The sequence below is a fragment of the Canis lupus genome, chromosome 1 (genome assembly GCF_003254725.2).
Source record: "Canis lupus dingo isolate Sandy chromosome 1, ASM325472v2, whole genome shotgun sequence".
Lineage (NCBI taxonomy): Eukaryota > Metazoa > Chordata > Mammalia > Carnivora > Canidae > Canis > Canis lupus.
This window is the reverse complement of record NC_064243.1, coordinates 27,087,415-27,231,593: the sequence shown is the minus strand read 5'-3', so window position 1 is coordinate 27,231,593 and position 144,179 is coordinate 27,087,415. Positions and strand designations below refer to the sequence as shown.

Sequence of the window (144,179 nt, the reverse complement as noted above, 5' to 3'; positions counted from 1 at the left end):
ACAGACCAAGAAGGTTTAAATCAGATTTTATGTGTTTGTTCTCTTTAACCTTTCTGGGAAGTTTGTGTAGGATACATTAGAAATTCAAAAGATATAATCATCCATAAATTATAGGGTCAAGGGCCTTGCTAGGAACTAAAACAATTGTGCACAGTCATGTTTTGGATCTCAAACTCTGGACCTGGAAAGAGTATCACTATTTACAAAGTTTGTCCTATGGTACAGCTAGGAGTACAGGTTTTTAAAATTTATCAAATGATTTACTTTATCTATTTATTTAAAGATAAGTGTACTCTTAATCCCCTTTATCTATTTCACCAATCCCCCACATACCTCTCTCTGGCAACCACCAGTTTGTTCTCTGTATTAAAGAGTCTGTTTTGCTTTTTATCTTTTCCTTTTTTGGTTTTGTTAAATTTGTCCTTAAATTCCACATATGAGTGAAAGCAAATGGTATTTGTCTTTCTTTGACGGACTTATTTCACTTAACATTATATCCTCTAGGTCCATCTATGTTGTTGCGAATGGCAAAATTGCAAATCTGAGTAATATTCCAGTGTGTGTGTGTGTGTGTGTACATACATCTTTATCCATTCATGATTCCATTTAAATAATTTACTTTAATTGAGTAAATAGACATTTTTTGAATATTTAATAATTGCTAAACTAAAATCTAGGATAGGATTCCTTCATCCAACAAATATTTATTAGACTCTGCCTAGTTCCTGGGGAATTAGAGACAAATATAAAGATGGCCCTTGCCCTCAACAAGCCTGTGAGTGAAAGGAAAATGTATAAACAAAATGAATAAATAATCTGATACGATAAGGTTTGAGAAGGATGCAGAAACAGCATAAAAGAGAGAGCTTTTAAACCTGAAGTTTCGGGTAGCCCAGGTGGCTCAGTGGTTGAGTGTCTGCCTTCAGCCCAGGGCCTGATCCTGGAGACCCAGGAACTAGTCCCACATTGGGCTCCCTGCATGGAGCCTGCTTCTCCCTCTGCCTGTGTCTCTGCCTCTCTCTCTCTCTGTGTCTCTCATGAATAAATAAATAAAATCTTCAAAAAATAAAATAAAAAATAAACCTGGAGTTTCAGAGGTTTTAAAGAAAGGATCCTGCAGAAACTGATATCTGACCTGGTTAAGGGAGAAATAAGAGGTCACCAAGCAGGCATGAAACAGTGTGTCATCTTACAAAACCCAATGAGTATTATTGGTGAGTTAGGTGGTGAGGCAAGCAGGTGTTAGGTACAATGGGAGCAGATACTGCTGGAAGTCACCAGCTGACCAGAGCTACCTGTATCACCCCCACACTCATTCCCAATCTTGATCTACCTGGCAGTGGGATGCCAAGGAGAGATTTTCAGATGAGATGTGGTCAGACTTGCATTTGGATAGAAAACTCTGGATGAAAACAAAACGAGAGAAGCTTTGGTGATGGCATGTAGTTCACACAGTCTGGTTAGAAATGTTTCTTCCCAGTATCATTTCAATCTTCGAAGTCATATTTAAGAACACTGGCCTTTTTTTTTTTTTTTTTTTTTTTGGATCCTTCAAACCACATGCCAATTGCTAATAATGTCAGCCGAGTGATATGCAGTGTGTGGGGCGTGCCAGAGGGGGAGAGGTTAAAACTGCCACCACCACCCCTTTTCTCACCTGTTCTTTCAGGTAGCCCAGGGAGACATTCCATCTAAGTAAAGACATTGTGCTTTGCTCTGAAAGGGCAACCTCAGTCAGGGCTCTGAGCCCCCCTTTCCAACCACTTGAAGCTCTAAGAAGCCTCTCTAATATGCAAGTACTGGAGCATCACTGAATATCAGCAAATGTCTCACAGATGATCCTTTGATTCTTCCAGACCTTAGAGGTCTTGTGATACCTTCTTCTGTGAGGCCCTTTGAGAAATGTCCCTGAGAACCCCACTGGTCTACAATTGGCTGGGAGAGGCTCCTGCAGGTGGGGCCTAGGGAGAGAGTTTCCATTCTTCAACGATTAATACCATTGTTCCAGAAACTGGCAACAGATGGTTTGGCCACTGGCTAAATCTTCAGCTGAATTTCCCAAGAGTATGAGCAGATATGAGCTGCCACATAATCATACTCTATCTGGGAAGCCAGGAGCCTAGAACAGCCCCATAAAACACCGACACTATCAATGATCATCTGTAAAACCAGAGTGAATTTCCTGAAGTACTTTCAAAACATAAAATTAACAGCTACACATAAATACTTTCCTTTTTTTATACATTTAAATAATTTTGATTAAGCACAATATGATTACTTTGATTTACCTTCTTGAGTCTATAAATACCATGAGTTTTTCTTTCCTTTTTTCTTTTTTCACGTTTATTTTCTACTTTACTGTCATGGAATGGTGGATTGTTTCATAAGAATTAAAGCTACTTTCTTGCTTAAAAAATTAACATACACTAGGCAGGATAAACAGATCCTCTTCTTTTTTTTCTCATCTCACTCATAGAGCTGTCAGAAATACAGACAGTTTAATTTGAATTTCAAATAAACTATGAATAATATTTCAGGATAAGAACGTTCTGTGTAATTTTGGGACATATTTACATTAATAAATGTCTTGTTTTATTTACCTGAAATTCAAATTTAACTAGGGATTCTGTATTTTATTTGGCAACCCATTCACAAAGATCTGAGTTTTATTTCACGATATTTTGGTTAGGATATCTAGCCTGAAAAAAAAATCTTCCACTCAGCTTCATAGAATGAAATATGCAGAAATATCATGTTGTTCAATTAAAAATAATTTGATGTCAGTAGGACGTTATATAGCCATTGCAAAGGATGTTTTGTGATAAGTATAATAACATGGGAAAGTACACATTATAAATTTTAAAAGCAGGATGCACAATTACATAACAGCAGTAAAATAATAATAGCTAGCCTTTAGAGAATGCTAATTGGTAAAAGGCATGTTCTAACCATTCTTTATATTAATATTCACAATTTTATGAGTAGTTACTATTATCATCCCCAGAGTGAAGATAAAGAAATGGAAGTCCCGAAAAGGTTTAATTGCCTACTAAATATTAAATCTTCACACATATACATTTTACCATATATACATACATAGATACATAAATGTATGTTACCAAAAAGCTACATGAAGAGAAACAGACTAGAAGAAAATATAGCAAGCTATAATGCTCATTATTTGGAGTAAGAATATAGTGATTTCTAAAATCTTATTCTTGCATTTTCTGTATTTTCTCTAAGAACATACATTGCTTTTCAAATAAAACAATAATAAAATTTAAATGGAAAAATGTATCTAATTAGAAAATTCTATTCCATTTTTAAATGCCCTTGTCCCCTGCCCACACTGTATATTACAAAATCAGTTTTGAGGGATTGTGTATGTCACTATAAGTTTTAACCCACCCAAGTGTTCACCAGGAAGATATGGGCTTCCATCTTTGAAATTAAGGGCCCCTCTGTAATCAATTGATTTATTCAATTCCATGATCCCAAGGGGTCATGGAACTCTGCAGAGGATAAAATAGGAAATGTATCTGCAAATAAATAAAGAGTTGCAATTCCAGTGGACATTCTGGATATGGACCAATCTTGGCTTCATAGCCAGCAAGGAAAAGTACAGGCAATTTCTACATGCCTCCAAGTCATTTCCTAACTTGTTCTGAAGAATCGATCTCTTCAGAGAATTATAGGTTCATCCTAAATGATATAAGTCAAACAGAGAAAGACAAATATCACACGGTCTCTTTGGTATGTAGAATCTAAAAACAAAAACAAAAACAAGGTCAGAGGGATGCCTGGGTGGCTCAGTGGTTTAGCGCCTGCCTTTGGCCCAGGGCATGATCCTGGAGACCTGGGATCGAGTCCCACATCAGGCTCCCTGCATGGAGCCTGCTTCTCTCTCTGCCTATGTCTCTGCCTCTCTCTCTGTGTGTCTCTCATGAATAAATAAACAAAATCTTAAAAAAAAAAAAAAGGTCAGAGATACAGAGAGAAGATTGAAGATTGCAAGAGGCAGAAGTTGGGAGGTGAAATGTTAAATTGTTTATTTTCTTTCTTTTTCTAGCTTTAGTTTAAAAAAATGAATAGAAATTTTAAAAACAAAAACAAAAAAACAAGGTAAGGTACTTATATTGGTGTTAGTGCTCTTAGGGAGAGGCTTTGTGAGCCATACATTGAAGAGAAGACTTGAGAGGAGCATGAGGCAGGCTCCAAGCTAACTATGAGCTGAGATTGTTCCAACGGCTCCTATGTCATCACTAATAAGACATTTGTTTTTACAGGAGACTGTCACTAGCAAAACATAAGCTCTGGCTTTTACTTTAAAGGAGAGATGCCAGCTTCCAAACTCATCCTTTAATTACCTTATACGTAATAAAGGAGGTTGTTAGTATAGTGAACAAGCCAGAACAGGGCTGGGGAAGCCAACTGTTCTCTATTCCTATCATGGAAAGTTCACTGGGAGGTGTGGTTCGAAGCCAGCCAGAGGATGCAGGAGATTGAAGAAAATTTCCCTTCCCTTCAGGCCCACAGCAAAGTACATTGCCTTCTTCCTTTGCAAAGCAAACTGCGTGTTTCTCAGGGAGATGCTACAAAGATACTTCAGCCTAGAACAAGAATGAGTCATGGTTTGTACAACTCGATGGTGCTGCCAACCCGCCTCTGCTATTCCTCACAGTTTTTGTTTTCTTGGTATGATAATTAGTTGTTGGCATTAGGAATGTGTCTTCTGAGGAAAAAAAATTGGGCACCTGTTATTTCTGGAATGAGTGTTCTATGCATCCTATTGAGGTAAGCTATCCACTCACAGTCCAAGTACTGGCAACATGTGGTCACCTAACCCAGAGCTCCATTGCTCTCGTGCTATGTTTTTACCAGTCCAAAATAACAAACATGATTTCCAGCCACTATCTTCTATCTTCTGCTGAGATAAACAAATAGCAGGCTATTCAGGAAAAGCAAGAGTTTCTCAGTTACCAGAAACTTGAAAATTATCATCTAGTGGTTCTTAACCTCAACTACACATTAGAATCACTTTGGGAGCTTTTTAAAAAATATCAGTTTTGGGGTCCTACCCCAGAGCAAGTTAGAGTCTCTGGGAGTGGAGCCAGCCAGGACATTGGTGGTCCTTTAAAGCTTCTACAGAGGCCCACGGTTGAAAAGCACTGATCTCATTCATTCAGGCCCTTCCTAATAAAACAGACCCAGAGGGCTGATGGACTTCCTGTAGGGAAGCCTTTTCTGACGCCCAAGGTCACATAGCTTGTTAGGCAGTATGCCCTTCCCTGTTTGTCTTCTTCTAGACTATGAACTCTTTGAGTATCTGAACCATGATGATGACATTTAAATCCGCAGTGTCTACCACAATGTTTGATGAAGGAAGAAAGCCAGGAAGGAAAGGATGGGCCAGACCTATTCTTCCCTCTGTCCCACAGCTTCTCAGAAGAAAAATTGTTATTAAGATAAACTACTATGAACTTTTTAGCCCCCAAACTAAGTCATTAATTATCAGATTCCCCAAAACTTATGATTCATTCATTTCTGGAAAAATGCTCTGAGTCAGATTGCCCCCCAAATCCCAAACCAAATGACTTTACCCTAATTAATCCAACTTTTTAAAGCTAAGTAAGTGCTTGACCTTGTCCAATAGCCCATGTCTCACTAAATTCTCATTCTGTAAAGTCTTCTTTATTTCCCTAGTTAAACTTGACACTTTCCAATTAATAGGCCACTCACAATGGCATGTTTTCCTTTGATATCAAGATTCCAGAGTCAAGAGAAGAACTATAGAAAGTCTGTGCTATGATTAAGGAGACATAGGCCTTGAGCCTGACAGTTGGTGAGGTTTCAGCACAAAGTTCCAGACTATTCTGTGGCAATACATCTTTCTCCAGGCAGTCAGGTGGAATTCAGGTAAAATCTAGCTAGTGTGATGTGGTCTAAGGGCTCAGAATTGGGACACTGATGTCAGGGCCATAGAACTGTGTGGCAGATACTGTAGTACCCATGTCCTCACCCTTGGACCTACAGTACACACAGACCAGCCTTCCACATGCCTGTATCTCCACGCTGCATTCCTCTGTCAGCGGGAGTTCTCTGGACATACCCCTCTGACAGATTCAAATGTCTGAGAATGAATAGCTCCTCCATCTCCATGGTGGTCTTCAACCCAAAACTGAGTGGAATCAGGGTCTCCAGCTCCCATCTCCCTTGGGTGCAGTAATTTCAGGCATGTGTGGAGTTTCTCCTGGGGTTCTGGCCGAGTTGCCCAGTTGTTACCTGCTTGCCACCACACCTTTTATTAGCCGCCTTCTCTTCTTTCACCCTTCCCTGCCACCTTGCTGGTGTTTCCTCACCTTATTCCCCATATAATGAAATCCTGCATCAATGCCTGATTCTGGCAGAACCCAAGGAAGACACAGTGGTCTTGTCAACTTCTAGTCATTTGATTTAAGAAAAGCTGTTTAACTTTGAGAGTTGCTGTCCTCAAATGTAAAATAAGGAAAAGATTTCAGAGCTTCACTTGGTCAGAGCAGGCAAAGAGCTGCGTCCTGTGGCTGCCAGAGCCCTCCCCAGTCTCCTTCCAGCTCTCAACCTGGCTCTCAACCCTCCAGGTCTAAGTGCTCCCCTCCCCAAGCGCCTCTCTAACCACAGCGAGTTCCTTTGAATTCTTGCAAGTGCTTCATTCCCACTTGCCTTTGGAACTCTCACTCAAGCTGTCCCTCTGCCTGGAACACTCTTCTTCCTTCTGTTTATTTGGCTCACTCCTACACATCCTCCAGCTCTCTGCTGAAATGTCAATTCCTGTAGGGAAGCCTTTTCTGACGCCCAATCGAGGACCGTGCTTTTGTTGTGTGCTACCAAATATAGTGTTCCCATCATCACATTTGGCATGCTTTACAGTAATTTCTATTTACTTCCCCAAGTCCACTTCACTCCCCAGTCACCATCATCACTGGCTGTTATATTCCTTGAAAACAGAAACTCAATGCATCTTGCTCCCCACTCCATCCCTGACACCCTGCAGCAATGTTTGTGCATAGTGCTACCTGTAAACAATTGTTGCAGAAAATGCACACTTGGTGACTAGACATGAGAGGGCTTGGGAATAGAAGTGAAAACAAAGCTTTCCAATCAGATAGTCAGGGCTCTGTCTCAAACGGTTGGCACCCAAGATATGGCTGTTCTCCATCAGCCTCGGGACTGGAAGCCTTGGGAAAAGTGTAAAGGATAGAGTTTCCCTTTAATTTGAGAACAGCTTTATCTTTTTATCCTGGTGTAGGCTATCATTATTTTTAACATGAAAAAAATTAAAGTTGGAAAGCACTGTGTTAAAATAATCTAGCTCAGTACTTATAAAAATGTGGAGTTAAAATCTGGTAAAGAAAGTTTAGTAGCAAACACTGAATGTGAACAATGCTTGGAAACAGGAGTTACCACGTTTATCAGCTGTTAAAGACAATGCAGCCTTCCTAGGTGTGGGCCTTTCTGACATTCCTTAACACTTGGTGACCTGATGGGCTTTATCTCAAAAACCCCTGGATCTTCCAGGGATGGGGCCAAGTGCAGGGAGCAACTCTCAATTTTTCCAACTACCCCTTATCCTAGAATAAATTCCTCAGCATGCATAGAAGCCCCCCTGGAGGCTGGACATTGTGTCCCTTTCTCTCCAGGCTCATCTCCTCCATATCCTGCCACACACCTTCCTTGTGTATTTCTTTGCAGACTATTTCATATCTCTGGGCTGTTGCCCTGCTATTCACCCAAATGCAGACTCCTCCTTCCCTCTCCCACCCTTCCATCAAAATTTTGCCCAGTGACTCCTTTCATCCTCCTCCAAGACTCCACTCAAGCCCCAGGGCAGCCTTCTCTGACCTTCTAGAGTGAAGTTTTCCACTTCTGGTTTCCACCATCACCTGAGTCTTCTTCCAGCACATTTATGTGTTGAAAATATTGGTCTGCTGTGCCCCACTTACTCTACCCTTTATGAGTTTTTTGAAGACAAGAACTATGTCTTGTTCATCTTTGTCTCCTCAGGGCCAAGCACAGGGTCTGCTTTTGAGTAGATATTCAATAAACGTTTGCTCAAATATGCTAAGCAGCATGATCATTTTTGTGTGATCTAGCCCTTGTCTGACTTACAGTAGTAGGCACACTTTAACAAATTGCTGATGACTGATTTACTACTAAATTATAATTTAAAAGTTTTTGCATGTGCAGTTTAAGTGCTGGTCAATAAATTGGCACAGATTGGAAAAAGGAAGCAATGTGCACAATGTAATGTGCACAAGTCTTTTGTTTTGAGTGCTGTGATCACAGAGAGTCGTGATGTGAAGCACCTGGGAGAACAGGTGAAAGGGAAAACATTTCAGGCATTGAACTCCTCAAATGTGTAGCAAATATGACTGCATGTTGATAATTCTTAAGACATCCATTTTCTGTTTTAGTAAAATTGAATAAAAGTAGTCCTTTGTTAAGATAAATGAAATCTGCACTTAGGCTTTGGAATTTATTTTGGAAGGAGAGGTTATCCAGGAAGATTTGCTCCACTCTCGTGCCTGCCCTCAGAAAGACTGAGGCCAGTGTCCACATCCAAGCCAGGAGCCTGTGACAGGATGACAGGATGCAGAGCCCCTGGGGATGGGTGGCTGCCACACCATTACACTTGTCCTAGGATTCCAGCACAGGATGAGATCTCCCAAGTTTGGATTTCTGGGGCTCTGGCCTCTTCAGACCTTTGGCACACTTCTCACAACCGCCCCCCCCCACCACCACCAAAGCATAATAGCTACTGTTTACTGAGCTGTTGTCAGATGATGTCCTGCACATTTGCATAAACCTACATCTTTGTTTTTTAAAGAAAGAGAGAGGGCAGCCTGGGTGGTTCAGCGGTTTAGCACCGCCTTCAGCCCAGGGCCTGATCCTGGAGACCCGGGATCCAGTCCCACGTTGGGCTCCCTGCATGGAGCCTGCTTTTCCCTCTGCCTGTGTCTCTGCCTTTCTCTCTCTGTTTCTCATGAATAAATAAATAAAATCTTTTTTAAAAAAGAAGAAAGAAAGAAAGAAAGAAAGAAAGAAAGAAAGAAAGAAAGAAAGAAAGAAAAGAAAGAAAGAAGAAAGAAAGAAAGAAAGAAAGAAAGAAAGAAAGAAAGAAAGAAAGAAAGAAAGAAGGGGAAAGAGAGAGTGCACAGGTGAGGGCAGAGAGGAAGGGAAAGTAGGAATCTCAAGCAGACTCTATGCTGAGATGGAGCACGTCTCAGGGCTCCATCCCACAACCCTGAGATCATGACCTGAGCTGAAGTCAAGAGTCCATCGCTTAACTGACCCACTAAGGCCAAAACTTTCCCAAAGCCAGGGAGTAGTAGTGCTAGGTTAATACCTGAGGGTTCCATCTGCACTCATGATGATCAATACATCAAAACCATGATAGAACTTATAGCCTGGGTGTTATTTACATGTATCAGCTCATTATATTCCCACAAAAATTTCTTTAGGAAAAAGGTATCTTCTTCTTACTGATGAGGGTATTGAGGTAGAGATGAAGAAAAGTATGGAGAGATGTACTACCACTAACCATGTAGTGCAGGGGGGTGGGGAAAAAATCCATCTCCTATCTTCTGATTCAGAACTCTGTCTATCCCTTCACACACACACACACACACACACACACACACACACACAGATGCTTTACTTCTGATAAAAAAAAAAAATGAGACTGGTGGGAAAAGGACTAGTGAGGAGCCAGATGTGTAATTTACATAACACAGGTTCTTCATAAACATGCCAGACAACATGAGAAATAAATTATAGTATCAGTCACCAGTAATTAAACTACAAGCTAGGAGGTCTAGTAGCCCCCAAAATTGGCTCATAGTAAGGATGACTTGAGTTCTGCCCTAGGTTCGATCCCACTTTGCTCCAAAGTATAAATTACAACTATGAAAAGATAAATGTGTTTGCAATGTTAACTTCACAAATAAAAGCATTCAGACTGAACTCCCTGCGGGCCCCAAGAATGTGGCTTCAAATGAACACTGGTTGTCTCTTGCCATGGAGTATGACATGAGCCCTCCTGACATCTGAATATCTCTAACATCCACTTAGCTGAAGGCCCACTCATCATTGCACTGTGGCAGCAGGAACATGGGCTGAGATGAGTTTGAAGATAGCTTTGTAAAAAATGAGCTACTGGTCTCATGAGACCTGCCGAGGGTGCGAAGTACATTGGGATGAAGAAACCCTGAAATTGAAAGTGTCACCTTCATCCGTGAAACAACAAGGTTGGTTCTTACCACTTGCCCTAGTGTGATAACTGTTTCTCCTGGATTAACATCACATTGATTAATAATGCCACGCAAAAGCCAAAGCATGCTGAGAGCTGACCTCCATGGAAGATTGCAAAGTTATGTAAATCTAATAAGGGGCATTGGAAAGGGGGCATGACACTGAAAAGAGTTTCCTTGCTACTCTGGTTGTTAAGGATTTGCATTAAAATGAGGTCAGGTCATAATAATTTCTGTTTTAATTTGTCAATAGGCAATCATGCTTTGTAGTTACTGGCTGCCATCTCCAGCTTCCTAGGTCCCAAGTGGCATATCCTTTTCCAGTATTACAGAAACTTCCAATCCTGATGGAATGGCTTAGTACCCTATTTCCAAACAAGAACATAATATATATAGAAAAATTAGGTCAATATTTAGCTTAAGTATCTTCTGGCAATAGTTTTAAACATAGAGTGGATATAAATTTACCTTGACCAAAAGGTTCATCATGTGTCATTTGCTATTATAAATATATCAAACATTATGGAAAATTCAGTTTTCTGCTCGTATAGTAGCCTTCATGTACCACAAACTAGGTCAGGGACTTTGTCCTAGATGATTTACCTATTAGAACACTTCCCCCAGTTATCCTCCTGGCTCACTCCATGGGCCCCTTCCGGGCTTCACTCAAAATCACCTTCCCAAAGAGGTCATTCCTGACTATTCTTTTAAAATTTAAGCTGTCTCTTCACTGACCTTGGCACTTTCCATGCTCCTTTCCCATTTTATTTTTCTCCACAATCTGTTTTATTTTATACCTATTTTTTTTCTTCTCTATTTGCTCCTACTAAAATATAAGCATCGTAAGGCTAGGGACTTTTTCTATTTTTTTCCCCTTTACTAAAATCCCTGCTTGTAGATGAATTCCTAGTACATAGTAGTCATTTAATAAATTTGTGTTGAATGGATGGATGGATGAATAGATGCATGGGTGGACAGACAGATGGACGGATGGATGGATGGGTGGCTGATAACTGCATCTTTCAGCTGGCTGGAATCTGACAAAGTACAGGTCCAAAAGTAAATAAAGGACAAGCTGATTTCTCAGCTTTTCTCTCTCTGCATGTTGGCAGTTGTTAAACCATCTGCCATACAAGCCAGCTCTACCATTTCAATCCTGAAACCCTGTGTTAATTATATCACTACATGGTATTTCTTCACTTATCCAGGACAGCTATGTGGTAATAATCTTTTGAGACAATCCTAAAAGAATAGTATTTTATGATTTTATTAAAAGAAGGGATTAAGGTGGTTACTGAAGATGTGCCTATGGGGAAGTCTCAAGTCTTTTTGTGTGGTTAAACATAGCAACTGCCTCATGGGATAAATTCTTTATATAGGTCAAGAGTCCAATTGTCAGAGGCATTTTTCGTGCACTTACAAACTATTTAAATTTCCCTATTCTAAAGGCATTAGATGCTAATTCTTATACCTGTTCTTTTCTGTATGTATCAGGGACTGGCTACAATGTCTTCACTCAAAGGGATATTCCTAATTGGTTCTTGTGGATCCTGCTTTGATCCAAGGGTCCTGTGTGACACTCCATTCCATAAGATGTCCATGCTTTCTCATCTGTGCTAGAGATGAGGTAGAAAATAGACATGTAAGAGTTTAGCACATAAAGTTGGTGCGTAATCCACAGGCAATAAGCAGGAGAGGAAAGAGTAAGCCAAAGGCTCTTGGGGCTCCTCACTTGACAATAACATATGCCAAATCTGCTTCTGTCCCTGGTCCTGGAATGGAAGGTCCTTCTTTTGGTACTCATTGTATTTCTTCTTCTCTTCCCCTCTATTCATTGGCTCTCCCTTCTCCTTTCTCTTGAATCAGTTTTATTTAAAGAATGGGGTACAACTCTTCTCCATGTACCTTAAAAGATTCCCACTTATTATAGAGAATACATACACCAAGTATTCAACAAAAATCTGCTGATGCATTGCTCAAGTTCCAACCTGAAGCATCTGTGAAGTACAATTGACTAAGAAGGGAATTAAACTGGTTGATATGAGGTAGTATCCTGTAGTCTGAGGTGGGGAAACCCTCCTATCCTAAGTATTATCATTAGAAGTTTTGACACAAAATGCAAGGAAGTGATGGCATAACCTAAACAAGATAAGTGACAAAAATCTAGGGGGAAGTTTATATTAATGATGATGATGATAAAGATTTGACTATTAACTATGTTTCAGATAACTGTTCTAGGTCCTTTACACATTTGAACTAACTTAATCCTTACAATAATAGCCCATGTGATCTACATTCATGGACAAAGCATTCATGTATGACCTAAGAGAATGGACTTAATTTGAAAGAACAAATTAGAAATTGTAAAAGATTAAGTTTTCTAGTTAGTATTATTTTCCCATTAAAGTCTTAATACTCACCCCAGGGAAACAGTATATTGCATAATATTAATGGCATTTGCATTTTTTGTAGTGCTCTAAAGCTCTCCATTAGCAAGGGAAAGGATTTCCACTCAATTAGATCACAAAGTAGAGGATTATGCGGTTTGAATCCCAACATATGAGAGACTTGAAGACATTGTATATAGGAAAAATTAATGGAGGACAAGAAGGGTTATGATATGCGTTAGCACTGTGGCAGTGTCCACCAAGAGCAGTCAGGTGTTTCTCTTCCTTTGTGCTTTCATAATGCTTTGTTGAGGGGTACCAGTCATTTCCAGTAGAAATGAGTAATGCATCCTCAAATTGGATGTGGCTAGCTGAGTCTAAAGGGTCTCAGTCTTTGAGTTGCACAGTCTAATGTCAGCACTTTGTTTACTTAGAATGTAAATTAAATCCCTGAACTGGGACAAGCTGTTGGAGAGACAGCAGGATGGATTTGTTGTGGTAGGAAAGAGTAAATCACAGTGTATCCTCATAAAACACATTAAAGATGTAAATTTGTAAAAAAAAAAAAATTAAAAAATAAAGATGTAAATTTGCACAGGAAAATCCTGTTGTTATTGCTTATTAATTGTTAATCTGAATTCTTCCAGGAATTTTGAATTTACAGAATTCGGGTTAGTAGGATGCAGTGGAATGAAGAAAAGCTAAAGTTTTGGTTCTCAACCTGGTTTGGTTGTTGACTTCTCTTTAAACCCAGGATAAATATGATAACCTTTATGTGATTCAGTTTATTCTCTCCATGAAATATAGTAATAAAAGTATGATCAGTTTGGGTGTTTAGTTTTCTGAATGAGACTTTGCTGATAGGATCACCTGATAAAGCCATGGACTCAGTAGAATAAAGAGTTCCTATGAGCCCCTGTGCTCTCACTGCCACTCCCTGTCCCCTGGTATATTCACACCACTGGTCACAAGGAGGACCCTCTGAAAGAGTGTGAAGAAAGCAGCATGTTATTGATACTCAACAAATAGTTGTAGAATGAACGCTGTTTGAAGTTACAGCCTCATATGTCACTTAGCAGCAATTATCAATAAATGTCATCCCTCATTAGCTAAATTTGATTCTTCCATATTATAGAATATAGTTGAGGATGAAACAATAAGTGTCTGAATGTTATAAAACTAGCAATTTACATGTGTTACTATATGAGTTTTTCTCCTTAGGTCAATAAATGTCAACATCTGTGGGACGTTCAATAACTAGCTCCCTGGACACACACACACACACACACACACACACACACACACACACACACACAGAAGGTTCCAGGTCTATAAGACACACCACCTCAAGCTATGCTATGTGGCAAACCTCTCTAGCCTGCACTGCCCAGCAGCCCAGGTGAGAAAACCAACTGGTTTTCTGTTTTAAATTGGTTCACCAGAGCCCAGCAGCATCTCTCTTCCTCCTTCTTTGGGGTAGAGAACATGAAAGAAAAAACTATTACATATGCCCTGAGGCAACAAAGAACCTAGAAGGAGATCCAAAAGACTAGATCCAGTCTACAGAAAATTGTTTTGTCTTATACAGAGTTAAATTAAAAATTTGAAAAATTATACATAAATATATGGTTTGCAGCTTTTATTTAGATGGTGATATACAACATACAATCACAATGGTGATATACATCTAGTAGACTAAAAATATGTAACATAGCATGTAGACCCTTACAAATAAAGGGGAACTTTATTTTAGGTCCTTTCTTATTCCTTAAAAGTTCATGTTTCTGCACAATCTAGAGCACCTTGCAATGAAACATAAATTTGTATCACATTTTGAAAGTCTTTCAATGGTCCATTTCATTATAAAAATAGTAGGCAGTGGATAAAAAATAAGTCTACTTAAATTGTATTGAGCCCTTCCAGAAAAATTGAAATATTGGTGCTCTTTTCAGCTAAAGCTGAGAAGGAATTATAGGCAGAACTCTCGTAAAACCTTATATTAAAAACCAAAAATAGAAATATAAAATGATAGGCTAGATAAGGAGTAAGTATTTTTAAAATATAAATAAATAAACTAGAATTTTAGAACATATTGGCCTTCCCCCACTCTGTTCAACAGCTTCCATTCAAATGTGAAGTCTGTACTTCAACGACAAGATAGTGTGGAAGGAAAAGCCAAATCAGATGAGGAACATAGTCACTAAAATTTGTTTAATCGTTTACACTGTCAGACCTTTCACAATCCAAATGATTTTTGCTTGCATTTAACTTTTCCAAGTAGACAGCTTTTTTTCAGAATGTTATTACAATTTTAACTAAAAATTCATTATTCCCATTCCACCTGGAAAAGTCTCAACGTTTCATTCAACTCCTTACAGATCTCTATCCTTTAGGAACTGATGGGAATGTTCATGAAAGTCTCATGACTCAAATTCAGTCAAATTCTTAACCACTACCTGGTGAATGACTTTATCTCTTGATTAAGAAGGTGACTTATAGAGAGAGGCTGTTAGGCTGATTTTGTAATCAGTAAAAAAAAAAAAAAAAAAAAAACTGAAAAGAATGGTCACCCAAAAGAGTAAATACAGCTCTTCACCCAAATTCTGTTGCATAAGCCATTACAAAAATAAACACTGGTAGCTAATGGCTGAGTCTAAAGAAAATGAGAGCCTAAAGCAATATGATAGATTCTTAGGCCTGAACTCAGTGCATTAGGGATAATTGGATTGTCAACATATATTTGCTGTCCTATTGCTTGATGGTTACATTCTACTATGTTTTCTATTCTAATTTTCTGTAGATTTCATATATACTTATAATTGGCTAAATTCAGAATGGTGATGTCATTAATGATGATTAACTTTGGGCAAATTAGTCTTTCTCTGGGTCTCAATTTCATTATCTATAGAATGAAGGGTTTAGATTAGATTTTTATTTATTTATTTATTTTAAGACGGTGGGTAGGCAGAAGGAGAAAAAAATCTTAAGCAGGCTCCATGCCAACGAAGGAATCCTGCTCAGGTCTCAATGCAAGGCTCCTGGTGGGGCTCCATCTGGAGTTTGATCTCACAACTCTGGGATCATGACCTGGGCAGAAATCAAGAGTCAGACATTTAACCAACTGAGCCATCCAAGCACCCCTGGATTTAAAAATCTTTAAGACATCTTGCAATGCTATGTTACATTTTGTAATTCTTGGTGCTAACTGGTCAAATACTATTCTTTGTAAATGTCCTAGCAGCAAGCACAGCACCTAAAATCTGTGAAGTATATATATGGAGTCAGAGATGAATGAATGGTACTTTCAAAGGAACGGAGTATAGTATCTGGTAAAAATGAGATGATCTGGGTACATTTGGTAAGGCATAGGATTTTAAATGTTTCCCAACTTTGTTGTAATAAGTACAACATTGCAGAAGTTTATAAAGAAAAAAAAGCCATCCATCTCTTGAATTGAAGTAACCCATTTCAACTCTTTGGTGTATAACTACGCATTCTTTTCTCTATGGTTATACAAAAGTAAGTCATTTTTATTCATTAGAAAACATTATACATTTTTTAACTTGACAGTATATCATGTAAGGTTTTTAAATCATACTTTTAGTAGCTACATAATTTTCTTCAGCATGATTGTATAACGCATTTAATTATTTTTTTATTTCCCCAAATTTTTGCTATTACAACCTATCTCTTATTAAGCACCCCTATATAGAGAGTCTTGCATACTGATACACATATTTCCAGAGTTTATTCTTAGAAGCAAGATTTCCAGGTCAGTGGATAGGCACATTTTAATTTTGTATAAATATTGCTAAATTATTTTCCAAAATATTCACATTGTCCTCAGCAATATGAGAGTACCTATTCCCTAGAGTCTTGCCAGCTTTGAATACATGACTTTTTAAAAAATATTTTTTAGTATAAGTGAATAAAGGTATCTTGCCATTTTAAATTACAATTTTCTAACTATCAGAAATTCTGGCATTTTTATACATGTATATTTGCATTTGTCTTTGTTCTATTGCCTTATGCTTTACCTAATTTGCTTTTTATACCCTAGGAATCTTTTCTATTAGGTTATTTGTCTTAGAAATTTGTAGGAGCTTTTTATGTAGAAGTTAAATCAACCTTCTGTCACATGGATTGACAAAAATTTTGAAAAATGTTTCTACCTATTACTTACCAAATAAGCAATATAATAATATTCATTTTGGAAAATTGATATGGAAATTGGTGCATCAGTACCAAAAATAGTTTCACATTACAGAATCAGTGTACATTGAATCCTGTATCCCCAAAATTAATATGTGAAGCTCTACCCTTCAGTGGGATGGTGTTTGGAGATAGTGCCTGTGGGAGATAAGTAAAATTAAATGAGATTGTGAGCATGGGGCCCTCATAATGAGATTATCTCCCTTATAGGAAGAGACATCAGAGAACTTGCTCTTTCTTTCCTCCTGCCTTGTAAGGACACAGTAAAATGACAGCCACTTCCAAGCCAAGAAAGAGATCTCATTAGTAACTGATCATGCTGGCAATTTGATCTTGGACTTCTAACCTCTAGAACTGTGAAGCTACCCAGCCTATGATCAAGCTGACTAAGGTAATAACAGTATACAAAACCCAAAGATAATGTTGCCTAAAAAAGAGCAGCATCCTTCAATGTTCTAAGCGATTATTGATGTCTATTAGAACATTTCCCCTCTAATTGTTAACTGAACATTGCTTTTGACATTCAAGGTCTCCTTGTGCTTATTTATTGGGCATGAACCATGCTCTCAGAGGTAATGGGAGAGGTACAGGACATATATAGCTATGGCTGTAAAACACACTACCTCAAACTTAGCACCATTTTGTTATGCTCACAGACTCTACCTCTGCTGCAGAGTCACAGACCTCAGGCAAACACCTCAAATGGCTAAGTGACCCAAACTCTTTGGGGCTGGAATCACCTGAAAGGCTTTTCTCCTCACATGTCTGATGCCTGGGTTGGGATGACTTGAAGGCTGGCCTCGGCTGAGACTGCTAAACTGTGTCTACTCCTGTCTATCATCCTAACGTAGTTTGGACTTTCTTGTACATGACTGTCTTATATGGTGGCTCAGAGTTCCATGTGGGACCATTTCAGTAAACAAAATGGTAGCGATATGGCCTTTTATGACCTAGCCTCAGAAATCACAAGCATCACTTCTGTGCTGCATTAAGCAGTCACAAGCCCATTTGGATTCAAGGAGAAGAGTCATAAACCCAACTTGTCAATGGGAATAGAACTGAACAATGTACAGCCATGTTTTAAAACTGTCACTTACAGATTAAACTAAACATATAGATGTAGATGTACACATCTACACACATGTGTAAGTATGTAAGTATGTACGTGTATATATTAAATTCCCTGTAATTCTCACAACAAATTACTTGGCTAGGTTGTACTATGTCTATTTTAGCTTGCCTAGGGTCACGTAACCAGTAAGTTGTAGAGACAGGCTTCCAATCCATATACAGTAATGTCATGCTAATTCTATTAAACCATATCAACCTCAGGAGAGACTCCATTTGTTTCAATGTGTAAAATTGCCAGTCTAATAATTTTGAGTTTACACTATATTCAAAGTAGCAGATTTCCCCTGAAAACAAAAGAAGCCAGAGGAAATAAGATTGTGTTCAATTTAAACAAGCATAATTTACAAAACAGATAAACCCCAGGTAAACTCTCAGAGACTTTCAACTTGAAGCCAATCATGTTCAAGAATCAACTTACCCTAAGGCATAGCATTTCCTAGAATTCTAACATGTGATGTTCCTGAGTAGTTTATTTTGTTTTTTTGCTGAGGCTACTCTCGCTGCTGGACATATCTATCCCCCTCACTCTCCCTTCCCACAAGCCTCAGCTGATTTGAATTATCAGAGGAACTGACTCAGCTTTTCATTTCACGGTGCACATAGAGATAGAGCCAAAGATCATGCTTATTCAGTAGAGAAAACAAGACTCTGGTATGGGCTACTAATTTCCCTCTAGCATCTTCTCAATCAATACCAACCATGATAGCCTATTTCATCACCTACATGGCATGGTGAGACATTAACAGGAGCAACCCTCTCATGCCACGGTTCATTTGTGCTGTACATAGAGAAGTAGCTAATGAACAAATATTTTCTGGCCTCTGTTAAAGAATTATGTTGAACGCAACCTCAGAGGTTGAGCGTTGAAAGAAAACAGAGAATAATCACTAAAAATACACACATATACAAAATTACATCTTATAAAAAGGCTATAAAATTCATTATCATCTAGAGTCTCTGCTTCATTTCTTGGTCATTCAGCAAGCAATCCAATTCACAGATTTTAATAACCTTTGCAGAATGCTCTGCTGACCTGTTCTATTCGTTCTCACTGACCGTGAACATGTGTATGTTTTTGTACAAAGTGTGTATCTATATATTTGCCAGGTCTCTATCAATGAGACATATACAATGACAAAGTCTTGCTACAACACTGAAAATACCCTGACTGCTGAGACAGAAGATGACTATAATAAGATTGGTCAGGACCTTAAAAGGGAGCTCAAAGAAATATATATATATTTTTAATAGATTGATTACCTTTGCTGACTCTAAATCCTTTGTATGATTTTAACAAAGGAATAGAAATAAATGCATAAATGTGAAATCCGGGAGAGCTATAAAATTCACTGTTTCTATTCAATGAATTATCACTAATATTCAAATGAGCAATTAGTAACAAATTGATTTGTCCCCTTGGGCTACATGTTGTCACACTGACACAGAAAGAAGATTTCTTTATGCCTTTGTGTCAATGGAGGCTATATCATAAATATGTTTGGTACCATTTTATTATATAGGATCAATGAGAGAAAAAAAACAGAGAGGGTTGTGTGTAGCTGCCTGCATGGAAGAGCAAGCCCAGGTAAAAAGCAAGTAAGAGAGAGAGAGAGACAGAGAGAGAGGCAGCATGAATTTTTAATTAGTTGCTTCTCTTAAACTAAGAAACTAAATTTTGTAATTCTATCTAAAAATATTTTAGGTAGCAGAGCCTTTTATTTAAAGGCCAGTTTATTTGGTGATCTAGCTAAAACCATATAACCCTGGAAAAACATCATATGCTTTAAAGATGAATTAAATACCACTATTAGATGTGATGTGCCAGGACAAATGCAGGTCTTTTTTATTGATCTCTTTCTCATCAGTATAGTGACTAGCACATACTTGACATTCAATAAAGAGTATCCAGTCAGTTAGCACTAAATATTTTTTTAACTTTTTACCAATTAGAAAAACATAGTTGATAAATACTGACTTTATCAGGAAGCAGTTATATTTATAAATTGCCTATTTTTTTAAGCATAATTAGAATGAAAACAAACTGTAAGTATGAAGCACTTTATCCTTACTCCGTCTTTTATCTATAAAAGGAAGGACAACTCCTTTCTACTCACATCTTTCCTACAAAAGGCCATGAATCCACTCTGGTGTTGATTCTTTTTGTTTGTACATAATCTTCACAAAGAAAAAATGCAACGAACTGATATTTCAGGTCTGGTTTTTCTCTTTAACTTTTCCTTTGATCTAATGCATGAATTAAATGAAATCTAGTTTGATTAAACCAAAGTATTCTAATTTTTTTAAAGGTTTTCATATTTTTAAAAACAATACCAGAATCCCCAGTGGCCCAATGGCCTTTCCTAATTCCTAATTACATACATCGCTACCATTTAGGCTGGAGTTTTAAGCTTATGATCAAGTCATCCAGGCCACAGAGGAATGTAAAACATTTCTCATGATATGGTCTATTTATGTTCCTTTCTCCTTAGAGACATTTGTCACTAGACAAATATTTTATTGTTTATTATCTTTTGTGTTTTTCAGGTTGTTGTAGAAAACAAAAACCATATTCCATTTGACAACTAAATGAATCACAAAAAAACACTTTAATCTATGGAAAGATAAGCTTTCCAAAAAAGTATTACAGTAGTATTTGTTTCTTGTTTTAATCAAATAAAAAATGTAAAGTTTATTGTTTTGCAATGCCTTTTCACATATAATTTGGCACTGACAATTTCTCTACGAGGTAAATGGGATGAGTTTGATTGTAGCCTTTTACAGATGAGAATACTGAGGCTCACTGACCTGAAGGGACTTGTTCAAGGTCACATGGAGGTCACCATAGCTTCCATATCAACTAAGTATTCTCTCCACCTCCTGTATAGATGAGTCATCAGTTCTACCCAGCTACTTTATTTTTTGTGTTATAGGTCAAATGATACTGTTGAGAGAAAAACAGTGAATATTTTACACAGAAACAAATAGAGTTTCCAGGGATTCTTTTCAACATTAGAGTTTTCCATAAAAAGATTTGTAAAAAAAAAAAAAAAGAGAGAGAGATAGAGAGATGTGTCATCCCAGGGTTGCAATGCCATTGAGGCTTAAAGAAGAAATGGTGACAACTGCGGATCCTTTGGTCTTACTAGAGCTCAGTACATTGGTTATGATGGGATTCACTGAATTGTTTCAGAATCTCAAAGGTATTTAATGATTCACACAAATGGTCTGTGCCAGAGTCATTGATGTTAGCTTTTCATAGTTTTTTATTTGATTTCTTAGAAAACCATTTATTGAATGCCAAGCATGGTCCAGGCACTCCACAGTAGGCAGGGGCTACAAAAATGAATAAGCATTTTTTTTAAAGATTTTATTTATTCATGAGAGACACAGAGAGGCAGAGACAGTGGTAGAGGGAGAAGCAGGCTCCATACAGGGAGCCTGACGTGGGACTCCATCCCGGGACTCCAGAATCATGCCCTGGGCTGAAGGCAGGCGCCAAACCACTGAGCCACCCAGGGATCCCAGAATAAACATGTTTAATGAGAAAAGCAGGTAAGTAAAGAAATTAATTCAACTAATAAAGCAAGTTTAATGTACAATCAGGATGGTTGAAGAAACCCTACTTTCCTTTTTGCCATAAGCAGCAGTCTATGCTCCTTCATAAGTACCAAGAACCCTGGCAAAGGAGACAGTGAGTACCTGGTAGTCACTCTGGGCCTACCTGCAGGTAATTTTATAAAAATAGAGGTAAGAGTGATATGAGAGATGCCTTGTTTTCTCTGAGTAGCCAACACAGTGTTGGCTTACCAGATCCAGCACATTTCTCTATTATTGCAGTGACCGAAATAGAGTCCAAAGTAATACCCTGACCTGGCCAGAATCCCTGCCCTATACTTCTCCTTCATCTGGCCAACTTCTACTCTTTCTTTAATGCTTTGCACTAACATTATCCCTTGCAAAAAAACTTCCCAGGCCTCCTCTGCCTACTCTAAACCACCTTGCCAGGCCTCCAACTGCAGTGGGGATAATGCCAGTACAGATATCATTCTTGCCACAGTGTATATTTTTCCACTAAGCTGTAACTTCCTTAGAGACAGAATCTATTGATACTTGTATTCACAGAATCTTCCCTAGGATTACCATAGACTCAGAGACAGTGGCAACATCTCCAAGGGATCACATATACTGGGGCAGAGGGAGAGGATTTTTTACCTCTACCTCTACCTCTTCCCCTATAATTTCTATTAGCCAACCCTCTTTACCCCAAATAAACATACAGTATACTTAAAACCAGTATGCCTGCTAGGTCAGTGTAGAACTAAGGCAAGGCCCCTAGCATCCCTTGCCTACAGGATGCTCAGAGAGCAACTTCGACATATCCCTCAAACTCAATAAATATCTGTTCACATGCCTTCCGGAGAGAAGAAAGTTGAAGAACAGGAAAGAATTTGAATGGTCATGATTTTTAAAAATCAAGTTTACAGCACTATAACTCACATACAGCAAAATGTTCTTCCTCTTTTCATATAAAAGTTTGATGACTTTTGACAAACGCATAGTCATAAAACCACCATCATGATCATGGTGGGAACATTTCTACAATCCTCAAAGATTCTCTCCAAGCTACCAGAGTTTTAAATGAACTCTTCAGAAGAACCACAAAACCGAATACTGTCATGGATTAAATAATGTATCCTTGCATCTTGGACAATTTAATGTATATCTCCAAAATGAATGGTCGATTTTTTTCCATCACTCATAATGCCATCATTTAGTTGTGTTTAGAAATCTCAAAGCATTTAGCAAATAAGATTGAACTGTCATTTCCCAAAGAAACTTGGTCCAGCTCTAGAGGTTTATACTCCAATTCAATGAAATGAACACATCTCTTCCCATTTGGCCTGTATGTTTCTCTTCTAGGTATATTGTTTTTAATGAGTTGGCCATTTTTTTTTTATCAAGTTGGCATGTGCCTTCCCCTTACTTATCAATTACACTCCTTTGTGACTATGAAAAGGCTCTGCATCCTGGGGACACTTGGTACATTTGGATTTGATTTGATGGATAAATGGAATGACACAGCAAACAAGTGAATGAGTAAATACACAAGTAAATGAAGGAAGGAAGGAATGAGCAGTTGCCTCCATTTCATGGATGAGGCACTGTCTGAGAGACACCATGAGGTCAGGTGACTGGCAAAAAGCCATACATTAATAGGCTAGCAGTGCCAGATTAGATGCCAAGCTTATTTTCTTTGCTGTCTCCATTTACCCATCAACTCTCATTTTTGAAAGTCTCCATAAAATATCAACATTAAAGACTAAACACGGAAAAACAGGCCAGACACAAATTAAGTGGTGTCTTAAAAATGAATTTAATGTGCAAAGAATGACATGAGTAAGGGTTTCAGGGGTAGCTTTCCACTTGATAGGAAACGGCTTTCTTCTCATTCATCAGGACTTCCTTTCCATCACATGGATTCAGTAATACTTTTTGGTGATGCTCTTTGTGTTTTTTGTTTGTTTGTTTGTTATGTTTTTTTTGTTTTTGTTTTAACCATAAGGCACTTTGTATATGTCCATTGTGTTCTTTTTAAACGGCCTTCTTTAGTGAAAAAGACAATTACTTTCACTATTGCCCACTAGATGATGACAAGTGGGGAGAGGACACTAGAAGGGGTTCTATATATATGGTTAGTGTGAGATCCTCCATTGTTCTACCTACGCTTGCACCACATTTCATTTTCCTCCACATCTGAACAGATCAGGATTGAATCTGATCACATTTCCATTGAGAGACTCCCTGTATTCAGGAACACGTACCAAAAGAACGTCAGTGAGCATAAGACAAAAACGGTCTGCGTTTCCTATGCCACTCTGATCTAAATGGTCCCAACAACAAAAAAGTAAAGAAATACACTATTAAAGTAGCCCTCCCGAGGGGTGTCAACTGCTCTCCGGTGCGTCCCAGCCCAAGCCTCCTCTCCCGGGCGGCTCAGATATTCGGGATCCTCGGCGCCTCCGCAGCGCGTCCCCCCGCCACCCCCCACCCCGGCCTCTCCGGCTCCCCCCTCCCCCGCTCCCCCGCTCCCTCCCTCCCTCCCTGAGGCTTCTGCTCCTTCTTACTCCTTCTCTCGGCTGCTTCACCGCAGCTCCCACCGAACTTGCGCGGCCGCAGCAGCCCTCCTCGGAGCCGCCCGCCAGCCGCGCGTCCCCCGGGCCGCCAGGTAGCGGGGGCGCGCACGGGGAGCCCCTCTCCGGGCCCGCCCGCCGCAGAGCATCTCCCGGGGCCGCCGGCCGCCGACGCCCGCCGTTCGCCGCCGCGATGGGAAGAGCGAAGCCACCGGCCGTGGCCACCGAGAGCGGGGAGAGGTTGCCGCAGTAGCGGCGCGGCGGAGCGAGCGAGCGAGCGAGCAAGACCCCGGGCTCCGCGTCCCGCTGCGCCCTCGCTGACTGTCTCCGGGGGGCGGGCGGCCGGGCCCCGCGGCACCCACCGGGCGCTGCCACCCTGGCTCTGTCGCAGCGAGCTCCCCGCTGTGGAAAATGGTAAACAAAGACATGAATGGATTCCCAGTCAAGAAATGCTCAGCCTTCCAATTTTTTAAGAAGCGGGTAAGGACAGGTTTTGTTCCTTTTGTTTTCTGCTCTTCTCGGAGACGCTCGAGTCGCTGGCCCGGGGTGAGCCCCAGGTTCTCTTGCAGCGGCCGGAGAGAAGGGCGGGCCGCGGGAAGCGTGGTCCAGCTGGGAAATATCCCTGCCTCGATGCCCCTCTGCGGGTGCGGGTGCGGGTGCGGGTGCGGGCGCGGGCGCGGGCGCGGGCGCCTGGGAGGACCGGGTGCGCTGGGCTGCCCTGGCGAGGGTGCGAGCGCCGAGGGGGCATTTCTCAAAGCCACGAGATGACGGGCGGTTTCTAAGAGAATTGGCCCCGGGTGCAGCCCCGGCTAGTACTTCTTCGGTCAGGGACCAATTCAGTAGCTCTCCTCTCTCGTCGTGGAAGGGTTCAACTTTTTCCACACCTTTCATTGACTCCGTTTCGGCTGATATTTTGCCGTCTTCATTGCAAGCGGCAGCGTCCAGCTTTCCAAAAACGTTCAGCCGGGAACTTGCCGGGTCTCTGTCTATGGTAAAAATAGCAAAGGACGACAATGACCTTTTGCAGAAATGATGGAATCCAGCATTTTAAATCCTCTATTTCAAGTTGCCTCGATGTTGCTCGGTTATGACTGCCTTTCTTTTAGCGAGAACAGTGGATGGTCTGAATCCAAGTGACAAGATGGGGTTATGCTGCTGTATACATTTATTCCTCCAATTCCTCCTGCTTCCATTCATAGCGTGAACATCACTTTGCTTACAAATGAGCAAAAGAAAAGGGGTGGGGGAGGTCTTTTTTTTGTGTGTGTTTCATGATAAACCCCATACATTGTGATGGTCACGCTCTGGTCTATATAAACCGACAGATTTATACACAAGTGGGAGGTAAGAAATGAATGATTGTTAAGGGACCGATGACTGACACTCTTGTGGAGAGTTTCGTAAGCAACAGAACCTTCCTTCCACCCCTAAATGCCCTGTCCTATTTAATCCTCTAGGGCAATTCCATCAAAATGGCTCTCTCCATTCATTCTTCCCATCCTTCATTCAGATCCTCTCTGTGCTGTGCCTGACACAGGGTCCTTCATTTAACCCATCAGCAGAACACAGTGAATTCCATACTGGGCCAGGCTACCTTCCTGCACCAAATGGGCAAGCTGGGAAAGCCGTGCTGGCAGCAGTAAGTCAGGCCCAGCTCGAGGTCCAGCACTGGCTCCCCTTGACTGTCTCATTGATACGGCACAGCCTTCCCCCAACTCCATGGGCCAAAACATATGCATTAAAACCAAAGCAAGACCACCCTGTCCTTCCTGCTGCTCCTGGAGATCCCTCACTACTGAAGATTGCAGGCTGAAGCAAATCAAGTCCGTGCAACTTCTGAGAGCTCTGCAGTATTTCTTGGTTTTCCCTGTAGTCAAAATGCTTCTTTCCAAGGAATGGGCCCCACTCTGAAAACTAATCTCCAACAGCAAACAAATGTTTTGCTGCTAATAATAATTTCTTAAAATGTCATAGCCCATAATTCAGTGCTTAAACCCTTAACTCTGTTTTAATTAATTAATTAATTAATTAATTTAGTGGTATTGGTGGGAGTGGGATGAGGATGGTATTTTAAAACTCGGTCAGGGCAGCCTGGGTGGCTCAGCGGTTTGACGCCGCCTTCCACCCAGGGCCTGATCCTGGAGACCCGGGATCGAGTCCCACGTCAGGCTCCCTGCATGGAGCCTGCTTCTCCCTCTGCCTGTGTCTCTGCCTATCTCTCTCTCTCTCATAAATAAATAAAATCTTTAAAAAAATAAATAAATACAACTCGTCAGTTAGGTTATTTATTTATTTATTTTTAATCAACCAATTAGCTGTCAGGTAGAATCTTTTTAAGTGTTACTTATTTTCTTTGCTATCAAAATGCACTAATAGATACATAACTTACCGTCTGGTTTCTTTTTGCTTAAAAGCATAATTTACCCATCGTCTTCAGCTGGCACCTCTGTTGACCTTTAGTTTTGCAAAGAACTAGCTGCGGTTTTATCTGAGTATTTGGCAGGGAGTAGGAGGTCTATACCAAGATTTTCTGGCCAGCAGCTTCATCTACCTTCTAGAGCCTGGGTTTATCAGTTGCTGGAGATAGAATCAGAAATCCCCCTACTGGTCTCCTTGCTCCTCAAGGACGGCAAAATCAGCAGAATGTGACTTTGTAAGAAGTCATGGATAGCCCCAAAGATAAATTCCTTGATTCTTGTCTACTGGTATACAAATTCTGTTTTAAAAGCTCATTTCATTTTGTACCAGGACTTTTGCTTTAGGCTTTGCTCTTTTGTTTGTTTGGTTTTGGGGAGGTTTTTTGGTGTTTCATTATACCACCAATATTAAATAAATGTGTAAAACATCAAGACGATGCCAAAGTAAGTCCCACCTCTTCCCCAATCTCTCCCAGACATAACTGCTGCAACCATGTCGGTGTTCATAACTTCTAGCTTTTTTCTATGCATCTACATACACATTCATATCCTAGAATGTCTTCGTTTTCAGCTAAGAATAATCTATTTTCCCTTTCTTCTATTGTTGAAGTTCCACACATTGCTGCATATTTATTTTTAACCTAGATGGACAGTCTTACAAAGTGAGGCTTTGTTCAGTGCCCACATAAAACCATGAATAGATCTTGGGAAAAAAAAAAAAAAACCCACAGGTATTTTAGGGCTCACGAGAAAGACTGAGGCTTGGACCCAAACTATGATTGCAGAAGGCTTGAGGGGTGCTCCTGCCACCTGTGAAACATTCCAAAGGGAGCACCAAGAAACTCACCAGAGGGAAATACCAATGACTTGCCCCATCATTCATTTAGAAGAATAAGTGTAGCTGCCATTTATCCACTGCTTCCTACATTCTGGAAGTTGAGGGCCAAGTACTTTACATATACAATCTCATTGAATCCTCACAGAAACCCTATGAAGTAAGAGAAATTATTAAATGTGCAGAGTGTGGCTTAGGGAGATTAAACATCCAACCCAAGGTCACGTAGCTAAAAAAGTAGCAGAGCTAAAATTTAAACTTTGTTTAACCCAAAACCTGTGTTCTTAGTCCAGACTTCTGATTGCAAATCATCCTCCTTACCTTTTTTTAAATTTTCCACCATAAAATCTTTTTTTTTTCCAAGTGAAATTTTATATTTCTATGCGAGGTATCAAACCAATAGAGGCAGCCGATCCTCAGCAGACAAGCTTCTGGAAGTTCCTTTTCAGCGCACAGTCTGAAGACAAGCAGTCTTGGAGCTATTCCCCCAAATCCTTCAGACTTATGCTTTCCACTCTCATGTCTTAAAAGCTCAACTAAATCAGCTTAATTTCATTTAGTTGAGACTTGCTAAGCTAAACTCCATAAGAGTTCTACTTTCAATGTCTCCATGTTAATGATAAGTTCGCATTAGATGCCTCTGGATTATCTTTTATTCTCAGAGTCTGTAAAAATTCACTTAAAATGAATGGGGAAATGTCCTTATCAGTTTTATTTGCACAATCCAAGAGCTTTAAAAGTTATCAGTTGTGCCAACGATAATCCATTTTCATGGATTTAAAGACCCGTTCATAATTTAGATTCTTGCATTATGACTCAGAAAACACAAACAAATGGCATGGTCTTCAACTTGATAATCTTCTCTGGAAATACATTAGGTGTGTATAAAAGACTTCTATAGCCATAATTATATTGTCTTCTGTAAAATTTCAAAGAATATCTAGCCATATAAAATTTTGGAGAAATTGACCTCCCTGTTTTAATGATGAGGAGACAGTATCAGGAAGGTGAAGACACCTGCTCAGATTAGAATGGGGCTAAGCACTGCTCACTTGTAGGGTTTTCACTCTTAGATCTAGTGTACTTTCCTCCTCATCATGACCTCTAACTGGTTCAGTGCTTCATGCCTTTTCCATTTGTTTTCTTTTTTTTCTTTTTTTTCTAAGATTTATTTATTTATTTATTTATTTATTTATTCATTCATTCATTCATTCATTCATGATAGACATAGAGAGAGAGAGGCAGAGACACAGGCAGAGGGAGGAGCAGGCTCCATGCAGGGAGCCCGATGTGGGACTCGATCCTGGGACTCGATCCTGGGACTCCAGGATCACACCATGGGTAAAAGGCAGCGCCAAACTGCCAAACCGCTGAGCCACCCAGGGATCCCCATGTCCATTTGTTTTCTAAACAATAGAGTAGGAACAAAATCTAGCTCTTGTTTTCATAGAATTAACTGCCTAGTGACCAACTTTGACAAGATACTATTGTTTTGATGCAGTATTTCATGATTTTGTGCATTTGAACAATTCCATATGTTGTATTGTTCTTTAATCATAACAGATTTTAGAATCACCACCACTTATACAACACTAGCTTTGCTGGGCGCTGTTCTAAGAGGCTTAAGTACATTACATATGTAAATTCTCACAAAAATCCCAAGGTAGTTGCTATTGTTACCCCGATTTCACAGATGAAGAAACTAAGGGGCATGGGGATGGAGGAAGTAGTCCTAAGGCACACTGCCAGTTAGTGGCAGAATCAGAGTTTGGATCAAAGCACTTGGCTCCAGAGCCCATAGCCTTAACCACTGCCCACCTTGTCTGTTGGTGTTAGCCAATCCAGAGTGGTCAGAAGAGAAGTGAAGAGGTATGACTGCCCTAGCTTCCTCCTCCCTGTAAAAATGTCAGGGAACAAAGCAAAGGTTTTCAGCCTGGTTATGATGTTTACCCTGGCAGAGCTGAGGGGTAAAATTTAGCTCCTCTGAAGTGGTTATTCTCCACCACAGTTCCATTAACAGCATTCCTTTACGTGTATTTCTCTTTACTGTTCTATTATGTCTGCCTAAAGCGTTGAATTGGAATGATAACAAATATCCTCTTCCTATGTGAAATGCTTCATGTCTTCCCAGAGGGCTAACATTTACTGAGCTTTTACTAAGGGTCAGGCACTGTTCAAAGCACTTTATTAGTGTAATCCTCAGAATCACTTGATTATGCCCATTTTACAGCCAATGCCTGTCTTACAGCCAAGGACACTGAGCTTCAGAGAGGTTGAGTAACTGGTTCAAGGTCATAGTGCTATTAAGAGGGGTAGCAAAATTCAAACTCAGGAGGTCAGCTGTAGTCCCACCAATCTTTACACCTACATCTCTGGCACACACTGCCATAATGCTAACGCTGTTTCAGGGTTGACTCTCCCCATTGGAAACTACTGTGAGGATGATCTAGAGACGATTTTGTGGGGAGTTTTTGGCCATAGCTATGGAGAGTTAACATTTTCCAAGTGACTCCTGAGGGTAGGAGGAATATTTTCCAACAAATCTGGTCTCCAAGATATATTTGATCATACTTCCTGGAACCATGATGGAGACTCTACTGGCTTCTACTGTGCTTTCTTCAGAGATTGCTAAAATCTGATTTGGAGAGTCCTTCTTGTGTGAGCTCCAACAGCATAGTACATGGTCCTACTCACCCTACACTATAACATCAGGACTATTTATTCATCTGTAGCTCCCACAGGGCAGGAAGGTCCTTAAGGACAGAGAACCCATTACCTTGTTCACTATGTTTCTAACTTGTCAAAGCAAATTTGTTAAATGCAAGTATATACAAAATGAATGAATGAATCCTTTTGTTAACCTGTCCCAAAGTCATCATCTTGTCCTCTTCCTCTGCATTTTTCTTCCTTGAAACAGATTCATGACTTAGAAGTCTAATGTATTCTAATTTCCTCTCTGTTTGGATATAGATTATAAATAAATGAAAACTTTGAAAAATAACTTAAATCTGGTTCAAGAACAAGTTGGTACTAGCTTAATAGTTGACAGGTCCTTAGGGAACCTTGATCTCTTCTTGTTTGCTGCTGCAATGTCTACTCCACAGCCTCTTTTCTGTAATGCTTTTCCTGTTGGGTCAATCGAGACAGATGTAGTAAGACTGACTAATCTCTAATACAACTATGACTTCAATATTATATAGTACTTGTGTTATTTATTTTCCCACCCAGAATTTTAAAAAAAAAATCCTTCAAAATTATTATTGTTCCTCATTTTCAATGTGGTTTAGGAGCCATGGAAGATGAAGGTGAATTTGGACCCAAGATGCTTTTTCCACTTTGACCACTAAGTCCTTCGGGGTTTGACCTGGAGCAGGCACAGGTTTGGCTGGCTGGGTATAGCTATGCCAGGGAATTGGTCTCCAATACTGCAGAATGCAGGAGAGGTGCCATCCTCATGTAGTCCATGTTTTGGCACCCTAGCAATTCTCGAGAAAGCCCTGTGCTAGTTAGGCTCTCACTCTGCAACAGCGCTTGGGAAATATTTTGAGTGGAAAGTGTAGCAGAGTTCCTTGAAAGTTTTGTTTTTTGAAGAATTAGTGCTAACGTGCTGGTGCCATATATAACACTGGAGTAAGAAATATTCTGAGCTCGCCCATATTTGATGATCTGTAAATGCTTCACCAGATAGAGCAAAACCAAAATGGGGGTGGGGAGCCATTGAAACACATGTCCCCATCTGAAGATGTTGGACTATAAAAACATAAAGGGAAGAACTGTATGAGAATTGGATCTATAGAAAAATTTAATTAGTAATTTAGGTCAAGCTAAAGATAGTTCACTAGAAGAAATACTGTGGAGACAGATTTTTAAAGTGTCTTTTTTTTTTTTTAAGTGCACCAGTTTTAAATTTCAGCAGTAAGTCCAAACAGTTAAATAGTAAATACTAACATTCTTGACATTGGCAGATAAGGAGGAAACTCCTGATTTACCAGTCACTTGCTGGCTAACCAGAGCCTCAGATCCCAACTTATTAGCTTGTCTGAGTGTAGACTCATTGGCTTCTCATCAACACCACAATAAGGACCTTTATTCTTTCCATAGGGTTTAAGAAAGTTAAATTCACAGGGCAGACGGTTTCCCCAAAGAGCTTTAACTGAAGGAATATGCACAATGTCCCTGGAGGTCCACATTCCTCCTGTTGGGAAATCTGCTCTGGCCCTCATTCCCAGGGCATCCTCTTGGCCCAGCAAGGAAAAGGCAGTTGCAGTGATATACCCTGGTCCTTGGTCTAAGGGCCGGCCTCGCCGGCAAGTGGCCAGATTTCCCTGGCAGACTGTAGAGTTAGGCTGCAGATTTTAAAAGATTATATGTGGGAGGAAGTGGAGAATGAGGTGGGAAGAAGACAATAGGAAAAGCAGACCAGACAAGTTGCTGCTCTGGCTTCCTTGTGTAGCTGCTCCAGCATGTGAAGACAAGATTAGTATTACAGGTTTTTTTTACTCTCACACCTATTGCTTTGCAGCCTTCTAAAATGATTTCATAAGTATTTACAACAAAGGGAGATGAAAATCGAGGCTGTAACTAGGGCGGTAGGAGAATCTTCCCCTTGGTAGTGCAAGATGCCAAAATATTACTCTAATTGCTTTACAGAGCCTGCTGTGATATTTTTCTGGGAAGAATCCACTTAGCTATTTTTATAGCATTGGGATCACCTTGATCTATTTTCCCTTCCTAGGTCAGGGTATTCACCCAAAATGCCATTAGCTTGGAGAAATGACTGACCATTTCGTTCTTCTCCTCCTCTTCTCTCCCCTCTCCCCTTCTTCTCCTCTTCCTTCCCTCCCATACCTCCTCCTCCTCCTCCTCTTCTTCTTCTTCTTCTTCTTCTTCTTCTTCTTCTTCTTCTTCTTCTTCTTCTTCTTCTTCCTTCTTCTCCTCCTCCTCCTCCTCCACCTCTTCCTCCTCTTCTTTTTCCCTCTCTCTCTCAACTCTAAAGGATAAGTTCACACCAAGGTAAAAGATGCAAAAGCCTGAAGTAAAATATTCCTAGATTTGTGTCCTGTAGAAAGCCAAGAACTCTTGTTCCTCTAACCCAGTGGCTATAAGAAAATCTTTCTATTTCTGTTACAGTGAGCTCAGCCAGGATGAAAGACCACCACACATCAAGATTTTTGGAAACAGCAAGGTGAAATGGGTCCCCAAATAGTTAGAACATTTTGATATCAAGTCCATGTAGGCCTAACATTAAAATATACTGAGGAAAAATATTAAAGTTTGAGAATTAAAAATAAAGAAGAATATATATATATATATATATATATATATATATATATTTTCAGTGTTTGTTAGTCACAACTATACTCTTTTCCATAGAATGATCTTTCTGAAAAGTGACCAAATTTCCTTTGAATCCTGAATCTCTCTGGATCAGGATTAATTTGGGTTATATCACAGAAAAAAAAATTATGAGAAAGAAAACTATGAGTATATAGCTTTCAGGGTGATTAAAAAGATTGAGGTAAGGCCAAGTAGCACAACAGTGGAGATGTGGTCTAGAAGTGAACACATTAAAATGAACTTTCTAGGGGCAGCCCTGGGTGGCTTAGTGGTTTAAGCACCGCCTTCAGCCCAGGAATTGGTCCTGGAGTCCCGGGATCGAGTCCCACGCTGGGCTCCCTGCATGAAGCCTGCTTCTCCCCTTGCCTGTGTCTTTGCCTCTGTGTGTGTGTCTCTCATGAATAAATAAATAAAATCTTTTTTTAAAAAAATGAACTTTCGGGAACCCTGGATGGCGCAGTGGTTTAGTGCCTGCCTTTGGCCCAGGGTGCGATCCTGGAGACCCGGGATCGAATCCCATGTCGGGCTCCCGGGGAATGGAGCCTGCTTCTCCCTCTGCCTGTGTCTCTGCCTCTCTCTCTCTCTCTCTGTGACTGTCATAAATTGAAAAAAAAAAAATGAACTTTCTAGTCTCATAGAGTTTCTCTGAAACTAGGAATATTAACTCCCTGAGGGGAGAGATCATGTCTGTTTTGTTCACAGCTCTGTCTGGTACTTAGTAGCCACTCAACAAGATATGTTTAATGAATCAATAAAGAGACATTAATCACGGGGTTTGGGGAGGAGGTGTCATGTGTAATTATGATATAATTATCTTTTTAAGTAAAAAGGATTTTGATAAAGAGAGGAAGTAAGAATTAAAGAAAATCTTGTCATGATTTCCACTGCTTCTAAGTAGTGCCATTTGCATTCCAATAAATAAAAGTGTGAAAGAGTTATGCATTAATGAATGAATGTACTCTTAAAGCAGGTAATGCAGTGACATTTTTGTTTAGTTAGACTTTGCAAAAACTAGATTTGAGCAATAACCTCTAAACAGGCTTCTATTTTGATGATTAGTTTGGCATTTTTATAATATTAGATGTAAATAATTTCTAAAAAATTTGTAACAACTTGAAGGGCTTGATTTAGGAATACTCAGGTCTTTTACTTCAATTGTACTGATTAACAAGAACAGGTGAGTGGAAATATTAGTGACTTACTGAGTAATATATTTAATGGAATGATAAAGCTTAAGGAGTTAAAAGATATCAAAGAGGTCTATGGCACTGCATTCATGGAGGGAAATTATAGAATTTTGAATCCATCTTCAGGTGAGAAGTAAGAAAGTGTCTAAAAACTATCTTTGATTCTCACTGGGAAATAAGAGCTGTGCCAGTTTGGTAAGCCTGCCATAACAAAATGACAGACTGAGGGGCTTGAACCACAGAAATTGATTGTCTCACAGTTCTGGAGGCTAAAAGTCTGAGATCAAAGTGTCAGCAGTGTTGATTCCTTCTGAGGCCAGGAGAGAAGGATTTCCTTCCAGCCATCTCTCCTGGATTTGTGGATGGCTGTCTTCTCCCTGCATCTTTTTTTTTTTTTTTTCCTTAGGGCCTATTTATGTTAGAAAAAGAGAGGGAGAGAGAGAGAGAAAGAGAGAGAGAGCATGAGTGAGTGGGGGGAGGGGCAGAAGGAGAGGGAGAGAGAATCTCAAGCAGGCTCCCCTCTGAGTGTGGAGGACTCGATCCTAGAACCCCAAGATCATGACCCGAACCAAAACTAGGAGTCAATGCTTAGCGGACTGCACAACTCAGACACCCCTTCTTTCTGTATTTTCATATCCTCCACCCTCTGTAGGTATCAGTCCAAATTTCCCCTTCTTATGTCGACAACTTATAAGGGACCTTTATAAAAACACCAGGCACACCTCATTAGCAGCCAACTTCTATTAACTTGATTACCTCCATAAAGATCCTATCTCCAAATACATTCTGAGTTTCTGGGGTTAGGACTTTAATATACAAATTGGCAGGGGGGAACATAATCCAACTTATAAGAAAGGTTTTCTCTTACCATCATAGTTTCACTTATATCTGCAATGGAACATCCCCAATAGAATGGGCTCTCAAGTAGAAAGTTTTGCTTTGTCAAAATTAGTATTACTAAGTTCTGGGAAACAAAATACTGCAGAAAATCTCTAATACTGGAAAATATCAGGCGAGACAGAGGTTTAAAAGGCAAAAATATCTTAATTGTCTTAAAGATGATAATGTGGTAGAAGCGGGGAGAGAAACAATAACCGGAAAAATATTGCTGCTAAGTTTTTATGCAATAAAGCTTGAGGAGCTAGATGGCTGATGGAATGTCTACTATAGCACTTAAGAGCTTACAAGTAAATAATAACCATGTGTAAATGAACATCTCCAAAGAATATCAATATAACTTGTTCCTCTTTCAACCACTTGAACTTAAAGATTAAGTGTTACATAAGAACTAGGACCCGGCCCTAAGCACAAGGACTTCGTTATCAGCTCTGGCAAAGGGGTCATATTATAGTCAACTTTTCCATGAAAGGGCCCACACCTTCTCACATTGCTGGTGAGGAGGTGGTGAAGCCATTGCTAATAATTAGTCTTCTAGCATGAAATGAATCAGGCATTTGAGAGTAACTCTTCAGACTTAATCTCAATCAGACAGAATTCCAGAATATGTAATTATTTTTCCATCCCATATCTTGACAATTAGTTCTTGCATTATACATTTTATTCTTTTCCAAAAATCAGAGCAATTAACATTTCTAACAATGCTTTCCTTCCTAAAGTCATTATCTTCCAAAAAGCAGGTTCAGCCTTAGTGTTGAAACTCTTTTCGGTGGAGAGGGGTGCATGGAGGTTTCTCATCATCAATAACCAATATTAATTTAACACTTGCATGTGTCAGGCATTATGATAGAAATGTGAATGTAAGATAGTATGTTTTCCTTCACAGTTCCCATCCTACCCTAACCCCAGGAATTTTGATCACATCTCCCTGTTGTATACTCTTTGTAGCTTCCTGTACTTCTTTTTTTATGGCATCTGCCAATATTTAATCACATATTGGTATAGCTATTTAATAAATTTCCTTAATATTAATTAATATCCTCCTAGACTCTGATCTTTTCAAGGGCTGGGGCTTGTGCGCTCTCTTGCTTACAGTGATATCCTGAGAGCTTGTCTCCTGGAGCATTATGAATAAAACCTATGGAAACAAAAAGATAGGAAATTATGAAATGGTGATTTAAGGGGGAGAGAAGAAGTTTTTTCAATTTTATTGTTTTTTAAATTTTATTTTGTCTTAAACAGAGACAGATGCTAAGACTTCAAGTCTGAGACACGTTATATTCCAAATGGCATTGCTTTTGAAGTCATTGTCTCTTCTATCATTTACTGTTTCTTGTGAGTAGATGCACATAATAAATTGCTCTCATAATTTAGCAGTAGGTTAAAGATTTTTCTTTTTTTTTAAGATTTTATTCATTTATTCACAAGACACACACACACAGAGGCAGAGACATAGGCAGAGGGAGGAGAGGCAGGCTCCATTCAGGGAGCCTGATTTGGGACTACAGGATCATGCCCTGAGCTGAAAGCAGATGCTGAACCTCTGAGCCACCTAGGCATCCCAAAATTTTTCTTCTCTGAAAGAAATCACATTTAGCATGGTATAATCCCACAGGTTTGCCTCAGTTGCCAGGAAACCCAAAGCTAAATTTAAAGGTAGATTTCAAAAAAAAAATAAAAAAATAAAAAAAAAAGTAAAGGTAGATTTCAGTGAACAATTTAGACAAATCTGTAGAAACATCTTCTCAGTTGCTAAATTTGGTTTTAGTCTTGTATTTTTATTTTAACTCTCTTGTTATGCGTATCTTGTTGTAAACTGCCTCAGATGTTTTCAAAAGTAAGATAGCATATTATACTAATGCATTGCTATAGTGATAAAACAGCAAACACAGAAGAAATCTAGTTCTAAAATGTAACGTGCTTCTCTACTAGCTTTTCTTCTTGAAAATATTTGACTCAGACTAGATGAAATTAACCACTGGACCAGAGCTAATTTTTAAACTGTAGGTTTATTATCTCAGATGTAAAATGTAAGCCATTTGCTCTCAAAGTAAAACTATCGGAATATTTTTGGCTTGTCTCCTTAAAATATATTATAATACTCCAAATCCAGTCGAATGGTACTAAATTTGTTATCTATGGTTACATTACAAAATAACCCAAACTTAGTGATCAAAAACAACCAATTTATTTTTCTCATGATTCTATAAATTAGGAGTTCAGGTTGACTCATTAAGATGGTCCTGCTCCATGTCATGGGCTGGGTTATTCCTCTACTGTGTCATTCCTCTACCCCTACAGGTCTAGGCTGGGCCAGAAAGTTCCCGAAAGCTTCACTCTCCTATCTGGAGCCTCATTGCTCCTCTTCTGGCCTCTTTCTTTCTCTATGTAGCTTGAGCTCCTTCACAGCATCACACCTTAAGGTGGTTGGATGTAGAAGTCGTCTGGCTTCTGGACGATGTGTTTCAGGAGAATGGTGCAAGCTGCCCATCTCTTAAGGCTCTGCCTTGGAGGTTCTAGTGTTGTTTTCAATGCATTTGATTCATCAAAAGAGTCACAGGTCCAGCTCACATTCAAGAGAAGGAATAAACTCCACCTCTCAATGAGAAGAGTACAAAGTGAAATTATTGGATTTTTCTATTGTTTCACTAAAACATAGCATAATTTTCCCAATTGTTTCCAGCCATACTGAATTAATCTATAAACTTTTATAATCAAAGCATTTTCAGTTACATTCATTAAGCAGAGACACACAAACCCCCATAGGAGAAAGATACTAAGGACTCCTAATATGGGAACAGACAAACCCAGGTGGACTCTTACCTACATTACTCACAAGCTTTGTAACATTGGGCCAGCTATTAAATGCTCTTACATGTATTGGCTATAAAATGGGTTTAATAACAACACATAGCTCATAGAACCATTGAGAGGTTTAAATGAAAGAATGCATGTAAAGTATTTAGCTCTCATGTTTGGGACATATTTAGCACCCAAAAACGTAAGATATATCAAGACAACCTTAAAATTATGGCTTGTCCTTTTAGCTTACCATTCTACACTTTTTGTTATGGTATAAGGTGTGATTTTACTCATAAGGCTACTTATAGACATGGTGCTGTTGAACCTCTTTGCTTTTGGATTTTATTGTTTAAATGTCATTTCTCAAAAGAGTTCTTCATGGTCAGCAGGTTTACACTTTTATTGAGTCATTTAGCGGTTCCCAGAGGCTTAGGAACTAGTGACCATAATTAATTTCTCTTCTATAGATACTTGTCCCTAGAGCAACTGCAGTGGTCTGGCTTCATTGCTGAAATAGTACTTCATTTGTACAGGATCTCATTAAATCAAATGATGCCAAATTACTCTACTTTTTTGGAGAAGAAGGGAGAGGGAGAAACAGATACCCAAACCCTTATGTCCAACATATGATCACTTATTGAGATTCTATCTGAATTTATTTATTTTTTCTCTCTGAATTTAAAGCCAAGTCTTGTTTTCTAATCTGCCATGCTCTATCAAGTCAAGACTTGGAATTCATTTGCATATTCAAAAGCGTGGCCTTATAACTTATCAACACTCTGAAATACTCTTTAAAATCCTCTTGCTGCTCCACTTTCATGAAAATATTTCCTATCAAAGGCTCAAAACTTATATTGCAGGGCATTCCATCCTTCTTTTTAACTCTAAGATCAAGTTGTTTCATTTGTGTTTCCTTTGTTCCATGGACACTTATCTATCCTTTCCTTACCTTTCCCTGTCTCAGCAGGCCTCCCCAGGGACCACTCCCTTCATGAAAACTCAGCTGTGGCTTCTGTGGCTCAGCACTGTCCAGATTCTTCTCTTACCTCTGAGCTACTTCTTCATTTCCTTCCAGCCTCCTCCCATTCTATCCTACTTCTAATATGGGAGTGGCTCAAACTCCAACCTTGGCTCACTGGCCTCTCTCCTCTTATCATCATTTTCTTTGTTTTCCCTCTCACTCCAGTTCTCCATCTTTCTCACTTTCCCATGCATTCTTTCCTTTCCCCTCCCCAGCAACACACAAGTTCATACATTCAGGCTTTATATCCAATCTGTAGCTTTCTTAAATTTATCAGTTAGCTGAATGTCAAATCTTTATTCCCAGTTGTCCACTTGATGTTCCCATTGAAATGTATCTTGGACACCTTAAACTAATCCCATCTAAAGTTTGAACTAATTCCCACCTAATTTGATTCCTTTCCTTATTTTCCCCATCTCAGTAAATGAAACTACTATCCACTAATCTGTTAGAGCCAGAAACCTGGCAATTATTCGTCCCTCATTTCTTCCAACATCAATGCAATTCATTGACACGTCTTACTGAGTTAACTTCAAAAATAGATTTTTTTTTTTATCTTCATGGCCTTTCATGCAAGCCATGACCATTTTTTGGATTCTTTAATAAAGCTTTTTTACTCTTTCCTCCACATCTACTCTTCCCTGTCTTTCTCTTCCTTAACTTTCCCATGAAGAAATCACAGCACTTTTAGGCAGATTAACAGCTTTCCCATAGTAGTAAGCATTCCCGAGGAAACAAGGCAGTAAAAGAAGAAAGAACCGCCCCAGAGTCAGAGAGAGAAGTGGCAAACTTGATATTAGAAGCCAAGTTTCTTCTTTTTGGCAATATACTCTTTTACTCTCAGACATCTACTGTTTTGTGTTTCTCCTCTTCTTGATTTACTTTCTTTTTTTCTTAATTGAAGCATTTTATTTTGTGAAGAATAATGGTATTTGGGGCTGTCTTGAAAAAATGGATGCCAAATGCTTTAGTTTAAGTTACATTATTCATCCTCACCTATCTCAGGGCAAAAAAAAAAAAAACCTCACAGAGATTGGGAGAGTTTACCAGAGGCCCCAAAACCCTGTCTCGAAGGAAGTGGCCTAATTCTTTCTTTGAAATTAGAATAAACAGACATATTCAAACATTGAGTATTTCCAGATTGGGAATCTTTTTTTAAAGTGATTTGCTAAAACAGAGTATAATAACATGTTAGGGACCATACTTTTTATGAATTTTACTCTTTGTCCGCTGACCTCTTTGGATGGCTTTTGAAAGTTTTCCTTATTCTGGATACAGTCAGCATATTTTACCTTATGCCCTATGTTCCTTGGCATAACCCTCCACATCTAGTAGCTCAGGAATGAACTTGGTCTCCATCGCATCCTTTTTACTATTCCTCTACCTGCTCATTCCTCCTTTGTTCACTCCTCAGCCTTACTCCACACTTCACTAAATTCTACATAGTTTTCTGTAGCTAGCTGTAGTTTCCAAAGGATCCATGGAGTTTATCTAGCTGCTATAAATTGCACAGATTTCTTTCTTCAAATGTCTCTTTAACTCTCAGTAAATACTGACTTAGTAACAATTACCCTTCACTGACTGGTTATAATATACTCTCACAGGTAGTGTTTTCATAGCACTTAATTCGGAGCACATTCAATGATGTTTTTTTCTCCCTTGTGTCTCACAACTCAGGAATGCAGTATCCTTAACCTTGATTCACCAACAAGGATACTGAGCATCAGAAAGGTTAAGTAACTTTCCATGGTCACACAGATAAGAAGGCCCATGTAGGTTGACAACATTTAAGATTCTCTTTCCCTTACTTCACATCACTTCTCTAGAAACTGTTACGATTTTTCACTGGACAGTCCATGCTCACTGTCTGTTACCATAGGAACTGCAGAAACGAAGACTGGAGTTTTTGTTTTCATGCTAGCATTCTCAGGTTCTTTGGTCTAGGAGTAGAAGGGAATCCACTCTTGTCAATTTGACCTTCTAAACAGCTTTTGGCTCCCACTTCCATTTACTTACTGACAGTCTGCATTGCCATTTCCCTAGCCCACGTCGCCTTCATTCTTCCCTGAAGAACTGCCACCACCTCCTAACTGGCTTTCTGTTGCCAATCTTGTCCCACAGAACCCTCTAAACTTCAGTCTACAAGAGCTTTCTAAAACATCAGTTGGAGCATGATATGCCTGTGCTTGCTATATTGCAATGCTTCATGATAGCTCTCCAAAGAAGGTCCTAATTCCATTTGCATACCGTACCTTGGCTAATCAGATTCATAGAGACAGATAGTAGAATGGTGGTTTCCAGGAGCTGGGACCAAGGGAGAGGGGAATGAAGAGCTACTGCTTAATGAGTAAGAGTTTGTGTCTGGAAAGATGCAAAGGTTCTGGATACAGATGATGGTGATGGTTGTACAGCCATGTGAATGTACAGAATTACACAAAATGATTACAATGGTAAATGTATATTATTATGTATATTATATTGTACATTATGTATGTACTACATCATGCATGTTTTCTCACAATAAAAAAAAGTAAAACACACTTCATTAGGTGGGGAATGGCTAAAGAAAATTAAAGATGAGAAGAGGCATAGGGAGGACTGTGAGGAAGGAGGCAAGATAGGCTTCACTGCTACAGAATTTCTTGCTTGTTTTTGCTCAGGACCTGAGTTACCATGCACAACCACAAGTTTTGAAGCAGATTCCTTCTGATTACTGGTGCTACAAAAGCAAAGCTTTGGAAATGTGTGCTGCTAAATTCCCAAGAATTGGATGCCCTTTATTTCCCAAGTGTAGTCAATAAGTGCAATCCTCAAAAGGAATATTAGCATCTCAAACTGCTAGTCAGACCTACCATTTATCTTTCCTTGTCCATGTTTCAGTTTGACATAAGCGCTTCTCTGCTGTGCATCATCAAAGAATTATGAGACCATTTGAGGAGGTAAAGATGACTAGATTTTGAAAAGCAGATAATTACGTCTGATTTATGTCTCCAATGTCTCAATAAATCACCTTAATATCCATGCTTCCTTGAGTTTGGTTTTATATTATTTACTTTTCTTAACTCACAAAAATAATCCATGTGGATTCCAAGTCTAATCATAATCTTGTACTAAGCGATCTGACTTCTGGGTTTTTTGACATTAAAATGCAAGTTTTAAAAAAATAAATAAAATAAAATGCAAGTTTTTATTAAAGTACATGTCATCAAATCTTGAGGATTAAATCAAAGTTTGATCTCCATATTATAAAAACTAACTGGTTTAAAGTGAAATTTCTATCCAATCAAGGCTGTTTTGACTTTGTGATGTCTACTGTACAGCCTACCTGATTGTTCTTTTCTTTAATTGTAATTTGACTACTAAATAAACATACGTCTTCGAATATTTTTGTTTGCCTCTAACCTAAAGATTCCACCATTTAGGGACACATGACCAGCAAAACCTCATGATATACTTAGTTCTCCTTTATAATGTTATCTTAGTTAATTGTAACTATTTAAGATTTTTAAAAATTTACAAATGTTTCCCAATGAAATAGACTTTTACAGCTTTTTAGAAACTGGCAAATTATAAGCCATTTTAAATTGTCTAGATCCTAAGTATAAATTGCCAGAGCTTAATTCTTCTTCTTTTTTTTTTTTTTTGAGCTTAATTCTTCTAAAATTAAAAATATTCTCTCCTTCTTCTCACCTTCTTCTGAGACATTCAGACAGAAAACATGAAGTTCAGCTGAAAACACAGCCTAGAAAAACACAAGTTATCTAATTTGGAAGACAGCATATGAGTCACAGAATAAGCTTTGGCCGTGGTACTGCCATTTAATTTTCCTTTTTCGGTCTTTTTGTATTTTGTCAGATGGGCAGCCTTTGACATTTTGATCATTATGAGGATGTATTGGTAGTATTTCTAACATTCTTAGAAAATGAAAATATTTAAGTGACTTCCTAAATCGGAACCCTTGACTGAATGAATATTCGACCAGCTTCACATTTCAGATCAGTTTTATCTGGTGTTAGAAACTTTTTAAAACCATTTCTTTCATAATTTCAATGCATTCTGGATCCTTTTCATCTCCTCCCCACCCCACTTTTCTGTAGCTGCTTAATTTAATGTTTGTAAAATGATCCTTTCTCTTATACAATCTCTATGGGACCTTACTTTTCATAACAAAATCCATTTGTGCAGAGTGAAGAGCTCTAAAGTTTAATTAAAGGAAAGTAATTTATCTTATCTGAGTCTCACTTGTCCCATCTGTAAAATGGCAAAAGTTCTTTTTGCCTCTAAGAATGTACAATTTCTGCAAAATGATTTGCTCTCAGTGTGATTTATAACTAATGCGTACATCCACCACTCTCCTACACTATAGGATCCGATGGATTCTTATTTGGACTCCTTCAAAAGGTTCCTAGCAGGGCTCTCCACTGCCTGTCTCTCCTCACTCCAAAACATCCCACATATGGCTTGAGCTGCAGATAAACATTTAATATGCAATTTGACAGGTGGAACTGGTTTGCTCACAGAATTGGTTACAATTCTAAGCTAGTACCTCAGTTTGACCTTTCCGACCTTCCCATCTTCTTCCCTGCATGTTCTCTGTAATCATTGATTTGTTCATTCAAATGTACTTACTGAGGACTATCAGTTGAGCACTATGCTATGTGCTAGAAGTAATGATGAGCCAAAACAGAGAAGTTCCAGGCAAAGCTCTGCTTATATAAAGACTGGGATGGGAAGAAGTAGGGGTTTTATGAGACATAGTATATAGACTGAGACTGGAGCAGAGAGTCTGAGTGTAGGGCATAACTAGAGAGAGTAAAGTGAAAAAAAAAACACAGACACACTCACACACACACACACACACACACACACACAACCTTCTATAGGATCTCATGGACCTCCTTAAGGATTTGTTTCCTTATCCCTAGCACAATGAGAAACTCTGCTGAACAAAGTAGTGATTCCCTGCCATGTTCCTCCCCTAAACTATTGTTCTACAGATCCTTCAGCATGAACTACACTCATCTTTCCAACTTATAACTTTTATCTAGAACACCAATTTCAAATACCATCTTTTCCATAGAAAATTTTCTTCTCTCCCTAAATCAACTAGAGCTTGTACTGCAGTCATTTATACCCTTATGCCTTTCAAATACTAGACCAATGGAGTCTAACACAGTAGCCACTAGCTAGCTACATGTGGCAGTTGAGCATCTGAAATGTGACTATTCTAAATTGAGATGTGTTCTAAGTCTAGAGTATATACCAGATTTAAAGGCTTAGTATAGTATAAAAAAATATGAAATACCTCATTGATAATTTTGTGTTGATTAAATTTTGAAAGAACAGTATTTGGAATATTTTGGGTTAAATAAGTTATATTTGTAAGTAATTTTATCTTTCTTTTTATTTCATTTAATGAGGTTAGTGGAACATTAAAATTACATATGTGGTTCACATTTTATTTCTATTGAACGATACTCTTTTAGACTATACACTTCCTGCATAGTGAATGTTTGTTTAATTATACATCTGCTTATTCCCCTAAGAAGCACATTAGCTTGGCCACAGTGAAGACTCAGTAAATATTGTTTAAATTCTTTGCCATTCTCTAAAGAGTTTTTTAAAAAGTGGTTTGCCATTTTAGTACACTACCTACTTTCCATCTGAAATGTATAGCCAAAACTCCACAGTGAAAATAATGGGTGGGGGAGGGGGACATATTTTCCCCTGGACCCTAAGAAGGCTAACGTACTAAACATGTGGCAGGACCATGGCAGACACAGTAGGCCATGACTGCTGATTCAAAAGGTTTCTCTATTTCCAAAACAAGAACTTTTATTGCAGTGTATGGAAGGAACATTCAGACAGAGGATCCTTGTGGTTTCTCACTGTATCTGTGGAAAAAATCTGAGGTTAGGGCTTAAATTAAACTGACATTATAAAGAGCCTTTGTAGTTGCTATGTGTGTTTTAACATCTGTTGCTATAACTAAACTGACACTGATTATTCTGAGTGATGGAATAAAATGTGGTTTCCTGCTTATGAACACTTTCTAGTGTTAACTTGGTCTTTCTTAATGATGAGACATAGATTGAGGAAAATTATTAAAAGTCTAGAAAACATAACACAGAGAAAAAACTTATTAGGAAACCAAGTAATTCTGGTATGAGAAAAGGTATTTAGGATGTCCTAATACCACATCTATAATCTTATGAATTACTTTGTTTTGCCTTCCTTCTGGTTTAGAGCAATTCTTCTTATGGTCCTAGAAGCTCCCCAAGGCAACCTTGCATATACATTTACCTTTTGGTTAAGGGACTTTTGAGGATAAACAAACATATTTTTCATCATAAAATGGTTGGAAATACTTCTTTGCCAATGAGAAAAACTGACTTCGTGGAAATTATATTTTACACCTGGAAAAGATGTTTAGTTTTATACTTCTTCTCTGGAAGCTAATTTTCTGTCTTGCTGCCATAGGAACCTTTGGCTTCAACCAAACTCATCTCCACCTTGTCTCTTGAAATGCCTGCCATTCATCCATATTCATCTCAACGTTCACCCTGATACCACAGATTCTTTCCACGTATCTTACCATGTAACTCTTCTCAAAAGGTTTTCAGATTGCTAATGAAGATTAAGTATGGATAGACTCCTTGTACTAGCCCCTCTCCTATGACAACAGCAGCCTATGGCAGGCTACCTCCCTGCCAGGTGCCTTGTTCAATGGATTGTGACCAATATGACCAAGTCACTTTGTTGCTTTTTTTTTTTTTTCTCAGAAGGAGCAGAGGGATGGCAGATATCTAGGACTAATAAGCTCCTCTCTGATATGCCATGTGTTGTACTTATTTATGTGACTGTTGTTTCTACTTATTCCTAAGCTCAAAAATCTTTTGTTAGAAATAACTTATTTCATTATGTCAAGTGCAGTTATGGATGCTAGGATAAAAATGTGTTTGTATATTTGTGGTTGAAGTCTAGCACATTCTGTGGAGAGGTGATAGGAGTCAGACCTGGATTCCACATCTTACTTGCCGTATGACTTTACGCAAGGCAAGCAACTTTTTTGAGCCTCCATATTTTTCGTCTGTAATATGATAATGCTATTGACGTTGTGAAGTATTAGGTGTAAAGGGTGATAATTACACAGTGCCTGGGACACAATAGGCCTTCAATTACAGAAAGCTGTTTCTAGTGTGTTGGCACATTGCTATTGGAATCAGTGGCAGAAACTTGACTTCATTTTTACTGAAAAGTGTCCTTGCTTTATTGAGTACTCATTTGTGAAACATTTGTGAATCTAGAATAGTGTAGAAACATGAAACTCAGATTATGTACCTTGGGTATTACATCACTCATAAGTTATCACCTTTGACATAGTCATTGATGATATGTGGCACCAAAATCCAAAAGCAAACAGAAAATCCAAGCAAAACAAAACAACCTCTCCACCTATCATTTGGATTTTAGTGTATTTGATAGCCAATATGACGGTCTTGTGACAAATCAGTGTAGCCTTTAATAATAATATACATTTGTATAAATAGAGTGTTTTCACAAACATTATCTTTATTAAGCCTCACAGTAACTATTCTGTCCTGCAAGTAGGCATCTGATAGTGGTGATGATGATGATGATGGTTAGGGAAAAGATCATAGTAATATCACATATAAGAAGACACAAGCCAAGGAGGCTAGACTTCTTGGTTTTAATTCTCAATCTGGATGAAAGAATGAAAGTAAGAAACTAAGATTAGGTGCATATTAACTATCATACATTTTATTTGGTCCTTGCAATTGCTCAATTAGAGGATATTCCCTGTTGGTAAAGGAGGATGTTGAAGCCCAGGAAGTTCATGACTAAGGTCACAAGGAGTATTCCAGCTGGAACCCAAATCCCAGCCTGTCAAATGCCAACCATCATTTCACCACAACCAGGGTGCACTTGTTTTAACTTGGGCAGTCTATTTAACTTAATCAGTGTTCATTTTCCCCAGCTGTCAGAAGGGTATAAATGATCCTTTGAGCCCTGTTAACCTCTGACCTTCTAGTATGGGTCAGATGTTGTCTCTTGGCAGTTAGTATTAAGCCTCTCTGATCTGAAGACACTCCCAAAAAACCTCTTGTCTTGCTTCACCTTCCATACCATTTTATATGTTGGAGTCAATCCTGGATCAGGTAAAGTTGGTGGCATCCTCATTGTAAAACATTGCTGGTGAAATGGGCAGTCTGCTTGGAAGTCAAATGCTTTAGTAGCTCCTTTCTCTCAGCCGATCCTAAATCCATTGCTTCTGATACTTGCTTCCCAGGAAATTTTGTCTTTATATCACTTTTAAAACATCACTGGCCTTTAGTAAAGTTCATTGTCTACCATTTCCGTTGTACATTCTTGTTTTGTGCCTCCACAAGCACCTAACAAGTAATAGCATTCACAGATGTTCAGACCTATAAAGGAATGGGTTTGCATTGACAGCATAGCCCCATGTCCAGATGAACCCCAAGCTGGAAACCTCCATCCATCTCTACAGCTGGAGGAGGAGTGCCCAGAAAGTATTCCTTTACGTTAAATGAAATGCATGTGTGCTTCTTTTGGGTGTGGACTGAAGGGAGAAGAAGGCACTATACAAGGACAAGAGAGTGGTTGAGGGCCATAGTCCCTTGAGATTGCAGAGGGTGAAGTTTGGAAAGATTGCACAGTATTTGTTTCCCTGGATGGATTTGCACAGTGGTGGAGAAGGGAATGTAAGGACAAGATGCTGAAGGGCAGTATTCTCCAGTGGCTTTGAAACTCAGCAGGAATCATGCCCCTGATGATTGCCAAATGGGACAGAGAGCAGAGCAGAGGGGTGTTTTCCAACCCCTAGCCATCCGCCCTTCATCACCCTCTCATGTCAACATCAACACATGGTGGCTAATGCATCCCAAGGATGCCAGACTAACAGCAAAGGTGGCTAGGCAGAGCCAGCAAAATACAACCAGGCTGGAGGCCAGATAAGGTTAAAGACCACACACACACACACACACACACACACACGTGCGCGCGTGCGCACAAACACATACACACAACTGGATCTTTTTCTGGGGACAGTCTGAGGGGAGACTGCCACTGAGGTATAATTTGGCTATTTACCTCTCACCTAACCTCAATTGCACCAAAAGGCTCCTTGAGGGCTGGAACACATTCAAATGAGCAAATCGGAATAGTAAATGGTCACTTTAGAAAATGCTAACAACCTGGCCCTGTGGGAAAGACATCAAATGTGGTTTTCCTTGTGAGGACATCAGGATTTTAAAATCCTATCCTTGATTTGAAGGAGGAGGGAAAGGACACTAAGGAGGGAAAAGCAAGAATGTACAAGGCCTGGAGCAGTGGTTCTCCAAGTGGGGTCCCTAGAATAGTGATTTCAGCTTCACCTGGATACTTGAAAGCAAAGCAAATCTTGGTCCCCATCCTAGAACTACTGAATCAGAAACTCAGGAGATGGGGTCCAGAAATCTGTGTTTTAAAGAGCCCTCCATGTGATTTACATGCAAGCTTAAGTATAAGAACCACTGCCTAGTGGAAGGCCACCTATGGGGTGGGAGGGGGCCCTGGCAATGATACTGACCCTAGGACAGGGGCAAGAGGAGCCCCTCTGGGCCCCATTTATGGAATGCCTCTGCCTCTGCCACCGGCCTTCTGTCCTTGCTGGTGTGGAGCCCAGCCCCATGCCAACCAGAGTACTCCCCCACTTTATATCATGTCCCCTTCAGACCCTGCTCCCAGGTCTCACCTGAGGTTTCCTGTACAAATGGATAGCCCAGATATCTACACATGTGTCCAAGACAAATTGCTGATTCACAGTTCTATCTAGGGGCAATACAACTGACCCCAGTTCCCATTACTGATCTGTGAAAAGAAATAAGACCATTACTTTTTTGTTTCCCCTCAGAAATCTTATAGTCGTTGAGACAAAATCAAGAAATTCTATGAAAATTGCCTTGGGTGTGCTTTTGAAAAAACAGTTAATATTTTTCTGCTTGCTTATTTATATTCTGTAACCTAAATTTATCATTAATCACCATTCTGAGATAGGCCTTTTTTTTTTTTTTTAACCAGGCTATTATACGTAGAATTCTGAAATGAGTTCTGAAAAGCTAGGTTAACTAGAAAATTAATATCAATTGAACTTGAATTTTAAGCTAACTTTAAATTCCAAATGAATTAACTTTTCTTCTGATCAAGAACTAAAAAAATTTTTTTACCACATGCCAGCTGTGGAAATTCTTAAATATATTTGTTAAAAATTTCTCCAGGGACGCTGGGTGGCTCAAGGGTTAAGCGTCTGCCTTCGGCTCAGGGCATGATCCTGGAGTCCAGGGATCAAGTACCGCATCAGGTTCCTTGCATGGAGCTTGCTTCTCCCTCTGCCTCTCTCTCTGTGTCTGTCATGAATAAATACATAAAATCTTTAAAAATAAATAAATAAATAAATAAATAAATAAATATTTTTTTAAAAAATTTCTCCATTTCTAGGAAAATGAGAAAGAGCAAATAATTAAGAGCACCATGGAGCTTTTAGGAACTGGAAAAATCTATTCCATTCTAGGGTTTATTAGTTCTGTTCGGATTGATATGAAATAATACCTCTCCCTTTTTAGAAATACATTTTAAAAACATTTCAAAGTGTATGTCCTATTGAATTAATATAATTGTATGTAATTTATGAAGTAAAAGAAAGCAGAAACAAGATTATGTTAACTGGTACCAGAACAACATTCAATATCCTTCAAGATAACCAGACAGAGGGACTTAAAACAGGCATAATCTCCATCTAAACTAATGATTAGAGTTAAAAGGTGCCTCATTTTAAATGAGGAAATCCATTATTTTCATCTCTCGTTGCAAGGGATGATTATTATATTGTTATTATATCTTATATTGGTTCTGTATTTCAGCTAAAGTTGCTGAAGAGTGGAAAAAGTAATTACAGCATGCAATCACATCAAGTGTACATTGGGAAAAGTAAAATTCAAGGGAGAAGCCCTCCATAAGTATATACTTGCATGATGGCATCCAGAGTTGGGTGCATAGGACACACTTGAAGTATATATTTCAAAGGCTGATTTTTAAGTCACCTCCCAGCTTCGATGTTATTTTTAAAAGATTCACTCACTAGGTTTGAGAGATGGAGATAGTAGCATTCGCATCACAAAATGATAATGCCATTTGTGCATTACAAAGTTTGCCTTTTTTAAGAACTCAGTTCTTGAGTCTATGCTTAGCATAGTCTATGCCAGCATAGAATTTGTTTTGCTGGCTAAAATCATACAGAAAAATTGGCGAAAATTGGACAATGCTAAAGCCATTTGGCCGAGAGATGGTGCCTAGTTTGGTAAGGAAAACACTGGCTCAAAATTTATAAACTCTCTAGCCTCATCCAAGTCTTGCTCTGCTTGGATGACTTCAAAAAAGCATCAGCTTTATCTTCTACAAGTTGAGAACTATGTGAGCAGCTTCACTCAGTGAATGAATATGCATCTAGGGAGCTTCAGGCTTAGTACAATGATCCACAAAGTGGAAATATTGTGTATATGAGCCAGAGTGAAGTTCTGGGAAGAAATGTTATAAGAGCAAATAACATTTTAAAGAGCTATAAAAGAGCTATAAGGAAGGGACTTATTTAATGCCTAATATTTAAAAATGCATTATTTTGGCACTTGATTTTAGGAAGTGAAAGACTGGTCAGATTTTCTCTTTGATGTGTCTGCTGAAAGGCAGCTGCTTTCTTTAAAAGAAGGCCCCATTTAACTTTTAGTATACGGGAAGTCCAAATGTGCCCTGCTGTCACCTTCATCCATTGGTTCATCTTTCACATAATAGATATTCAGATACCAGAAAATTGTTATCATGGCCTTTCTGAGTTTTCATTTCCACCTTCCTATTTGATCTCTACTTCAGTCAAGGTTCTCCAGAGAAACAGAACCAGTAGGAGACATATATATAGTTACTTAAATGCTATGGCTCATGTGATTGTGGGAATGGCAAGTCAGAAATGTATAGGGCAGCCCAAGAGACTAATACAGGCAGAATTTCTTATTTCTAGAGGAAACCTCAGTTCTGTTCTTAAAGCCTTTCAACTGAAAGGATGAGGTCAATTAAACATTATCAAACATAAACTCTTCCAGTTAAAGCCAACTGATTGTAGATCTTGATCACATCTATGAAATTCCTTCATAGCAGCACATGAACCAGTGTTCAGTTTAATAACCAGGTAAAATAGTGTAGTCGAATTGATACCTAGAAGTGACCATCATTATCTCTTTCCCCATTCTATCTGCTCTTATTTGGGTGTTCCCTCATTTATCAATACCCCTGTTAAAATCAAAAGAACAAGTCTAGAATCAGGATTGATTTAACAGGACAAAGGACAGCGTATCACCTCTCTTGCTCTGGCCTCAATGTTTCTAATGATAGAGCCTCCTTGTAGTAGTACAGAAAAAAACAAATAAACAAATTATACTATTCCTATAAGGCTTACAGTAAACTGAAAGCCCTGGGACTTTTCCTACTCGAACTGCTTACAAGCCAGTGTCTCTTATTCCACAATCAGGAGGAAAGTAATTAGTGAGTTGACCTGTCATAGCTCAAGTGTAAGAAGCTCAAATACATAGTTAAACTTTATTAGTGTGTGTACAAGTTATATGTGGGATTACAGTATGTCAGAACTGAACAAGATCATAAAGATCTTGATTTCCTTCTGCCCATACTTGCCAAGACCCTACAACTTTCTCTAACGTAAGTGATTAAAAGCTTCTTGTCTTTTCTGATAGCCAATTTCATTTATGAAAAGAAAACTGTGAATAATTACAAAATTAATTACCCTTATTTTTTTTAAGATTTTTTATTTATTTATTTATTTATTTATTCATAGAGACAGAGAGAGAGAGAGAGAGAGGCAGAGACACAGGCAGAGGGAGAAGCAGGCATCATACAGAGAGCCTGACGTGGGACTCGATCCAGGGCCTCCAGGATCACGCCCTGGGCTGCAGGCAGCGCTAAACCGCTGCACCACGGGGGCTGCCCCAAAATTAATTACCCTTATGATAGGCACTCCTCATTTTAATATGCTGTTGTATTGCACTTCTCAGATACAGCATTTTCTATAAATTGAAGGTTTGTGGTGTGGCAGCCCTGTGTTGAACAAGCCTATGGGTGCCATTTTTCCAACAGCATTTGCTCACTTGGTGTCTCTGTGTCACATTTTGGTAATTCTCTCAATATTTCAAACTTCTTTATTATTGTTATACTTGTTATGGTGATCTATAATCTATGATTACAACTGGCTAAAAGCTCACATAAATGATTAGTATGTTTTAGAAACAAAGTATACTTGAAAAAAGGTATATACATTTCCTTAGATAATGCTACTTCATTCACACTTAAGCTATGGGGTAGTGTAAACATAATTTTTATATGCACTGGTCAAACAAAAAAATTCATTTGACTCATTTTTTGTGACATTTCCTGTATTGCTGTCGTGTAGAATGAAGCCACAAAATCTCCGAGGTGTACCTGTACATATATATTCATTTTACATATTTAGAGCTCACGTGCTTCCTGTTACTACCAGTGAATCATCTTCCAATCCTCACTGCTTATTAGATAGGTATGATCGTACCTCTCAATGGATGAGAAAACACTCAGAGGTTAAGTTACTTGCCCAAAGTCACTCATCTAATAAGTCATAGAAACAACACTTGAAATCACATCTTTTAACAGTGCTAAGATACTGAGATAAACATCAAAGTGGACAAAAGCTAAAACTATGAACAAGTAGGTAAATGAAAACATTGGATCAGGGCCTTAAAAATGTGGTATGATCTAGATTGAAGGAAACTGGAACAGAAAATTAGCTATGAAATCTCCAAAAATTGGGTCTGCTAGTTTATACGGACCCCTCAGGATGAGAGGTGTACACTTAGCAACTGATACCATAAATTATTTGCTGAACTCGATCCATGCAAGATACTGCTTGGAGTGACAAGTGACACAAAGATGTCTAAAGTGAAATCTTTATCTATAAAGCATTTACAATCTAATAAGGGGCACAACTTAAGAAACTGAATCATCACTACAAGGCATGTCTCCATTCCTTTACATATCTATTAATTCAAAAAATACTTAGGAATTTCTATGTGTCCTCAAGACAGTCATGATTAAGATGTTGGTAATGAAATGGTAATAGGAAGTATACTTTACAGGTTAGAGACATCTTTCTACAAGGAAAGGCCACTTGGGAGATTGAGATTAGAAGAAACTGGTTATTGAAAAGAGGAATGTGATGAAAAGTCAAGTTGAGGGCTCCCAGTAAAATGGTCCAACAACTTCTACCCCCAGACATTCTTATGCTGGCCTTCGTGTGTTTTCAGGGAAAAGTGACTAAGCAGGCAACAACCATAAGGAGTCCAGCGATTTTTCAAGAAGGTGACAAGCAAAAATATTAAAGCTTGATATAATCAGAGAGGCAAAACTAATGCCAATGAATGGAAAGGCAAAAAGCACCTGGAGATGAAATTGTAAGTGAATCATTGGCCACCGCCCAAGTCAAATAAATGTCAAAAGCAAATGAGTGCTCTGGAAAGTGTTGGTCCAAGGACATGTTAGGAATTTTACTGCAGCTCTTAAGGTCTCGTACCCTCCCTGAGAAAAAGGAATAGCAGCAGTGGTGGCAAGGAATTAATTTTATGACTGAACCCTCAAGGGAATTTTCAGGGTATAAATGAAGACTTCCTATTTCATGTATGCATTATGAGTTATTTTCTCCTAACCCTTCTAGCATGACATTATGGCAAAAAAATTATTCTGTATTTCCCATGACCCCAGGAGGGGAATATACCTCATGGTAATCATCCATGAAAATAAATACTGGCTGGAGTCATTAAAGAGTGCGTGAATCATGGTGCCATATAACATGATAGATTCACATGGAAAGTTTGAATTGGAATGAGATTTCATGGAGAGAGATAACTTCATGGAGTTGCAATGAGCATTTGTGAAGATGTTTTTAGAGCTAAGATTTCAAGTTTGGGTAAGATTTGGCCTCAAAACTGAGATGAACAAAAGAATAAAAGGCATCTGTGTTGACAAGAACACACAAACAGCCAGAAGCTCAAAAGACAAAAAACTGTAGTATTTGTTAGGAAAAGACCAAATAATCTGTTTGGCTAGCATCTGGCACAAAAGCAGATGAGTTGTGAGGAATAGGATTATAAATTGTGCTAGGGCCAGAGCATGTGGTGAGTCCAGGGAAAATGCTACACAAAGGGGCTTATACCGTATTCAGTAGACAATGAAGAGCCCTTGAGGGTACTAAGCAAAGAAGTAACATAACCAAAAACTGGCACGGGGGGAAATGGATGGAGCAGCAAAGTGTAGGGTGGATTAAAAAGAGACAAAACAAAGAATGGAAATGAGTAGGTTTTCTACTAGTGTTTAATGACCACTTGACTGTGACTCTTGGGCTCCAAAAAATTTTCCCTATGGGGGCAAGAAAAATGTACCCATGAGCTAGTTGTCTGCTGACCAGTTCTTCTTTCAAACAATAGTATTTCCTTAATATTCGGTTCACTAGAGAAAGACAGACCTGGAGTTCAAATCCCTCATTTTCATTAATACTCTGTTTTTGTTTTGTTTTAGTGGATTTGTCAGCCAAAGTACCCACTAAAACCCATTCAAGAAATTTTATTCCATGTTTAAGGAAAATTCTTCCCTATTTTTTTATTAGTTTGGATTAGTTTCCCTTATGCTTAGAATATTTCCCAACCCCCCAATTTTTTTATTTATTTATTTTTTTTGTTTTTTTTAATTTTTCTTTTTTTTTCCCCCCACTTTTTTTTTAAATGAAACATTAGCTGCTTCCTTTATTTCACCCTGGACATGGACAAATGATTTTTTTTTATACCTACTGGCACTTGGTAGAGTGCTCAGGGACAGTTGAATTGGGGAAAAAAATGAAATCTTGGTCATCATCAAATTAGGATATAAATGGAGACCACAAGATCCCAAACTCTAAGAACAGTTTGAGTTCAAGTAACTTAATGGTTTTTACAGCCATGTGAAATCTATCTCACATAGTCTACCCTTCCATTTCCACAAGAAGCAGCCCCAATACCATCTCTTCTTTCCCCAAACCAGGGCTAATGTTCAACTGGAATGCACAGTAAGCCATACTGATTTTGAAATATTGGACTATTTCTATAAGGGTTAGTAAGTAGCCAGTGTCCAGTGCCCTCTGAGTGTCCCCTCCTTCCAACCAATCCAGCTGTTCTCTCCTGGCCCAGGACTCTTCAAACACTCCTACCATCCAGCCAGCAAAGAGGTGAAGCTTGCGACAGTAGGAGCCCTACAGGAGCTGTCTAGGTCCTACAACCAACATTTGTTCTCTATTCAGCTTGTGAAATGTTTTGAATGAATATATCTACCTAAAAGCAACTTTTTCTCCTGTGTAATTCCATTCCTTGCATCTAACTACACTGTGGCCTCCATTTTAAAAAGGCACATTTTTTTGGAATCTGGGTGCAATGTGTCTCCACCTCTCACCAGGTGGACTGTTATCTCAGGCTGCTATCTCCACATAACAAGAGATGTGTTGCCGGTACTTCCTCAAGGAGCATCCCTAGAACTTGAAATCCAAAAGAGAAGAAAAGACTCTACCTTCCAGGTTCAGTATGGGGGGGGGGGGGGGACTGTAGAGAAAGATTCTGATTGGCTCTGTTTGAGTCACATGCCAACCCTTGGGCCAATTACCATGACCAGAGGCATGGGATTTTATCGCTGTCTGCCTGAATCACAAATCTATCCTGTTCAGGCATCCATAAACTGTCCTTGACAGGTCCCCAAAATCATAATCTTTGAGATGAGTAGTTCCCAAATAAGAAAGTAAAGGTGGAGATGGGAGTGGAGATGCTTTTACCATAAAAAGGGAAAAAGGTCACCAGGATGACACAATGAATATACCTAACACTAGTCTTTCTAAGCAAAGTTGAGTGTTTGCAGTTTTGCTTATAAGATGGCAGCATATTGCTTACTGAACATCTGTTGATTCCAAATTAGTATATAACCTCAATACTTGACTTGTTTGAGTGTTGGTTTTATAGTAAAAGACTGGCACAACATGATGATCAGAAGTTTCTATCAACCATGTAAATGTATATGAACATGTAAAATGTTGTATATAAAGCTCCCCATAAAGACAAGGATTTGCTCTTTTCTTTTGAAGTTTAATGTGGACCATATGAATGCAGTGCCTTAAATGCATATTCTTGGATTATACATTCCATTTCCATTTTTTTTTCCTTTAACAGGTCAGCTCACACCACTCAATATTGATATCCATCGACAGATGAAACCATTTCAGGAAGGGGGTGGGATCACCAGGGCTAATGCTGCTGAGATTTTTCTTTGATTCTAACCCTTTAGCTCTATTATTAGTCTTTTTATAATTATTACTACTAATATTTATACATCACAAAAATGCATGTCCTGAAAAATATCTTTTTTCCTTTTCCACTTACATGGACTCCTATTCACAATGACTTTCTTCTGTCTCAGTTGTCCTGAGGTCACAGTGAGTTTCCCAGTTTTAGCAATTTCCATGAGATCGTCAAACATCTGCAATTCATTCTCCACTTTTTCAGAACCTCACATAATTTTTGGACCTAGTAGGACCTTACTAAATACCTATTTATTAGCTGGCTTTCTTCTTGTTTTTAGGGAACAATGAAATCTTACCATTTTCTCTATAAAACATGAAGTGAGAAAAAAGCAGAATACCAAAATAGAAACCATTACCAATTCAGCACATGCACCACTTAGAGGAAAATCGTTTTTGCATAAAAATGAAACTGAGTGTGCCGTGTGTTTCTTTTAAAAGAGGACTCAACAAAGGAACAGAAAGAGCAGGGAGTAGTAATGAGTTCCCATTTTGGATGTTGTGAACCATCTCCTCTTTCATTTAGCACTTCGAATTTAATTAAGTAATGTATACAGTTCAAATAATGAGGCTTTATTCAATCTTTATTATTGCAATTTAAATGGGTTTTCTAGCAACTGCCCTTAAGACTTAAGATTATTTTAAAAGCCTTATGGGTTTTTGTTTTTTTTTTTCGGTTTCTCTAATGGAGGAAACACAAAGTTGCAGTAGAAAGTGACAGGAATGCCAAGCAAGAAGAAAATGTCCTGAGTAAAGCAATATCACTTGATCATTGGTTCATTCAACAAACCTGAGCTGAACGCTGCACATCGTAGCAGCAGAGGCTCCACATCACATTAGCAGAACTCCAGTGAGTAAATAGCCTTAAACCTGTGACATGGTTAGAAAAGACCACAAGGCTTTCCTCTTCCCAGCCCACATTTTACAGCTGAAGGTAGGGGAGGTTAATGGTCTGTGTGACTTGCTCAAAGTAGTCACAAATCCAGAACTAGAATCCAATTCTCTTAATCTAGTTTATTGTTCATTCCTATAGAAAGTCATTTTTATATCTTAAATCTATCTTTGTTCAGTAAATTGTGGGGAAATCCATATCACTTGTAAACTGACTACTCAACCTCAGAATAACATGAAAACAATATTATACTTGTTGTTTAGGAACCTTTCATGTGCCACACCTGATCCTACCCATAACCGCAAAAATATATTACCTTCATAATAAACCCACAGTATTAAGGAACCTAACAGTTGTATGAAATAATAAACCTCTGACACTAGATTAGATTGAGGGGGATGGAGTGGGGAGAATGGAAGAAAGGAAAGAGATGGTCTTTAAAGGACAACACTAGAACTCCAAGAGGGATGCATGGCCCTTCCATTATGTATTATACACAAGGATAACCCCCTCCCAGTGTACCCTCCTGGTATTCATCCTACCTGAACCCAGACCTCCAAGCCCTTATGCTTTTCATGCTGCATTCAGCCTTCCCTGACCCTTATCCAGGTCACATAGAGCTTAAAAATAAAATTTTAAAAATGTAACAGCCCTTTTCAGTCATTTTTTAAAGCTCTCCTGGGTTTGCAAATGCCTTCCTGAGACACATCCGTACACAGTGCTCATTCTTCTAGTCTAGCCTGCCTGCCCCTGGACCTACTCTAATTCATTCAGAGTACAGCAATCTGATCAGATCACTCTAAAGTTTAAAATTCTTAAGTTTTTATGTATGGTGAGTTAAAGGTAACATTTCAACATTCGAGTATTTATGTCCCTTTGATAGCTGCTCCCCTTACCTCCTGGCTTTCTATCTTGACACATGTACTTACCAACAAGGTTGGCTCCAATCAAGCCCTCTCCATGAGCTTGCCTTTAAACATGCTGTCTCTTTATCTCAAACCCATCCCCATCACAGCCCTATCCTGCTTGTCCCCCTCACTCTAGCTTTAACACTGTTTTACAACTGTTGATTCCTAAATACAACTGCTTCTTATTTTTTATTCCCTGTGCCTTGAATAGTACCTGGCTTGAAATCAATCAATAAATATTTCTTCATCACTCACTATATGCTGGGAGCTGTGCTAAACTCTGGGGGTATAATAGTGAGCCTCTTTTCTTGGAAGTTTCAACTCAAAGTGAAGGCAGATGAGAAATGCAGAGGGGACAGACTAGGAAGAGAGAACACACAAATTAAATTTGGTGAATGTCCTAGTCATGAATATAGGAGAGAAAATAGTGTTTTGGTCATTGTGAAACTCCCATTCTAATAAGGGGAAATGGATAAGTAAAGCAGAGTAAATGTGTGTGTGTTCCCATTTAAACAGATAAATACCAAAATGGGTCAAGAAGCAGTGAGAAGTCGGACAATGGAAAAGTGTCCCAAGTACGTGACTCTTAGCAGGACTACCCAAATGGACAAGGTGGGTCAGAGGGAAGAGTCTGCACATGATCAAAGATTTAGGAGAGCAGTCTTTAAGACATCTGTAAATCAAATTATATGGTGGAAGGTCTGGATGCATGGAGGGCACATGGGAGATGAGAATTCAGACTCTAGGTGACTTGGTATCGAAGGCCAAGGAATACAGATTTTACCATTTAGATGTTTTTCAGTTTGCGTGGCACTTATTATTGGGTCATGAAATCAGCTCAGTAGGTTGTAGTCAACATTTTGAAGTACTAGACTAGAATAGAAAATGTGAGTGCATTTCCTGAAAAAATGGTAAATCTGGGGTGATACCATTTGTCTCAGTTGCATATCTCTCAATATTTATTATAAATGCATATCAGTTCAGGGATTTCTTACAGTACATCAATCTTGACCAAATAGTTTGAAAGTCACTGCTGCTGGTGATGGGGAATCACTGAAGAATTTAAAGCAGAGACAAGATCGACTTTTGCATTTAGAAAGATGCTGTGGTTCCAGTAAGAACAGACTTAAAGGGCAAGGCCACTTAGGAGATGGCTTTAGGAATCCAGAACAAGAATATAGACTAGAGAACTAAATGATAGATATATATACTTGACGATTCATCTCTTCTCCCCATTCTCATTGCTACTATTTTGGCTTGGTGCTCATCATTTCCTTTGTAACCAGTTCCTGACTCATCTAGCTACTTGTGTTCTTGACCATCCTTCACACCAAATTGAAAGACACATCTGAAAATCTCCCTCTCCTGCTTACAAGACTTCAGAGACCACTACCACTTATTGTTCGAGGCCCCAATCTTTCTGTCCAGCTTCAGTTCCTGCCTCTCCTCTTTGGGCTCACTTTCTACATGTTCCATGCAGATCCTTGCCTTCATGTATTGGCTTCTGTCATCCTCTCTGCTGGAAATGTCTTTTCCATTTTAACTCACTTGGCTTCCTTGAACTCGACCTTCGAGATTCAGTTTAACCTTACTTCTTCCAGACAGCTTTCTTTGATTTCTCTCAGCTGGGCCAAATTACCCGCCCCCCCCCCCCCATCTTTCTCTCCCATGGCATTTTGTATAAAGCTCTCTCATTACATGGAGCCATACTAGATAGCAAATATTAACCAAATGTTCACCCAGTGCCAGGCGCCGGGCTTACTTGCATCATTTCATTTAGTCTTCACAAAACCCTGACGAGGTAAGTATATTGCCCTGGGAAGGTGCAGCAATAGTTGCAGTGTTTTCAGCCAACCAGTGTTGTTCTAGAGCTCATGCTTTCAATTGTTCTCTATATTATACACTGACTACACTATGAAAAACCACGGGCTCTTGGGTAAGTCTCTGAAATGGCAACCCCCTTGCTCAAAGATCACTCAAGCAATCACATTTCTTTGTGTCCCCAGTACCCAGCAGAATGCCCAGCAGATAGCTGAGCTTGTGCTGAATCCTTTAAATACTATATAGAAGGCAACCTGGGTAGGTACTCAGGAGTGCTGTTTGGATCTGGCAATGAAGTTTATTGGAGTCTTGGTGAAAACTTCTTTTGATGGGATGAGTCTCTTTATCATGCTCTTCACTTCAGTCCCTGCAAGTATTAGGTCATCCATAAATATTGTTTAAGGAATAAATTGCAGTGGACTGAGGAGTAATGTGAGGTGGCTTTCTTCATGAAACGTGGCTAAGAAGGAAAGGTAGTGGTGGTGAAAGAGTTACTGGAACAAGAAAGTTTGTGAGTAAAAAAGAGTGTTCTGTGTTTGGTTTGCTAGCTTTTTAGAGATGTTGCAAGAACATGTTGAATGACACTAAGAGACAGTAGCCAAGAGAGGGAGAGGTAAAAAAATATTAGAAAAGAGGATTTCTTGCAGGAACCAAGAGGGCAAGTTTCCAAAGCTCTGGTGAATGAGCTGTGAACAGACAGCAGCAGGTCCTTCTCCAGGGGTCAGCTTAACATCACTGTGTGTTAAGCTGCCTTAACAAGCCTCCATTTTCATTTGCAAAGGAAGTAACACATACCATCCCTTAGATATATGACCTGAAAAAACTTTTTCCTGATTCATCTTTCTTCTTCTTCTTCTTCTTCTTCTTCTTCTTCTTCTTCTTCTTCTTCTTCTTCTTCTTCTTCTTCTCCTTCTCCTTCTCCTTCTCCTTCTCCTTCTCCTTCTCCTTCTCCTTCTTCTTTCCTCTCCTTTTTTTTTTAAACTTTCTAAATCCAGGGAAGGCCAATTCAAACCAAGAGGATCAGTCCCCTCTATTAAGGGACTGAAGAAAATGTTACTTCTATTTCCAAAGGAAGATTTCTGTCACTGAATGCCTGAGCTCTTTCTATTTAAAACTTGATGGGGTGGGGTCTGGTGAGGGTCTCAATGAGGAAGAAGAGGCAGGGGATTTTATATTTATGGCACTGGAAGTAGACGGCAAAGACTGTATTTGGTGTTGAACTCTCCGAGAACTTGTTGGGTGGGAGGTGAACCCACAGGCAGCTGTATGAAGAGAAGGAGCTCTGGGTGCTGGCCACTGTGAGCAGTGTCACAGAGAAGGATGGGGCTTTGTGTGTCCTCTCTTTCCTTCCTCTTCTCCCAGTCCTCCTGGCCACCCATCCCCCAGACTCGGCCTGGGGAAGCACCAGGTTAGACGCTGAGAACCTAGAACAGGATGTAAGAGCGTTGGTCAATGCTGACAGGAGAGGCCTGGGAAATCCCAAGGGCAAATGGCATAGGACGAAGGGGAATTCCAAAAGCCACTGGGTCTTCTCAGGGTGCCACTGGTCTGGGGAAGTACTGCTGTGTGAGGGAAACAGTTACACAGACCATATTTATCACCTTGATAGAGGATGGTAGCAAAGCACGTTAAGAACTATAAATGAATATGGTTGTCAAAAATAATCAAGCAATTCCTATTTTTATTGCCTACTATTTTTAAGACCATATGCCAGCCTCTGGAGAATTTTAAAAAGCCTAAGAAACTGTTCTCATCCTTATGGTCCAGTTGGAAAGATGACATAGGCATAATAACAACCAGTGAGCAGAAAAGTTCCAAGGTTTGGGGCCCCTGGGCAGCTCCATAGGTTGAGCCTCTGCCTTAGGCTCAGGTTATGATCCTGGGGTCCTGGGAATAACCCCTCGAGGCCCTCCCGTCGTCAGGCTCCCTGCTCTGCAGGGAATCTACTTCTCTCTCTCCCTCTGCCCCTCCCCCCTCCTGTTCTCTCTCTCATATAAATAATTTTTTTTTAAGTTCCAAGGTTTCACATAAGTAAATAATAAACACTACAGATATTCAGAGGAAAGAAAGCTCTGTGGTGACCCATATAGCTAGGGTGAATAAACCAGATTGCTACCACTGACCTTTTATTATATCACTGCTACATTTAAGAGCCAGGCTGTGAAGCCCCCTCAGGAACCAATGTGAGAGGCATTTGCTTCCGGGTACCTTCTCCTGACTTGCATTAATGTCATAACTGGCAGACACCTTCTAGAAAAGGAGGTCCCTTTTCATAACCAATTGAATTATCTGTATAATTCACACTAGAAAACTCGATGGCCTGTATCTGAATTGAAAGTAGGGCAGCCGTGGTGGCTCAGCAGTTTAGCACCACCTTCGGCCCAGGGCATGATCCTGGAGATGTGGGATCGAGTCCCACGTTGGGCTCCTTGCGTGGAGCCTGCTTCTCCCTCTGCCTATGTCTCTGCCTCTCTCTCTCTCTCTCTGTCTCTCATGAATAAATAAAATCTTAAAAAAAAAAAAGAAAGTAATTGTGGCATCATATAAACAAAGTCAGTTTTGGGAAATAAAAACGCATGCCCCCTAGAGACTGCAGAATTGTGTCCAATGTCAGGTTCACTGGATTTTAAGGAAAAAACAGCTCTTCACTCCCAGAAAACAAAAAGAATGATGAGACAAGTAGGCACTTCTTTAGGAGTTCACAGAGAAGTACCTGAACACTCTATAAGTTTTCTGCATCAGTTGGTATCATAATCAGCTAAACCATTTTAAATTAAGACTAATATCTGTTTACTATTACATAATAGGAAAAAACCACAAGTGGAAAATCCCTAGAAACTGGCCAATCTCTTTAACCGCATCTGGCAATTTTCTAGTCTGAGGGATTATTGCTTTTGGATATCAGGTTTTTTTCAAATAAAGAAATTAATAAAACCAGGGCAGACAGGATTTAACAAAGAAATTGGATTAAGATTTTGTGTAAACCCTGTTCAGTAAGAGTAGCTGGATGGTTCAATGAAGGGCCTTATGCTTTCATCCCGATGTCTAGAGAAGCAATTGCTTCTAAAAAATAATAATTAAATATATATATATATGTGTATATATATATATATATATATATATGAGGCAGTTTGGAGAACAGGCTCCTGTAAAGCCCAAGAGAATTCTTGATTTGTTCAGGGTAAGAAGGGTGTCTCACCCTGGTCTACGTTTGTTTACAACACTCTCCACAAATGGGTACTGCATAGCTCTGAGGAAAACCAGGGCCCAGGTGGCCAAGGAGCCAGGGCCGCGGCTCCTATCTGGGCATTCACTTTTCTTACACACACAGCTGCCATAGCATTCCCAGAGCCATTGTGACTGGCCTCTGAGGACCTCCCAAAACCACTCACAGGCAGCTACTCCCTCTCGCAGAGAGGGACACAATAGGCCAATTGTGGCTGGATCTCCCTCAGGGGCGTCATCTTCCTCAGTATTGCCTATTTGATAGCTCACTTTGATGGCCTAGAGCCTGATTACTTCTGGAGTCCTTACTGAAAACCTACCTGCCTTCTCAGGGAGGCCTTCCTTTCTCAGACAATTACAGTACAGCCCTTCCACTTCAATAATCCTGAGTAATCCTCTCTGATTTATGACCCCCTTACATAGTATAATTCATTTATTCATTTTATTAAATAAATAATTTATTCCCTTAATAAATAAATTTATTCCTTCAGCCATAACTCAAACTCCATAAAGGAAGGTTTCAAGAATGGCTAGGCTCTGCCTCACATACAGTTGGTCTTCAGTAATGAATATGAATGAGGCACACCCATGTGGCTCAGAGAGTTAAGCATCCAATTCTCAGGTCAGCTCAGGTCGTGATCTCAGGGTCATGAGATCAAGCCCCGCATCAGGCCCTGTGCTGGTCGTGGACTCTGCAGGAGATGCTCTCCCTCTTCCTCTCCCTCTGGACCCTCCCCCACACTAGTGTGGGCTCACTCTCTCTTTAAATAAGTGAAATCGGAAAAAAAATGACGAATGAATGAAAGTTAAAATGTTCAGATCATTAGATTGTTTTTTGAAAAAGTTAGAAGATATCAAATCATTTTATTTCTACTTCATTCAATTCTTAATTCTACCTGGTAGAATTAACCTCAGCAGGGGGCGCCAGGGTGGCTCAGTTGGTTGAGCATCCACCTCTTGATTTTGGCTTGAGTCCTGGTCTCCGAGTTGTGGGACAGACCCCAGCATCAGACTCTAGGCTTAGCACCGAGTCTGCTTGAGATTCTCTCTCCCTGTGCCTCCGCCCCTGCCCCACTCCTGGTCATGAGCACTCTCTCTCTCCCTCTCAAAATAAATAAATAAAATCTTTAAAAAAAAAAAAGGAATAACTTCAAGGTTCAAGTAGTGACCCTTAAAGATGTGAGGTCAATTCGACTTGTTTGTTTGCTTGGGGATTTTTGTTTGTTTTATTTTTAAATTTAAATTTGAATGTCCTTAATAAGCATGCACTTCCAGTTTGCCAGTCCCTACCACTCCCTACGTTCATACCCTGGTCCTAGGGTTTTACACATTTCCTATTCCTTCCAGCCTCTAAAGATAGTGAGTTCGCTAGCTTCTACCCTCATAGAAATTGGTTCATTGAATTGTTTAAACCATCGTATACTTTTGACTACATAATAATTTACAGTGTGCCTTTGGGCAAATTACTAAAAGTCTCTTCTAACCATGAAATTCATAAAGATATCTATTGGTTGTTTGACAGTATATGCTAAGGTCATCTGAACTATTTGGGGTAATTCTTAGCTGGATATCAAGTGAAATGACATTTCTTTATGTGATCCTTAGTCCCAATGATCTCTAATATGCAATAGATCACTTAAGTTTATAGACCAATGGAAACTTTGAATTGAGATATAATGTCTCTAAATTCTCATCCTTTGATAAAACCAGTTTGTTTTCTCTATAATGTAATGAAAGCTTAAAAAAATAATATAATGAAAGCTTAAATTCAGTCACATGGACATTCTTCCACTAAAAATTGAATAATTCTAAGACAATACCGCATAAGATTTACTTTAAATAAAGTGGTCCATAAATATAAGATTTACATTTCAATATACCAAAGATTCTTATCAGGCCATGTAAATTCATTTGCAGATAAATCTATTTATAGGAACTCCAAAGTTAAATCAACTTGGCAAAAGAGACATTAAAAGTAAGCCAGAATAAAACATTGAATTTAAAATACAAGGTTGGCAACTAACCAAGATTGGCCACCAGACTTCAAGCTCAAAACTTTCTGAATAAGAGTAATAAAAAACATTTTCCATCTCTAATAAAATTTAGTACTTTTTAGATTGATCAAAAACACATTTAGTCCTAACATCAGGAAGAGAGATTCTATTGTAGTCTCAAACCTTTAGATTTTCATTTAGACTTTCATTAATGAATCAAATAAACACTTTGAATGTACCTTCTAACATGCTAATGGTACCCTGGAGTGCAAGAAATACTGAAAGAAACCTTCCAAATATTAACAGTAGGATGGTAAACTCAAAAAGATATTTTAAATGGCTACTGAAAAGAGTACATATAAATAAAGCAATTAAAAGACACTTATGAAACAGAAGAAAGAAATGATTTTAGCTGCTTGAGATTCTTATAAACTTTAAAAGAAATTGATCTTTGAAATATTACACTGTAGAAAGTAGGAAACTAAAACACCCATAGGCAATGAATATTACAATGAACATAATAGTTTTTATTTTCCCTGTTTTTAGGTAGTGCATATATTTTCACATTTGTAATTCTAGTGATTGAACAATTCTGTATTTGGCTTTTTCTCATGTAATTATGTTCTAAACATTTTCCGTATTGCCAGAGTCTTCATAATATTTATTTTTAGTGATAGTATAATTTTCCATCAAATTGCTCAATCATTCCTTTGCTATTGCAATTTTAGTTTCTTCTCAGTGTATCGTTAAAATATTTAATTGTAACATTACTAACTATAATTCAATACTGTCATTTAATTTCTTTGTTCTTTTGGTATATGCTGATTTCACTAACTGGGTTAAATCCTCAGGAGTTTCAAAGAGCATGGAAGACACATATGAAACCAAGACACATTTCAAGCATTCAGTGACCACAAGTCTTAAAACACTGTAACACTTATTAAAGTTCCATTCTTGTAAAGGAATAGACTCTGGATTCAAGGTGCCTGGGTCCTGTCTTTGCTCAATACCAGCATGTGTCTTGGGGAAATTTGCCTCAGCTTATCTGTGCCTTTGTTTTCCCATCTGTAAAATGGGATTAGTAATAGTAAAATTGTTCAAAGAATTAAACAAGACAATATATATCAAACATTTACAACAATGCTTGAAATTTCTATTTAAGTTGCTGCAGAAAGAGTATCCCTTTTAATATTAGAATAGCTTTATATACTCTCTGTGCCTTACAGGAATTCTACCTGCAAGCAAGACAAGTGGTAAGTTTTCAAACTTTAAAAACAACTGTGAAATTTCTGTGAATTCTGTGAATTTCTGTGAACAACTGTGAATTATTTCTTAACCAGAAATAATTTCTTTTATTATCAAGTTTTTGCAATAGCAAAATACATGTCAATTCATTTAGCAGCAATTGGGTCCTAAGCTAGCAATCTCAAGTTAGTATTTCTTCCAGTAAGAATAACTCATCTTAGACATTTGTGAATCATTCTGTCAGCATAATCATAATAGTAAAAGTAAAATAGTCACCATCTACTGAACACTATGTGCCAGGCAAAACAATTGGACATTTAAAAATATTGTACAATTTTCATGACAACCTGGGAGGAAATAATATTATTCCAATCATCCCCAAATGGGGAGACAGACTCAGCAAGATGAAACGACCAACCAAAAATACACATGCCTAAAAAGTGGTCAGAATTGACCCATTTGAATTGTATTGAGATGAAGAAGTCACGAGACTGAATTCTCCTTTCATGAGTATCCATCCACCAAATTTCCCATTGAAGTCTCATTAAACATCACAGGAGGTAAAATGCATTTTCTTCTTCTGCATGCTGTAGGTACGAAGATGGATCAAGAGCCCAATGGTCAGTGTGGACAAGCATCAGAGTCCCAGCCTGAAGTACACAGGCCCCTCGGTCATGCACATCCCTCCAGGGGAGCCAGATTTTGAGTCTTCCTTGTGTCCAACGTGCCTGGGAGACCACACTTTCCAAAGAGGTGTTCTCCCTCAGGAGAAGGAATCGTGTTCATGGGAAACTCAATCCGGGTGTGAAGTAAGTTCACTTTTGCTCTGGATCCATTTCCCCAAAAGGATTCTTGGCCTTTGTTTTTCTTATATTCCTGCCACAGTATGCCAACACCCCCCCCCAAAAAAAAAAAAACCCAAACATATTTAATACATATGTATAAAGCTTCCGAGGAAGATATAGAATGTGACTTTTGCTAGCCCACAGTACTAAATTTTTTAGGAGGAGGGGGAGCCAAGGTAGAGGGTGGTGCCAATGCTCAGCATGGAGCCCACCACGGGGCTTGATCCCACAACTCTGAAATCATGATCTTAGTTGAAATTAAGAGTCAGATGCTCAACTGATTGAGCCACCCAGCCACCCTAGCGCTATTTTTTTTAATAGCCTTTATTTATTAGAAATGTTTTTGCTTCATAGCAAAATTGAATGGAAGGTATAGAGATTTCCCATGTATTCCCTGCCCCCACACATGTAGAGCCTCCCCCATTCTCACCAAAGTGGTGCATTTGTTACATGAACCTACGTTGACACATCATCACCCAAAGACCACAATTTACATTAGGGTTTGCTGTTGGTGTTAAGTTTGGGCAAACTTATAATGACATGTATCCATTAATAGAGTATCATATAGAGCACTTTCACTGCCCCAAAAAATCCTCTGTACTCCTCCTATTCATCCCTCCCCCCTCCTACAACCTGGCAACCATTGATCTTTTTAGTCTTCGCAGCTTTGCCTTTTCTAGAGTTGGAATATAGTTGGAATCATACAGTATGTTGTACTGATTTTAATGCTATTCCAATGTGGATCCAGCCATATATTGATCAACTAGGAATCCCTCATAAGGTGTTCGATCACACAGTGACCAGTTCTTATATAATGCAAAAAAAAGATATCATAACCGCCATTGATGGATTTGTAGCCTTCACTGAAATACTTATCTCAATATGATTTGACCCACAACAGAGCACTATGCCAAACCATATTTCACTAATTTTCATATGTAATACTCATATTTTTATATATACTCATATTTTTTAAGACTTATTTTTCTCTGTTCCACCAAGAGTTTTGGTTTTTGTTTTTAATTTTGTTAATCTAAGAAAGCCAGATAAATGATTTATCTTGCAGGTTCTAAAATTTCAAAAATTTAAGATTGTATTTTTCACTTATAACTCAATTAGGCTTATATTTATTTTGACTTTTTAAACCATTAAATTAAATGCTTATGTTACTTTTATTATCATTCTATTGACACAAAACCACAAATTAGGAAGACAGATGTTATTACAAAGTACAATTAATTGCAAATGATCTACCAATACATTATTTTAGAACAGTGCGTTATAAGATGATAAATGTTAATAACTCTTCCCTGCTTTTTTTTTTTATTTTCCTGAAGGAAATGTTTTCCAAAGATCAAGGAATCATTGTAGCTGCTAAAAATGCTTGAATCTGAGTTCAACTTTAGGATATGCAATGTCTTAGAATCTGTTTCCTGCCTACTTTCTAAGGTTCCTAGAAAGGTCAAATGAGATAACACATATAAACTATTTCATAATCCAGAAAGTGCCATGCAAATAGACATCATTATTACTTATGCTTGCTGATTTACATATTAGCTAAGCCTGTGGATCTGTAACACTAAATTAGACTTCCTTGACTAGGTTAGCACTTGGCTGATCTATGAACATTTGTCATGGTGCCATTTGCTGTTTAGCTAGACACTGGCTCAACTCCAGATTGATCATAAAAGGCAGTAAACAGATCCTAAATGCAAGGATTGGCAAACTTTTTCTGCAAAGGACCAGTTAGTAAATGTCTTAGGCTTAGTAGGCCATTAAGTCTCTGTCATTTCTGTTCAGCTCTGCCCTGTAGGGAAAGCAGCCATAGATAATATATAATGAATGGGCCCGACTGTGCTCAAATAAAAGTTTTTATTTACAAAAACATGTGGCTGGTCTGCCAGCCTTAGTTTGCAGACTCTTAAACTCTAAGAGTGCAAACGAATTTGCCAAATCCTTAACGTCTAAAGGACTATTCATAACTTAGAGGTAGAAAGAGGGCTCTAGAAATCCTACACAGAGCACAAAGGCCTAGTACTAAATGTTTACTTGAGGGCCTGGTATATGCCCCATTTGTTAAGAGCTAGGGATAGATTAATGAATAAATGGAATTTTATATAAGAGGAAACAATAAACAAAGAGCTGGGAGGAATTTAAAGCAACACTGTGATTCATCCTTTTACTTTATCTGGAATAATAGGTGAATGATTCTATAATTTACAATGGATAACTGGATCTGACTTTGCTGAGTTTTTTCTTAAGGTCACCACAAATCAAGAAGACACTTAATATGTTAGCCATTTAACCACGAATCTATATTTTGTATTCCTACTGGGATTAAATCATGAGATAGTTCCTTGACAAAGGCACCTCTGTCCTTTCAGGAAGTAGCCTTGTGTGATGAGAAGATGCAGAGGCTGTTAGATACACAGGCCTAGTAGTAAAGACTCAAAGTTTTTCCTCCGACAACTCCTAATGTGGATAATTTTAAGCAAATCGTTAATTCATCCTTCTCTTTCAGTGTTCCCTCCTATGAAAATTGAGATTATTCATGTTTGCCATCTAGTCTTTCCTGAGGTTTTTTAGTAATTTGAGGATGAGATGGGATTTTAAAACATTTTGTAAATGTAAACCTATGTATAAATAGTGTGCTGGAGTCAGGCAACCTGCATTCTGATGCCAGCTCTGCCACAAAGTCAACATATGAACTTGAGCAAGTCACTGAATCTCTCAAACATATGATGAGGCCAATCAACTCCAAAGCTCTTTTTAGTCTGAAATCCTACAGTGGGAGTTTGATCACCTATAAATGAAAATAAACTCTGTACCTGACCTGAAAAGATAAAACGTAGAAATGAGGTAAGAATGTTTTAAATAAAATAAGAGAGCAAATAGAGTGTTAGTCCTTTAAGAATATAGGAGGGGGTGAGTTCTGACTTTAAAAAACAATACATTTCAGGGGCACCCAGGTGGCTTAGGTGGCTAAGCATGTGATTCTTGATTTCTACTCAGGTCATGATCTCAGGGTCCTGATCTCAGAGTTGTGAGATCAAGCCCCACATCAGGCTCTGTGCTTGGTGGGGAGTCTGCTTGAGATTCTCCCTCTCCCTCTGCCCCTACCTCCACTTGCTCTCTCTCGCTATCTCACAAACAATAAATAAATAAATCTTTAAAAAAATAATCACAAACCTTTTTGTACTTAACAACACAATGTAGAGGTCTTTAAAATTACCACTAATAGAATACAAAGAAAATTAGTTGATTCATGTCATAGAGGAAAATTTTTATTATACTTCTAAAATCTTTTGAGAAGACTAAAAATATGTAAGAGTAGAGGATTTTAATAAAACAATTAACCAAATATGATTTATGTAGAAATTTGTATCTAATAAACAAAGAAAACACATTATTTTACACATACATGGAACAATTACATAAATGGACCAAGAATTAGATCATGAAGCATATCTCATCAAATTCCAAAAAGCAGGAATCACACAGGCCACATGAGCTGATTACAATTTGGTAAAATTAGAAACTAACAGCAAAATGAGAGCCAATTGCCATCCCTGGCCAATCCTTTCACCTAGACTCCACAAACACCCTGCTATTAACTCTGGGTTTACATAGAAAATGAAAGATGGAAATTAAAAACTTTTAAGCACTTATGCCACGGCCAAGAAACTGCAAAATGAAACAATGAAATTGTATTTGCTTTGAATCCATCAGATTGTCAAAGGGTTAAAAGATTGATATTGGTAAAAACATGGGCCAAAATGCTGCTAGTAGAAGTTTTTTGGCAATGTACCTTTATTAAAAATTTTTAAATCTCATACCTTTTAATTTAGCAAATCTATGTGTTCCCATCTTCGCTCACTACATACTTGCTTATGTTATACTAAGGATGGGTACAATGACATCCATTGTGATATTGGAGATGGTAAAAAAAAAAATGGAGGGGATGGAGGGAATATCTATGAGTAATAAAACTGTAAACTCATTATTGATTATGGTACCTCCATGTTGTAGAACAGTATGCAGCAGTTAAAAATGATCTCCATAGGTACTGATCTATCTGAAGTTATTTTAAGTTAGAAAACCAAGTTGAAGGTGAATATACATATGCATGTAGCATTAGCGTCACATTTATTTTTTAACTTCATATTTTTCTTTCAATGTCTGTGTATGTATCCATGAATGTTTGTGTGCACACATGTTTGTATATAAATGCAAGTGAAAAGATCTGAAAGTATATTCACTGAACTAAAATGGTGATTACCCCCTTCCGAGGATTAGAATCAGTGGGAGAAAAGTAGTCAAGAAGGACTTCAGCTTTGTCTATACTGGTTGAGTTTTTCAAGACCATATTAATATATTACCCATGGGTTTAGGGAAAATACCATGCCTACCAGGAGACACACTTGTAGAAAGTATACAGTTACAACTCAATCCTATGGGTTGAAAGTCAGGCACTGTCACAAAGATGGTTTCACATCGTAAGACCATTCTATCACTACAAAGAAAGGCTCCTGGAGGAAAATGGAAAATGCGTGATTTTTTTGCTTCCACAGCCCCTTGCTTATATTCCTGTCCATTATGTTGCCCTGCCCTGTATGATGTCTTTATGTGTGTCCACTTATTCTCTATGGTTCCCACAGTCATCAGATCTAACGTATGTTCAGTTTCCTATCTCCTCCAGGCCTGTGTACATGCTGTAAAGTTAATGTGTTCTTTTTTTCTCTTTGCCTTTATTAGCTAAAATTGAAATTTTGTTCATGCAAGTTTTTTAAACATGAAAAAGAGAGAGTAAGGACAAAAAACTCTGCAGCCCAGGCTGGCTGGAAATCCCATGCATTCCAGAGGTACTACATGGCCAGGGCTCACAGCTGAGTCTCATTAAGCTTGCCCTCTCATATGGGATAGATTTGGCGGAGTGAGGATTTCCTCAGCCTCCTCTGTCTTCCAACTGAAGGCAGCTCGTAAGGTGCCCAGTCAGTGACCAACAGCTGAAGCCAGGGCACCATGGCCTGTTTTTAGGGCCCTAGTGAAGTCAATCCTCCAAAAGGAGCCATCAGACTTGGAGAAGTTATTAACAAATTACTACAAACACAAGAATGAACACTGAGTCTGTGCTGTGAGGAAATAGAATGTCATTGCCTCTTCTTCCTCCTCAGAAACTCACCAAAGACAGAAATAGAAAGCACTTTTAATTAAGTAGACTTTACACAGTTCTACTGGGGAGAGAGTCTGCCCCAGGAGGCTTGTTCAGTGGTTGAGGTAGCTTACCTCCATCTGTAGGCTACCACAGCCCAAGAGGTGCACTGTTACCATTATATTTCCTCTCAAAATTGTTGAGCAGTTTCTTTGAAGCCCAGGAAGCTGGGTATAATAAAGTGGTCAGCTGAGCAATAGTTTCCATGCTGACTTACTTTCATATCTCCTTGAGTTTTCCTGATCCCTCTTAAGAGGAGGCTATAGAAAATATACTTAAATTATCCAGATGGCTTTATAGATTTCTGGTTTCTTTCAATTTACATAGTAAAAATGTTTTTTTTTTATGAAGGCTTATAGAGAATAAAATAATAGTGCTTCTATTGCCCTCTTCCCCCAGTTTTCTGCTCTTGGCATGACATGGTCTCTGAAGGATGTGTGGTGATTTCTAGGCTTAACACTCATAATGGTCCTTGTTCTGCACCAAATGTTAAGCCATGTAATCCTTGGGAAAACACTCATCCCATAAAACAAAAGATGAGACTACTAAGGGGCAGAGGGGACAAAAAAATGCCTCCCACACCCCTCCCCTTTTTTTTGTCTGTATATTTAGAATCTGATGGAATAGATGACATTCTTTCTATCCAGAAATCCTGAGTTCTCCATCCATCTCTGCCTCTGGCAGGTCACATGACCTTAGACATGTTTGCATGGTTTTTTTTTTTCCCGTTTGAGGCTCACTTGCAAGCCGCGAAGAAGGAAATAGTGCTGCTCAACTCGCAGGACTGATGAGAGGATGGGGAGCAAATGAGAAAATACGTGGAGCTCTTAAAAAACAAACAAAAAAAAAAAAAAAAAAAAAACAAATACACAAACAGGAGCACCTGGGTGGCGCACATGTTTAAGTGCTGGACTCTTGGTTTGAGCTCACATTGCAATCTCAGAGTCCTGAGATAGAGCCCCGCATGGGGCTCTGCTCTCCCAGTGGAGTCTGCCTCAGATTCTCTCTCCTTCTCCCTCTGTCCCTCCCACTGTGCACTCTCTCCCTCTTTCTCAAAGTAAACAAGTAAATCTTTAGAAAACAAAACATAAAAAGCATTTGAAATATTATGAATTGGCAATTGTAATAAAAGCTGGAAAGACTTTTAAACAAGTTAATCAGTTTTAAGCAAAACATTCATCACATGTCCAAGTTTTCCTCATTAAAATAATAATAATAAATAATAATATGTCTTGGAAAACATTAAAAATGACTCAGTAAGCTGCCCTCTTAGGATAGTGAAAAATCCCTAAATACTATTTCCATTATATATCTGAAATTATTATTCTAATACTGAGGCAGAATTAGAAGATAGTTTTACCTCCCAAAAAAACCTTGGAATTCTTTTCACTAAAAAGGCAGCATTCTTAAAAATGTTTATTTCAGGCAGGGGTATATAAAATAGAGGAAATGCTGTTGGTTTCACTTTGAAGCTTTCAATATTTTTTTCCTTTTGTCCTACAGTAATTTGAAATGTCCTAAGTGACTTCCAATTCAAGTAATTCTCTTTGGCTAAAATCCAGAGGGAAGATTGCCTCGTCATCCTATAACTTCTACTAAGAGCTATTGCCTGACCAAAATATCCATTTTTAGACTTTATGCCTTTTAATATCAGTCCACATCTTTTCTAACTTTTCCTCATGATTTTCAAAATTCAGGTAAGAATTATTGCAGCAGCACTACTGAGATGTTTAAAAATAATTACATGAGCACCTGGGTGGCTCAGTGGTGGAGCGCCTGCCTTCAGCTCAGGGCGTGATCCCAGAGTCTTGGGATAGATTCCCACATCAGGCTCCCTGCATGGAGCCTGCTTGTCCCTCTGCCTGTGTCTCTGCCTCTCTCTGTGTGTCTCTCATGAATAAATAAATAAGATCTTTAAAAATAATAATAATTCCAGGGATGCCTGGGTGGCTCAGTGGTTGAGCGTTTGCCTTCGGCTCAGGGTGTGATCCAGGAGTACTGGGATCAAGTCCTGCATCAGGCTCCCCACAGGGAGCCTGCCTCTTTCTCTGCCTATGTCTCTGCCTCTCTCTCTCTCTCTCTGTCTTTCATGAATAAATAAATGAAATTGTAAAATAAGTAAATAAAAATAACTCCATTTTCTTTATATACCAACTATGTTTTGGTACATGTTCTCTCTCAGTTTTTTCCCACGTGCACTTATCTTATACCCGATTGGTATTATAATGAATCTGTGACAGTGAAGCTGCCTTTTTCTCACTTAGCATTCATTGGAAATATGTATATGTTGTAACATAAGTTTAATAACTATCATTATGGTTAACATCATATCAAATTGATGTCATTCTATGTAACCATCTACCTACTGTAGTACTTTCATTTTTATTATTTTTTTTCTCTTTTTGATAAGGCTGCAAGTGATTTTTCCCCTCAATTTGAATAACCTTGAGATAAATCAAACTTTAGTCTAAGTCCCTAGTAATAGAGTTTGAAGATAATTATGGTGCTTGTCAAAATACTTCTGAGACCAATTTAGAAAGAGTTGAGTCAATCCAGCATTATATGAACAAAGTTCCTTCATTAGCACATCATCTCTTGAAAGTAGTGGCATGTTTTAATTTTTGTTACTTTAATTAAATAATACTTCAGTGATGTGATATGCATTTCTTTGATTACCAAAAATTTAAGGAATTCTTTTCCATTTTTAGATTTATGACTTGTAATTCGTCATGGGAATTATTTCATTCTATCCTTGCTTCTTTATCTGTTGCAATTTTGTGTTCATGTTCATCAATTTAAATGAATTCTTTCTCTTTTTTAAAGATTTTATTTATTTATTTGAAAGAGAGAGTGGGTGAGAGAGAGGACACAGTAGGGGGAGCCGCAGAGGGAGAAGCAGGCCTCCCCCAATGCAGAGCTCCATCCCAGAACCCCAGGATTATGACCTGAGCCAAAGACAGATGCTTAACTGACTGAGGCACTCAGGTGCCCCTAAATGAATTATTTCTATGTAGATTTAAAATTCTCTTTTAATCCTAGCTGAGGCAGATTTTTTTCCCCAGTCTGAGTCTTGATTATTACATTCTCAAAAATGAACCAGGTCTGCTTTTTTGTAATATGAGAGGAAATGCCTATGTTAGCTTAAAGCTAAAATAGGCACACCTTCTTCCTTCCGAAAAAGTACTGAGTAGGGCCCTGTTGCCCACGGAAGGGTTGCATGTGAAAAAACGCCAGGTCCTGGGTGAGTATGGCTTCCTGCCCGCCCCGTGTGCACAGTACGTATCTGGCCGGACAGCTTGATAACCAAGGAGGGAGCTGGCTCTTCCTCTTCCAAGAGTACTTCTGTGTTTCCAGTGCATGTTTCCAGGGTTCTCAGAGCCGGGGGGCCACCTCTACCCACTTCGGGTCTGCCTTTCTCTCCCAGAAGTGAGGCCTGGGGCCCTGGAGGAGAGTTCTGCCAGCATTCAGGGTAGAGAGGAGGCAGTGGGGCCTCCAGGCCTCCCACTCTCCCCTTTGGGTCCTGACCAAAGGACTGTTTATTCACAACTTGGCACACACTTCTGCTGTGTGTAAAGACATGGTTCAAGGACAAAAAATTAAATTATAGAGATGAAACTCTGGGGTAAAATAGGTCTATGCCTGCACTCAGAGCTCACTTCATTTTTATGACCCAAGCTCTCCTATGAATTACATCCTACTGGTATGCGTCCTTCCCAGGTGATAGGTCTGGAAGGGGACAAGGGAATCCATCCAGGCTATTTAGGACATAAAATATTCCAGGAAAGTTCCTCCTTGCCTTCTCCTGGAACTCTCCAACCCTTAGGTTGGAGCATATTTTGTTGGCTCTCACTGTATGTAACCAAATCTTTCCTGCTTCTAATTAAACTTACTCCTTTCAGTATAGTCCTTCCCAGAAACCATATGGCTCTTTTCCACTAAAATGATATCCCTTCTTAGTAGTTTTGAGATTCTGAAAATTTTAAAAGATGTTTCATATACTACTAAAAGTCTACAAGCAAGACCAAAATTTAAGGGAACAAAGTTTAACTGTATGCCACATGCTTTTTTTGCCATTATTTCTCTTTTTCTCAAAGTTTATGCTACATTTTTCCTGGATTACTTATTGAAATGATAGAATTCTATCTATTAAGTAGCATCCCTATAGTGTAAACTACTCCATAAAGAATAAATTAAGAAATAATAATTTGGGGAAAGATTTCTTTAAAAAAGTGTAACAATTCTAAAAATTACCTTTGGGAACCTGAAAAGATCCTTCTTATAAATCTTCTAAAGAAAAAAGGAAGTAAAAAAGTGATCAATATCACCTTGATATTTCCTATTCACATAAAGTAAATTGCTCCTCATTCATTCTGCTTACAGAGAGCCTCAGATGAATACTTAAATGTGCTGAGACGCATTCACCAGTGGTATTAGGATAAATAAATCATTTTATTTTCACATGTCACTGATGTTAGAGCCCCTTGTCTTTGTGAGCCAGTAAATAAATCAGTCTATTTCTAGGCAAGACTCTAGCAAAGCTCAATTTGGGTAGCATCATCTCTTGAGAGAATCATCACACCCAGCCGAGTACACCAATATTCTGTAAGTGACTCAGCTCTATTCTGTAAGAAGATTAAACTTTTCTTATTGACCTTGAGTAGCAGACATTGGCATAAGAACATACTAAAACTCCCTGTGAAGTCAGGCCAAACTCCACAGCTTGCTATCTATAATTTTAGTTTACTCTTCCAGCGTCCATAAGCCTTGATAACTGTAAATACATAATTCTATTCTCAAATCACTCTTCTCTCTTACTCTGTTTTCCTTTTAGCTTGATTGTAAAATAAAGGAGATTCGTCTAGGTTTCTATTTGAGGGAAAAATGCAAGAATTCAACAACTGTCTGGGTTAGATAAGTAGTAGACAGGTGACTCCCTATTTAAGTAATAAGGAGCAGAGGTTATAAGTCTTTATAGATTAGAAAATGCTAAATGCATTAACTTGGTGGTACCAAAAAAAAAATTAATGACTCTTAGAGTGCTGTTTTTGGCTTAAAATTGCATGTATCAGCAACATTGAATTATTTTTAAAACAATCAATCTGATACCAGCATGAAGACAGAACTTTCAGGTAGCAACCACCTATGCAAAATGGTGACAGGGACATCAGAATCTCGTATCCCAGGCAGCCCCAGTGGCCCAGCGGTTTAGCGCTGCCTGCAGCCCAGGGCGTGATCCTAGAGACCCTGGGTCGAGTCCCACATCAGGCTCTCTGCATGGAGCTTGCTTCTCCCTCTGCCTGTGTCTCTGCCTCTCTCTCTCTCTGCATCTCTATGAATAAATAAATAAAATCTTAAAAAAAAAAAAAAGAAGAAGAAGAATCCATATCCCCTCCCAGTCCACGACAGAGCCTTGGTTTGTTCTCTTGACTAGCGTTCATTGAGAGTTTCTATTACAGACCAGACAGTATCCGATGCAGTGCTTTCAGGAGAGGAAGGAATATTGACAAGTAACCAGGCAGTCCTAATCACTGGGATACATGTATACATGATAGGTGAAGGTATAGACTGCACATAAGAGGGTCCCATAGCTGACTACAGGGGATCGGTGAAGGCTTCCCAGTAGAAGAGTAATCTCAATTAAGAGGTGAAGGATGAGTAAATTAGTGAGTTAGGGAAGATGAGGATAAGAAGCCTAGGCCAATGAGGCAAATAATCCAATATCTGGAGGACTGAAGTAACATTAAATTTTTTTTAAGTAAATTTTTTTTAAGTAAAATTAAAACAGGGAAAATAAAGCTGAACTGGAAAGCAAGAATCCAGGTCATTAAGGCTTTTCACAAGGCATTTAAAAAAATTTATATACTATCCTCAGGAAACAAAGATCCATTTAAATGTTTCAATCACAACAGTGTTATCATTAGGCATAAAGAATGGATAGGAGAGAGTCAGATTCCAGAAATTCTTCCTTTGGAGATTTATGGCCTAGGATTAAGGTTTATGGCTCTGACCCTGTTAAGGACAAATGAGCTTGAGATTTAATACAAAAAGTTTGGTTCTTGTTTTGTAAAAAAAAAAAAAAAAACAACAACAAGGATTTCAGATTGGGGAAAAGGTGAGTGATATTAACTAAAGGGCTCTCATTACTGAAATGGGGGGAAATGATTTAAAAAGAGGGTCTAAACCCATGAACAAAATTTGTTGTTCACTACGTTTGTCATTATTTAGTGACTAAAGAGAAAATGTAAAATTAGGGTGTATAATTGAAAAGCTTCAAAGAGGATGGCAGTTTGGGGGAGAGAGGGAAATACAGAGCAAGAGGAAATATTTTGGGTGTGATACCAACTATCACAGGCTATACTCCATTTGGTATTTGACTTGAGAAATCCCACAGCCTCTTGGAGAAGCAGAGCCTATGGAAACCAGAGTCAGGGAGTTCTGTCTGGTAGGATTACTTGTCCATGAGTAAGCAGAAAGCTGTAAATGATGGAAGAGAACAGGTATCCCTAAGGTGTTTTTGCATGGATATCACCAGTCTTTGTATGGGGAGATGACATTGTTGACCTTGTATCAATGTTGAGTGTGGTCTGAGCTACATTTCCTAGCATTAAAGACTGAATTTGTACTGATCTGTTTATATTCTCTCACCTAATCTCACCACAGTCTAATAGGACAAATTCTCAATACACTGAAAGGATTAGTTTAACTGATGTCCCCTGAGCCTTTAGCACAATGCTCTCACAGACTACATTAATCAGACCCATGGTGTTGAATAGAAGCAATGGGGGAAAAAATAACAGAATTTGAAGAAATGCTTTCTTGAGTAATTTCTAGCCCTTGAAGAATGCAAAAGTTCCTATTTCCTTCATAGCTGAAATATTAATATCTGTAAGAACTCTACTGTTTATCAAAGATGTAAGCAGAAGTTAGACGACTTTATTTCATGGATTAAGTCTAAAAGCCGTATGTACTTTCATGAAGGCTCATAATGGATTGGTAATGGTTATTATGGATGATAATATTATTTAGACAAGTTAGAAATACCAAGTTCAAAAGATGTTTAAAGCAAAAATGGCATAAACCATTTCACAAATGCACAGACTGAAATTATCTATAATTTCAGTGAATGGCATAAATTGTATGACATACAGTTGGCTCTGGCTTTCATTTTCGTGGTAAGCACAGCTTGTAAATCAGTGACATGACTCATGGATCTCAGGCATGGTGCATCAATCAAGCACCTGCTTTCCCAATTTGTCAAGTTACATTTCATATCTGAACACAAATAACCATATTATTAACCTCAGTCATCAAAATTAATCTTTCAGTATGGAAAGGATATGCATGTTTAAGCTAATAGGGTTCACTTCCTCCTTGTGGCATATCCCATGCACTTAATTCATAAAAACAATGCTATGTCTCTTTGTTGAACATCTCAGAGGTCAATGCTATTTTGAGTTCTGTTTGTGGCTTTGTGTGGGCCATATATAGGTAAATTTTACAAAAGGCCACAGCAGGTGTGATTTTGAACCGAAGCCATGTGAAAGCAACAGCATGCTGCCTAACCTCACTTTGGGGAAATCCAAGCTTCTAAGTGGCCACACAGGATGTTTCATCAAAAGAGGGATTTTCCCCCTCTGCTCTGGGACACATTGCTTCCCTCCTCTTCCTTAATTCTGCAGTACAAAAATATTCTCCAACCAGCTAACAATTTGCCCTGTTATAGGTGACCACATTGGAGGATGGGGTGGGTGGGACTAGAGAATGGGGAGTAGTTTAAGCTCTGAGGTTTGAAAGGGACAGTAAGGACAAATCTATGAAACACTCTGGTCAGCCCATCATGCCTCTGGGCTGGCTACTTGATATTATCCAATACTAAAAAGAAATGATCCCTGGCCCACATACGCATCAAGCATCATTTTGGAGTTAGATCTCCCTTCAAACTCCAGCTCTAACACCATCTGTGTCTTAAAGTTTCCCGGTCTGTAAAATGGATAATAGTACAAACCGAACAGGGTTGCTGTGAGGTTTCAGTGAGAGAATAGATGGGCATTTACTTCATTTCTCTTTGCCTCCATCCTCCCTCAAACTCCATCTTAGTTTCCCAAGCCTAAAAGAAATCAAACAGGCCCATGCAATGAAATTATGATTCCAAATGACATGTAATGTGCCAATCTACTACTTCTCTTCACCTTATAATTTGTATCCATTGGATACTATATTTATTAATCTTTAGTTTATGTCCTATGCCTTTTTGTTCAGCAGAAAGACAATTAAAAGAGGAAGTAGAGATCACAAAGCAAGAACATGACTGAAAGAGTTCCTGTCAGTGAAACTTCTAAAGATCAAGTAAGCTTTTTATTAGTGAAGGTGTTAGGTCAACTTACTTCCAGTTTCAGTTATGTCTGCTTTTTGGAAAGCTCTCTTGAGCTACATTAGGGAGAAAACTGGAGGAAAGATCTTCAAGGGCACTTTTTCTCTAGAGCAAAATTTTTAGGATTCCCACCCCCAATTCTGAAGGTTACATCTCCCCTAAAGACCTATTATTGACAAAACTACACAGATTATTTGCCCAGTCCACACTGTGACATGAAAGGTTCTCACAGAAAAATAATTCCATTGACATTTTATCCCATGGAACTTCAGTCCTCCCTGGAAGATCAGATTCTCTGTAGAAAGGCATTTCAAGCAGGTGTGACTTTAATTGTAGGAGTTAATTGCTGCCTGGAAGACAAAACCTAAATATAAATAAAAGAACATCTCCTAAGGTTTTGTATTGTTGTTTAGAATTTTCTCAAATTTGATTTTATTATTTGAAACCTTATTGTTATCAAGACAATTTTTTTCACTTATAAAGATAAAAAATGGAATATAGTATGGAAAACATAAGTAAGAATTATCTATACATCGATGAGCAACATCTTGAGCTTTCTGAGAGTACACCAGAGTACAATTCCTTTGTGCCAGATTAGTGAATAATATAGATTTAAAAACCACCAGCAATTGAGTTTCTTCAAGAACTGTACTTTAAAACTGTAAATTACTATGAAAATAGCAAGGCTGAAAATTGCTATGTAATGAATTGCCCCAGTTATACTTCCTTAATTTACTTTTAATATGCCTCCATTCAGGCAATTTAGAAGTAAGACTTAATCATTAGTGTATTAAAGATGCCGTATATTCTTGAGTATTCTCCGATTAATTCATTAGAATTGAGTCTCTGTTTCCTACCTCAGAAGGCAGAAGCTAAATAGGGAAATGTATTGATGACAATGCTTTTCAGTATTTTTTATTTAGAAGGCTTGAGAATCTTTTTGAGGTTTTTCCTCCCTAGTTGAAATATCTGCTCAGACTGCCACTGTATAATCTCGTTCACAGCTGATGACAGATTACTATTTTGAACATACAAAAAAATTCTAAATGTTTGAAGGATCATAATGCGACATTAGGTACATTTCACGTGTTCAAAACAGCTCCACCACTGGCCCAGACCACATATCCCTCGCTCTCATTCCTTATTGCAAAAGCTCATTTCAACATCAGCAGTCCATCTGCTTGCCACCACGTTCCTCAAACCATCCTCCTGCTCAAACTCTGGGAGTCCTGAGTACCAGCACTGGAAAATCACTGCCACTCACTCAGGCCCTTCTCTGGTTTATCTTTTTCTCAACCAATGACACCAGGAGCCCCTTGGCTTCTCCGTTCTACAGCGTCCTCTGGGACTGCGATCAGTAAACTCCATTACATCATTAAACTTTTCCTCAAAAGCCTCCCTCTGTCATCTCATCTTGTTCTGTAAGATCAGGATATTACAAGTACCTCATATTACAAGTGTGTTTTGAAAAAGCCAGGTTCGCATTCCTCTGAGACTTCATTTGGGTGATGTGCTCTGAATCCCCAGGAGGGAAGAGCCTGAGCTTCCCCGAATACATTGGACCAAGACCATTTTTTTAAAGAAACATCTTCAGGAAAATGTCACCTTGGTTGAAATTTGGCTTTGTACTAAAGGTGGCACATCTTCTCCACCACCCTCAAGCATAAATAGCTTCTTTCTCCAGCTCCTCTGTCTGGGGGCCAAGACCTTGGTGGGCACTTTAACTTAGCCTTCAAGAACTTCACCAGCTCTACTGAGCCATGACCCTGATCATCTACTAACCTCCAAGATGCTTCTTCCTCTTCTTTAATCACTTTGGTGACTGATGTAACAATTTTGCTCCTACCCTTTCATGAACAATCATTCTGAGCAAATCCAATATTCACACTCACGATTCAGCTGATGGTGCCAACAATGACACTAATGATAACTAATATGTCATTTTTTTATATCTACTATAAGCAAAGTATATTAACACTTGACATACATTATCTCATTTAATCTCTCCAGCCATCTCCTCTCTGGCTGACACTGCCATACCCTACTCCTTTATCATGCCCTTCTAGGCATTGCCTTGCATGGCCGCTCCTCGTCATGCAGACATCATCATTCTTTGCTGAAGCTGCACATCTACCAGACATTCCTATGGTGTGCTTACTGCAGGATGGACCCAACAAGCTATGCACAGTTTGTGTAGCTCAGAGCAAGGGTGACACTGGCTTAATTTGCTGGCAGGTTTATAAGACACATTTATAATCATTTGAGGGATCCCTGGGTGGCGCAGCGGTTTGGCGCCTGCCTTTGGCCCAGGGCGCGATCCTGGAGACCCGGCATCGAATCCCACATCGGGATCCCGGTACATGGAGCCTGCTTCTCCCTCTGCCTGTGTCTCTGCCTCTCTCTCTCTCGCTCTCTCTCTCTCTCTGTGTGACTATCATAAATAAATTTTAAAAAATTAAAATAAAATATAATATAATCATTTGAGAGGTCATCTTTGGATGCAGACTTCTTCCCAATGATCTGATGTTATCAAGCAACATGCTCTCTCTCCTAGAGGCAGCTTCAAATGTTGGCTGCCATCCTTTCTCAGTCGTCCTTTCTCTGTGTGCCCGGGCATATATTCCATAAAATCACAAGCTGATGCAATGTTAAGATTAGAAGGGACCATAAAATTCACATGGCCCGGCCTCTCCCCCCATCTTACTGATAAAGAACTGAGGCCTGGAGAAGCCCATAAACTGACATTACCATCAAAAATTGGCTAAAGATTAGATAAAGATGATCAAATGTGCTTATTCCTTTTCAAAAAGGGATTTATTTTGTTGAATATATCCTTGGCTATTTCTTATCTGCCAGGTTGTCATGGTTATAGATCCAAGTCTGTTAGTATACACCCTGTGCATATATATTTCTCTTGATCATTCACTAATTGATAGGCTGATGTGTTGTCAGAGAAAAATAGGCCCGACTGCTTTTCATAGCAGCACAATGAGGTTCTTTCTGTTGGGTGGTTCTTATTTCCTTTGCACCAGATGGTTGTCCCCCAAAGGCCCCAAAACTCCTGGGATCATTAGGATTCCAGATGTGCTTGCTACTGTTGATCTGAGGTAATGTGACTGCACTTCTCTTCCTGCCAAGTATGTATTCAGCTGTTAGACTGAATTCAGAAATGTTGGTCGACATGCTTCTAATATATTTGAAAATTTTCCTGTTTAATTTTGATCCTCCAACTAGGCATTATCCAGTAAAGATATTTAGGGTTTAAGTAGTTTAAAAGTTTGCCGTATGAATATTGTATTCTAGAACTATATTGGTGAACATCTGAAACCATCTAATTTCCAGACTCCAGGGTTCCAAGGCATCTCCTTTCTTAATGCATTGAACTTGTTCTGAATCCAATTATACTCTTTGCATTTTGCAAAATAACTCATTTCGGGTATTTGACAGTAGAATGTACTTGGATATTGGGGGGAAAAAGTGATTTTATTTTAATGTGCTCCAGATTGGAGACCCTTATTAAGGCTGGTCTGCCTTATTTCCCAGCTGTGCTAATTAAAAGCACTAATTATTTCCATATCAGTAGCTCAAGAGCATCTTTTGATGCATAAAAGTTTGAGGGAATTAAAAAACTGACTGATTTTGGGAACCATGTGAGAAACTTAATATTCTTTAGTCTCAATTTTTTTAAAAAAAGTTTTTATGTCAATTCATTTGACTTTAGTTCCTACTTCTTTAGTTTCAGATCTGTCCTGGGTTTCTGTCATATGGGAAATAGTTGCCAGAGTCCCCTTTCTTTATATAGCAGTTAGTGTAATTAAAGCTTAAAGGGGACTTACCTCACTCCTGGTATTAATAGGCTTCTCAAAAGCAGTTTTCATATCTAATTCTTGTCATTTATGAAGGAATTAATAAACCAGATTCCCAGGACCCTCCCTGCATCTAAAGTCAGTGATTCTCTAAAACCTTATGGTCGCTTTCCTAATTCATAAATCAACCCATTTCTTACTCTCATGAGAAATAACCCAGGTGTGCTTAGGCAGGAAGTTAGTTATTTATTTTTCTATGAAGAAGGTGGAAGAATGGAAGAAAGATTATCTTTCCAGATGGAAGGTAATCCTTTCCCAGAGATACAGATAATCTCTTTGAAAAGTTTCTAGACACCAGAACAATTATACTCAAAAAAAGAATTATTAAAAAATAATAAAAATAAAATAAAATAAAATAAAATAAAATAAAGAATTATTAGGTCACATAAATTGAAGGAACCATCATACTGGGAAATAAGATTTCTATTCACACTTTTAGTGCTGTAAAATTTTGTGTTTTGTGAATTATTTACAGTATATTTTTCTCCATGGCAAGTATATTCTAATTTAAATCCTCTGGGTCTGCAAACATAACTTATTTACTCTCTTCAGTGTACCTTTGCTTGAGAGAAGAGCATATTTTGGTGGCAAGCTGGTTCAGTGGAGTCAGACTATGTAATAGTATAGAAAAAACCAAAAGGCTAAGAAAAAACAAAACAGTAGAAAAACTTCTTCCTAAACATGTAATGAAATTGAGCTGATTTTATTAAAATAAGACAAACGAAAATGTTGTAGGATGTGTAAGGAAACGAAAATAGCAGCAATGCTTTGGAGTTAATAGCCTTTGAAGTTAACAGTCTTCCAATTTTTGAGAAGGGGAGAATTGTAACTTAACAGGTAGTAAACCATTCCATTCTGAAATTAGTAGAATCATCTCAAAAACCTTGAACATTCACTGCTCAGAACAAGTCTATTTCAGATATTTGAGTTGCTGGCAAACCACCCCAAAACAGTCATCTCTTAATGATGTTTTAAAAATCACTTATCTTAGGCTATTGATGAAAATAACAAATTCTGGGGATGAAGCACAGAAGCAATTATAGGAAGAGAAAATACCTAATAGTATGCAAAATGTGCTAGAACTGAGTCATCTGTAAAATTTTTTAACGTCTTTACTCTTAAATTCTAGTTCCTGGAATCCCTTCTTTATAATTGACTCACAGTCTATTTTGAAACAAACCTGGCAGTACTACAACCCTTTCATGATAGATTAAAATTCATACAGAAAAGTCAGAGACTAATGGAATAATCAGGTAATACTGACCAAGGCACCTTGCACCCATGCACCCCTCTGCTAAACACTAAGCATATGGCTTTCAGGTTGAGGCCAACCTAAACTCTCTAGTTTTGAAGTTATGTTTCCTAAGGTGGTGTCTGGAAAAATGAACTTATTAGAAATAACTAGATCATAGTTCAGGTGAGATGCTTGCTCTTGTTCTCTATTTTAAAATATCCTTTTTTTTTCCACTTCTAAGATTTCTCTAAGTCGTTTATAATGAATTTTATCATTGTTAAGTAATTCCCTTATCATCTTTTTTCTAAAGAGCTTGGAGCTCTATTTTCATCTTGATCTTAATTGCTTCTCCTCCTTTAGTTTACAATGTTCAACTCATTTTGTTTCAGAGTTTACAATACTTTCTTGACTTTAAGACAATTCTTTGCAGAGACTTTAATCATAGATCTAGAAGGGGCATGAGTATATCCTTCATCTTTAGGCAGGGCCATCCAAAGAAGATGCTACACAAAGATTATTTCTAATAGCTCTAGAGAAGATTGCATAAAGGCCACCTGTATGTCATTTTGGCATTTAAACACTTTTTGTCCTATCTAAACAAAGCCTTCACACTTCACATCCAGCCTGTTTTTCCTTGTTTTGTACTAACCATTTCCTTATAAAAAGCTCTCCATTATAGTCAAAGAATATATTTAGTTGCCATCTGGTTTTTCTTCAAGAAAATGAGTAACAGCCCCATTTACCTCTCTTCATTGGTCTTATTTTCCAACATTTGAGTCATTTTGCCATCTTTGTGGTTGTTTTCTAAATAATTTCCAAGTTCTTCAATCTTTAAATATGGACTCCCAGAGTTCAGAGCAATACTCAGTTGGGTTATCTGAAAGCTCCTGTACATCATACTCTCATTCTATGTATATTTATTTTTATATTGGTCTTTTTAAGTATTTTATTATTAAAAACATTCTTTGGTCTAGCTTTATTTTTAATACAGCTGATTTGGTAGAGATTTTGTAGAGGAGACATTGTATAGAGAGTCTATATAGAGTAGGTATTTTCATGCAACACTGATACATAAGTAAAATTTCTCCAAGAAACATTTATAGAAATTATAACCACAGCTTAAAAAAGCTTTATTGTATTTCTATTTAATTATTTTTCTAATATTTTTCCTCTATTTAATCTTAGATGAATTTTCCAACTCTATGTTTTTCCAGCAAGTTTCTAACCAAAAAAGAAAGAAAGAGAGAGAGAGAAACAGGATAAAAAATTAGCTGCATAAGACCAGTACAACAACTATGCCAATATAGTTTGGCATCAGTGTGATTATGAACAAATTTAGAGCCTTTAGAAAAAATTGGGCTATTTCTGCATGAATTATATTTGAATCTCAAGTTTATTGTTTTTCTATTTTTTTTAAAGCAGCCTGAAAATGATTACAACATACTCAATTATGCAATGTATAGTTCATTAATCTGATTAATACCTCTGAAGGTTTAGGCCTCCTGAAATGGTAACCTCATCTGGCCTATTCAATATTGGTCTTTGGGAAGTTTAACGAAGTACCTCCTTGGCATGTGCATTTTTATTTACCTTGGGAGAGAACCAGGTCCATGGAAAAATGGACATATGGCAATGGACAAAAATGATTGAGGCCTATAGAACTAAAAGGAAATCTTCATGGGGAGCTTTGACACTCCCTGTTCCCTGTTTCCCAGTGACACAAAAGGAAATGTCATGGATTAATATTAGAGAGTATTATCTACCCACATGTCCAGAGAAACTCAAGAACACTAAACTAGAATTTAGGACTACAGCGGGTATACATGCACCAAGATCATCAATAATTCTATCCTGAAAGATGCATGAGACTATAGCCTCAAAATGCATATATATATTATAGTGTGTGTGTGTGTGTGTGTGTGTATTTATAGTAACACTTTACATCTGGGCCTTTTCCAATCATTAGAACATTCATCCCTCCACTCCATTTCCTAGATATGGAAAAAACTGTTCTGTTTGCATTGAAATGATAGATAGATAGATAGATAGATAGATAGATAGATAGATAGATGATAGATAATAGATAGGTAGATTTATAAATATCTATGCTAGACAATTTTTACCTTATGAAAATAATATAAAAATATTAACATTTCAGGAAATGGGAGACAAAAGGAAAGCATCCCTAATCCCACTAACAGTAAAGCAATAAGCATTGCTTTATGCATGGATTTCACTGTCCTTCTGTACACAGAAATTGAAATACAGTTTTATATAATGATTTATTTTATTTAACATATCAATGGATAACATTTCCCCATACCATTGAAAACATTTAAAAGGCACCATATGCACAGTGGCTACACTGTTCTTTAGTTTATCATTCTCTCATTGTAATAGGTTGCTTCCAGTGTGCTGTAATTATGAATAACATTAAGACGGCTTTGTGCACACAAATTTATGAATTATTTATTGGATAAATGATCTAAGATGAGATAAACAAGATCAAAGCATTGAACATCTTAAAACTTAAAATAACAACTTTCAGAAAACATTTAAAATTAAAATACAAGGAGAGAATATGAGAATGTTATGAAAATACTAATGTTACAAAACCCTTACCAGCACTGAATGTTGTCATTTTAAAAATTAGTTCTGTGTATTATTATGAATATCATTTTCTTTTAAAACATAAATATTCTAATCAAGCATCATTATTAATAATCCTATCCCTTTACGTGGGGAAAAGAGAAATATGTATTATTTAAAACAGTGGTAAGGCTTTTTCCACTGAGGTTTTCATTTAGTAGCTTGGATTACTTAAGGAGTGTGGTGATAAGCCAGTAGACTGTCTTCGGTTATAACCCATCTCAGTAATCTTTGAGGCAGATTTTCCATAGCATCAAGTGCTAAAGTCTAACTCCTTTGGAGGAGTTATATAAACTGTTGTGTTCTGAGCCATCGCCCTCCAGCCTTACTCAGCAGCTGTACTGCAAGGTCAAGTCCTGTTAATTATCACAGCCAAATTTTAAGTCCTTCTGTGCAGACCTTTTAGTGGTATTAACTGGGGAACAAGGTGTTGATAAAAGTGGTGTTATGTTCAGAAAAGAAACTACAAAGATTCTAAGCAAGCCTTTTCCTTTCCTTTTTAATTGACTTCCCCATTCCTGACTTCGAGGCCTCATCCTTGCTATTATTCGCCACAGAGACAAAGCCCAGAGATGTGCATGTGAGCAGCACACACACGCACACATGAGCATGCACAGACACACGCAAAGGAGAAATTATGGCAGGTATATGTTGGAGTATGTATGCATGGGAGGTTCCTGGAAGAACCCACAATAAACTGTTGGTGGTAGTTCCTGGAGACTCCTGGTAGTGGTTGTGGAGCTAGAGACGGATCTTCTTTCTTCCCTTCAAAAACCAATTTAGTGAAAAAACAACCACACCTGTGAATGTTCTAAAAAGATATTCTTCTGTTTCCTTTACGAAGTGAAGCATATGTGACCAATATAAATGGAACTGGCACTTTTGTATGGCTATAGAGTAAATAGTAACAGGATGGAGTAACTTTAGCAGATGTGTAAGTAATGGACGGCTCAAATTCATTTTCTTTTATGCACTTGGGTGCTTCAGGGCTTGCTCTCGTTAGGTTAAAATACTCAGTGAAAAAACTCAGGTTTAGAGACCAAATCGAGGCATTAACCAGCACAGCCTACGTGAGACAAAGCCTTACCACCCATCTTACCATTCCCACATCCCCAGCCGGTATCTCTCTTCTGTAGCCCCAGTGATTTGTAGCAACTAGGCACAGCAGGTATGAGATCTAAATCTTCATTTCCTTTATAAACATCATTTGGAACCCCTATCAGGGACTTTGGGATACATTGAAAATAAGGTGACACAAGTAACCTGTATGTGTCCTAAAGGACACTCTTCTGGTTTTGAGCAGAACTGAGTAGTAAGGTACATACACATAAACGTAAAGCCATAGTTTATCATTCATTCTTTTAATAAGTATCTATTGTCACTTGGCTATGTAACTGCTACTAAGGCTAGTCCTAGTATGCTAGCATTCTAAGGCCCTGAAATTTGGTAAAGAAGTCAGGACACAGTCCCTTTTGCTGCAGAGCTGACAGTCTAGAAATATCTAAATTATAAATAACGGGCAATAAAAAGTCTTTGTTTTTCCAGGAAGTGTATGTTTTTGTATATTTTCTGCTCCCTCTTCACTTTTTAATTTCTATTTCCTTGAAATGAAGATTTTTTCCCCAATTAATTTTTAGTCATTGCTTTGTGAAAAAGTATCCTTTTATCATCTTTATTTTCCCACAATGAATACTCATGACTAGTATTTACAATCTAAGTCATTTGGCTTTAAGTGTCTGTATAGTTGGAGGCATTCTGGTGTAGTGATTTTAAGCCTGGGCTTTCTAGCTCCATTTTCCTTTTCCAAAGTTACATTATTTTGGCATCTGTAAAATGGGCATAATGATGATAATACTTTTCTGATAGGGATGTTTTGAGCACAAAGTGAGTTAGTTAATGCAAAGCACTAGAACAGTATGCTTTTCCCTCTAGACTTGAGGTGTAGTCTTTTGCCCTAGAAGGCTGACACTTGTGTTTAGCCCTGTGAAGTTTTCTAGCACATGCTTTTCTGGCCTGGCCAAGTGCTGGGTCCCTTGCAGCAGTCCTTCGGTAGTTACTGGACAGGTTCAAAGAGACCCGCGCTCAGAGCAGGGGACTGAAAACGAGTAGCAGGTGGGAGCGATGACTCTTCAAGACTGCCACTGAGCTGGGGAGATGCTGCAGTGAGGGCAAGTAAATGCAAAGCTTTCCTACCGTTTTTACATTGCTCACTCACCTTTTTAATACAGCCTTTATTCGGTCACTATAAACCTTTGTTTTCCAGAGTTTTAACAAATTTGGTTCTGACAATTCCTGCTTGCTTTTTGATGTTTCTGTCCAAAGACAGGACTTGGAGGTACCTACTCTGCCATTTTGCTGATGTCACCTCTCTGGATAAGATTTCAAAGGTTAACTTGTCCATACTTCCCCTCCTCCAAAGAAGGGACAAAAAAAAATGACCAGCATTTGTTCAGAGGGATCACTGAGTGATGAGCTAATAAATATGCAGCCCATTGTAACCACTTCATAAAAATATGATTAGTAATTACTTTCTGAAATGTAGTGTAACTTTAAATGCTTGATATTCTAGGTCTAGGGAAAAGTCCACTGCCAGATTGCAGTGGCATTTGCCTGCTTTTAAGGAAAAAAGCTAAAGGTACCATCATTCAGTCCTCAGTAACAGTCCTATATGCTTTTAAATATCTGGAATGTCTGTTTGATCCTTGACCAAACTCTGAATCCACAATTACGCTTCATGAATATTGTATGCTCTCTATATGGAATGATAAAATACAAACTCAAGTCACTGAAGGACTTTTGAAGCCCACTGAAAAATATATAGAAAAAATATAGAGAGACAGAAAGAAAAGACAAAAGTAAGCTGCATATGGAAAATACCTGCCAGGGGAAACAGCTAATGCAGGATCTCTTTGGAACACTCATAGGCTTACGTTGTTATTCTGCTTTATTTCCCAGAAGTTACTTCCCTCAAGTGTTCGTCTGGGATCAGAACTTATACCTCTTAAAGCTGAAATTCAGTACTTAGTAAAGCTATCCACTTCTCCACATGTTATATAGATGTTTTTCATTCCCTGGACATCTTCCCACTTATTTCTCCATGGGCCTAATGACCTACCCACTGAATACCAAAGACATGTTGGATAAAGAATCATTGTCAAGATGTATGATTAACTTGGCTTAAACACTAACACAGTTTTACAATGAAAACCTTCCATCTCTGCCATTCAAAACTTTGTAAAAGATGTATTCATGGTGCTTTTGCTTATGCAAAAAAATGCATTTCATAATTGTCAGGTATTGTTTTCAACATGTGTTTCATATCAGATACAAGAAAGGTCAAATGAAATCTTTAAAAAAAAAATGTTGGCTGCATCTGCTATAAGTAAGTCTTCCAGCACATCTGGGAACCTCTGTAAAAAATTAACTCAACATTCTGGACTCTTGGGATGGCCAGATTATTAACTGGTTTTTCAGAAGCACTCTGTGAAAGCCAAGGCATATAAGAAATATTTTTAGACCTGTAGACCATTAAATACTGTATAGTTAGCCCACTGCATGAGAAAAACAGCAGGTAGTTAAATGGAGGTGTCTAGTTCCATTCACAAGGGAAAAAGAAACCATGCATTTGTTGGCAATTGCATTTGACAGTTTAGATTCTGGCTAAAGTGTTATTAGAAGATTGAATATCAGACTTCTTTATTAAAAGAAAATTAAACATTAAGAATTATAGCAAAGAGCACATTATAATCATAGTGGCCTTGAATCTGACATAGCTTCTGTATAGGAAAGCTTTAGGAACATTTTTTCCTAGAACCCCACATAAAATCCAGATCCAGATTTCTATTTTTTCTCTCCCTTGTCAAATACCTTTCTGGAGGTAAACTCAAAGGAAAAATACTAAGGAAAGTTGTCATTTGCTCTGAAAGATACTCAAAACGTTTCTCCTTTCCCCATCATGCCTAGGAATATGTGTTTGTTCATCATTTATCTTGGGCCTGGAAGTCATCCCTTATGTTACCCTTATGGTACAATGACCCTAAAATCGCCATACTTAGTTTCTCCCCTATACCAGTGGATAAATACAGCTTAACCCATGTTACCTCTGTTTGGCAGTTAGTTGGCTTAAGCATGGCAGAGATTCCTGAGGAGTCTGGTACTCCAGTCCTCTCTCCCCTCACATGGGGTCCCGGTATCGGTATTGATTTCTTAAGTTTCTCATTGCAATGTGTAGCCTTAATTGAAGACCACTAGAAAGCAATGTGTTTTAAGTGGAGGAAAGAAAAATCTAGTTGTGGGCTAGACATGGACTAGTCATGGACAAATCCAAATAACATATTGAATTGAGTTTGAATCTATGCACAGTTTTGGAGATTATTCTTCCCAGCCTCCTATTGTGTTATAGTCATAGATAGTAGTCTGAAAGATGAAAAGAGCCAATCGTTAACAACTTTTTCCAATGAATGTATTTGGTAGTACAGTATAGCCTAAACAATTTTCTACATCTTTATGCAAAGAAAAATAAATGGTTTGAATGGAATGTCAGGAGTTAAACATCAGGCCAGGGCCCAGCCTTACTGTTAGGCAGGGCGGCAGTTTCTTCCAACATTATGCATTTCTGGAATTGTGTATACTGACTGAGTTAACCCAACTTTCAATCTTCATGACTTCAGGACTCCAACATCAAAAAGTCAGGAGGGTTAACACCCTATAAGAAATGAAGACATGTGTTAAGACATTTTGGCATAATGATTATCACCTTTAATTTCTAATAGCTTAAATTGAGGGGGACTTACAGACTTCATTTTTAATTGTTTAGAGATTAATAATTCAGTCATTTAGCACATGTTTACTGAATGTCTATTGCATGCCAAGAAACCTTCTGGACTCGTGAAATTTATAAGAGACCATTAAAAAAATGAATGAGACAATTATAGAAGAAGTGCCCCAGGGAAATAAAAGCAGAAAGGGAAAGACATTTCCATTTTAAATAAGGTGTCAGGAAGGGCTTCACTGTGAGGATGACATTCGAGCAAAGAGCTGGAAGAGGTGAGAATTATGCAAATATCTGAACAAAGAAAGTTCTAGTCTGAGTGCTCAGCAAGCACAACGCCTGGAAAGAAGTCTTTCTTTCTTTTTTTTTTTTTTTGATACTGCTATCCGTATATAGATAATTCAGTTAATAGAGCGAACTTTTTCTATCAAAAGATTCTATCTCTTCTAGCCTGCAATCTGTCATGATTCTCCTATTACCATGTTTGATTTTATGACCATGGCTAATAACTCCTGTCAATTATTGAGCCCTACAGGGAGCTACGCCTAAACCTACACCTAATCCTAACTTTAACTTTGCCAACTTTTCTAATAAGGAGACTAATCCAAATAATGTATTGAATTGAGCCTGAATCTATGCAGAGTTCTGAAGATTATTCTTCAAGGCTAAGAGAGATTATGTAACTTTTCCAGGGTCATACACATAGCCAAGTCTGGGGCTGCCATATTTTATTACACATCATTCTGACTCCAAAGCCCATGCTCTATACAGCAATATCTAGTTATTTCTACCAACTTTGATCTAAAATAAATGCAAGGAAGCTTCTCTTAACCACAGTGGAGGTATTGCAAACAACATAAATAACTTCTGGCTATCAGTGTGACCTTCTGTAAGTCACTTTACCTCTTTCAGAATTTGTTTTCCTATCCATTAAATAAAGAGGCTAAACTAAGTCATGTGTTAAATCCATTCTACCCACAAAATACTATTATTCTGTGATACATTAACTAACACTGGCCCCTTTACCATCTTTTAAATCCTACCAAACCAATGACGTAGTCAGTGAATATGCAGTGATTGCCTTTTCTGAGCCAGGCACAATCTACAAATACCATGCCCCCAAGTAATTTCCATTTAAGAATTTAATTATATGCTTTGGTATAGAATATATAAAGGTTTGACCTGGATTCCAGTCAAACCAACTCTCGGTGTCATCTTTGTTTTGTATTTTAACTTACAAATGAAAATGTGTGATTGCTGGTTCTGATGCTATTACTGAAAAATATGTATGAAGATGTGCTCCCTTAAAGTTTCTAAATGACCACGTATTGGGGTGCTTGGGTGGCTCAGTCAGTTGAGCACCTGACTCTTGATCTAAGCTCAGGTCATGATCTCAGGGTCATGGGATACAGCCTAGCATCAGGCTCTGTGCTCAGTGGGGAGTCTGCTTGAGATTCTCTCCCTCTCCCTCACCCCTCCTCCCTGCGCTCTCTCTCTCTCTAAATAATATATAAATCACTAAAAACTAAAAGTAAAAAATAAAATGACCACATATTGCCTGACTCCCTACTCATGTCATCATATTTATTGCCCCCATAAGTGTTTGTCTCAACTGCTGGCACTAGAAAATAGGGATGCATCTGTCTATTTCACTAGCATGGTTCCCATTTATTCTACTTAGCATTGTCCCTATTCTTCAATATGTTATCCACAAATACTCATTTGATGAAATGTATAATTGAATTAATTCCAAAATTGAGGATAAATCCAAATTCTAGAAACCAAAGTCAGTTCTCAACAGGCATCTTGAAATGTCAAGACTTGGACTCTATTCCTCAATAAGTCATTCACTGAAGCTATGTTACCTGTTAGTCCTCAGGATCCTCATCTATGAAGTAAAGAGGGAGGTGACAAAAGATCTCTTCCAGCTCCCCAAATCTCTGATCCTTTCAACTCTGCTAACATCTGATTTAATAGAGGTTTAACATGAACATCTTAATTTTATGTAGACCAGAGGTTGAAACTGGAATGTTTGCTGGGCTGGCAGGAAACATAAATAAGCAAAGTGGTTTGGATGGTAAATTGTCTTAAGCAATTCATAGTCACAAAGACCAAACCAAAAAATATAAAAAAACAACAAGAATGCAAGTGAAAGAAAGCCTCCAAAAGAACATTTGTCTACTTACTTGGAATTACAATCTTTTCAGAGGCCAAGAATATTCTCTATGCTCCATGTAACATGGATGTAATTAATGTTAAGCAACTGAATGATGATAAATCATTAGTTCACTCAGAACTATAAGACCTACGATCTCTGAGGAGATTCTTTGATGAATCTCTTGACGAGACTCCTATTATCCTTGTGTACACTGTCAGGAGGTTGGTGATACCAGATATACAGACTGTGGGATGTTTGTTGTAGTGAAATAGTGTGGATGGATTCTCATCCTGCCATGAGCAAAATGGAGGATTAACCCAGAGTAGAGGCTGAAGAAACCCACCCACCCACAACTGTGCAAGCATCACCACTAAGCACCCAAGGATGATATGGTCGGGATAGGTCAGTGATGGAGCAGGTGCTGCCAGAAGGACTACAGGTGCAGTACACGAACCAGGGCCCATATGTCCTCCACAAGCCCACCACATTAAATTAGGCCCAGTGTGGTTCCTTAAGTTGCCAAGGACTGTGGACAGTCTTGACCACATTTGGCCATGCTTCCTGGTCCCCAGGTTCCAAAGCTCTGAAGTGTTTTGGACTCCTCCATCTTCCCTCATTTTCAGTCATCCATCAAATCGTATGAAATCATTGCAGCTGCCCTTCACAGCCATCCCTCTCTTTCTATTTTCACAGTGCCCTTGCTCATCATGCTCTCATCAATGTTTCTCTGATGGTACAGCAGCCTCCTCATCTCCTTAGCTTTGATCCTTTGTGACTCTGGTCTTTCATGCAAACTGCCAAGGCTCTTGAATTCCCTCAGAGTGAAAGATTCATTGACATTCAAAGCCTTTCACCATCTGGCTTCTACCAGTCTCCAATCATTTCTCCCATGAGCCTTCTATTCCCATGAGACTGTTCCACCAACAATTGCCTGACCAGGCCTTATTAAGTTCTGCTCCTAGGTTGCCTGGGTGGCCCAGCAGTTGAGCGTCTGCCTTTGGCTCAAGGCGTGATCCCAGGGTCCTGAGATTGCATCCTGCATCAGGCTTCCTACATGGAGCCTGCTTCTCCCTCTGCCTATGTCTCTGCCTCTCTCTGTGTGTCTCTCATGAATAAATAAATAGAATCTTTAAAAAAGAAAAAGTTCTGCTCCCACAACTTTGTTTGTATTGGCCCTCCCACTTTGGGTGCTTTTCTACCACCTGTCCACCAATTCAAATATTGCCAATATTCTCCAAACCTGCTCTAGTTTCTCCCTTTTCCTTAAAACCTTACTCGATAACTTTGCACACACTATTGCTTCCTTTTTTAAAAATTTTATTTATTTATTCATGAGAGACACAGAGAGAGAGGCAGAGACATAGGCAGAGGGAGAAGCAGGCTCCTCGCAGGGAGCCCAGTGTGGACTTGATCCCAGACCCCAGGATCACACCCTGAGCCAAAGGCAGATACTCAACTGCTGAGCCACCCAGGAGTCCCTGCTTCCTTTTTAAAACATGGACAAGATGTAATAGTTATATAACATTCCTCATCTTGGATTTAGAGGTACTTAATATGAGGTTCCATAGACATCTTTGTGGATGACTATATCTTACTTCCAAATCAGAAAGTAGGGTCCTAGTGATCAATGTGTTTCTGTTGCGCCCTTATAACAACCAGAAGAGCATCTTGGCCTTCAACAAAAGCTTAATAGATACTTGCAGATATAATAAAGCCATACAAGAGAAAAAAAAATCAAGGAAGACTTTTCTTCCCCTGGATAAACAGAACTGAATTTAAGCTTAATATTTGGAGGATGGCTTTATATCCTATGATAGCATCTAGAGGACATTTTCAAAAGCCTCACTAAAGCAGTCTGAGAAGCAAAATCTTACTTCCCTAGATATAAAATGTTCTTGCTAACTTTTGAGTATTGTGTAACCTGAGATGGGAGAGCATCAACTTCCCTGGTTAAGAAGAGACCAGCATTTTAAGAGTCCCTATTGTATTTTAGGAATAACTTATGAGTTTAACAGTATTCTATTAGTAGCATACTACCAAAGTCATAAAAAGTCATGTGCAAATTATAAATAAGTCAAAAGTAAATCAGGGACAAACCCATATGTTCTGGTTTATTTTTCCTGTATCATCACCACAGGTGATTTTAAATTATTAATATATGCATGTATATTTATTTATTGTGGGCCACTGTTCTTGAAATCAAGATAAGATAAAATGAAGGAAGGTGACCATAACTATTTCCTTTCCAGCAATCCTGCAAATATTACAATTTGTCATTAATTGAAGGCATTTTATAGAATTATTATCTGGCTCATTTTTCATGTCAGTGGAGTCTCTAATGACTTATTCCCAGGTTTATTTCCCAGAGCTTGTCCAAAATTTCTGAACATCTGACATCTCTCTAAATGTGATATTCTTATGTACCTTACCTTCTTATATTAAACTACTTTTATTCTTGTTCAAATGCCCTTATCTTTCTAATGTTCTAATGTTATAGTAACTTATGAAAGTACTTCTAGATCTCAAAACTCTAAGGAATAAGTATTTAGCAATGACCTTCTAGAAGTAATCTTTCCTTCACCCTTGCACTCTAAAACTTTCAATTCTACTAGGCAAGGAGATTTACCCTCCTTTCCCTCAAGGACATGTTAGAAATAAATTGAAAGTACCACTTCTTTTAGAAAAATATTTTTTAAGATAACCTCCCCCCCAAATCCTGTAAGGATTTAAATAAGTGAGACTAAATTCTGTTGGCTTTGTTGAACTCACAATTTTAAAGGATCTCTTTTTAAATCATCAGTTCCAAAGCGCACTGTACACAAAATAGTGCAAGGGCTCATTCTGTTCTTCAGAATGTTTATGCTGTCATTTATTAAATAAATAAACCTTAATAGCCTTCATTAAACTTTAATAAATCTAAGTATTGTTGAAATTGTTGGTTGTGCTAATGGCATGTGGTTATGGAAAAAAAAAAAGTCATTGGTTAAAAACATTCTAAAGAAATTATAGATGAAGTGTCATGATGTCTGGTATTTGCTTCACAATAGTCCAGCCTAAAAAAGAAGGGAATGGATGAACTAAGATTGGTAAAATGGTAAAGTGTTGAAAACTGTTAAAAGCTGAGGATAGGTACATAAACACAAAAGGTTGACTTTTGTGTGTGCCTGAAATTTTTACCTCAGTAAAGAGACTTAAAACCATTTCATGAGGAACAGAGGAAGGAGAGAGGCCTGCCAATCTAGAAATGGAAGGCTAAGGTGAGACAGAATGGCTCCTCTCAAATATTTGAGGAATTATTTTTCAAAGAGAGCAAATCTGTTCTATCAATTCAAGAGGGAACTAGAACTGGTGAGCAAAGCTTCAAGGATCCAGCCTGTAATTCAACTAACAATTAGGGCAGTATTTTAGTGGAATATGTTATTCCTTTGAAGGCATTCATACTGAGGCCACTTAGTGAAGTTTGAGAGATTTTTGAATTGCTGCTCAAAATGTCAGCCAGGGAATGGTGCCAGTCCATACATTCTTTTTTTTTTTTCCTTGATATTTATATTTTCATGGTTTTTTTACCACAATTTTACTTCCAAAATCATGTTTCCCATCAATTAAAAACACTTCACATTACCAGAAAATTCCATTAATAAAATGTAGACTATTTGCATTTTTATTTATCAAATAGTTTATGTGCCCATCTGTTATATTAACAGGTGGAGGAAGGTGACTGATCCCTAGATTTTTTGTGTGTAGTAAGAATGATGACCATGAGATCTTCTCTACTAACATATATTTTCCGTGTACATTACAGTTATATTAACTGTGGACAACATTGTTCAGCAGATCTCTAGAAATTAATCACCTTGCGTAACTGAAACTTTATATCCACTTCCTCTGCTTCCTACTTCCCCAGCCCCTGGTAACCACCATTCTACTCTCTGATTTTATGTGTTCGACTACTTCAGATAAGTAGTATCATGCATATTTGTCCCTTTGTGTTTGGCTTATTTCCCTTAGCATAAAGTCCTCAAGGTTTATCCATGTTGTTGCAGATGATAGGATTTCCTTCTTTCTTTAAGGCAAAATAATACTTCATTGTCTGTATATATCACATTTTCTTGATCCATTCAACTGTCTAGAGACATTTAGATTGTTTCTATGTCTTGGCTGTTGTGAATGATGCTGCAATGAATATAAGGGAGGAAATAACTCTCTGAGACCCTGATTTCTACACGTTCTTTGATAGTAGTTCACAAGCGAAGGAGCTTGTGCCAGATTGTAAATTGATGCACTGCTTCTTCCATCAGTAAAGACCTGCTATGGAAAGAAGAGGTCAGCAGAACTAAACAAGGCATTACGTGACATTCTTGAGTATTTTGATTGTTGCTGCAATGGAAGGAATTTATCCATTAAATAGTCATAGAGACTTTCACAGTAATCAAATTATAGATACAAAATATCCATAAATGGAATGTCCTTAACACTAAGATTTATATTTCCCCAATTTAAAATATAGTTGAAAGCCAAACATCACATTAGTATAAAGTTACACCCCCAAAAAGGGTTATTGCTGTTCCCTGGAAATTATTGTGAAGAATCTATTATTTGGATACGCGCTAGGCAGAGCCATTAGGTTAGATGCATAATATACATATTGCATATGTGCACATGCTACTATTTTTAAAATATAGATTGTTTTAATTATAAAATAAGAATTCATTTGTTTTTTTTGTTTTATTTAATTCTCATTAGTTAACATATAGTGTGGTATTAGTTTCAGAAGAATTCATTTTAAAGTGCTACTGCATTATTTTTTTTAAAGATTTATTCATTTATCTATTCATGAAAGACACAGAGAGGGAGAGGCAGAGACACAGGCAGAGGGAGAAGCAGGCTCCCTGTGGGGAGCCCGATGGGGGACTCGATCCCGGGATCCCAGGATCAGAACCTGAGCCAAAGGCAGACACTCAAACACTGAGCCACCCAGGCAGCCCTAGTGCTACTGAATTAAAAATTGCTCTCCTTTATCATGTGTTTTCCCAAGTATATATACTAAAGGTACCATTTCTGTTATGTACGAGTCCAAAACACATTTCATGTGATAAGGGTCCTTACATTAATATGTTGCTAGTGCTACGAGACCTCTGTGAAGAGCTGTACAGTTTGCACACTGCAAAAAGCACAGGGTAAGGGAGGTAATGGAAGCTGAGCTCCAGCAGCCATGTGCTTATCCAGCCACAAGCTCTGGCAGTGAAACTGCATCAGGTCAAGGGTCACCAATGATCCCAATTTGCCCAAGACTGAAGGGATGTGCTGCATGTGCGAGCTTCAGCCTTGGAATTTTGCCTATAGGACTGTAGGTTGGAAACAGCTGAAACAGTGAATCTATTTTCACATCACTTGTTTTCTCCTTATGTTTTCAAGGCAAAAGAGCCATGTAATCATGCCAGCATCCTGACCAAGCCTGACCCAAGAACCTTCTGGACTAATGATGATTCAGGTATTATTGGAAAAATACACTGTGGCCCTGTGATGTCCAGGAAGCATTATGTAGTAAAGCTCTACACAAAGGCAAGGTTGGGGGGGGGGGGGGGGAATTGTGTTTTGTTTCTTTGTTTGTCTATGCCTAGTCCAACCAACACTTGACTATATACTTCACAATCAATTTTATATATGTATTTATATGTTATATATATATAATGCAAGTCCTTTTATTTTATCTTATTTTTTAGTATCTAAACCTCATATACGATCAGGTGTAGCTTTATGGAGTGTGAAATATCTTCAAGCATTGGGGGCAACAGAGGAATGAGTCTATTTCCTGGGGTGGAGGACAGAGGATAAGGTGGGCAAATACACTGGCCCCAGTTTGTCTTCCAGAGGAAGTGGATTTAAAAACCCAAGGTGAGGGGATCCCTGGGTGGCGCAGTGGTTTAGCGCTTGCCTTTGGCCCAGGGCGTGATCCTGGAGACCCAGGATCGAATCCCACGTCAGGCTCCCGGTGCATGGAGCCTGCTTCTCCCTCTGCCTATGTCTCTGCCTCTCTCTCTCTCTCTCTCTCTCTCTCTGTGTGTGTGACTATCATAAATTAAAAAATAAAAAAAAAAAAAACTAAGGTGAGTCATACTTGAGAATGCTTAGTGGAGGGCAGGCATGATTTCTATCCAGGAGTATGAATCTAGTCAGAATCAGAGGAATCTCACTTTCTGAGATCATAGAGAATATGCTTCAGGTTGTGTAATTAAAAATTACCCTCAGACAAACAGTATGGTGTGGACATCCACAGATTTTTTTCCTTTTTTTTTTCAGTGTTGAAACGTGAAACCTAATTACATGAGGTAAAGACCCACTAGAAATAAAAAGAGAAGGTTAAGCCAAAGTAGCTAAAATACCTAAGAGAGTGTTATTAGAGCTTTCACCTTTTCTAATTAAGTAGGATGTAATTCAGTAGATTCTTTTTTTTTTTAAGATTTTTATTATTTATTTGCTAATGAGAGACAGAGAAAGGGAGAAGAGCAGAGACACAGGCAGAGGGAGAAGCAGGCTCCATGCAGGTTGCCCAACGCGGGCTTCAATCCCAGGTCTCCAGGATCAGGCCCTGGGCCAAAGGTGGCACTAAACCACTGAGCCACCCGAGCTGCCCAGATCTAATTCAGTAGAAAGCAGTAGTAGAGTAGTAGAGATGATACCTCATATTTGGATGAGGCCTCACAGCTTTATGGAGTGTGTTCACCAGAATCTAATTTAGTGTTTGTGGCAACCCTGTGAAACAGGAGGGGCAACCTATTCTCACCATCCCTGTTTAAGAGATAAAATCAGACCCTGAAAGAGGTTAGCTGACAGACCCAAAGCTTATGACCAGAAAATACCAGAGCTGGGAGTAGGTCGGAGAGCCTGCTCGCCCAGTTCTAGAACATGCTTCCTTAGAAGAAGCTATTGGTTCTTGTAAGAACCAATGTGGGCTAAGTCCCCGATTTCATCTTTCTTCTATAAACGAGAGTCAGAGACTATGCCCATTGGCAGAAGCAGGGGGGGCTGAGGAGAGGAGTACAAAACCCTCTCATGCCTTTTTTTTTCAAAGGCCAGGCTGATAGTCTAAACTTTCTATCAATTTCCTCTGTCAAAAAAAGTATTCTCTCTTGTTTTCTGCTTTTTGAACAGAGATGAAAAACATGGAAGTAAATTGGTCTATTTATGCTATCCTTTTGGTCCATTAGTAGTACAACCACAAACTAAAACAAGCCATCCACTGGCTAATAGCACTATTAAGACTCACAGCACATTTGTTGTGAAGAAGCTGCGTCGAACAAAACATCACAATTGAAAAATAAAAATGGTTCCTAAAATTCTGTAGAGAGACTGGAATGGGAAGGGAATCTATGCAGGACAGGCCCAGAAAATAGTGTTCAGGCACTTTCTGGAGCTAGAAAAATTATGTTACAAGAAAAATGAAAGCAGAGGTACCTGGGTGGCTCAATTAAGTGTTTGCCTTCAGCTCAGGTCATGATCTCGGGGTCCTGGGATCAAGCCCCATGTGGGCTCAGTGGGGAGCCTGCTTCTCCCTCTGCCTGCTGCTCCCCATGCTTATGCTCTCCCTCTCTCTCTCTCCTCTCAAATAAATAAATAAAATCTTAAAAAAAAAAAAACTACTGTAGAACATGTAGACAAATAATAGAAATACTTCAGGTCTACTCATTTAAAAAACTTTTTTAAAAATTACTTTTGTGTCATCAATGAGATTACAAAGATACAATGTTCCCTCTGCAGTGGCTCATCTAGCAAAGAGCTTCCACAGTAACCAAGTCTTAGACTAGGGTCTATGTCTATGATTTTGGGAGGGAAGGAGAGAGAGGCTCATTGTTCAGTCAATTCCTGAGACACAGGAAAATCCCTATCTGTGCTGGTGGAATTATCTTTGGCTTCTTTTAATTGTTTCATATATTTCAAAGGTCTGATATTAAGCACATACATTTTTATAAGTTATAATTTTCTAATGAATTGATCATGTTTCACTTTATCTCTCATGAAGGCTTTGCTTCAAGTTTGTTTTTTTCTGATATTAATACAGCCACACCACCCTTCTCATGCCTAGTCTTCTATATCTTTTCTATCCATTTGCTTTCAACTTATCTGTCTTACACATAAAATGCTTCTCATACAGATCTCTTATAGTTAGGTTTTCCTTTTAAATCCTACTGGAAAATCTTTGGGTTTTTTTTTTTTTTTTGGAATGTTTATATCTATACCTATGTATAGATATATAATGGAATATTATTCAGTCATAAAAAAGAATGTGCATACCGCATCTCTTCTATTCATCCATCTATGGATGGACACTTAGATTGCTTCCATATCTTGGAATTTTATATATCCTAAATAAGGCTGCATATATCTCTTCAAATTAGTGTTTTTGTTTTCTTTGGTTAAATAGCCAGTAGTAGAATTACTGAATCAAATGGTATTTCTATTTTTAATTTTTTGAGGAACCTTCATACTGTTCTCCACAGTGGCTGTACCAGTTTGCATTCCCACTAACAGTGAAAGGGAGTTCCTTTTTCTCTACATCCTCACCAACACTTGTTATTTCTTGTGTTTTATATTTTAGCCACTCTGATAGGTGTAAGGTGATTGTGGTTTTGATTTGCATTTTCACATGATGATTAGTGACACTGAACATCTTTTCAAGTGTCTGTTGGCCATCTGTATGTCTTCTTTGGAAAAATGTCTATTGAGGTTCTCCACCCATTTTTAAATCAGATTATTTGGGTTTTTTTGGTGTTGAGTCATGGTAAGTCTTCTATATATCTTGGATATTAACCTTTTATCAGATATGTCATTTGCAAATATCTTCTCCCATTTATTAAGTCGCCTTTTTGTTTTGTTGATGGTGTCCTATGCTGGGCAAAAGGTTTTTTATTTTGGTGTAGTCCTAGTAGTTGATTTTCTTTTGTTCCCCTTGCCTCAGGAGTCATAGCTAGAAAATGTTGCTAAGACTAATGTCCAAGAAATTCTGCCTATGTTTTCTTTACGGAGTTTTATAGCTTCAGGTCTCACATTTATCTTTGATTCATTTTATTTTTATTTTTTTGTATGTAGTGTGTATAGTGATCTAGTTTTATTCTTTTGCATGTAGTGGTCCATTTTTCCCAACACCATTTGTTGAATAGACTGTCTTCCCCCATTGTCTATTCCTGCATCCTTTTTGTAGATTAATTGACCATATAAATGTGATTTTATTTCTGGGTTGTCTGTTCTGTTCTTTTGATCTATATGTCTATTTTTGTGCCAGTACCACACTATTTAGATTGCTATAGCTTTATAGTATATCTTGAAATCTGGGATTGTAATACATCCATCTCCTTTATTATTGTTTTTATTTTATTTCCAGTTAGTTAATATACAGTGTGTTATATTAGTTTCAGATGTACAATGTAGTGATTCAACACTTCCACACACCACCCAGTGCTCAGCACAGCAAGGACACTTAATCCCCATCACCTATTTAACCCATTTTCCCATTACTCCCCCCTCAGGTAACCATTATTTTGTTCTCCTATAATTAAGAGTATATTTCTTGATTTGTCTCTTTTTTTTTTCCTTTGTTCATTTGTTTTGTTGGCTAAATTCCACATATGATGAAATCATATGCTATTGTGTCTTCCTCTGACTGACTTACTTCTCTTAGCATTATACTCTCTACCTCCATCTGTGTTACTGCAAATGATAAGATTTCATTTTTTATGGTTGAATAATATTCCATTTTATATAGATATATATATAGATACAGATTTATCCTATTTTCTGTATCCATCTATTGATGGTCACATGGGCTGCTTCCATAGTTTGGCTATTATAGGTAATGCTACTATAAACATCACAGTGCATAGTGATATCTTTACCTTTGATATTTATTCTCAAAATTGCTTTGGCTATTCAAGTCATTTGTGATTGCATATATACATTTTAGGATTATTTGTCCTAGTTCTGTGAAAAATATTGTTTATATTTTGATAGGGACTGCATTGAATCTATAGATTGTTTGGTGTAGTATGGACATTTTGACAATATTAATTCTTCTAATCCATAAGCACAAAATATCTGAATACAATATGTCATCTTTCACTGGCTGCTTTAATTTTTTTAATTTTTGGTTTTTGTCACTTTGACTATGATATGTCTTAACTAGAATCTGTGTTCTTTAAGATGTACACCCCTCAGGCTTAGGAATTTAAAGGTCTTTCTAGTATATTAGTAGTTTTCTTAGAATTTGAATCTGAGGAATGAAATTATTTCTGCTGTGGTTTCTACACTGCTGTGTGTCCTTTGTTCTTCAGCATATTAGCACTCCAGCTACAACTTTTCCTAAATGTCTTCAATTCTGTTAAATGTAAACACAAGCTAAAGCAACTTTAGAGCCATCCTTCTGCAACATGCAAACACTTGAGCCTGTAAGTGGATTCTTTACAAAGGCAATATTCTAGTCACAGTATGAATTTGATTATGTGAACATTTACCAACTCCTGAAATAATTGTGATAAAATTATTCCATCATTTCCTACAGCAGATATATTTCAGTGAATGGCACATTTCCATTCAAAGCCAACCATCATAAGAGTATTTTACTTATTTAACCTAACATATAGTCTCTTGATATATAATTTTTAAGTAGAGTTAAATAGTAGGGGTAATTAGTCCACACCGATAGAAAGAGATGCTAAATTTTAAAATTATATTATTTCAAAATAAAGACTAACTGAGGATGAGCACACCCTGAATCTGGTGAGATTGTCTAGATAGTCATACTCACTGTCTGAGGGAGTGAGAGAACTGGCTTGCTCAGTTGCCATGTGTAGATATGGTAGTTAGAGAAACAAAAGTAATTTTTAAAAGTTTAAAAAAAAACGTAATATAGAAGTAACATTTCATCATAGGGAAGAAATGGAAAATACAGAAAGGAAGAAAATTAATCACCCATAATCCTACCACCCACACTTGTTTTCATTGGACTGGACTCTCGCACATTCCCAGCATTTGTTCTGACACTGAGCAAACAGGCTACACAAGTTTAGGTTCTTTCCTATTTTCTTTATTTTTAGGCTTTGAAACCTGAGTTGCTTGTTTTTTCACACGTTTGCTTTTCAATTGCTGGTCCTATAGTGGCCTGTAACAGTCTCTTAAATTTGAATCTCAAGGCAGGTTGAGTTTCTCCACACTTTCAAAATGTGCATTTTTTCCAGTACTCCTCATACTGTCTACACAGATAATGCTCTTTGCTTAGAGGAAGTCAGATAATGAAGTGGTTAAACAATAAGGTTTCTTTTGCAAATGGTATGATTTTAACTGCATGCTTGATTTGCCAGGTAGGAGAATATTACCCTCTGTTGTTCTCTCTGGGCTTTGATTTAAAGCCACCTTTTAATGAGGAAATGTAATTCTACCATTGGGATTTTCAGAATGTCTATATTTCTTTCAAGCAAAAGTTAAAGAGCAAGAATCATTGTTGTGCAATTTTTTTTCCAGAGGGAAAAAGAAATGAATTTTCTCTTATGTTTTTCAGGATTATGCATTGTTTCTTTATATTTTCTAATGAGTCATCACATTTTAAAATTCAACCCAAATTTCTGGGGATGTGGAAATCACTATAAAGTGGTATATTCATATTTATTCAAGAGTAGCAATAGCTTATGTGCCAAATGTAGAAACAAAATGATTCATAGTTTAAAAACATATGGACTACAGAAATATTTCAGAGAATATATAAAATTAGATCATTGAATTAATATAAGGAGAGGGAGGACTTCATTATATAGGTTTAAAAAGCAAAGAAACATGATTTCTAGATTTTTTTTCTTAAAAAGCAAGTACTCTCATATTTATATCTAGAAAACAGTTGCTTCTTCCCTCAAAGTATGGCAGTATCTAACAAAAAAGAAAAACATGAAACAAATTAAATTAGATCTGCTTACACAGAAACTTTCCATCTGATACATGCTGGCCAGTGTAGACTTTGCCTCTTGCTATTAAAGATAAAACCATTGATTAAAAATCTATGGACATGTAAAAATCTTTTAAGTGGACTGACCTCATTTACTCAGGTTCTAACTACAGAAAGGGAGCCATCTCATTAGTAAGGTCATCTCACCCAGAGTGAGGAATCCCAGAGTTCACCAATGCCACCAATGGCAGCAGCTTTGCAAGGAACAGGGATACAATCATAAAGACTCTGCACTTGATGCATTTCTGAATGACCCTATTTCTCCAACTCAATCTTTTCAAAATCAAACTTGGTATTAGTTTCCACCATCATAGATCAAGTAGCCATAATCACCCTTGGTTTCCTGAACCACATCTCTCAGTCATCTGGACTTAACTCACTCACATTAGAGTTGACCAGCAAGCCATTTGGCCAGGCTCACCAGTGAGCATGTGTGAAGCAACAGGAAATGGCTCAGCAGTTCACCTTCCTCTGTGGTTAGGCTGTGAACTCCTGAGAAGGGCCAGCTGAGTTGGCCACCAACCTCATTGCTTATTATCCGTGGGACTTGGACAAATGGTTTCACTCTTCTACACTTCCCTTTTATACACCTGCAAAAAAATGTAATATTTATAATAGGTCATAGAGTTTTGTGAAAGTCAAAGGAAACAATGCAGGTAAAGGTACTCGGAAGTATATCCAGTATATAGCTTGGGCTCAATTTATGTTAGCTCTTCTTACTTGTAGATAGAATTATGTCACATATATAAATCTGAACACAGATACCCCTGCTCTATTTAGGGATTACAAACCATGGGTTGAAAGAATGCATTTTATTTTGTCATTGATGTTACTATCTCCTGCTTTACTGGACCTATAGCTCCCTGAACCACAAAGCTCATTATTCACTGTCAACTGTTATCTGGTTCCCCAGACACAAGACTGATAAGTTTCCTGAAAATAGACATATGGCTGGACATAAAATCCTGAAGCTGGAAAGAGCCTTAGACATGACCTAGTCATTTAGATAAAATATCACCTTCTTCAGCAAAGATCTGTAAAGCAACTGAAGTCATTTTTACATGACTTTAACCTTTTACAGTGGTATAGAGGGTTCCAAGTTCAAGGATGAATTCTTTATCCCAGTGAGTAGCAAAATATCATCTCAAAACTCCTCCATTTAAAGACAGTAGCATTTAAGTTATGTTTGATGGCAAAAGTTTGTCAAATTCAATCCCCCCCGATTATCCTGCTGCCAAATGTGTGCATATGTGACTGCAGACTCAGTTCAGCTCAACACAGGGAAGCCCCCTTCCCTCTCCCTCAGACCATGGAAATTAAGAGTTTAGCTTTCTAAAGCTTTACGTTGGAGCAAAATCTGTTTCCACCTTTGTTGAACTCACAGTTGTTTCTTCCTCTGTGTGATGACCAAAATTAACTTGCTATTGCTGCTGTTTTACACAAGGCTGAACTGAGTTTCACAATGGCTGATTTTTCTGATTCCCCAGAACTCTTTCTAAATGTTTTCACACAGTATTTCTTGGTGCCCATTTTATTCAGATCATTCATGTCAAAGATCTTTGATTTTCATAGTATTAAAGGGCATTTCATTATAGCTAAAATGGTACCAGAAAATTTTCTCCCTTAGCAAATGCAAGGAAAGTAGATTAAATTCAACTTCACAGTTTTGGAAAAGTTTGTTTTCTCACATTTAAAAAAATATTTTACTTAAATTCAATTTGCCAACATCTAGTATAACACCCAATGGTCATCCCATCAAATGCCCTTCTCAGTGCCCGTCACCCAGTTACCCCAAGCCCCCGCTCACCTCCCCTTCCACAACCCTTTGTTTGTTTCCCAGAGTTAGGAGTCTCTCATGGTTTGTCTCCCTCTCTAATTTTCCCTCACTTAGTTCACCTCCTTTCCTTTAAAGTCCTTTTCACTATCTTTTATATTCCACATATTTTTCTCACATTTTTTTAAAGATTTTATTTATTTATTCATGAGAGACACAGAGAGAGGCAGACACACAGGCAGAGGGAGAAGCAGGCTCCATGCAAGGAGCTGGACATGGGACTCGATCCCAGGTCTCCAGGATCACGCCCTGGGCTGAAGTCTGCTCTAAACCGCTGAGCCACCTGGGCTGCCCTTTTTCTCACATTTTAATGGGCATTTTGTTTTACTAGTTTGCATCAGACTAATCAGATGTGTCAGACTAATCAGACATATTTTTAAAATGTAGTGGATTTTGTTTGCCGCTGATCTGAAAATTTCCTAATGTATTTTATTACTTTAAACATGCTGAAATATTCTGCCCCTGACAGCTTTCTTTTTGCCCAAGAAGAGTGCCCCATAACACATGATGCATAATGCATGAGATAATAATATTTCAGGAGGTCATATGTCATCATAGGAAAAAACAATGAAAAAAGGGCTTGGGAGTGTTGTCTCAATAACAGAAGAATTTTATTTAGTCAAATATAAACATAGTTTTGAAAATTTGAAGAAAGATACTTCTCAATTTTAAAATTATACATCATAAAAAGAATAGGTCAATGACTAATAATGAAAACAGGCTTTCACAAGGATGAAATGGCCCACAAAAATGGGCAGGTGTGGGACAGAGAAGAAGATATTGGGAATGGAGGGGTGAGATGCACTGAGGGGAGGAGGACCATGGGGATATGGAGAAGTATGATCTGGGATGCTCAAAATGAACACGGAATTGGAATTTAGGGCAGGGAGCCTCCAGACAGCTCATTTGTAAAATGGAGAGGAAATAGAAGGAAATCAACCCTAAGAGTCTTTCTTACTCATAAACTCTTTTTCGACAAAGATGCAGATTGATAGCAAAAAAGAAAATGCAAACAGATATAGAAAAAAAATATTAGCTCTGTGTGGGTTGGGGCCTTTGGCATAGATTTCATTGAGCAGTGTAGCTCCGGGGCCCATCTTTCCCTCAGAAATATGTGGCACTGGGTGTTGTATGTAAGTGATGAATCACTGAATTCTGCTCCTGAAACCAATATTGCACTCTATATTACCTGACTAAAATTTAAATTAAAAAAAAAAAGGAAAGAAATACGTTGCAATCAGTTCTTCCACTGACTAAAATTTTGGCTCTTAGAGGAAAATTTTATATTAGTAGTTCAGCTGCACTGTTCTTGTAGGTATTACATTATGTAAAACACTTGAGTTTTTAAATTGTGCTTCACCTCATACCTCACCTCATCTGATCTTTCCAATTGCCCTGTGGAATTAACCTACTGGGTGATAACCCAGAGGATATTTGAAGAAGTTAAGTGTTTTGCCCAGAGCTAAATATTGAGTCATAAATACTAAAATACAGAATTGAAATCAGATCTGGAAACTCCACCAGGTCTTCGGCTACAACTTCACAAAGGTAAGAGGGATGTTTTGTGATGAGAGTCACTTGAATGTGGACACAAATGTCCACATTCAAGTCAAGGAAAGGGAAAGGACAGAAAGTCAAGAATGAGATTCAAACTAAGATGTGGCCTGGTCATGGGGCAGGGCGAGCTGGGGAAAGGGGGAAATTAAGGTAAATGCAGGGTTTGTTTTACAGGAGGGAGATAGAATGTATCATTTCTTGCCCAGTGCTCTACTGGGTTCTGTAGGGAGAGGGGCAACAGTTTTCCCCTTGAAAGTTCAGGTAGATAAACTGGACAGATACAGGTAGGCTATGAACAGAATAAGGTAAATCCAAGTTAAAATAATTACAGCTGCCTACAGATATGTGAAGGACTGTCATTTGGAACAGATAGAGACCCACATTATTTCTCTAGTTTAAAGCAGAGCTTTTGGTGTCAGAAAATCCTAGATTTGCATTCTGGTTTTACCACTTCTAGCTTTGTTGCATCACACAACTAATGCTTCCCCCTTTAAGCTTCAGATCTTAAGAATGAATGGGGGATGGTAAGTTCTTCATATGGTTATTATGAGGATTAAATGAGACATTGCATAAAAAACACTAATGCATAGTACCTGCCACTTAGTCTAATCGTTCAATGTATGCTATTGTAACAAAATGTACTGTAGAAGTTACAGAGAGGAACATGTTCGTTTCAGCTTATCAGTACGTTCCTGGCACCACCACATGTACCAGCTTTAGATTGCACAGAAGAGTCAGTCATTAAAAAACTTTCATGAGAGTATTTGAACATGTTCTACAGAATAACTTTATTAATTGATGCTAGTTGACCATGGTAGAGATAGCATTGGAAGTAGTGATGATTCTAGTGGAAAAAATAAAGAAACAAGAAATAGCTCAAGAAATGGGTTAGTAGGATTATTGTAGGGAGGTTCAGAGTTCCTAAGGGCCTCTTAACACTGATAGAATCTTTTCACAGTTCTATAAGTACCATGAAGTGAGAACAGTGGTGCTGGTCAAATGAAAGCTCTAACTTTGAATATATACAATAGTTTCAAACTTTAAAACAAAGAGAAAAAGAGGATTTATTGTGTGGGCTATGAACTGTCCTTCATACACATGAGCACATGAGTACAATAGAGCTAAGGTGAGTAGTGGTTGGGTTATTTTTAGAAATGCCAGTGAGTCTCCAGTGATCCAGCCACATGACTTCACCCCATCTCTTTGTGAGACAAATTACCAGAAAGCAGTCAAATCAGAAAGGATGGTTCTGTAACAAAAAATAATTGGCTGGGAAAGATAACATGTTAGATCCAGCAGTTCATGTTCTAACAATAAAAGTGTTAGATACTTTTATTCCTAAAGGTAACCTACCTAGGTGAGTGTGTTCTTCTTTGATATCTTTATGTAAATGTGTTTTCAAACGTTTTCAAAATATTAAAAGTTTAATAGTTTAATAACATTAATGTCATGTATAATGTATACTATATATCCCGTATACATACTTATAATATATTGTGTGTAATATTAATTCCAATCCTTTATAACTGTTTTAAGAAAAGATTTGGAAAAAAACGTAGCAGTCCTGATAGACCTTACAATATCCCCATTAACCTTACAGAAATCGATAATCCTAAGAAAAATTAAAATCCAAAGAAAAGTACATGGGAAGTGGAAAGAAATAAGAAGGAGGCAGAGGAGGGTGGCAAATGGGACTGAGACAACATGCATGTTCAGTTCATCTCTGCCCTTCTGTTATCAAAGGAAAAGTCAGAAAGCAGTGGGCCATCAGTAATGCTTCCGAGAGCAGTTTATGGACATAAAGGTATTTACAATGTGGCAAGGAGAAGGAAAAAAAAACACATGTTTTTCCCCTTAAAAGGCAAATTTAAGTAAGGCTTATGAAACAGAACTTGCCAAACTAGATTTGTGTTGGTATATAAATAGGTATATAAACAATATGATTTGAAGAATGAATTCCAAACAAGTCTATCATGATGATCTATGCCTGTGTTCTAAGGCTTTAGTTTTTAAACAATATTTTATGAATTGTGAAATAGAACCATTGTACACATGGACAGTAATAGTCTTGTATCTTTAGAATAATCATTTGCTCTAAAAGAGGGTAGACTGGAATTTTAAACATAAAGTTTTATAAACAAATAACGTTACAGCAACTTCTTTAAGTGACCATATTGATTCAGTCTAGAAAATGAGGCATTCTTCATGATTCCTATCTTTTGCTCACATCTGTTTAATTTCTTCTCTGTGATTTTCCTGTGGTCTTATACAAAGCTTATTTTCTTTCTTTTTCTTCTTTTTACATTTTATTTGTATCTTTTGTGTACTCATGATTATGAAACAAGTTTGGTGTTATTCAGGCCAGAAGTAATTAATACATCTGAAACTCTTAGTCAAACCACAGTTCTTTTGAGACAACCAATTTTGTTAAAAGGATTCTGTAATCACAATTCAAAAACAAATAGTACTACAAAAATGTGTCTGATGGTATGACCATATGCTCTTAGAAAATTTGGCAATGACAGCTAATCATAGTTCTGATCCAGGATATAATAATAAAAAACAAAAACAAATTTATGCCCAGTAACTAGTCCAGATTAAACATCTCCTACTTGCAATGTGTCACCTGACCAAAGGATCATGGCTTTTAATGTTCATCTCAGGGTTTTAAAGCTGAGGAATGATAAGTAGGAGAAATTATGGTGGCCCCAGCAGAAAGACTTACTCATTAAACATATCCAATATTTACAGAACATTGATAATGTGCAATACGTATGTTAGGAAGTGAGGAAAGACAAGTGCACAAAATAATCCTGCTTTTTCTGTGTCTCTAATAACTGGAAAAGTGTAAACATGTGCACAGATTCCTATAATCCCTGCTTAGCCAAGGGGGTCACTGCTAGTGGAGATGAGACCATGAGGTTATTGGGGTCTTAAGGGCTGGAGTCGAGCTTCAAAACTTCAGAATGAGCTGTGTGGAAAATGAAGTTCCTACTTTATCTCCTGAAATTCTAGGAATAACCAATCATAGAGGCATGATGGACACTTCCCAAAGTAACAGATATCAAAAAGTCACATTTTCCTGGGGCTTTTTGAGACATCAGAAGGACTAAGGTGCCATATCCTGGCACATGGAGTGTTCAGCAACTTTAAGTCGCCAAGTTGTGGTTCTGCTCTGTAAAACATAAAGTACGTTTTAGGGGATCCTCAGAATTTTCCACAAAAATTGTTCAGTGCTAAGATAATGCCCCCTATACTTTTATTCATTATTTTTCAAGTACATTAAGTGGGTGGTCACGTAGTATAGTCAGGGCATCATCAACATTTCTTTGAATTTTTGCTTGGTAAACTGATGCAGTGCCCAATTTTCACAGGGTTACAAAGAATATTGTAAATTATTAGCTAAATGAAGACTAGAAGGACAAGAAAAACAACAAAACTTAAATATCAAAGCTAGCCAGGAATGTTTTAAAAATAGTGAAATATACTCAAATCTACTAAGCACTAAGAAAGCAGCAAATGATGTAGAATCCTCAGGAAATAAAAATCCAAGTGCTAAGTATCAAGTCAATGGATTAGTGCATTTCCATATCTCTGTGTGAGATTAAGCTTGCATGTAACCCCCTCAGGGTATGAATGACACCACTGAGATACTGACACCTATATACACAACTGTGGGAGCAGACAGCTGCAATACTCTAGCCCCTTTCTAGAACACTGCTCAAGGACAGTAGTGAATGAGATCCTCTCAGTGGGTGGAACTGAAGAGCAGTTCACCTGGTTGCTCATTTTGTTTGAAAGGAGAACTGGCCAGACATATGACCATATACCCATTCATGGGAGGTGGCTAATAATTTGGCTGGACAGTCAGGCAATTGTGTGTGAAAAGAAATGATTGCAAAATGGGTGACAGTGAAGTCTGGGGAAGAGAAATGTAGATAAACTTCTCTGAATAAGCAAAAAATGTGAAGATATTTGTGTTCCATGTGAATGACTTCCAAAGGGTGAGCTCAGCAGAGGAAGATTTTAATGATCAAGTGGATAGGATGACCCATTCTGTGGATATCAGTTAGCCTCTTTCCCAGCCACCCGTATCATCACTGAATGGGCCATGGTGATGAAAATGAAGGGTATACATGGGCTCAGCAACATGGACTTCCTTTCACCAAGGCCAGCCTAACTACAGCCATGGTTGAGTACCGAATCTGCCAGCAGCCAAGACCAATCCTGAGCCTCTGATGTCACACCATCCCCCAGAGTGATCAGCAAATTATCTGGCAGGTAGATTACATCCAACCCTCCCATCATGGAAGGGACAGCCTCTTGTTCTTACCTGAGTATACACTTACTCTAGATACAGATTTGCCCTTCCTGAACACAATGCTTCTACAAGAACAATCATCCCTAGACTTACAGAATGCCTTATCCGTTATCCTGTTATTCTATGCAGCATTGCTTCTGATCAAGGAACGAGCTTCACAGCACATAAAGTATGGCAATGGGCCCTGTGTTCATGGGATTCACTGGTCTTACCATATTCCTCGATACTCTGAGGCAACTTTTGATAGAATACTGGAAGACTCAGTTACAGTGCCAGCCAGATAGCAATACTTTGCAGGGCTGGAGCAAAGTTTCTAGGATGTTTTCTAGGATTATGTTCTTAATCAGCATCCAATATATGTGCTGCTTCTCCCATAGCTGGGATTCACAGGTCCAGAAATCACAGAGTAAAAATGGGTATGGCACCACTCACTATTAGCCCTAGTGACCTACAGCAACATTTTTGCTTTCTGTCTTCCCAACTTTATGCTCTGCTGGCCTAAAGTCTTGGTTCCAAAGGGAGGCATGCTTCCACTGGGAGACACAGCAATGATTTCAGTAAGACTGCCTCTCAGTGTCCTTTGGGCTCTTTGCAACCCTCAATCAACAGGCAAAAAAGGGAGGTACTATGCTGGCTGGGATGATTGGTCCTGATGACCAAGGAGAAGCTGAGCTGCTAGTCCTCAATGGAGATAAAGAAGAGTGTGTCTGGAATACAGGAGATCCCTCAGGGAGTCTCTTACTAGTACCATGCCCTGTGATTAAACCCAGTAGAAAACTACAACAACCCAATCCAGACAGGACTACTAATGGCCCAGCCCCTGTTGGGAAGGAAGGTTTGCATCATCCCATTAGGTAAAGAACTACAACCAGTTGAGGTGCTTGTTGAAGACAAATAGGTAGTGGAATAAAATAGTTATAAATACCGGCTATGACCACATGACCAATTATAGAAACAAAGACTGTGATTGTCATGAGTATTTCTTCTTTATTTGTTATGAATATGTTTGTGTGCGTGTATGTAAATCTCTTTGTTTTCTTCCCTCTCTTATCCCTTTGTGATGTCACATAAGATGCATTGACTTTATACCACAGTATTTAAGAATTATGAACTCTATTTCACAGTATTTAAGTTATAGGAAATCAAGAAGAATAAACATACCACAAAGACTTTACATCCTCTTCTGGGGAAAAGGTTATTAAATTTTCAGTTATATTCAGGACAGTCCATGTTAGGTGGAAGTATTGACCTTATTAATGTCTTTATATGGAGATTAAATATCATTTAAGAAGATGCATATGAATGCCAAATTGACAAGCGGTGGGCTTGTGTTAGTTAATTTTGCATATCAACTTTGCTGGGCCACAATGCTTAGATATTTGGTGAAACATTATCTTAGATGTTTTTACAAGAGTATTTTTTGTATGAGATCAGCATTTTAAATCGGTGAACTTTGAGTAAAGCAGAATGTCCTCCATGATGTGGACAAGCTTTATCTCAACAACTAAACAGTTGAAGGCCTTAAAAGAATAAAAACTGAACTCCTTTGAGTAAGAAGGAATTCTATCAGCAGATGAACTTCAGGCTTGAGCTACAACATTAGTTTTTTTCTGGGTCTGGAGCCTACCAGCCCACCCTATAGATTTTTGACTTTGGACTCCAAAGTCATATGAGCCAATTTTTAAAAAATAAAAACTCTCTCTGTGTGTACATGTGCACAAACATATACATGATATACATGTAAATATGCATATATATGTATGTCTGTACATGTATATACATATGTATATACACTATTAGTTCTGCTTCTCTGGGGAACCCTGGCTAACATACATGTGTGTATATGTCATCACAGAGATATGAAAATACAGTTACTCGTGGATAGAACTGGAGGGTATTATGCTGAGTGAAGTAAGTCAATTGGAGAAGGACAATCATCATATGGTTTCATTCATTTGGGGAATATAAAAAATAGTGGAGAGGATTAAATGGGAAAGAAGAGAAAATGAGTGGGAAATATCAGAGAGGGAGACAGAACATGAGGGACTCCTAACTCTGGGAAACGAACAAGAGGTAGTGGAAAAGGAGGTGGGCGGAGCGATGGGGTTGACTGGGTGACCGGCACTGAGGGGGGCACTTGACGGGATGAGCACTGGGTGTTATACTATATGTTGGCAAATTGAACTCCAATAAAAAAAAAAAAAAGAAAATGCAGTTACTTATCAACTTGGTATTTGCGCATGTGCCTTGCCAGTTCTGACAACCTAATGGTCGTTCTGCAATGGCTTTAAAACGACACACTAGGCACTGCACAATAGGGATCCTTTTATCCAGGCCCTACCATTGTGTAGAGAAGGATATTTTAAAAGAAAATAAAGTAGGAGTGTTTTGTAATAAATTTTCATTCAGGTTTTCAGGCAATATGAAAAGTATGGAAGGCCTTTAGTATTGCAAGAGAGGAAATCCTCTGTGAGATGGCCATGTTATCCTGTGTGTCCTCAGGCTGGATGAGAGGTTCTGAAGTTCTTGAGGCAAAGTTGGTTAAATGACAGAAGTCAAAAAGGTTATGACAGCATGCTTTCCTATAGACCAAATTCATATGGAACCATTAATGAAGAGGGATTTCCCTCCCTTTATTCCTATGCATGTAGAAATACAGTGTGACATCTTGCTACTATTACCTATGGAGGGCACATCGGCTTTTACAGATCCTGCAGAGCAATCAAATTGTGCTGAGAAGAGACCACTGGAGCACCAGGCTGACTCTCTGTCTAAAGTCCATCACTCTGGGAAAGTTAGTTTGCTATTTTCTTAAACTTAAAAAAGGGCAATTCTCCTTAGTCAACTACCATCATCTTGTGAATGTGATCACTCCACTGTAAAACTGAGGAGGTTCATGAAGGGCCTTCAGCTGAAAGCAGAAGTATCATGGAATTTAATGGATTCTCACCTTAAAATTCTATCTTAATAGATAGCAAAGAATTGGGGAGTGAGAGCAAAGGAGAACTTAGGGAGCAAGTTTAAAAGGAGAAAAAAAAAAGAGGATACAGTTTTCTGACTTGTTGGAAGATTATCTGTGGTCCTTGGAATAAGAGGCTAAATTGGCATTTTACCAATCTGGGCAGACAAAAGCCTAGATGGCTACCCTCCCAATGGTTTGATTCTCTGAACTTGACAAAGTATCCATTGGATATTGTCTATAAAAAAAGAGTATCTACTTCAGTTTTCTTGGAAAATGGTTATTCAATATGATTACTTAATGACCTCATTGGACCAAAAGAACAGCCTTGATTTCAAAATCTTCACTGTACATCATTCATAAAATTTAGTTCCTCAGTTTTCTGAAGCAACTGCATAATATGTGATATGTAACAGAATATCTAAACTTCGGTTTGATTTTGGTCTTCATAGTGAGTTGGAAAGAGATTGCTAAGAAAATATACCCTTGACTATTAGCTGATTGGAGGAAAACAAAATTTGGTTGAAAATCTACTATGTGCCTAGCAATATATAAGGTGCATATTATTAAATTATTTCATTTATTAAGCACTTCCTATGGGCCACACACTGTTCTGAGTACCAGGAATACTATGGAGGATAAAACAAAGATCCGTATCTTACAGAGACTATTTTCTAGTGCAAAGAGACAATGAACCCAAGAAAAATGTCAGATAATAAAACTAATATGCAGATAATTGAAATAGAGTGAGTGACAAAGGATAGCCATCCGGTTAGTTTAGGTTCACTGTGTAAGTGACGTTTATCCTGAGATCTGAATAGCAAGAAGGATCCAGCCATGTGAGCACCAGGAGGAAATCATCCCAGTTGGAGGGCATGGCATAGACAAAGTCCTGAAGGCAGACAAAAGGTTGGCCTCGCAAAAGGAACAGAGCCAAGATGGCACCAGCCTGGAAAACAAAGGGAAGAGTGGAAAGAGGGAACCACACTAGGGCCTGATTAAAGAATTGGTAGGCAGGCATTTTGTGATCCTGTGATCTAATTTTCAAGGAACTCAACAATCCAGAGAGGCACTTAAGATGTAAATAAATGAGCCACAAAATGCCTGACTAAAGAATATGATGGGGCAGTGTGGGGTGGGGTAGGGAGGAAGGTGTGGAGAAGGGGAGGATTCCAAAGGATTAGCCACATGAGGTGGTTCTGGGCATCCAAGAAGTTCCTTTTAGATTTATCTTTTCCCAGATATCACAGCACCTCACAATATTACAGCAACAGGAGAACTTCCAGCATATTCCTCATTTGAAATAGTAAGTATTCCAAATGGTTAAACCTGCCCAAAGCTATATTTTAATGGCATTTAAGTGTAGCTAGGCCTTAGAGAAAGTAGAAATATCTGTCAACTTGCCTTTGCTTTGGGGAAAGCACTAGTCAATTTAGCCAAATAAATATGGACCATGACCTCCTCGAATGTGGCAATGCTATGCATCTTGGATAACTGTCACATCCAGGACACATACTGCCTGGCACAAAAGTGCTGCTCCATAGTGTCTGAATGAGTACAAATAACAGGCCCCATGCAATCAGTTGGAGCTTGTTCTTCTTTCCCTGAGGATAAGCTGAGTAAGCACAGAAAAGCATCTTCTGTGCTAGCTAGCCTTCTCTGACCTGCTTTAAATGACCTCACCCTCTCAATAGGCCCAATGTACATTCTGTTGTTACCATTCCACCCCAAACAATTAAAACCTCCTTTGGGTTAACTTTTAGCTGATTCTCTGCTCTTTTCAACTTAAACTTTAGCCTTACTTGATATATAAACATTTATTCTGTTATCATGGTATTTAGTTCTTTGATACAACCCTTTCTGGAGCATTGTCCATGGGGAGGCCAAAGGAGTAGAAAAGTTGAAGAACAAAATGGATTATCTTTTCAGGCCTCTGATGGAATTCCCATCACACACCCCTGTCCTTAGCCTAGCAGATTAAGTGGCCCGTGCAGTTCATCTACTTACAGTACATACCCATTACCTTCCTGAGTTGTAGGAGCCATTTGTGCGATTTGTGTTGCTTGATATGTTCCGTTTGTAGTTGTGATATGTGTAGGGTAGGGGTAAAGCACCTAGACATGTCATATTTTCTATGTGGGGTCCCAAGTTAAGTAAGGCACTTATTAAATTCTCTATTTCAGTTACTTTTGCAATTTATATTAAGTTAGTATCCCCATTATACAGATTATTAAGGTTTAGAGAATACCTTGTCTAGAAGCTCACAGATAATGAGCCTCAGGTGTAGCTGACTGACGTGGACAGCGAGGAGGCCCCTCTTCAGTAACTTGCCGACACTCCAGAGCTTGCTGAGCAAAGTGGCAAAAATATTTATGGAGCTTACATTCAGGGTTGAAATGAAAAGAAAGTTCACTAAACTGCTTTATGTTAAAATGATGCCCCATCAACCTTCCGCCAGCCATCCTACCCCTGGTTTTCCCCTGTTGGTTACTGTTACATTTATCTTATTTTGTTGCTGCAATTTATAGGCAGGGTTTATAGGAAACAATTCTGGAGGGGGGAGTTTCTGTTGCTTCTTGCTAGATAAATTACAGGGCCAGAAATGGGAACGATTTGGGGAGAGATTTATAGTGAGCAAATTAAAGCTTTCAGGTCTCACTGCAGTTTGGCAAAAGCTGTGTGCCAGAAATCCAGGCTCCTCATTTACTCTTGGCACTCTGTAAACAGAGCAGGGGCGAAAGAGAACCCTTTCTGCTATCTTCATGTAGGTTACGACTTTAATATGTGTGTCCCGGGAAGGATGCGTCTTGTAAGGAAATTTCAACCCCTGTGCTGCCCGAATGTTAGGCTGCGCTGCGGACTTGCAGGGAAAGTAAGCACAGGTGTGCGTTCATCCTGGAAGGGTGAAGGGAGAGGCTCCGCAGGCCACAGCTCTCTGGACTTCCTTGCCTCGATACCTGCCATTTTACCATTACAAATCAATATTTGAGTTGACAGAGGCCTTTTGAAATACAAATGTTTAACATAAGGCTTTCAGTAAGGCCATAGTTGTCTTGTGTTTGGAAAATTGCAGATAATATTGAATTTTGACTTAAAAAGTTTTTCCAATTTACTCTTGTGTTATTTTTCTTTTTTTTTTAATTTTTTATTTATTTATGATAGTCACATAGAGAGAGAGAGAGAGGCAGAGACATAGGCAGAGGGAGAAGCAGGCTCCGTGCACCGGCAGCCCGATGTGGGATTCGATCCCAGGTCTCCAGGATCGCGCCCTGGGCCAAAGGCAGGTGCCAAACCGCTGTGCCACCCAGGGATCCCTATTTTTCATAATCATCTAGAAAATTCCCTGGAAGTCATTTTTCAGGTCAATCCTGAGAGCCAAATATTAAGCTGTCAAATATGTGCTCTTCCTCGCCCTGCATACTGTATTCTGGTTGATAATTAGTTTTTATTTTTATTTATTGCTCATTGGATCATGCTACATCAGACATTGACAACATCCCAAAGATAAGGATAAGGTGGGGTGCCTGGGTGGCTCGGTCAGTCAAGTGTCTGCCTTCGGCCCTTTGGCTCTTGTCCTGGGATTGAGCCCCGCATGCATCCGTCTCCCTGCTCAGCAGGGATTCTGCTTCTCCCTTTCCCTGCCCCATGCTTGTGCGCTCTCTCTCTCTCTCTCTCTCACTATCTCTCTCTCAAATAAACAAAAATCTTAAAATAAATAAATAAATAAATAAATAAATAAATAAATAAATAAATAAATAAATAGGATAAGATGAGTTTTCAGCCTGTTATAGACCTGTTGGTTTGTTGCTAGCTAGATTACCATTCCTCCCATGTCAAGAGCTACCACGGCCGCTTTGCCTGATTGAAATTAAAAAACTTACTACCAAACCATGTCCCTATCCCCCACCAGCGTTCCTGTGCGCCGACTTTCAGAAGAGACAGGTATGGAACACTGAGGTCATTCACTGCCGCTGTGAGATTGCCACTCCCTATGCGGGATTACAGCTATGCTTGCCTAAATGTTCATACTCTTCCAACTATGTGAATTTCCCATTCCAAATTCCAACGTTCCCTTATATATCTTTGTGTGTAAATTTGTTCATTTTTAATGACTTAGGGCTATTTTTAAAAAAACAAATATCCTTTGAAAGGGTAATAGTTATCAATCACATTTTGGTTTGAATGAGCTTTCCAAAACACATTGGAATGTGTCACTTTAAAAGCCTTGAGGAAAAAATAATAATAATAAACTAAAAAATAAAAGCCTTGGTGGAATAATTTTCCTTGTGTCTTTTAATCCCTTCTCAGTAGGGCTCAGTGTACTTTGTAGGTGACTTCCCACCCGACCCCTCCCTCTGTGAGCTCATGTGCATCACTGTACCTCCTGAAGCGTAATTCTAGAACAATCTGTTGATGGATGAAGGAACTCCAGCCATGCCTAGAGCTGACCATCCTGTGCAAATACTTGGCAGTTCTTTAAATACATACATTTTAAGACATTATTAATTCCATAGGTATTGGGGTTGGAGAAGGGGAGGCAGTGAGAGGGACAGACAGATTTATGCCACTAGGGTCTTTTTTTTTTTTTTTTTTTAATTCCACCTGAGTGTGCTGTTTTGCCACTGCAGCAGAAGCAGCCACAGTCCTGTATGTCTTGCTTGTGTGCGGAGTCTGAGTAAGGGACACATTTCCAAATCACTCCAGAGGTGCTACATAGCACCTCAGAGTTTGGTACTCGTGCTTTCTTCTGCCTAGAATGACTTTCCTCTCTTGTCCCTAGCTGACCTTTCCAGGATCAGCCCAAATATCATTTCTTTGTGGGAGACTTTCCCCAACAACTACATGTCTGCTGCTTCTCCCCAGTAGAATATTCCTCTGTCTGTTTACTACGGCAGATTGCTGGGACCTCTGTTTTAACATTCATCCTATCGTATCATGATTTATGCATGTGCCCCCCATTCAGAATGACGCTTCTGTGAACTTCAAATAGAGATTATTCATATTTGTATCCCTTGAGCTTAATATTTATACCTAATAAGTGCTAGTTAAATTGGTTTAGCGCCGCCTGCAGCCCGGGGTGTGGTCCTGGAGACCCAGGATCCGGTCCCGGGTCGGGCTTCCTACATGGAGCTTGCTTCTCCCTCTGCCTGTGTCTCTGTCTCTCTCTCTCTCTCTCTGAATAAATAAATCTTTAAAAAAAAAGTGCTTCCATGAACAAAGGCAAGGGAGGGTAGAAGAGAGGAAGAAAGAGAGGCATGGAAGGAAGGAGGGAGTAAGGGAAGGAGAATCAGGTCAATACCTCCTGTGGAGATTAGCTGAGAGCAGGGCTTTGAGGCAGCTGGCATTAGTGGGGTGGAGGGTGGAAGGCAACATTTCAGAGTTTGCAGGACCACAGAGCAAACCAGTGCTAGGGGGCGGGGATGTGGGGAGAGGTATGGCAATGAATTTCAGGGACAGAGAAGGGTTATAGGAAGGAGATAAATTTGGTTTCAAAAGCAAGTTTTGCCTATCACCTGCAACTCAGAAGAAAAATAACAATAATTGCTTAATCCTCAATAGCTGAAAAGTGTGTTAGAGAAAACAACCTAAGGCCTCCATACTAGACAGCCATGTGTATATTATTTAACAAAACTCTATTCCAGGGTTCGTTCTTATTCAAAACCACTGTCTTGGAAAAGAAATAAGCCCTGCATAAATAAAGTGTGTAGTTGTGTGCATTTTAATAGCATTGAACACCGTTATTCGAAGTAATGTGTTCTTCTCTTAGTTATCTATTCAAGCACATTCTTACCCTCTTTACGCATGTTACTTTTTATAGTTAAGGAGTCCAGAACGTAATAATCACTATAGAATCCGTGATCTACAGACAGTTATTTAACCACCATTGCCGTTTACTTATCTATAACAGCTCTCATGAATAAACTCATCTGCTGTCATCATTTTTTGTTGATGAATACTGTAAAAAAAAAGGGGGGGCATGCACTCAATGACAACCTTTAACGAAAACTGATCCATGCAGTTGCTCTCTAGAGTAATAATTATGTTTTTTGGTGTTTCTATGTACTTTTTTTGGTGATGCTTCAGAAAAAGATTCTATAAGCATCAAAGAATGAATCAATAAGCATGGGAACCTGAACTGTGCACATAACTGTTCTAGAATTTTTGGCACTTTGGGCAATACAGAACAAGTATATTGCTGTTATCAACGGAAGATATTGTATCTAGGGAAAGAAGATCCACGCAGCTGACACACTTAAGTAGTCAAAGAGCTAAGTCCTTATAAAAATATTTTTAGAGGTGCCTGGGTGGCTCAGTCAACTAGTTATGCGTCTGCCTCTTGGTTTCTGCTCAGGTCATGATCTCAGGGTCATGGGATTGAGCCCAGCTTTGGGCTCTGTGCTCAGCAGGGAGTTGGCCTGAGGATTCTCTCTTCCTCTCTCTCTCTGCACCCATCTCCCTGCTCTCTCTCTCTCTCTCCCTCTCTCTCTAAAATAAATAAATACTTCTTTTAAAAATATTTTTCAAAGCATCTCCTTTAATATGCTGAGAAGTACCAGGAATTTATTTACTGGGCCTTGTATTAAATGAAAAAAGGTCATATCTTAGTAAAGCTTTCAAGTTTCCATATTTGCAGTCCACCATTAAGGAAAATTAGAGTAGAAGAACTAAATGATTTTCTGAAGCATTAAAATACACATACATTGGAAAATGATTTGTTTCAGTGCAAACTTTACATCTTGGTGAATCATTGCCATTTGAGTGTTTTGATTGCAGTTTCCCCACTATGAGGCATAAATGAGATTACTGGCTTAGGGGAGTGGGGAAGTAATTACCCTATCTCCTATCAAGCCGTCTATATTTTCTGTGACTGCACAAGGTGCTGTAGAGAAATTACCTGGAACTGATTAAACCTCAGGAGAAGTAGGGGCAATTGTGCATTCCAGAGTGCTTCTGCCAGAGAACACGATCGCCCTCTGGGCTGCATTTACAAGCAGAATTTGGTGACGCAACTCTGGCCACTTTGCTACTAGGGAGTAAGAGGAAAGAGGCCGGCCGGATTCCTCCCGGTAGGAAGACTCTCTGGACCAAAGAAGCAGGCTGGCGACGGGAAGGAAGAACAGATCAAGCATTTGAATAGTGGCCACAGGGTAACCCTAAGCCTGCGTAGAGTGAACTGGAGCGCGTCACACACCATCCCCCCCCCCCCCACTCCCGCGGCCCCGTCTCCCCCCCACCCACCCCCACCCCATCCACCCGCCACTGCTGTGTGTCACCTTCCTGTTCGGAAGTCTTAGTAGGTTGCTGGGACAGAACTGGGGGCGCCTGCTCCACCCTTCAGGTATCCGGTTGGAAGAAAAGCCAGTCTCAACAACTTGATTCTCTACGTTAAATGATAAGTTTAACAGACCGTCCGTCTCCAACTGCTGAACATTAGGGTAGGGGGAGGAAGAAGAACATCAGACGTTCCTTTTCTGTTCCAACCACAAATCATACGGTTGTGCTTCTTCTCTATCCCACTTAGAGCCCTCTAACTTGAATTCCACGTTCCTCCTGGAATGCATGTGGCAGAGCTTCTTTGAAAAAATGAACACTGTGCATGTGTTTTGAATTTTTTCTGGACTGGTTTGTGATGATAATCAGTCAAGTTACATTTCGTGTGTGTCTTGCTGGGGGTGTAATAAACTCAGGACGCTGATGACTGTAATTTTCTGAGTGATGTTGCAATGGAGAGAATAAATGGCCCAGTGTTGAACTTTGCAGCTTGCTCCCTTCCTGTATGTAAATTGCCTTTATATAAAGTGGGGTGCATAACAGAGCAGGACAGTTGCCTCTGACTCTGCTCCCTGACATCTCAGCTTCCAGCCTTATCAGGCACATTAGCAGAGAGGCTATTCCAGCCATAACTGAGCTCTACCTCCTGCCTCCAGAAAGTAATCCCCAACCTTCATGTCTTAGGCAACCTGAAGAATGAAAGAGGAAGCTATAAAATCCCCTTTGAAAGGTTTGTGTACTTTTATTAGTGTAATTTGGAGAGGATGGCTAAAACGAAGATGCTTTAGAGGATCTGAGGCTCCTTGGCCTGGAGAAGGCACAGGAGGTGGGGATGCAGGGGAGGGTGTCTGACGAAGGTTTCTCAGTTTCATATTTTAAGAACAAACAAGCAGAAATCTCGGTGCAGGTTGGTGTTTCTGGGCAGCCTTTGCCAAATTTGCTGTCTTACAAGGGGGCAGAATGGTGGGAGAGGAGGGCCCTGCTGGGCTAGAATGGAATGGAACATGCGGGGGGGGGGGGGGGGGGGGGGGGCATTGGCAGTACCATGGAAGAGGAAACAGTAATGGGCCAGTTACTGTGACTTGGAGTATTCTAAACCTTGCTTGAGTTTGGAACGTCAATTTCAGGCATTGAAAAGTACTTTTTTTTGAGAGTGGAAGCTGAGCAAAATTTTCCAGCCCCTCTCAGGGGAGAGGATGTGTGCTCCCCTCTCCGAGGTTGGGGCTGTTGCAACTGAGCAAACCAAGAAGCAGCTGAGGCTACAGATCATATTAGGGCAGACGAGGGGGTTGTGCCTGCAAAACAAATCCCTGCCCAGGACGAAAGGAAAGCCGCTTCACATGCTATTCTCGGTTTGACAGCTGGTATTTCGGAGTGTGTCAGACCCAGTATGCAACTCAGAAATGGCAGGGCCGTTGCCAATAAAGGGGTCACGGCAGGGCAGCCACCGCTGACAGCACCAGCAAGCGCCAGGCGCTTGGCCCCGCGAACCTTAGTGCCTTGCAGCCAGCCGGCTCCCTCTCCGGCCCCGTCGCCTGCTCGTGGCTCGTCGCTTGCCCGCCCGGCGCCGGCCAGAGTCCTCGCGCCCGCGTCCGGCCGCAGCGCCCGGGCGCCCCCAGCGGCGGGGTCCCGGGCCGCGCTGCCCTCGGTCCTCCGCGCGCTGGAGCGCAGGCACCCGCCGCTCTCTCCCGAGGTCTCCGGTCCCAGTTTATCAGGGACTCGAAAGAGCCCTGAAATTAGCCGGAGGAGGGGGAGGGAAGGCGAGGACAAAGTAAGGGTTTTCAAGACCTTGCGGAGTTTCCAGGTGAGAGAGCCGGAGGGGGAATCGGGGAGTCGCCGCTGCCCCGGGTCACGCCAGGTCGGCGCCCGGCGCGGAGCCACCGCTCCCCGAACTGCGACTCCCTCACGTGTTCCTGGCGTGGCGGAGATTAAAGATGCAAAAAAAAAAAAAAAAAAAAAAAATGACATGCGGAACGGACAGAACGTTCTCAAAGGTTAGGGGGAAAAAAGTGAAATGCAGATTGTACTTTTTTTTACCCCCTTTAGTGCGGAGACGAATTTTATTTCCGCCCCCTCCCCTACACATTCCTGACCCTTCCCTCCCCCTTCCCTCTTTCTTTCCTTCCTTCCTCCGCTTCCAAGTTCTGGGATTTTGCAGCCTCGCTTGGCTTGGGCCAGAAGCACAAAAAAGGCGTTTTCGGAAGCGGCTCGGCCGTGCACAAGGGCCATTTGTTTGTTTTGGGTCTCGGGGCAGGAAATCTTGCCCGGCCTGAGTCACGGCGGCTCCTTCAAGGAAACGTCAGTGTTCTCCCGGCTCCCTCGCCCGCCGCGCGCCCGGCCGCCGCGGCCCATGGGGGAGATGCAGGGCGCGCTGGCCCGGGCCCGCCTCGAGTCCCTGCTCCGGCCCCGCCACAAAAAGAGGGCCGAGGCGCAGAAGCGCAGCGAGTCCTTCCTCCTGAGCGGCCTGGGTAAGCGCCGCGGCCGCCACCGGGGACGGCCCCCCCGCTCCGTCGCTAGTCGCTCGGCTCCGGCCCGAGGGACCGGGGGTGGGCGGCGGGGCGCGGGTTGGGAGGGCGGCGGGAGCGCGGGGTCCCGGACCCACGGAGACCCCGCAGAGGGGGGCATCGGGGGCTGGTGGTGCGCGGCCGCCGGGGGCGGGGGGCGGGGGGCGGGGTGCGGGCCGCCCCGGGCCCGGGAGGGAAGGGGCAGAGCCGCCGGGCGGAAAGCGCCCCGGTGCCGCGACTCTGATTTCCTCGGCCGGGCGGAGTAATTGAGAAAAAAGGTGGAAAATTACCCCGGACTCCACCTCCCCGCCCCCTCCGCCGGCGATTTCCCGCCCGGGAGCCGGGAGAGGCAGCTAAGAATCCGGCGCGGGCCCCCCGGGCAGTCCCCGAGCCCCCCGCCCCCGCCTCGGGCTCGCCCTGGGGCCGGGGCCGGGGCCGGGGCCCAACCGCCCGCCACCGCCCTCCGCGGGGCAGCCCGGCCGGGCCGCGCGAGCGGCGGGGGCGGGGCGGGGCGGGGCGGGGCGGGGCGGGGCCGCGTCTCGGTGTCGCGCGGGCCCCGCCCCTGCGGCGGCGACGGGCTCATAAGGCGGGCGGCGGGGCGCGCGGTCAGTGTCGGCCGAGCCGGTCTCCCGTCGCCAACGGCCCCTGCGCGCTCCCCGCGGAGATGACGGTGAAGACCGAGGCTGCTAGGGGCGCCCTCACCTACTCCAGAATGAGGGGGATGGTAGCGATCCTCATCGGTGAGTGTAGGGATCGTACCGAACTTCTGGGCTCTGCCAAGTGGGAATCTTATTTTTAAGGATTTGTGTGTGTGTGTGTGTGTGTGCGCGCGCGCGGCGTCGGACGTCACGAAGCCCTCCAGACGTTTATTTCTCCTTTATTTCACAGCTTTCATGAAACAGAGGAGGATGGGCCTGAACGACTTTATTCAGAAGATTGCCAATAACTCCTATGCATGCAAACAGTAAGTTTTGCCGGGAGGATTGGGAGAAATAAAAATAAGTTGTAGAGTTTGTTTACCAGAAGTAAAGACACATTCTCTCCGGGGACATTGATCAGAAAGCCCGAAGGCTTCCCGGAGGGTGGGAACCCTCTTTTAAGTTCCAGTTGGAAACCTCTTAAACATAAAAACTAATTTGCTGATTGGACCTGTCCTAGAGCTGTAAGATAAAATTTTCGTGTTCGCCTGATTCACCCCTGTTTTCATGAAGAACAGCCCTCATCCCTGTATTTAACTGGGTTTATTTTCTTTGGCTAATATTTTCTTTAACTCAGTAATTTCTTTGGGTGTTTTTAGTTTAAACACTCGAACTGTATGTATGGGGGGGGGGGGAGGGGTAGTTGAGCCAGAAACTTCCTACTGGTGTTGGTGTGCCCCCTGGTGACGAGTTCTGGAGATTCTAAATTATTCTCTTTCTCCGCAGCCCTGAAGTTCAGTCCATTTTGAAGATCTCCCAACCTCAGGAGCCCGAGCTTATGAATGCCAACCCCTCCCCCCCGGTAAGTATTCTCCTTCTGTGATGCTTCTGTAGAGGAATCTCGTAAATGAGTCAGTATTCCTACACTGATGGGTTACAATAGCATTTCTAGAAATTAGTGTCAAGGCAGGAATGCCTAGTTAATGGCATAACAAGTGACATAAGCACTTACTTAACTATTGAGTCAGTGAAGTATTTTAAAAGGCCTGTTGCCTTAAAGTTTTATCCAGACACACAACACGATTGTGTACGATTTCCATACGCCCATATGAAATAGAAATGTGTTCGGATGAAAAATAGTCTTGGTTGGGGTTCTGTGCTGTGTGGTGACTTGCCTCGGCCATTTGCAGATGTAGCATCTTTTTACATGGCCTGTCCTTTATTGTTGTCTTCCTTTGAAGCAAGGATATTAAAAGAAAATACTTTCTTTTCCAGCCAAGTCCTTCTCAGCAAATCAACTTGGGACCATCATCCAATCCTCATGCTAAACCATCTGACTTTCACTTCTTGAAAGTGATTGGGAAAGGCAGTTTTGGGAAGGTAATTTCAGATTTAAAGGCCTCATTATTTATAGTCCCTCGTGTGTTCATTTTATATTCTCCCTGTAGATAGCAAAATGATTTTTTTTGTTATTGAAATTACAGGTTCTTCTAGCAAGACACAAGGCAGAGGAGGCATTCTATGCAGTCAAAGTTTTACAGAAGAAAGCGATCCTGAAAAAGAAGGAGGTACGAAGTGTGCTTGATGGATTGCAGCTGGGGATAGACATTCATTGAGTGGTTTTACCTTGGAATTTTGGTACCAAGTTGAAATTTGCCACTACATCTTAATTGTCCTTTTTCTAGGAAAAGCATATTATGTCGGAACGGAATGTTCTACTGAAGAATGTGAAACACCCTTTCCTGGTGGGCCTTCACTTCTCTTTCCAGACTGCTGACAAATTGTACTTTGTCCTCGACTACATCAACGGTGGAGAGGTGAGCAGTGGGAATATGAACTGACCTTTGGGTGTCTGCATATGGAATTTTTGGTTTAGTTTGACAGGAAAGTTTCTAAATGATGTTTGGGGGGCAGGGGGGAGTTACCAGAATTAGCCTTTCCTTTAACCTGAAGTTTTCAAATAGTTAATAGACTATTTAAGGCCACTTCCTGCAATTGTCCTCTTTAGCTATATATGTCAAGACTAATTAAATGCATTGTTATCAGGCCCTGGCAACCCAGACTAACTTTGTCCCGTCTCCTGCAGTTGTTCTACCATCTCCAGAGGGAGCGTTGCTTCCTGGAACCACGGGCTCGTTTCTATGCTGCTGAAATAGCCAGTGCCTTGGGTTACCTGCACTCTCTGAACATCGTTTATAGGTGAGCCGCCGGAGAGCACGCAAGGTTACCTTCCCAGGTGTGAAGGAGACGGAGCCCCGCCTCTGACAGAGCCTTAAAATCATTTGTATTTGGTACAGCTTGGTCACCTATAGCTGGACCCCCAGCATGTGAACTGTCTTGACCCCATGCCTCCAGGGAACTAGCCAGCTAGGATTGTGCCAAATCCAGAATAGATTAGCAGAACAAGGACTCCCTTTTTATTCACTGTACAGCTACAGTGAATTGAAAATGCTTCTAATACCCCAAGCTATTATTTTCACAGAGGCTTTCTTATGAAGTGAAATTCACCTACACAACTTTTTTTTTTTTTTTTTTTTTTTTTTTTTTTTCTGCAGAGACTTAAAACCAGAGAATATTTTGCTGGATTCACAGGGACACATTGTCCTTACTGACTTTGGCCTCTGCAAGGAGAACATCGAACACAATGGCACAACGTCCACCTTCTGCGGCACGCCCGAGGTAGGAGCATTCTGCATTTGCTGCCTGGTCTGCCCCTTCCCGGGAGAGCCAAGCACAATTATACTGAAATTACCAAAAGGGTAAATTGTTCTCGGAGATTTTTCAGTCCAATTCAGAGCAAGGAAAATATATTTGCTGTTTGATGCAGCATGAGAAATCCTGAGGCCTCATATGTGGCTTTAATTAGGACCAGCTGTTTGCAAAAGCCATGTCATAAAAGGTTGTAAATTCTCAAGTAAGCTATCTGTTGGGTACCCAGCAGCTTCCTAAATATCCGAATGATACCTGGCCAGTCAGCCTCCCCAAGTCCAGCAATTTTTATCAGGAAGTAATGTAAAGAAACCCATCCTGCAAGTGACCCCAGGGTCTCAACACTTTCAAAATGCACTCCTGGTGCACTCCTGGGATTGCCTGGTTTCACAGTCTTCTAAACGCTCTGTTTTCCTGCTTTGTGTTTCAGTATCTCGCACCTGAGGTGCTTCATAAGCAGCCTTATGACAGGACCGTGGACTGGTGGTGCCTGGGGGCCGTCTTATATGAGATGCTCTATGGCCTGGTGAGTAGCACATGGAGAGTCATGGAATCTTACGCCTGGTTTAATAATGCTCCCTAGAATGTCATTGTCTTAAAATCTGGACTTACTGGTCATTGTGTCTTGCGCTCTATAAATAAGCTGATCAAATGCTGATAAGAGAGGCCCAGTGGTTATTTTGTAAGTGTTCTAGAGAAAGCTGTTAGTGAATTTTTCTTTCTTGTACATTCACATTTTACTAGATAGGGCCCCCTGCACCTGTGTGAGGAAAAATGTGGCTTATTAGGATCCATTCCTGATAGGAGTTGTGAGATAGACACTTAAAAAATCTGGGGCAAAGAAAGCCTGTTAAGGAAAAGACTTTGTCACAGCTAGCTTAATGTGGTGCAAGACTTTGTTGGTAATGCGTGCTGTAGGAACTTAAAGCTAACCAGCAATGTCCCTCCTCCTCTCAGCCTCCTTTTTACAGCCGCAATACAGCTGAGATGTATGATAACATTCTGAACAAGCCGCTCCAGCTGAAGCCAAATATCACCAATTCCGCCAGACACCTCCTGGAGGGCCTCCTGCAGAAAGACCGGACAAAGAGGCTGGGCGCCAAGGATGACTTTGTGAGTGACATCCCCCTCCTGTCCTGGGCTTCCGGGAAATGTGCTAGACCCCACTGCCCTCCCTGAATCTCTTGTGTCTGAAGCAATCTCCTGTTTCTCCTCAACAGATGGAGATTAAGAATCATGTCTTCTTCTCCCTAATTAACTGGGATGATCTCATTAATAAGAAGATTACTCCCCCTTTCAACCCAAATGTGGTGAGTATCTCTTTCTTCTGAGTATAGGAAGGGGCGAAGGGCACTCCCCTAGGTCAGAGCTGGGGCTGGCGGTGTGCGGGGGGGAGGGTTGGGGACCCTCAGGGACTGAATTGGCACAACTTTTACTCACAAACCATTATTTTATCTAGATGAAAAGTCAAATTTTTGTCCCAACGAGACTAACATGACTTTTCTACACGTTTCTCAATTAAAAGTACTGAAAGAGAAAAAGTGAACACTATCCTCATTATTTAAACTTGCTGTGGCCTGTGGGTTCCACACTTGAAGTGGATGGTCATCCACTCAAAACCTGAGCTCCAGCTTTGAAAGCCCAAGAGAGGATTTCCCCGTCCTGTCTGCCGCCTGAATTCTTAACACTAAGTGGTTTGGTTTTGTTTTGTTTCCTTCCCCAATAGAGTGGACCTAGTGACCTGCGGCACTTTGACCCTGAGTTTACTGAAGAGCCAGTCCCCAACTCCATTGGCAGGTCCCCCGACAGCATCCTCCTCACAGCCAGCGTCAAGGAAGCGGCCGAGGCCTTCCTAGGCTTTTCCTATGCACCTCCTATGGACTCTTTCCTCTGAATAGTCCGAGGGTTGGTCTTGAAGGATTTTATGTGTGTTTTTAAGTGTTTTAGTTAGCCTTTTGGCGGAGCTGCCAGCTGACAGGACATAAAGAGAATTTGCACATCTCTGGAAGCTTGCACATCTTGGCAATCTTATTGCACACTGTTTGCTGGAAGCTTTTCGAAGAGCACATCCTCCTCTCAGTGAGCTCATGAGGTTTTCATTTCTATTCTTCCTTCCAACATGGTGCTATCTCTGAAATGAGCATTTGAGTGCCGCCATAGACAGATGCAGTAGTCTTAGTAGGATGACGCAGTTCTGAGAAGGATTTTCTGAAGGTCTGTCTGGGCCGTGATAACGAATCTTATGAAATGTGCCTTTTCTGATGAGATCGTGTTAGCTCCAAAGCTTTTCCTATTGCAGAGCGTTTCAGTTCTTTATTTTTCCTTGTGGATTTACTGTGTGAACAGTAGTATGAGTGTGGTATGCTTGATCACAGATGGATTTAGTTATAAGCATCAATGTGACACTTGCAGGACACTACAATGTGGGACATTGTTTGTTTCTTCCATATTTGGAAGATAAATTTATGTGTAGACCGTTTTTTTTGTAAGATACAGTTAATAACTAAAATTTATTGAAAATGGTCTTGCAATGACTTGTATCCAGATGCTTAAAGAAAGCATTGCTGCTACAAATATTTCTATTTTTAGAAAGGGTTTTTATGGACCAATGCCCCAGTTGTCGGTCAAAGCCTGGTATTTTCATTGTTTAAAATGTCACCTGTAAAATGGGCATTATTTATGTTTTTTTTTTTTTTTTGCATTCCTGATAAGTGTATGTATTGTATAAAGAAAGTCTGTACATTGGGTTATAACACTAGTATATTTAAACTTACAGGCTTATTTGTAATGTAAACCAACATTTTAATGTACTGTAATTAACATGGTTATAATATGTACAATTCTTCCCGCCCCTTCCACCCCACCACACAACTTTTCTTGTGTGTGATAAACCAACTTTGGTTTGCAATAAAACCTTGAAAAATATTTACATAAATTGTGTCATGTGTGTAATTTTGTATATCTCGGTTGGGGTGGGGAAAGGTAATAATGGGTCCATTTAAAAATTTAAAACCTGGGGGAGTCCCTGGGTGGCGCAGCGGTTTGGCGCCTGACTTTGGCCCAGGGCGTGATCCTGGAGACCTGGGATCGAATCCCACGTCAGGCTCCCGGTGCATGGAGCCTGCTTCTCCCTCTGCCTATATCTCTGCCTCTCTCTCTCTCTGTGTGTGACTATCATAAATAAATTTTAAAAAATTTTTTTAAAAAAATTTAAAACCTGGGAAATGCTGCTGTAATTTGCAGGTCAGTGATTTGCCTCCAATAGTAGCAGCTTCAGAATTCGGGGGGGGGTATAGTAGTCTTAAAGCCACTTTATATTAGAGGTCTTAGTATTTTATGTCAGTCATTCACAAATCCATCCAAACAATCCCTTTTCAATGTACAAATAAATCCATTTCACAAGGATGGCCATGGAGCAGTGCTCCTTCTATTTATTGCCTACCCTCTGAAGTTGGCTGTGTGTCCTGACATTTGGCTTGCCTAAAGTAACAGGTAATTCCTTCAACAACTAATTTGAGTGCCTACTCTGGGCTGAGCTCTGCCCTGAATGCTGGGGATATAGCAGTGGGCAAAGCTGACACATCTCTGTCCTTAAAGAGCCTAATGGAAAAGGGAGACTTTTTCCATAAATGTTGAAATGGAAGTCAAGACAATTGCCTGTGAGTAGAATGCCACTAAAGAGGGTGGGGTGTTTGTCGTAAATGAGTATGTTCCTGAGAAGCTGAGCTGGCAGGACTCGTGTTGGAGGGTACCCAGAGCTGAATGGAAGCTGATGCCAACTCACAGAAGGACCCCCGAGGAGCCAGTCCCCGGCTTAGACTAGAAGAAGCCTCTTGAGCTGGCATGCACCCAGCACTGGCTAGCCCTGACCACTCTGGGTCTGGTGCACAGAGGCCACTGGAATATCTAACGTAGAAGGGAGGATATTAGGATATTAAGAGATCGTCATTTTGAAACCAAATTGTACTTTTCCACTTTTCTAGGCCTTTCACACAAATTCCTGGCAAATAGGGAGTCCTCCAACAGCTGATGGGCTGCTGCCTTAACTCTAAGCCCACTGCACTCTCCACAGCCTCTCCATTTTCACAGGGATTTCCCCAGGAAAGCTGTGATCTTTTTCCCTTTTATCATGGTTCTTACATCTCCCTCTGCACATTCATCCCCTCACCTCCACCACCACCACAGCCCCCTTCCTCCCAAGACTTCGAAGGGCTGAACAGGTATTTGGAGATGACTTCATTCTTTCCTTGTCATCCACTGAAGGAAGGGGATCAAAGTGAGTTAATGACTTCTTGCTGAGGGTGGGCTCCTGCTGTGCATGTGAGATGCTATTGGACCTATGGGCACTAGCTACACATTGAATCCTCTACCAAACCCAGATGCCAAAGTCAGCTATAATGACAAAGAGAATCTATAGCCTGCATTTTCCTAATAAAGACTGATACCAGCTCTAATGGGGAGGCTTTCTGCTAATCTCCTCATCCTCATTATCAATAACAGTTACTAATTCCTTCTTGAACAAAGAGAACTTAAATCACATTTTTATCTGAACACAGTTCTTGCAGGCTGGGAGTCTCCAATCTAATTATAGATGAGTCAGAGGGGCTAGTCATGGGTTACAGAGCTTTTTGCTTTTTCAAGGGTAGAAATTTGGTTTATTGGGTCCATCACTGTAGAAGATCTCATTGTGTTCCTTAGGAATTGATAAGAGCAGAGGAATCCCAAACATTGTCACACAAATAGGAGATTAGATCAAACACAAGTGGGTGGGATGGGAACAAGGCAAGGACAAGGAAGTCAAGAAAGAACAAGGGATCAATTTTTTTAAAAAAGAACAAATATTTACTAAGTACTGTGATATCAAGTCACATACATGCAGCGGTATCTTTATGAGAGTAAAGTATATCCCTCCTCGCATTTGAACAACATTTGAGCATGGTGTTGGCAAAAGGGGACAGTACACTTGCTCCATTGCTCTCTCCCTATGGATCTGTTCAACAATAGGTTTGGGGGAAGGTATTCAGCTATCATCCCCACAAGTTAAAATGGGACTTTGAAACCACTGCTACCATGAAGACTCAGTCACTGTACTTAGGGAATTTGCCATCTACTTGGGGAGACATGGTACCTACTCCTGGTGTATGGCAGGTGCTGAATGGGGATAAAGAGAACTTCTGAAGTGCAGAGGCTTCTGTGGGGTCAGCTGCCTAGAGCAGGCTTCACAGAGGGCATGCCAAAGATTCTTATACCAACTGATTCTATTTGTAGGAAGTCTGAGTGCAGACCTTTAGCATTAGATAAGAACACAAATAGCTAAGACTACTGAGCTCTTATTATATACCAGACATTATTCTAAGTGTGCAGTCTAGTCTCTTTAAGTCTTCAGAACAACCCCACGATGTCAAAGTGAACAGACTAGCACAGACAGGTAACTTGCTGATTAGTAAGTAGTGAAGTTAGAAGGCAAATCATTATGGCCCGTCCCCAAAGCCTGTGCTTGTAACTATTATGCTATTCTAACAGATGACAACAGGTATAGGAGCAGGCAATTGTGTGTTACCTTATTATTATTATTAATTCACTTATTATTTCATCAGACTTTTACTAAGATGCCTTGTAGGTGTCATGATATGCAGAGAGGGAGAAAGGGGATGGGATTTGCAATTATAAGGTAGACACTATCAGTTGTTGATGAAGATGAAGAGCAGCTGGAAATACAGGATCTTGAACTGGGAGCATAAATTAGCACAACCATTTTGGAAAACTGTATGGCACTATTTACTAAAGATGATCATATGGATAGCTTATGACCTAGCAGTTCCACTCCATGGTTTATACCCCAAAGAAGGAACATATATTCAATAAAAATTTTGCAATAATGTTCATAATAATACTATTCATATTATCCCCAAATGGGAAATATTCAAAATGTCCACCAATAGTAAAATAAGGCAGTGTGCCTTCCAATAATGGAATACTATACTACAGTGAAAATAAATGAATAATCTCTACATAAAACAACAAGGAATAAATCTCAAAAAAATGTAGAAACCAGACTGTATGATTTAATTTATATAAAATTGGAAAGCAAGCAAACAAGATGAATCTCTATAGAAGTCAGGATATGATTTTGGGAAGCGAAGGGGAGTGGAAATAATGATCAAGAGGGTACAGGGAAGAGGTGGTCTTCTGCCTGCTGGTGATTCCTTGATCTGATTGGTGATTTCAGGGAGAGGTTTTGCTTTTTGATATTTCATCAAGTTTTATGCTTATGATATATGCACTTTTCTCTGTGATGTATCAATAAAAACATTTATTAAAAAATATGTAGTATAGGGCACCTGGGTGGCTCAGGGGTTAAGCATCTGCCTTTGGCTCAGGTCATGATCCTGGAGTCCTGGAATTAAGTCCTGCATCAGGGTCCCCGCAGGAAGCCTGCTTCTCCTTCTGCCTGTGTCTCTGCCTCTCTCTGTCTCTCATGAATAAATAAATAACATATTTTTAAAATATATGTAATATAATGAAAGCAGGATGTCATGGAAACACAGAGGAGGGGCACCTTACCTAGTTTGGGGGTCAGGGGCTAAGTTCTCAGGTAGTTTCAGCCAGAGATGCTTAGGGAGATCTGGAGTGGTCAGATAGGCTGTGTTGGGAACTGAATCTTGGAAGTGAGGCAGAAAGAGGGGCATTTCAGGTGTGGCTGGTAGAGGTCGGGGAGCGAGGGGGCAGCTTGCATAAGCACAGTGGATGGGATATTGGGAAAAGGAAAGGTGTCAGACAGACCTAGGTCAAAATCCCAGCTCCACTGATCAGCTTTCTAGCTTTGGGCAAGTAGTAACTCTCTCCTAACCTAACTCTTCACAGTTATCTGTGAGACGAGGTCAGAAGGAATTGGACTTCAAAGACTGCAAATTAACTTCTTCTTTCCCAACTCATTGCATTTCTCAATTTCCCCTCATCTTTACTAAATTATAGAAGAAGAGTATATTAAAAAGCAGTGAGAAATAATTTTGAATAGAAAGAGGGACGGGCAGCCCGGGTGGCTCAGCAGTTTGGCGCTGCCTTCAGCCCCAACGTGATCCTGGAGACCTGGGATCGAGTCCCATGTCGGGCTCCCTACGTGGAGCCTGCTTCTCCCTCTGCCTATGTCTCTGCCTCTCTCTCTCTTTCTTTCTCTCTCTCTCTCTCTCTCTCTCTCACTCTCTCTCTCATGAATAGATAAAAAATAAAATAAAATAAAAAGAAAGAGGGACCCTGTCATTGCTGTTCCTGAAAGTCTCATGGAGAAATTTAGAATTACTAAAGTAGCAACAAGAAGCATTTGGAGGCTCTCCGTGAGGAAAGTGGGGTGATTAGGAGCTCTCTGGTGACCCTTGCCAAGAGCTGTGGGTGTGGGGAGGGCTTCACAATTAAAAGAAGAAAAAAGAAAGCCACCTAGGAGACTTCTGACAGTCATCCCATTGGTGGTGGTGAGGAAAGGATAAAGAGAGGTTTTGAAAACCCCCATCAGGGGATCCCTGGGTGGCTCAGCAGTTTGGCACCTGCCTTTGGCCCAGGGCGCCATCCTGGACACCCGGGATCCAGTCCCATGTCAGGCTCCCGGTATGGAGCCTGCTTCTCCCTCTGCCTGTGTCTCCGCCTCTCTCTCTCTCTATGTCTACCATGAATAAATAAAATAAAATAAATAAAAAGAGCAAAAATCAATGGAGTTTAGTGAGTCACTGGGAATGGACGAAGAAGGGTTAATCAAAACAAGGCACATTTAATGTAGTTTCATTAATGTAGTTGACTTATTGAAGTGGTTGTCATAGCTGCAATAATAGCGTCTACAAAGGCCACCCACCAGTTTCTTCAACATCCCCAAGACATAAGGAATCAGAGATGATCAATTATCAATCAGCATAATTAGCAAGGCAAGATGTTACACACTGTAGTCAATCTCTACCCCATCCTGTTAAGAAATTTCTTGCCTCATCTATCAAAAAGCCTCTAAAATCCGGTTCCATATGCCTCAAGCCTTGTCTTAAGAGCATAACGATGTTGAACTTGACCTGGTGTTCATCAGAACACCACTTCTATTAAGAAATATATACTCATCTAAATGAATTAAGCCCAATTTGAGAAATTAAATGTTTTCATCTTATTGCATGAAAATTGTTACCCAGTCACCAAAGTCAATAATTAATAACTATTGTTTAGACCTCACTTGTGCTTAGATGTGATCTTTTCTGGTCTACTTTGGCCTTACGTAATTACTATATAAGAACATGTTTGATTTATATTTTTTTTTCTGCTTTCTACATCATTTCTGTGAAAAGCTGCAAGCCTAGGAGTAATCCTTGATGTTTACTTAGTGTTTATCTATAACATTATGTCAAGACAGATAAGTTTGTGTATTTGGATACCTTGGAAACCATGGACTCCAAAGGACAGAGTTCTTGGTTTCCTCTTTTCTGTGTTGTCTGTTCTGTGCTCCACCTAGCATATCATACTAAGCATGATGATGATACTATAACAACAATATACAAGGTACAGACTGTTTCCGATAGAGTATAAATACAGACAATCACTACTTGTGAACAGTAGACCAAGGGTCAAAAGCATAAAGACATAGTGTCACTTTACATAACACATATATAAAACAGATGAGTGGTGGCCAATTTGTTCATGATATACAGGTAATTCTAACACACTTCTGCTGAGTCTTATTTTACTGCCACTTTGGATAGTTATCCACTCTTAATATAGCATTCCAGAGGCCAACTTCATTGCCCTCCCCCACTAGACCTAAACTGTTTGATTCTAAATGTGTTGCCATGTTGCTAGCAAAGTGCAGTGTAGATGTCTTTGTGTGGGCAATAATTAATTAAAGTTTATTTAATCAAATTAATTAAAGCTAGGCTGGAAAGGATTTGGAATCCAAATCAAAAACAGTGATTACATTTTTCCCTGAAAGATCATGAAAAAGAACCATACTGTGATGATCTGATCCTCGAATTAAGTTATGTAATACCTAAAAAAAAGGACACTGTGGGATAAACCGGGAGAAAAATTAATTTTTCAAATCAAACAAAAATGTGACAACTCCTGTAAAAACAGAGCAAAATAAAAATGAAATGAGTAGGGATGAGGAAAGAATGTGAGAGAAATGATACTTTCTTTTATTTATAAATTAGATAAAATGCTCATGATAAAACAAATAAATAAAAACATGATGGGTTGAAATGAGTAATAATTTCACAATTGCCTCTCCCAGGCATTCCTTCCCCAATTTCCCCAATTTATTTCCCTCAATGGAAATAACCAATAGTAAGCTTTTGGTATATCTTTTCAGAAACGTGGTATGCATGTATAAGCATAAAGGCTTCCTTCCAAAAACACAGAATTAGAATTTTAAAAGAGGGAGCAGAGGAGGTGTCTTGATTGCTGGTTGATTTCTTTTTTAAGTTATCTTAATTGTATTTTTTAAGAAGTTCAACATCTCACTTGTGGGATTCTAGTGTCTAAAAAATGTTGGTGCAACAGAACTCTTAACACTGCGTGTGGACTTTTTCATTTCGTGCTGAATGAAAACACAGCAATCTGGTTTCATGTTGCAGAGAAAACAAAGTGATAGACTCACTGAGACACAAGACTTGGCTTTCAAGGTTGCCCTTTGCAACTATGTACAATTTTTGCCTTGCCCACAGTCTTTGGAACCTAACAGCTCAGCAACTTGGCTCTAGTTACCCTCTTCTAAAACAGCAGAAAACCATCTTGATTTTCCAGTCATGAAAGAGCTGTTTCATGTCTAAGGCATACCTGAATATTTTCACACACGTTACCTGATTAGGGGATAATACTTTCCCTTCCAACCATTCCCACATTTCTTTAAGTCGTTCACCCTAACAACTATCCTGTCCTTTCCAATTCCACAGAATCATAAAAATGTCAGAGAGGGGAAGATTACTAGGTCCTGGGGTCATCAACTCAGTGTGTTTAGGAACCAGACTAGTAAATCACATTAGAACAAGACAAAAGGTGTCAGGAACAATGCATGTTCTCTTAAAAGCCTTGAAATTAAAATAATAATTAGGATGAGAAACATAATTGTGTTGGCCAAGTGAAATGAGTCTCTGGTCAGAAACATCTGCAAATTTCTAGTCTAATCTCATATGCAATTATGTAAAATTCAATGAGCCACCCTCTCTTTTGCATTCTTGTCATTCCTTAACTATGAGCAACATAACAAAAAACAAAACCCTAAACGCTGGAGGTTAAAGTTCTGCTTCTCTTCACTACACAACAGTGAGGGAAAAAATGGGCCTACAAGGACAGGAATCTGGCATTAGATGACACAGAATCCATCCCTCCCAGTTGATAGCGACTGTCCCCAGCTCCCAATCATATTTATGCATCTGTGGGCCCCAACTTTCGTCAGAATTCCATAACCAGTTTTGGAAAGGAAGCTAGCAGGCTTTTTAGTGTATGATCTTGGAGCTTTTAAGAGACCCCCTTTTTAACAGACCACTTACAAGGGAAAATGGATCACATATAGTTTTATAACAATCTAAAGAGTTTTCTGTCTTCCATAAAAGGATAAGGAACCAGCTTGGCTAAGCTACCCTGAGTTCTGATGGACAGGGTGCCAATAAAGCTATGTCGAGGGAGGCAGCATAGTAAACTAGGAAAAATATCTGATTTTTGAAAACTACCTCCACTTCTTGGTCTCCCTGAGTCTTGTTTCCTTCTTTCCCAAATTGAGACTAAAAGACTTCTTTTGCACTACTATTAGAAGATCCAAGATAATATGCGTCAGGATACAGAAATATGTAATTTAACAAATAAGTAAGTAACAGTGCTCTTGGCACTTGATTGGGGAGTTGAGGAGCTGGGACCACTCTGATCTTCTGTATGCTTCATAACAGTGTTGTTTCCAGTGAACTCCTCCAACTGTGCATCTTTAAAAGAAAAGAGAATGATTACATGCCCTCAGATCCCCAGATCTGATTTCAGCTGCAACAGGCAGATAGTGAAGGATGACAATATAATATGTAACTAAAAAGAATGTGTATATATATATGTATATATATATATACATATATATATACATATATATATATGTAAATAAATAATCCCATATCCCAGTTATATGGAGTTCAAAAAGTTCTAACAGTCCCAAAAGATTATTAAGCTTTTCAAATTGGGATCCCTGGGTGGCGCAGTGGTTTAGCTCCTGCCTCTGGCCCAGGACGCGATCCTGGAGACCCGGGATCGAGTCCCACATCGGGCTCCCGGTGCATGGAGCCTGCTTCTCCCTCTGCCTGTGTCTCTGCCTCTCTCTCTCTCTCTCTCTCTCTCGACTATCATAAATAAATAAATTTTTTTTAAAAAAGCTTTTCAAATTGAATTCCTTTTGTTTCTTAAGCATACACACAGTGTGAACTGTGCCACATTAGTCACCAACACAAACAGTGGCGCAGTGCTCAACAGGCTGACATGACACCATGTCAACCTTTTCCTTAGAGACAGAAGAGATGAGTCACACACTCGCAAAAGCTCTGTTCTTATTTTTCATGATTGCTGACTTGTATGGTCAAATCTATGGAAGAAACCCAGGCTTGCTGGGGCATATCTGGGGATATAAGCCAGGAGATTTGGGTTCAGGTTCTGTCTTCACTGTCTTTCTTGGTAAATCTCCTTTTCCACAAAATGGGAATATATTGGGAACTAACTGTTCTGCTTTCCTCAGAGGTCAGGGCAAAGATCCACCAAGAGAGATGCTGTATGAGAATGGCCTTCACCGACCAGGAAGTGACCAGTTAGTTTCAGATGCTTTTCGGGAGGCAGCCTCCCTTGAACGGTACCAATTTACATGATTATTTTTAATCTTTGAGGCCTCGAGGAGTCCGTTAAGACTTTCATAATAGATTGTCCTACTGAGAGTTTTGTTACTTAGAAGTTGGTTTTTAAGCACATCTAGTACATATGTTTATTGGAATTGCCTTTAAAAATTCTTCCCCAGGGGCACCTGGGTAGCTCAGGGGTTGAGCGTCTGCCTTCACCTCAGGGCATAATCCTGGGGTCCTGGGATCCAGTCCCTCATTGGGTTCCCCGCAAGGAGCCTGCTTCTCCCTTTGCCTGTGTCTCTGCCTCTCTCTCTGTTTCTCATAAATAAAATCCTAAAAAAAGAAAAGAAAAGAAAAGAAAAGAAAGAAAAGAAAAGAAAAGAAAAGAAAAGAAAAGAAAAGAAAAGAAAAGAAAAGAAAAAAGAAATTCTTCCCCATTAAAAACAAGAAGATTTTTCAAGGAATTAAATCCCCAAATTCAGAGATAAAGAATTATTTTTCATTTTGCTAACGCTTAACATTATGAAATATGTGAACAAGCAATTTAAAATATAAGGTATAAGGGCAACTGGCTGGCTCAGTCTGTTAAGCATCCAACTCGATTCTGGCTCCAGTCATGATCTCAGGGTCATGAAATGAAGGCCTGGGTCTGGCTCTGGGCTGGGCATGGTGAATCCTGCTTAAGATTCTCTCTCTCCCTCTGCCGCTCCTCTCACGCTCTCTCTGCCTCAATAAATAAATAAATAAATAAACAAACAAATAAATAAATAGTTATAAAAGATAGTACTAAATAAAGAACATCCAAATCATTATTTCACTTTTAAGTTTTATCTAAGTCACACATTGGAGAGAAAGAGAGAGAGAGATCCTGATAGTATGATTCCTTGTTGCTATTCAACATATCTAACATAGTTTTATAGGATCCAGCAACATAAAAAGACCAGGAAAAGAAATAAGAGATATAAGTATCCGGAAAGAAAAGGCAAAATTGCCAATGATGCAGATGATGTGATTTTACAGAAATATCAAAAAGATCAACAAACTACAGACCTACTTGGGGAGGTCAGCAAGGTCATCTTATATAAAATCAATTCAATAATGTTCCTCTGCTTGGTAATAATATAACAGAAATAAATATCTTGTTTATATCTATAGCAAAAATTATAAAGTACTTAGGAATTAAGTAATCTAACAGAATGTGCAATAATTTTGTAGAGGAAAAATTATTGAAAGGACTGACTACATGACAAGAAATATCATG

The 144,179-nt window shown here is 39.3% G+C and overlaps 1 protein-coding gene across 4 annotated transcripts; it reads left to right on the top strand.

Annotated features, from left to right (window-relative positions):
• The first annotated feature begins 24,463 nt into the window (after window positions 1-24,463).
• Window positions 24,464-134,025, top strand: SGK1 (serum/glucocorticoid regulated kinase 1). 4 transcript variants are annotated; one of them, XM_025422333.3, is made up of 14 exons: window positions 24,464-24,627; window positions 66,798-67,013; window positions 100,726-100,801; window positions 128,632-128,707; window positions 129,168-129,243; window positions 129,657-129,761; window positions 129,866-129,949; window positions 130,067-130,198; window positions 130,468-130,580; window positions 130,937-131,060; window positions 131,521-131,616; window positions 132,048-132,203; window positions 132,311-132,400; window positions 132,817-134,025. In XM_025422333.3, exons 1-14 carry the CDS (start codon window positions 24,559-24,561, stop codon window positions 132,982-132,984), a joined length of 1,581 nt encoding a protein of 526 aa, XP_025278118.1. In that variant the 5' UTR covers window positions 24,464-24,558; the 3' UTR covers window positions 132,985-134,025. The 4 variants fall into 4 exon arrangements, with proteins under 4 accessions (XP_025278118.1, XP_025278122.1, XP_025278120.1 ...); XM_025422337.3 differs by lacking the exons at window positions 24,464-24,627; window positions 66,798-67,013; window positions 100,726-100,801 and adding an exon at window positions 125,788-125,969; XM_025422335.3 differs by lacking the exons at window positions 24,464-24,627; window positions 66,798-67,013; window positions 100,726-100,801 and adding an exon at window positions 127,455-127,707.
• The last annotated feature ends 10,154 nt before the right edge of the window (window positions 134,026-144,179 follow it).

Bases quoted from the DNA above. Each gene is read 5' to 3' on its own strand.
- SGK1 (XM_025422333.3), top strand. From the start codon at position 24,559: ATGGTAAACAAAGACATGAATGGATTCCCAGTCAAGAAATGCTCAGCC. The intron at 129,950-130,066 runs GTACGAAGTGTG...TCCTTTTTCTAG, and splicing joins CGATCCTGAAAAAGAAGGAG to GAAAAGCATATTATGTCGGA. The intron at 131,061-131,520 runs GTAGGAGCATTC...TTTGTGTTTCAG, and splicing joins CCTTCTGCGGCACGCCCGAG to TATCTCGCACCTGAGGTGCT.